The sequence below is a fragment of the Brienomyrus brachyistius genome, chromosome 1 (assembly GCF_023856365.1).
Source record: "Brienomyrus brachyistius isolate T26 chromosome 1, BBRACH_0.4, whole genome shotgun sequence".
Classification (NCBI taxonomy): Eukaryota; Metazoa; Chordata; class Actinopteri; order Osteoglossiformes; family Mormyridae; genus Brienomyrus; species Brienomyrus brachyistius.
Window position 1 is genome coordinate 39,435,171 of NC_064533.1, and position 144,179 is coordinate 39,579,349.

The following is a 144,179-nucleotide window of genomic DNA, read 5'->3' on the forward strand; positions in this document are numbered from 1 at the left end:
CTGATGTAAAATTATACACACATTCACATACCTTCATGTGGTTATAGTCTGTTATCGTGTTGGGTTTCCTCTTTCTGCCTTCACAGATCGCCACATCTTGGTCCAAGGAACTCAGAACACACACAATCTTGTTTTTTTAGGTGCATAAATTGTCAAGGAGACACTGCCACTTCTAAGCACTGACGCGGAGAATTCCTCTTGCTGTGCAGTGTCCTTTGAAATTGGAGGAAGTTCATACCAAACTTTATTCCCTGTGCTCAGTAGTGTTGTTTTGCGCTGAAGCAGTCTGTGTGACAATGCCAGTGAGGTGAAGAAATTGTCCGTTGTGACATTTCTCCCGTCATCCAGAAATGGCTCCATCAGACTCATGACCATGTTCTCTGCCAGCCTCTCCCTTTTCTGGTGACTGGGGTCCTTTCCCAAGTTAGGGGACACGTTGCAGACGTATTTGGTCTCCAAATCCGTGGCCATCCAGAACTTGATCCCAAATTTGTCCGGCTTGGATGCGATATACCAAGTGACATGGAATGGATCCACATCTACTCCACGTTGTCTTTCCACCGGTGTCCCTCAGGGCTCGGTTCTTGGCCCTCTCCTATTCTCCCTCTACACTAAATCTCTTGGCGAAGTTATATCCTCACATGGCTTCTCCTACCACTGCTATGCCGATGACACTCAACTTATCCTCTCCTTCCCTCCCTCAGACACTCATGTCTCCACTAAGATCTCTACATGCTTGGCAGACATCTCATCTTGGATGACCACTCACCAGCTAAAACTCAAAACTAGTAAAACTGAGTTGCTTTACATCCCGGCTGACTCATCCCCCCTCCAGGACCTTGCGATCTCCTTTGACAACTCCCTGATCCGTCCTTCGGTTTCTGCTAGAAACCTTGGAGTTACCATAAATGATCGGTTGTCATTTTCCTCACATATCACCAGTCTTTCTCGCTCTTGTCGGTTTCTCCTCTTTAACATCAGGAGGATACGTCCATTTCTTTCCACCCAGGCTACCCAGATACTCGTCCAGTCCCTCGTCATCTCACGCCTTGACTACTGCAACTCGCTTCTAGCGGGTTTACCACTGAGCGCCATCCGTCCCCTCCAACTGATTCAGAATGCAGCTGCTCGTCTTGTTTTCATCCTTCCCAAGTTCTCCCACACCACTCCTTTGCTGCGCTCCCTCCACTGGCTTCCTGTAGCTGCACGCATCAGATTCAAAACACTGATGCTCGCATACAAAGCCAAAAATTCTCTGGCACCATCCTACCTAAAGGACCTCATCACACCCCGCTCTGCACCACGATCTCTCCGATCCTCCAGCACTGCTCGACTGGTCCCACCTCCCCTCAAGGCACAAGGAAGACACGCATCTCGGCTCTTCTCTGTCCTGGCACCTAATTGATGGAATGAACTCCCCCTAGATGTCCGAACAGCTGAATCCTTGAATGTCTTCAAGCGACGACTCAAAACTTTTCTTTTTCAGAAATACCTGACGTAGAACTTCTATATTCTTACTCGACTCTTTTTCTGGTGTGTGTTTTAAAAAAATTAAATAAAAATTCTGCACTACTCAATGGCGTTCTCAGAGATAGTATTCGTAGCTGGGGTCCTTATTGAGCTAGCATCGGAAATTCATTGCAGAGTCTCAAAGCACTTATGTAAGTCGCTCTGGCTAAGGGCGTCTGCCAAAACCTGTAAATGTAAATGTAAATATACTACATGGACATTGAACCTTGGTCGAGAACAGCTGTACATCTATGTTCATGTGTTCTCCTGGAGTGAAACTTTCAGCACAGTTCTTGGTGAAGGCTGGCAGAGAACGTGGTCATGAGTCTGATGGAGTCATTTCTGGATGACGGGAGAAATGTCACAATGGACAATTTCTTCACCTCACTGTCACTGTCACACAGACTGCTTCACTTTACTGGGCATGGTGAATAACGTTTGCCGTGAACTTCCTCCATTGGCAAAGGACACTGCACAGGGAGAGGAATTCTCCACGTCAGTGTTTAGAATGGCGCGCATGTATTCAGTACGAGCAGCAACAAGCAAGTGGCCAGTAGCTGTGTTTTACAACATGCTGGACTTGGTGGCGGTGAATGCCTACGTTCTGTACAAAGCATCTACAGGGTGGAAAGGAAAAAGAAGATTGTTTCCGATTCTTCTAGCCAAGGAACTCCATTGCCAAATACAGGGATGATGGTCACTGGGTTTTCAAATGCTGCAAACACAGACTTTGAAAGATAGACAGACTGTGTGGGACAGTAACCACTGAGACAAAAGGCAGAAAGATGACGAAGAGATGAACCTGGAACTGAGGCACGGATACATCAATTTTTACATGAACAGCCAAACATGCAAAGCTGGAGAGATCACACAAAAACAAAATTCACTTTTGATGTTATAATTCAGTGATGGCCAATGAAAATGAAATGACATTTTATTCTGTATGTGTATGAGCATGTCAAAAACCATGGACCATGACTTCACTCAGCTTATGACATTTATATACAAACATGCATTGGAGACTGAAGTGTTAGCATGTTTTCATTTTATTCATTTCATTCTATTAGCAACTTTTCATTCTGTTTTCACTCAATTTGTTTTATAAATAACACAGACTTGTGTTTCCATATATTTTGTGAATGTGCGTCTTTCATATTTGCAGGTCAGTCAGCGTGTGGGATATTTGGTATAGATATGGCAGACTTTTGTGAAGGTTTCCATGTCACACACAGAGGTTTAGCCTGCCTTGGATTTGAGCTACTCTGAGTAAAAAATGCAAATGCGCCAGGCCTCACAGGTAATGGGTGTGTTTGCACAACAAAAGCAGGAGGAGGATGGGGCTGAAGACCTGCGAAAATCACAGCAGGGGTGACAAACACCTTGGGACTCTCAGCAGAGAATAAAAACTCGGTAAATCTAGTGCTAGAATAATACATATGGTCGTGGCGGTAGATTGCATAGTGGTCAAGGAAGAGTAGTTAAGGTTACGGTTAGGGTTGATTCCATTCCATAAATGATATTTCAGTTGTACTCAACAAAAGTATCATAGCATTTTAATAAGAAATACAGTTGTTTGAATCTGCAAAAGATTGTATGCAAGTAACCTAAAACATCACTGACACAAAGCACTGAATTGATAAATATGACTTTACTTCTCCTTCCCTAGTATCTGATAGGTGGTGCTGCTGTTCAGGTGGCACAGAGATGCTGAGAGCTCTGAGAGAATTTAAATTCAAGGAAGACCAGTTTATTGTCAGGGAAACTGCAAAGATGAATGAATCCAGCAATATTTGATGCAATCTTTTTATCTATTTAGTGTAATATTGGGCCATTTATGGTTAATGAATACATTCTGACAGTGGAAAACATGTGTTGACATTAATTTAATATAGACCAATACGTTATTGTGCAGGATTATCTACAGTACACTTTTCATCATCTCATGATTCATTGTAAGAATACAATTAATTCTAACGGTTTCATGTGAGAGTATACAACAATGTTGATTTAAACCACCCCCACCCCCTAATATGGAGATCATGCTACGTGCCCAGCATCTGGACCTATAAAAAGTCATTCCGTATTACAGAATGGTTAACGTCTGTCGATGGAGTGTAAGTCATAAGGAGCAACTAAACAACTGCTTGGAAGACAATGAATGGATCAAAAGCTTTATATAAACTAGTAATTACCGGAACTAAGTATACTGATTATCCATAAAGACGTTTTCCAGTGAAACACTAGACTTGGGTCGAAAGAGAGAGAGAGAGAGAGAGAGAGAGAGAGAGAGAGAGAGAGAGAGAGAGAGAGAGAGAGAGAGAGAGAGAGAACGTGACTAAAATAATTACATGGTCATACATGTCATTGTATTACGCGAAAGTCATTACATAAAACGTTTGGTGCCGAGGACGAAGCGTCTTTGTACTTATGACCAGATTAACTGATGCATTCATATAGCCATTGCATGGTGACTACATAAACAACAAACAAATATTAAATATACGACAGATAACCAAGATATGCTAATTATACACAGTTGTCCTTGTAAAATGCATCTTGTGTGTCTTATAAAGCCGGAGTAGTCGAGCAGTGCCTGAAATAAGGCAACACTAATGACAATGTAGAACCATAAATGTCTCATCGGAGTCTTCACCTCACGTTGAAGTGCAGTGGTAGATAACCTTGCGTGTTCCTCATACTGTAACACAAAAATTATTAAATAAGTTTAAATGTCCTTTACTGAAGAATATTAATTTTAAAAAATATGCATTAAAAATTAGTCAAATAAAAAATTCAGTGTCTGAATAATATTAATTCAATTGCCTTCTGTAAGTGTGTGTTACAACCGTACATAACAGATTAAAATATTATTATAAATATATACGTTCATATATAGGTGTTTTAACACTTTTTAAAGTAACGTCCTTCGTGCAATCGCTCATCTGAAGTAACTGTTCAACTCTCACGTATTCCCAGAACTGAGCCGAAAGTCCCGCCTATAATGCGCAACATTCAAATTCTATTGGTCAAATGGCCGAATCGGGCTGCATCCCCGTTTTCTTCATTGGCTGGCAAGAGATCAGTAACGATCTTTAAGGCACCATGAGGTAAACTGAGTTAGTCAGTGAGCGGCGTTGATAGGGTGCTGGAAGGAGGGTTACCGTGTGTTAAATTATAATCTTGGTGCTTTCAACAGTTCTTGTGACAAGAAAAACCTGCGTGCTGTAGCCACTGAAATATCTGCGTAGAGGATCTGAGCAGATTTCTTTTCACCGTTTTCACTGGACTTGTTAAGAGCAATGTCACTGCTGTCACAGAGGTGTCCTACCCCGCATCAATGCAGCGTGCGAGACGGCTGATCGGATGCTTTCTACCCTTTCAAGATCTATATTTTATATCTGAACAATTCTTTGCAAAAACAATGTATATATTTATTCAGATGCATCTGAAGAGTGATTGAAGACTCAGCGAGCGGAGGCAAGCCACTGCATTTTAATCAGAGGGAAATACAGAGAAGCTGCTCATTGATATTTCACAGGCATACTTTCTGAACCAGTTTACTTGTACAGTGACAAGCGTTTCAGGTCGTGGGATTTTAATCCCGAAGAAACTGGAGGTAGACACATTGCAGTTTCAAATTTGGAATTTCTGCTGAAATTTGATACCAGGTGTTGGAGGGTAAGTTTATCTTTTATTTAATTTGTAATGCCATTCCTTTAACTGTGTAAGTACATTTGTGCTCTAATAAACCCAACAGACACAGTCTGATAATAATAATAATAATAATAATAATAATATATAACCCCATGAGTGGACGCAACAGCTTATAACAAGCCCCAGGTCGGATATCATGGCAGAAAATGCAGTACTCTGAATTTTTGTTTTGTATTTCATAGTGCTGGTGTCCTTAAGTAGTCTGATTGTGTCGATTTGGCAATGCGTAAATTAAGCAGACCTGAACGTATTTTTGTCAATTGGACCACTTTCAGACAGGTATGGTCACAGCCAATCAATATATGTCTTAATGTGAGATTTATTTTACATTGCTCCTTTACAATACTGACCTGTTTGATTTAGAGATGGGTCACACATCCACATCACACACATCCAGACATATATATATGCACTCTCCAACGTATGTTTATGTGAGTGTGTACGTACACACACACACACACACACACACACACACACACACACACACACACATATATATATATATATATATATATATATATATATATATATATATATATATATATATATATATATATATATATATATATTACAGACAAATACTACACACAGGCATTAACTGTACGTAAGTGGTCCCTGCAATCTAGACGTTTTGATCCTTTACTCAAATGGTAATAGGAACCAGCAGGTGACAAACTGCTCGTGCGTAACTGTATTTTCTGTACTGATTGCGGAACATTTGATTTCCTTTGTATTTCAGACCAGCGCACGCTTTGCTGCCGTTTCATTCCGAGGACAAGGATTGCGATTATGGCACCACGGAGTCTGGGTGCTCAGATGAATTTAAATTAGGTGTACAGCATCGCCGTTTGAAATAAAGACGAAGCCGAAAGATAAGAAGAGATCGAAGAAAGGAGAAAAAAAACAATAACAAAAATCTACAAGGAAATGAGTTTGTCCTGTTTTTTCTTGTAATGTTGCATCGCTCTGATGACTCTTTAAGGTAGGGATTTTCAGTTCACTTCGCAAATCAACAGGTCGGAAGCGTGAGACCCACTGAAAAAATAAAAGCGCTCATGCTGCAAAGGATGTATCTTTCTATTTTTTACTTCTTAATGCTGTGGGCTCAAGCCCTGTCTTTGAAAAATTTAAATTATTCTGTTCCGGAGGAGCAGGGACCAGGGACCGTGATTGGGAACATTGCCAAAGATGCCAGACTTGGAGCGGGAGAGAGGGGTAAGAAATCAAACTTCAGGGTGTTGGAAAACTCCGCCCCGCACCTCATAGACGTGGATCCAGAAAGCGGACTGCTTTATACAAAGCAGCGGATCGACAGAGAAACACTGTGTCGACGAATCCCCAAGTGCCAACTCTCTATGGAAGTGTTTGCCAACGATAAAGAGATATGCATGATTAAGGTGGACATACAAGACATAAACGATAATTCGCCCACCTTTCCTTCGGATCAGATAGATATTGACATTTCCGAGAATGCTGCGCCCGGTACCCGCTTTCCACTAACAAGCGCGCACGACCCAGACTCAGGGGAAAACGGGCTGAAAACCTACCAGCTTACACGTGACGATTATAATATATTTTCTCTGGATGTGAAATCTAGAGGAGACGGGACTAAATTCCCAGAGTTAGTTATTCAGAGACCTTTAGACAGGGAGGAGCGGAGCCATCACACTCTAATATTAACAGCGACTGATGGAGGGGAATATCCAAGATCAGGGACAATGCAAATTAATGTTAAAGTCATGGATTCGAATGACAATAGTCCAGTGTTTGAACAGCCTTCATATGTAATCGAGATACCTGAAAATGCACCTATTGGAAAAGTTTTGATAGATTTAAATGCCACAGACCCAGATGAAGGAAGCAATGGACAGGTGGTTTATTCATTTAGTGGATACACTCCTGACAGGATCCGGGAGTTGTTTGCCATTGACCCCAGAACAGGTGTTATAAAGATTCAGGGGGAAATTGACTATGAAGAAAGCCCAATTATAGAGATTGATGTTCAGGCAAAGGACCTAGGACCAAACCCAATCCCTGGACACTGTAAAATCACGGTTAAAGTGATAGATAGGAATGATAATTGGCCGTCAATAGGTTTTGTTTCTGTTCGACAGGGGGCCGTCAGTGAAGCTGCCCCCCCAGGAACTGTCATAGCATTGGTGAGAGTCACTGACAGGGATTCGGGAAGAAATGGCCAGCCTCAGTGCAGGGTATTGGGTAATGTGCCTTTCAAGCTGGAGGAAAACTATGACAATTTTTACACAGTAGTTACAGATAGGCCATTAGACAGAGAGGTACAAGATGAGTACAACATAACGATAGTAGCCAAAGACAATGGGATTCCTCCTTTGAATTCTTCTAAATCATTTACTGTAAAGATCTTGGATGAAAATGATAACGCCCCTCGCTTCACAAAAGCAGTGTACCTCCTACAGGTTCCAGAGAATAACATTCCTGGGGAGTATTTAGGCTCCGTTCTGGCTCATGATCCAGACCTGGGTCAAAATGGAACTGTGTCTTATTCTATTTTACCATCCAATGTTGGAGATGTGTCTATTTACACCTATGTGTCTGTCAATCCCACAAATGGTGCAATATATGCTTTAAGGTCATTCAATTATGAGCAGACAAAATATTTTGAATTTAAGGTTTTGGCAAAGGATTCAGGGTCCCCTCATCTAGAGAGTAACGCCACTGTCAGGGTTAGTGTATTAGATGTCAATGACAACGCTCCGGTCATAGTGTTACCTCTCCTGCAAAATGATACTGCTGAGATTCATGTTCCTAGAAACGTGGGTGTTGGGCACATAGTGACCACAGTGAGAGCTGTGGACAATGACTACGGAGAAAGCGGTCGCCTGTCCTATGAGATTTCTGATGGGAATGAAGAGCATTTGTTTGAGATGGATGCTGTCACTGGGGAGATCAGAACCGTGCATCCTTTCTGGGAAGAAGTGGCCCCAGTTGTAGAGCTTATTGTTAAGGTCATCGACCATGGGAAACCCACACTCTCAGCTGTAGCTAAACTCGTCATTAAGGCTTACACAGGACCCCTTCCAGAAGGCGAACCCAGGATCAACGAAGAGCAACACAGCTGGGACATGTCCTTGCCCCTTATAGTCACCCTCAGCATAATTTCCATCATGCTTCTGGCAGCCATGATCACCATTGCTGTCAAGTGCAAGCAAGAGAACAAGGAGATCAGGACTTACAACTGCCGGATTGCCGAGTACTCTCACCCCCAGCTGGGCAAGAGCAAGAAGAAGAAGATCAACAAGAATGACATCATGCTGGTGCAGAGCGAGGTGGAGGAGAGGGATGCCATGAACGTCATGAACGTGGTGAGCAGCCCCTCCCTCGCCACGTCCCCTATGTATTTCAATTATCAGACACGCCTGCCCCTCAGCTCCCCCAGGTCTGAGGTCATGTACCTCAAGCCCACCTCCAACAACCTGACTGTTCCTCAAGGACATGTTGGCTGTCACACAAGCTTCACGGGGACAGTGACTAATACCACAGAGACTCCGGTTAATAGGATGTCAATAATTCAGGTAGGAAATGCAATTTATATATGCATCTTAACTGCTCCTCTTTCTGCACTTATCTGTCTAGCTTAATATCTGCATCCAACATAGTAATGATGGAAATAGCTCTGGCAGGCAGAGTTTACAATAGTTTGGAAAGTTAAAGGTTCCTTTACATTGAGAAGAGGCACAGTGTTTTCTAGGCTCTATACCTTTTGTACAGAATCAGTCATATAAATCAGTGCTTTGTGATATTTTTAGAAAACAATGTGTGTCTCATCACAATATATATTTACATATATGTATATGTGTGTATGTGCATAAATGAGCATAGTTATAGAGGAATGGCAATGGTTTGCTCTGTAAATATTGTAGGGACGCTCTGCTCTTAATTCAGTGTCTTGGTAGGTGTGATATTACTAGTTAAAAAGGTTATTACTGCTGTTACAAGAGGAATTGAGGAACTGTTTGGATTTATTTTTTTTCCCTACATCTGCAGTGTTTTAAGGAGTGATTTGTTTAAGGTGTAATTGCTTATAGAACTATCCACACTTCAGGATTTCTTGTGGCTGTTGGGAATTTCATTTTGCATGAGCGTAATGCTTCAGAAAGTTGGTCTTCGGATGTGTTCATGCTCTGCTTCTTTCTCACAAGGAAAACAAGCAAGTCCAAAATATTTGTTCTTTGAAATTTATTTACATTAATAAAAGGGTTCATGTTTCATAATGAAGATGACCTCGAAGCTGGGAAAACCTCATATTCTTTCAAATCAGCTGCCAAAAAATAAAAACAAAATTCAGTTTTGCAAACAAAATATGACAGATCTCAGACAGCAAAATGGTCTGTTTGTTTTTCTATATTCTTTACTAAATACGCCTTGCTTTTAAAGGGGTAGAATATGGGTTTTCAACATTTCTTAATCTAGGGAAAATAGATGATAATACCAATATTTCATCAGTACATTTTTGTTGACCTTGTGCAACTATTCTGTGGATTCCCAGTGGATTGTTGGATGCCCACTTGAAAACCTGGACTAGACTAAGCATGTCAGAATAGGCTATATTTCTACTTAAAACAGTCTAGTCCTTTTTATGGAATGGATAGATTTCTTGGGAATGGTCAGGGTGAATCACTGATACTTCTTCCACACCGTAGAAGGTTGTCTCTGTACTTTAACCACTTGTGTCCAGTTACTGACAAGCAGTAATGTAGGAAAATAACAATGGATCATATATATATCGAAAGTTACTACTTTTCTCCAAATCCATTGAATGTATTCTAAATCTGGGCTGAAATTCTAGGGGAATATACCATGAAACACTAGAGAAATGCCCCTAATTGATCTGCAGGTACACTTACTGTATTGGTGGCCTTTACTTATTGGTTCAATAAGGAGTGTATGTTGTCATTGCATTTCAAATAATCAGACAAATTGGCTCAAACAGAACCTGTGACTGAGCCTGACCGTGCTACAAGAGGCATAATTCGATTAATACAGCATTATTCTGTAAGGGGATGGATGGCACGTAAAGATGCTTAATTCAGCTTAAGGCATTAAAGCATATTACTCAGTGGTGAATGAAGGATAAAGTGAATCCAGTTCTGCAGACTTCACAGCTGTTGAAACCTTTTGAAAGCATGTATAGTTCTTTGAGGTGATTCTGTCCCAAATGCTATTGGCAGGAAATTATTCAGTGACTATTACAGTGCTTTTTTAGTGAAAACAAAAGGGCCTCAGCCCAAATGAAAGTTTTAAAATGCATGGGATTCAGCATAATAGGCATTTCTCTCATGCATGCCTTTATAGATGAGTGGTTGCATATTGTGTCTATGAATATTTATTGTAAAAATAGCCCTTTTATGGAGTATTTCAAGCTAGGAAAAACAATGAGAAAAAAAAAGAAAAACAAAAACATTTTAAACTCTCCTCTAGGTGGAGTCAGTCTCCCTCAGGGCTTGTATGCAGTGTGTGAAACAAACACGGACAGAGGAGCACTGATTTAATATGCTGCAAGCCTGCTGCTCTTTCACGGACATGCTTTTGCTATGAATGCTACTATGGAAATTATTCGAACAATCCCAGTGATTGTCACCGATCCTAAGTCTCTACGCTTGATGCACAACAAAGGTGAGAAGATGATCACATCATGTAGATTTTGTTAAAGCTGCATCAATGGTTTGACATTGAGCGTTCACCAGTGGACTCAGAAAAGCTTTGAGTTCATTGTGGTCACAAGTCCAGCCGCTCCCCAGCCCTCAACAAAATCTAACTACGCTCCACCCCACCCCATTTCCACCCCTCATCTATCAGTCTTGCCTGGCAAGGAGGTCAGTTGCCTCGCACAAGGTCAAACAAGCTGACGTGTCGATAATTCACTGAAGAGTACTGCTGCACACCATTTGTAAGGGTTAGCTGGGAACAAGTGTGAGAGCTAGCAGTTCATTTCCTCAGATCCATTATGATAGCCAACTTTCATAAAACAAACCTATCTCTCTGAAACAGAAAGCATCCATTTGGAAGAATGTCAACAGTTCGGTGTTTTTACTCCTCTGTTTAGTACACTAAGACATTACTCAGCGGTAAAATAATCATTTCCTTCACATATGAATGTATCTAGACAACGGGATTTTCTATATTGTGCAGTTTAATGTACTGCGCGAGGATTTTTTACACTGCGGAATGAAATTTCAGAATGGCCGCTTGCTCATTCTTCCGTGAATAGTAACATAGGGGCAATTGTATAGGAACATTTTCCTTATTTTTTGTATTTTCCCAGCTCTTCTCAGTTGGCATAATGTTGGTCAAATGGTGAAGAATCATCTTTTCTGAGAACACTGTACTTATAGATGGATAAATAAACAGGTTAACAGACAAAAACTAATAGTGCTACATTGTATGTGGTCTAGGAGTAAAGGCTTGACATTTCTGTCTTTTCCTCCAAAGAAGGTACCAAACATTTGCAAAGGGGGTGCTGACTGCTCGTTTATGCTGATTTTAGAGGGAACGTGGGATTCTATGTCTTGTGCTATTTGCACTTTCTGGTGTCATGCATATAATTTTTTTTCTTCCTGTGAGAAAGTTGCATGCCATTCTTAATGCTGGTTTTGTCTATAAGTTATGGTATTCGGGGATATGCATGCTGTCTTTCATGAACTTGTATCTCTGGTCTTTGTTTTGGTGTAGCCTCTTGCTTTTATTCTGATTTAACTTCAGTTAGTAATAAGATCTTTTTCCAGACCTGTTAAAAACCGGATATAACATATGAGAACTGTAAAACATCAACAGTCCTGCTATTCTTAAGTCTTTTTTATCCTTATGAAAGTGCATACTCCCCTTAAGGGTAAAATTATGTTTAGTATAATAAATACATTTTTGGAATTAGATCAGTTAAAATGTATTTATTAGCTATCTTTAAATAAGACACCAATTAGAAAGAGATTGCAAAATAATTAGCTGTGCTGATCTGTTTTTAAACACATGGCATGGCATAGTTATTCCTGGAGTGATGAATTATTATTTTGCTTGCTTTACGTTCCAGTCCCTACAGTACGTCATTGTTGCACATCAGTAATGTTAACTTCCCAGTTAATAAGGTACCATCCATGTGTTTCTATCCATCATTCATGTACTTCGATAAAGAAAAAAAGGAGGCTCTCTGAAAGTATTTTTAATATACTACTTTCAGAGCATAATATGCTTTTTATGCCATTAGAGACCTCACTGAACTGAGGGATTTCATGCTTGACGGAGTGTCTGAAATGTAAAACGGTAAGCTCCAAGTCACTCTGATGTTTTCTGAGCACATAAACCGTGTTCTAACCGCATGGCTCAGTGGCGGACGCTTGGAATGTCCACCAGTATACAGGTAGAGTGGGAACTGACTGAAAATGGCATTGCTTTGTGGTTGGTATGTGTTGATAAAAATGGACTGTTACTGACATGGCTTAGCATTTACACAGATTTGCCATCACATTATCTGATTTGTACCTCTGAGACCAAATGGGTTCTGGTTCCTGCAATTACACAAAATCAACTATGGATCTACACACACACACATACAGGTTTGTAATTATATCTTTGTGGGGACTCTCCATTCATTTCTATGGGTAAAACCCTAATCCCAACAATGAAAGCTTTAACCCCTATGCAGCCGTAGCCCTAACCGTAAGTAACCAAACAAAATATAAGACTTTTGGCATTTTCACTCTTTTGATTGCACTAAGACATTTTTTATAAAATTGAGGTCATCCCAGTGGCGAGCTGAAATGTAGTGTTCTCTCAGTACTGTGGCAAATTTTTGGAACCGAGCCTGAACTAAGACCTTCAGTTTACTTTTCAAACATATGCACTTCTTTTTTTGAACAAATCTTCATCTAGAGGTATGTTTGTTCAAGAAGGCATATGCCCTGCCACTGAAACAGAGAAGCTGTGTATTAGGTGTGTAATACTAAATTATGTAAATTTACAGATATTTGCATCAGTGCTGTTCATCCTGCAGTCTGCTCATGCAATTCAGTTTGTAATAACTCAGGTATCTCATTCCTGATTTCAATTATATAAATAATACAATTTTAATTTCTATATTAAAGGGCACTACGCATAATTGTTTTTTACATTACCCATCAAAAATCAAAGTAAATATTCACATGACATTTACAAGAATATGGAAAATAAATGTTCATTTAAACGGAAATAAAGGAATACTTGGACTTTCAGTTATTATTTTGCCTAAGTAGAACCTTGTGTATTTCATTTGCATTAAAAAGCTCTGGTAAAAAAGAACTTTTTTTTTTTTCAACTTACAGAGCGGAAATGTATACCCAAAGCTTTCTTATAATTTTAGGTCGCATTGCAGTCCACTTGAGACAGTTTTGATGAATTAGCATTAGATCTCCCGACTGTTAGGATTTGAACTTAATTTTAAGAGCACTTCTCTGACAGCTATAATACCATAGCAGTATCTGTGACAATGCCATTCGAGTAATGAAACAATGGTAGCACATTTCATATCATCCCTGGTAGTCGTAGTCCATGTCTCATGTCCTGAGGCGCATTTGTGATGGTGAAATTATTCAGTCGCAGAGTACCAGCACTTGTGTTCCAAGTATCGATCCAGTCATAGCTAATAAATAAGACGGCATTGAGGGCTGCCCGGCACACTGAAGATGTCGGACGTTTCAGGAAGTACAGTTTCTCTTTTCCACTCAGTGATGCAATATTTTCCGAATAAGGATATAGCACACCTCAGTGTTTGTGGAATTTGCACTCAAGTCACACTGAAATGTTGATGTTGCTCATTTTTAGCCTCTTAAATTTATTTAGACAAGAAAGCTACTGTATTGCCTCCAAAAAGAGAGGCTATTCTGCATGAGTATTCTTCTTTAGAGAGATATTGCAGTATGGGAGGTCAGCTTGGTTCTCAGCAGAAGATTTGCCTGGTGATTGTTTCTTCTGGGCCTAGCTGATTAATGCTATACCTTGTTTGATGGTTCATAAGCACAGCACAGGCAAGGTTAAAGGGTTACTACATTTCTAGAATACCATATTCTACAATAGCCTATGATATAAATGCACCTTGCCAATGCTACCCTGGAAAAAATAAGAGTAAATTACCACATTCAGTCCATCAGCAGATTTGATCGGTGTGGACTAACCCTAACTTTGGAAGACTATGAATGAGGCCACTACAGATTCGTGTGAAATGTAGACTTGGTGGCAAAATTATATCCTTTACTATTGTATTTGCATTTTATTTATCAACTCATCTAGGACCATTTGGCCAAAATGTAATAATAGTCTGATTTTAATGTTCTGTACAGTTCTTTAAAGTTAAATATATGTATATGTATGACCATCTCTCATTATGTAACCTGGTAGTATTTTAAGTGTAGTTGAATTCAGCTTAATAAGGATTAATTAGTGAAAACAGAGTACACATTGTGAAGTGAGTTTCTGGCTAATGATTGCTCACCTAGTGGCATAAGACTGTACTGTAGGTTAATTTGTGCCAAGCCTCTGCTCTCATTTCATCGTTATGGAAGCATTATGACTGAAACATCTTCGGCTTTTTGTTTGCTTCCACCTTCCCTATTCTTTTCCACACACTTTCCTTATGGCTTTGTTCTGAGTCACAGGAATCTTCACGAGTCTGAGTAAAAAGCAATACAGAAATGGGGTACACTTGCACTCCATGGTGTTTAGCATGTGAATGGTACATGAGGGTACAGGGAAACATGATCCCTTAATCCATTTTCGCCTCCCTGTGTCAAAACCGCTTAGCAAATCCACCGTCATGGATATCCATACAGGCAGGAGGGGAAACCTTGCATAGGGAAATTGCCTTGTTTCTGCAAAGTCTTTTGAGAATGTATAATAGCCAAATTGTCTTGTTATATTGTTTCCTTTCTTAGCATAAATGTCCCCAAAACCCTCCCATACAATAGGAATTACTAGAGATGATAATCTGTTCCCACAGTAAGTTCATTTGCAATTCTCCCTCTGCTCTGTGTAGATTTGCTCATTGGTGTGGCTAAGGATAAATTTGTTTCCGGGGGGAAGTTGGCAGGCAAAGAACTTGAAGCGGATTTGGAAAGCCGCATAAAATGGTCGTTTCTTAACCTCAGCCGGCACAAAACATGTACCTTGAATCTTCTGCAATATATAACTTGTCAGTACATTACAATTTTACACGAGTTGACAGATTTTAATATGCACACAAACTAAGGTGTACTTGAATTGTGGCTGAGGGCGTTCCTTTTTCTACCCTCAGAAAAATGATTGAAAGAGAATCTCTGGAAAGAACTATCGGGTGTCTTCAGCTGAAGCAGAGTCGACCCTAATTTTTGAGGCGTTTGGGAAGGTTGTGGGTGTCGTCCTTTCAATGGAATTTTAGGAACCGATGCATTATAGTATGTCAAGAGGCCCCTGTGGTCACCCACTGATGTCATGTATGTCAGGGGCCAGTCCTGTGGAATATACAACAATACGCATCTCGTGACTCCATCTGTTTCTTGAACGTCAGTACAGTTTGACTCATTGAGCCCCCCAAATCACCAGATCAGTCTAGACTGGGGAGATAATTGGTTTCAGGATGTGTGTGGAGACCCAGCAGTACGAGCATCAAAGTCTCCCCCCCACCCCACCCCACCACTTACTTTTGTCACACGTTCTTCTCCTCTTCACTCTAAATCTCCACTGATCCAGGCCAGCAGTGAGAAACCAGTAGGGCCCTAGTGGCTCAAAACAAGCTGTGCAGATCAGCGCCAATTTTGCAAAGGAAGAAGTGTCTGCAGCCCTGACTCTATCCATCAGAGAATACTCTGTCTGTCCTCTCAAATACCTCTCCTTTATACCGTCCTGCCATTGATGGATTGTTAACAGCTTTCTGTAGGTTAATGGAATGATATATTAGGCATCCATTAACTCTGCCTTTTGCTGTAGTGAAAAGGAATGGGTACTCCTTTCAGGGAGAGGTGATAATCAAGTCTTTTATAAGAGAATCATACAGTAAATAGTTTTCCACTAATAAGCTCTATTGAATTATTTCTAAAGAGTTATTGAAAAGCTACATTTAAATAGTTTTTAGGAATAGAATATGCTTGATATTGTGTAACAATACTTTCACAGACTCCATTGGTCAGGTGTAGATGTATTATTTTGTAGTATTGTGCATCAGTGTTCATGTGTCATTCTTTGCTTTTTGGCTTTGTTTGGCTGTCTCTCCAGTCGCAAAATGCATTTTTTTTTCATTTTAATTAATAAGAAAAGCATTGAGTTTTCTTGACAGTGTTATGTCTAAATTTTATTCATTATACCTATGCAGGTATCAATATAGTTACCACTTAAAAGGCGTTTCCCCATTCAGAGACACAATACCTTCCAAGTTACAGTTATTCCCAAACTAACTTGTCAGTTATTCCTTGACTCACATGTTCGTTGCTCCTTGACTATGTAAGTCATACGTCGGACCTCTCCTCACTCCCCACTTCACATGGGACCTGATGTGGACTTGGCTTGTAGGATCCACACAGATGGGTTCTCATCCAGCGTCTAACATCATTACAGCGCTTTTTCCAGTGGCATGTTGTGATGAAAATCCTGTGCCCCCACCCAGAAGCCAACGACCCTGCCTGCCCCCCCCCCCCCTCCAGCAGACCACACCCCCCCTCAGCCCTGTTATATAAAGTGTGCGCTTACTGAGATAGCCAGTGTTTGTGTATCCCAGGACTCCCCAGAATTATTATATTCCCATTCTTATGTCCCTTCTCTCCCCCAGGTGTTCTCAAAGGCAGGATGTTTAATTGGCTCATTTACTAACTGAAAACTGAGTAAAACAGAGTACTGATTTAAAAGCACAACATTTACAAAGGTATTTGTAAAGCTGGGCAACTGGCAAACTGCATTGTTGGGTCTTTTCAGTAACAAGTGAAATAATCTGGTACAAAGATCAGTTGTATACCTAATATAAAATATATTATATGACATGCAAGTGAACCTAAAACATGCCTCCGTAAGCCAGGAAGATGTCATCAGAGTTTGGTTATGCAGCATTTACATAATAGAGGCAATTCAGCATCTTGCAGTATGCTGGAGAGACTCAGAAATCAGTGGGATAGTGCATTTTCTCAGCAATGGTGACTCACATATAGATGTTTGAATGGGAGATTGTTTAGTATTTTCTTGTTTTTGCTTAGCTATGGATGTCTGGGATAATTACCTTAACGAATTATGAAACACCAGCATGCATTTTCCAGATCCAGCTTTCAGAACAATTAATGCATAGCACAAATAAAGTAAATTAAACCGGATAGTAATCCTTCGGAAGATGTAAGTTGATTTTAGTAAAGGTGGCTGATTCTCAATCTTTCAGTTGGTTTGTTTTACATTTTTGTCTGTGATTTTGCTCATTTAAATTGCAAATCCATTTATACATGCTCAAAATATTTTTAGAAGAGCCACTGACTTAAGCTAAAGCTGAACTTATTATGTTGACCTTTGTGGGTGTTTGCTACCATACGACACCCTAAAACAGACATTCCTCTCGTGTCGATCCATGGGAGTCTTCATTGAAAGGATATTAGCAGTAAACACTTTAAAGCCGTGTTTACTTTCTCAGTTGTCAGGGCGGTTTCTCTTCTTCTCTGCTCCCCTCTCACTTGGCTACTTGCTACTTTATTCTCCCTGCGTCTCAGCACTCTGCATAAAAGGAGCCATGCACCTCATCAGTGGTGGGCATTTCAGAGACCTTGTCATTATTTTAATGTGCTCTGTTCTGATACCCTCTTTCAAGCCCATTTCACTTTCCTTTCATGTTTCTTTGCTTCCTCTGAAGTGATTCATGAAGTTTAGAGGACAAAAGTGCTTTAAGTTCAAGTAGAACTTTACTTTCTTTCATTTTAGCTGTGAACCTTTAGCTATTTTTCAGTAAGTGTAAAGCCAAAATTTGTTCCCTTTCTATACAAATTACACTAGCATTTGTCCCTGTGTATGATTATCCCATTTCAGCAACAGTTTATTCATAGATTGTTTAAAAGGATATTTTATGTAAGTCTAGAGTGCTGTCATACGGAAAGATTTATAGTCATTACAAAATAAATGTCGATACTGAGAAATGTCTGAAGCTCACAAATACATCTACTGATAATATAAGACTCCAGAAGTCAAACGAGTACACATAGGACTATAGACATGAAGCTGAGAGATACCAGAGGAACAGAGATTGCTAGTGACCGTATAGTTTTTAATTCTTGCTGGGAATTCCACCATAGAGGAGCCAGCATTTAAGAAGGATAAAGCCAAAAAGGGCTGCTGAGTGGGGGAGGGGAGACCAGATGGCCAGAGATGGCCCAGCTGAGATTACGGTCATTTCTGATCAGAGTTTGTCAATGTAATGATAGACTTTGTTTAATTTTATTAATTTACCCAAACTTCTCATATGAATTGACTAAAATTAGCTTAACGTTCTACTCCTAGCTTAACATTCTATTATGCTGAATCATTCCCTATTTAAGAATTAGAGCTGGACTGCTTCATGATATTGCGGCTTACATGAAACAAGTAAATCAAGAAGTGGAATTCTTTTACTTATTCTGTTCATGCATCTTTAGTGATTTTGAAATGATCATTTCTATTTCAAACTCTTATGATTGATTTTAAAAGTTTATCAATGATTGCTGTTGTCCATGGGTCACTTACATGGTATGAGATGTCCATGTAGTCACTACTTAAATTTCAACCTGTCAGCCATTATATGACTACCTTTCTTTTAACTGTTAAACTCATAAACCTTTTCTTTTTTGGGGGTAAGTATTTGTGTGTGTGTGTGTGGGGGGGGGGGGGGGGGATTTTTGTTTTCATATATCTTAAGGGTACAAAGTTGCTGTCATACAGATAAAATAATAAAATTTAAATAAAAAAGCAAAAGCAAGAATGATAATAAGTAAATATGAAAAAGCCCCATCTTATCATGTTCAGCTGTTAACGCTTCAGTGATTTGGCCAGAAACGAGCGCTGTGAAAGCGACTCATTAACCTAAATCTTAGCTGCCAAGCGTGAAGCAAACTTGCCAACTTGTGGAGTATAAATCCGGCATGTTTACCGAGTCATCAGACACTAGCAGCACGAGATTTTGTGATGCAAGCACTTACATCTCACTCACTCAATTACACACACTTTCTTAACTTGCGGCAAATTGTTCTTTCTACATCGTCATCTATTAAATGCTCGGTATGATTCTTGCTCACTGTTCTGCAAATGTACACCATTAGAAAACTGTGTGACAATTTTTGTAAATAAAATATGTTCTGGTGGTGTAAGGAGGGAGTGCCTCGCTTTCTCTTATCTACTTTCTATATCTCAGCATATTGTTCGCATCATTTATTTACTCAAATTACCTATAGTCAAAGCTGCATTCTTTTTATTCACTCTTTGAACGACTGCAAACATTTGTCTTGCTTTATAAATGTGTTAAACTCAGCACAATGTTTCACATCACAGACAATTTCTTTGGATGACGTTGGCTAACATTCAAGGAATGGAAATTTTCTATTTCTGAACTTTACATAATGTCCAGATAAAGTCGGGGAGGGGGGGTTTAAAGGCTGGCACACTTGAAACGGTGATCTCTGGGTGCCTGCAGTGGACAGTGATTTCAAAATGCAAATTTTAAGGAAGTTGGCAGTGCATGAAGAGGAACAAGGCGGCCACAGATGGCGTCCCGCTCACTGCACATGTGCGTAAAGGCGCATAAAAGCCCTTCCCACTGAGTTATGTGCTTACAGTCTATTGACAGCAAAGGACACATCTCTCAGAGACTGAACAGCACCAATGCATGGAATGATTTAATAAACAGGAGGTTTTTGTGCAGCATGGTGTCGGTCACCGGTCACCAATAAATCGTAGATCTTCTGCCACTGAAGTGCTTGTCTTGAGTCATGTGACATCACAGTGAAGTCTGCGTCTCAAACATACAGCTGAAACAGCTGCAGCAACAGAAGCACATTTTCCCCCAATATATGTACAGCAGTGAGAGCTTGCCATCATGTACAGGTGCCCGCTGCTAACTGGAAACCCTCTTTGATAAACACTAATTCTGTGTGTGCTTTGGACCAGATTGTTGAGCCACTATCCAGAATCCCTGCAGTGGAACAAAACAAAACCCTACCCAAAATCAGTGATTAGACAGGTGTTCCTGCAGCTTGTGTGATCAAATTACAGAAATATTTATGCACCAGACAGCCAGATGTACACAGGGTAACCTTATAATCCCATTTCACAGCTCCTCAAAACAAGGCTGAGCTCAATAAACACAAACCCAGCTACACTGGTAGGATAACTCCATTAATTGTATTCAGGCCTGCGTTTTTTACTTGACTGGAGTTCAACACATATTGAACGCATATATTAAATTGACAGGGGAATCTGAGGCCATAAGATACATCTGCAGTCTAATTTAGAGTGGAAAACCTTTTCAACAGCTCCTTAATGTGTTTTTTATTGGCGGTCATGCCAGTACTAAGTGCTGATCTTTAGTAAATAAGGAGAATATGTTTAATGCAGTTGGACAGCTATGATATGTCTCTGTATTTCTTTAAAGCCTGTTGTTCTGGACTGTGGGAGTTATTCTGAATCAGCTGATACTACCAGGATCCACTTGCTGAATCTTGGTGGAGGATTAAGTTGAATTAGTGGCTGATATGTTTCACATTCAGCCCAGATGATTTTTTAAAATATTCCTCATTTAACGGTAAACTAAGCTCTGCATAATTTGATGGTATACAATTCAGACTCTTAGGGAAAACATTGCGGTTTGCTTTAGTAGTCTTTGAATAAATTACATATGATTTAGCATCAAACACCATTTTGGCAGTTTTAGTCATGAAGTCTTGGCAGAGTACCAGGGTTCAGCAATTTTTTTGATAATCTGCATCTGCCTGCTTAATCAGTCATATGGTTTCTGTACACAGCTAATCTTAATTGAAACCTTTAGCTGAAGTCTAGACTTTTTTAAAAAGATGATATCAAAACAATGAATTGTTGGCTCAGTGTTTGTAGTAGGATTTAATTTATTTTACTCATTACATTTTATTGCGCACAGTCAATGTGATGGTCCAAAATATAAAGAGTAAAGTAAATAAAGAGCATTGGAATTGTGATTTCTTTATTTGTGGCATCGATCTGTATTAAAGTATCTTTTGGAAAGTGAGTCCCTCAACATTATGTGCTTTATTTCATCAAATGGAAGAAAAATCGAGGAGGATCTGATACCAGTATCAAGTCAAATTTGCAAGAGAAAAAAAAAATGACAGATTTTCTCAGCATGTTCGCTCTGCTTAATAAGCACTCTTATAGAGAATCTGCCATTTTGCCCCATTTTGTTTGTTTACCCAGAAAAATCAATTTTGGATGAATTGACAACCAGTCTAGAAGTGACTGTTTATCTGTGACAGTTACTTGTTGGAGAATTTTGATGATGTGGTCACATTCGTTATGGGCAAAACAAGCTGCGAGGCTTTTAATTTTACCTTGAATGGATTCTTTCCAAATTCCTAACTTCCAAACTTTCAATATTAACATATAATAACATATAATTAATTTAATGTCATCCTTATGTGCTACCACCATAAAGAGTAAGTTTAAAATTATTGTCACTACAATTATTATGCCTTTTTAAAAAATTGTTTTCCTCTCCCACTACCAACTTTTTACTCTTTTTTTTTTTTTTTTTGGGGGGGGGGGTATAATTCTGAGTATATGCAATTTTACTTCAAAATAACTATGTTTGTACTATGGGTTTCATGGTGAACTGTTGCTGACTTGCCTGCAGCATGTGTTTTTTGGTGTATAAAGCACAAGTCAAAGGAATTATTTGTGCTTCATACCGTAGCTTGGAGGTGTGCTTTCAACTCATGTGGATAATTGAATGCTTTGACCTGTATAATTTATAAGATAAACTTATTCCAGTGTTTCTCAGTCATTCCAATGGTTAAACGGGTCTTCGAGGATCCCCTCACAGCCCACCTGTTTTTGCTGAAGGGACCTGGGAGGGAGGAAAGATGAGTACTGGCTACGCGTCCTTGAGGATCGGGTTAAGAATTTCCCAGCTAAACCATGTTATACATCCACAGAAGAACATACACTTACTGCTTAGAAATGTTTATTTTTTGGCACTGTGTAATATCGCTGGGCCTTTTATGGATTTATTGAGAATGTTCAATATGAGCTTGCCTGGCAAAACTGGTAAAAATGCATTCATCACCTTAAAAACAAACATCTGCTATAACCCCAGCCTTGTGCCCTTTGCTGCTGGGATAGGCTTCAGATCCCCTACAGGCTTGACCAGGATAAACAGTTAATGGATGGATGGATGGATGTACTGTATCATCTCTTGCAAATGCAATGTCAGATAATGGCTGTCAGCACATGGGTGGTAATTTTCCTGCCATACTTGTATTACTCATAAAATTTTTTCCTTCCTCAGTTCATTCTGAAGGCTAACAAATGGTTCGATGGATAGACATTTTAGAACAATTAAATGAATGTTTAAATAATGGGTTGCACTTCAATTGATCTTTGTCAAATCTACTTTCTACTGCATTTTCCAACACTATAATTACAGCATCACTGGCATCTTGTTTTATATTGTTAACTGGAACATTAAAATAGATCAAATGAATTTAGATTCAGGAAAGAAAGTCATTCTTTTCTAACATTAAATGGTTAAATATAGTAGACTGCAGTTCTGCACATTTATTGTAATACTTTTGATTTTTTTTTTTTTAAACAAAATAACTGGTGTTTCACGGGATAGTTGTAACAGCAGTTCCTGTCGACAGTGACCTTTCTGGTAGGTTGTGCTCCTTATGTGACCACAGCAACAGCATGAAGAAAAGGTTCTAGCGGTGCGCCCCCGCATGGTCTCGTTACGCTGGGTTAGCGGTCATGCAGCTGACATTTCCAGAGGACCAGCACAGAGTGCCGTGACACAAGGCACAAAGCGAAGCTGAAACTCTTGCTAAATGCTGTTATACAAGATTCTGGGTTAACATCACAGAATGTCCCTCACTCCTGTGTAGTGCATTCTTTATGACTTGTTTATTTGCATTTTGCTCATGTATACAGCTGGGTGTTTACTGAGGCAAGGTTACGTCCTTATTCCTAGGCTAGAGCGCAGTACATCAAAAACTGCAGTACATTAACCTTCCCGGATTTTAGCCTGCAACCTTCTGCTACAGGCCTTGTTTTTTAATTATGAATTCACACAGCAGCTTACATTTTAGGGAAAAATTTAAACGGGATTCCCTGTTTAGACTTTAAAGATTAATAATAATGACCAGAGATGACATTATTCACTGTTGTCGATAATGTTTTGAAGGCTATGTTTAAATACCAACCTGAGGCATTTAGAGTAATATTAATTGAAGCTGACAAAAAAAAATGGGATTCCATTTACTTTTAAGAAATGCTTGCAAGCTGGTTTTATACATAAGCATATAAAGGCGCACAGATTTCTATGGTCCCAACTTTCACACGTCTCCATCTTTATGTACTATTTATGATGTCCTAAAGTGTCCTTGAGGGTAGAGCACGATCCCTCAGCATTCTTCTAGCCAAAGACCAAATGGGCCCCACATTAACACTTACCACCTACTCTGAACACTTTCAGTCCTCGGTGTGCATTTGTATCCCTGTATATTTCTGAGTGCTTCTTATACCACCTACTCATCCTTCTTCTAACAGTGTATTTTGCTCAAGATCACAGGGGGCCATGAGTCTATTCCAGGCAGCATAGGACACAAACGTGGAGTACACCCCCAATGGGATGCACGCACATACTATAGGAAATTTAGTGACACCCGTTAGCCTAACTGAACATTTTGGGATTGTTAGAGGAAGTTAGAGTACCTGGAGGAAACCCACAGGACCCAGGGAGAACATAGAAAGTAGAGGCGAGATTCGAACTGCCAACTGAGGTGTGAGGCAATGGAGATACCCACTAAGTCACCTAAAGCAGTGTTTCTCAACCTGGTCCTCAGCGACCCCCAGACAGTCCACAGTTTTGCTCTGGTAGGGAGATGGGAGGGAGCAGAACCATGGAGCATCCTGGGATCCCCAAAGACCGGTTGAGAATCACTGAACAAAAGGAACAATTAATTGCAATAATGTTCGTAAGTAATATTTGTATAGGATTTTTGGTAAAATTTTCTCCGTAAGGTCCAATAGTTAACATGTTTCCGAAAAATGGTGTTATTCCCGGAGCAGAGATGTACTGATGACTGATTCGGCAAGAATTCATTTGACATCAGCTGTTAAATCACAAGAAGCAGCATGAAAGCTTTTTCTTATTATCAGTGCGAAAATGGTGAATGAAATCCATTTTTTTTCTGCTAGGTGTCTTGCTGTGCTGATGTCTGACACGTTCACACCATTTCTGTTATGCTACAGTGTCTGAGAGCTTTCTTGACTTTCTTGGCGGCTACATTTCCAAGGAATGTCCAATAATTAAGGCACAGATGTATGTGTAAACCATCTATACTTACGCCTGCTGAAATGTAATTACATCAGCTCATGCAAAGGATAAACCAAACTAAGACCACGGGCTTTTGGATCCACAATTTCCATCTTAAAACATGTGATATCTCCTGTGTTTCTTCATACAACAAAAGCAGGAATGTTAATGGGGGCTATCAGACAATTAACCGTTTCTCCGTTAGGAAATCTTGCCACACGGCAGGAGATCCTTCTGAGACATGCGATACGTAAATTTTCTCCTTTCTCCTTCACAGACAGATAATTTTCCACCAGAGCCCAATTACATGGGCAGCAGACAGCAGTTTGTTCAAAGGTAAGGGCCATTAAATAACTTGCTCAAGCATTGTGTTTGCTACTCAAGTTAGTGTTTTCCTCCGCAGACGATGCTGTTCAGAATAGGGCCCAGAGGTGTAGATTCCCTGGTTCCATAGTTTTATTTTTTATATTTTAGCAGCTCTACATTCAAGGACCCAGAGCGGGCAAGCCTGAGGGACAGCGGACATGGTGACAGCGACCAGGCCGATAGCGACCAGGACACAAACAAAGGTTCCTGTTGTGACATGTCCAACAAGGAGGCCCTCAAGATGAAGGCGACCTTAGCTAAACCTCAAACCCTTGAGCAGGGTAAGTGGTCATTCCCATTCCGGCCTACAAGTTCCTACTTTTTTCCAGTTTCCTGCAATTCTCATCCCTTCCCCCCACCCATTGTTGTTGCCCAAGTTTTCTTTCCCATTTTTGTTTTCCCTTCTCTTTTCCTGACCATTCCTCATACCTCATACCTTCTTGTTCCCTGCTCTTTTGTCTTTGTGCACTGAAGTCACCACCATTTAGTCTAGCCAAGCAAACTTTTTATAAATGAACATGGAATATCATTTACTAGGTAGCAAGTAAAAATGACAGTTTTCTGGCATAAGAATAATTATTGCCAGTTACATTACCAAGAGCAGACACATTAAACATGACTGAGATAATATTTAATGTACATCAGCTACAAACATAGTAAGATAAGGTAAGAAATATTCCACAACAAATTTTGTAAACTTGTGTATCAAAGGTGCCAGAAATTATCCACAGTGTACCAAAAAAAAAGTTAAAAAGGTTATAGACTGATGGCACCATTAAATGGTGCAATATAACTGTTGATTTTTGTAAAAGGAAATTTTATGGTTAACATTTATTGCTATGGCACATTTTCATTGGGTATTAGGTAAGACAAATGTACTGGCAAGAGAAATTGGCTAATTAGAGGAGCCCATATGTTCCATATTTTCAAAGTGTACCCATTTAATTGTCCATGTGAAATAGGACAAAATGGCTTGGAGTAGGCTGCATGATATTTAGGGATAAAACCTTGATAAGAGAAATGCTATATGCATGCAAAACACCGAACATGGGGCAGCCAGCTAGCTAAAACATAAGCTAACCACAGGCAAGACAGGAATCCCATTGGTCATGTCTGTTCAATTGCAGTAGGAACTTAATGAGGAAGTTTTTAGCTTTCCCTGTATCTGGCAAAGCACTTTTCACTGGCTTCGGTTGGTATTTGGCTTCTAAGAAATATACTGATTCTGGATTTTGTGGCCTTGGCAAGCAGAGAAGCAGGACACATTCTGGTCTCTGTATGGCATATGCAAAACTGATCATTCATTTATTTATTTTTACATATGTTCCCTTTGGAGAAAAGACACTGGATGTGTTCAGTGAGAGCTTCTGGAGAAGGATGCCTATTCCCACAATCTTACCCATAAAACCATACATAGGCTCGGCCTGCCAGATCCAATAACTGTACTGTAGCTGGTGGATATATGTTTGTTTGTTTGCAAACAATTTGTTTAATAGAATGAATAATTAACCACTTACCTCAATCTTAGCTCCACAGTCTGCTAATATGCATTGTAGTGTGGAGTCAGGTGAATCTGTATTCTTTTTTTTTGGCAAAATTTCTCAGGTTCATGTTTATTTGAATACATCTAATGTTAATATTACCTTCAGACTGAATTGTTCATAAACCTATGTGCAGTGTTCCTGTAAAATAACAGTGTACGCAAATAAGTATAAGCAATCTATTGGCACTGTACTACTGGTGAGTTACATAACATGGTGCAGCAAAATTGCTTGCATAATTTAAAATAGATCATCTGAACAAATAGGTTAGCTCTCGGTCCAGGAAGTGAGAAAGAAAAGAGTGTGGTGGAAATCTGGAGCGAGAAGCCTGCCTCAATTCATGTAGAAAAACAGTCAGCTGTATACATGAGCAAACTAAGGTCTAAGCCGATCTTCAGTTGAGAACCTCCTAAGATGACAAACTTCTGTAACTAGAACTGGGATGCCGGTATGCATTATTTCTTTGGAGGAAAGGCAACCTGTGGTCTAATTCTTTCAGCTTATTATTCTTGTGTCTTTGAGCATGACCAGCTTGATGGAACACTGATCAAAGTACTACAGTCACAGTGAATTGTGTAGCTAAGTCTCCCAGCTCTCATCATCTAATCTTTTAAATTCTGTATTAGAAAGACAATATTTTCACCTTTTCTTGTAATGATTATAATAAATTCACCATTCTGAAAGGACATGCATTCCCTTGCGTTCCATACTGATTTGCATGTAACAACAACCCCCCCCCACACACACACACACACACATGCTTTGTAATGTTGCAGCCTTGCCACATGGGGAGCTATTTTAGAATTGATTAATTAAACTTCCCAAATTAGGAACTGTGTATTAATTAAGCAGAACTAAATTAGAGGCTTTTATATTAATTGATGATTAATTGATGCAAGGATTTGCCTGCAGCACAAACCTAATCCTGGAATGCATTCATTAGAGGCTGCACGCATGAGATGATTTTCTCCTGTCATACAATACCTTTGAGAATGAAAGATGCCGTTGCTTTGTCGAGGTCGAAAGCATGAAGGGAATGCCATTTGATACTACATAAACCGCCTCTACTTGACTTCCATCTCTAGTACTCTTTTAAACTACTGATCACAGATTTTTTTCTATTTAAAGCTTTTTATATGCAGTACAATTAAGCAGTATGGTATAAACTTTCATTTCAGAACTGTCTTAGAATACATGTTCATATTTTAATGCATTATTTTAGCATTTTAGGTGTTTTGTTATTATAATTATTATTGTTGTTGTTGTTTTGTTGTTAATTGCAGAATTACAGATTCAGGCAGATATCCCAAAACTATGGAACCAGTTTGCAGGGACTGAAAGGCAGTTACGGTACTAAGAAACCGATGAATCATGAATAAATTCATCTTTTGGAACTGGCAAGCATATAAATGTGCAAAAATGTAAATGAAATTGTATAAATTAGTCAGGTTTACCTTCATTAGGTAACTCGGGCGAATCGATGTCATACACCATCAATATTGTTGATGTAAACAGCAATCAATGTACAGTAGCTAATGACTTATGTGGGTAGATTGAAAAAGCAAGAGACTGACAAAAAAATTATTAATGACATTCCAAACAAATTATTAAAGAAACAAATTATAAAATGGGCAATTAACTTTACAGTGCACGGCAATGCAAATAAAGGCCAAACTCCAAAAAAACTTTCCTTTCATTGAATATAAGTTTTTCTGTTATATATAAAACATATATTTATATTTTCCATTATACTTAGATTAATGGATAAAGACCTGTGTGAAAGTTTACGGGCTACATTGACTACACTGCACCACCCAGTAACCTTATATAATATTTATGTTTCATGGATTGCAATAAATCACGTGATTTACCCAGTTAGCATCCATCAAAATGCTTCCACTCAGAACTTCTACAATAAAATAGTGTGAATGTAGTTTGAAAATGATCTAAGGACCGATTTTTCAGGTAATTTCAGGTTTACGTAGTGTTACATAAAAAAAATAAATAAATAAAAAACAATAAAATTAAAATAACACCTCAATTGTAGCCTAATACAATGGTTAACACTTCAATTTCAACAATTGTGTTCATAGGGGGAAAAAAAGAAAGAAAAAATGAAAATTGTGTCCCCACAATAACTGATTTGGAGTGAAATACGACAAACAAATGGGTTTGAATAATCTTTTTTAATACATTTGTCATTCAAGTTCACATCTGGTCTGTTTTGATGCCTTGTTTTAAAAAGGTATGGTGCAACAGAGTGGCAATTCTATTACCTTAAGGTTAACACTCAGTGAAAAACACTAAATGCTTTAGGGTGTAATTTCTATTTTACTGTTCGTCTCTATTCTAAAAAAAGAGCACATGAGAATGGGCATTTTGCTTAATTACATTTTACAATTAAATTGATTTCAAGGGAAGTAGTGTGTTTCCTTAACAGCAAAAAGAAAGCTGTTCTATGGAGCCCTAACTTTGCTTCTTTCCAACCCTCAACACTGATATAGTACATGCTTGCAAGCATGGGACCTGTTTTCACTAATAATGACAAGACTGTTCTAGATGCATGGGGCTAAAAATTATAAACAATAGTTCAGCACTTTTTTAGCTGCATCAACTAATTATGTGTTGTGAATAAAAATAAGTGATTTTGTCCCAAAAAAACGGTAATGAGACCCTTTCCAGTCTGAGTAGGCTAACAGATTTCCATCTCATTTAAGGGCCTTCATGTATTGCTATTATTCCTTTCCTTCCTGTACTACTCAGGGTGTCTGTGTGTGCTATATTTTTAATATGATAACACAAAACTGAAAATTATATCAAAATTATATTTTCTCACCTTATGACATAATTCAATTCCAAATGGTCAATAGTCTCTATTGTTATTATGTCCCCACCAAAAAAAAAAACAACTTTTTTTTGTTTGCTTCCTATAAAGAACTTCAGGACCATATAAATATTGAAACGGGCAAATTATTTCGGCATAGTCTTATCTCATTGTTTGATTTTTGAGTTAAAATATGTCAAGGTGTAGTAAAAGACCATAATAAAAGACCATAAATGGAAATGAGATGGTATTTTTATTTGGCAACCCATTATAAAACGCTTTTTGCTTGTGTGTGTCTGCTTCAAATTGATTTATACCTTTAAAGCAATGCAAAATGTACTTATGCAGTTATTTAATGTGCGCCTCTTTTTCAGTCAATACTTGTTGAACACTTTACTTTAAGGGACTGCCGAAGTGTAATTATGTGGTTTCTAATTGCTAAGCTATTATGAATACTGATTAGATAACAGAACCCATATATTCTTGTCTTTGCAGGCAAGGGGGAAATAAGAAACATGGGAGGAAGAATTTTAACGGTGTATAATGAATGTTGCATAAACAGATTAGTCTTGCAAAAAGCAGTATTTAATTAATTTTTGGACATCTGAAATCTCATTAGGGCAGAGTGTCTTGTTCTTTTTTTATTTGTGTCTTGCAATGAGTTTTGCTATTTAATTGCCTTCTTGGGTGTAAAATGTGATTCTTGTCACTTCACAGTCTGAGCTCCTTTGCGTTGGGAAACACTGTGCTGATCCGTGCCTGCGATTGCAAGAGCTCGCCCCTGAGACCCGAGCATGTTGAGCTGCAGTCACTGCGATGCTAAGGGAGAGATTATCATGATACCTTGTCAATTTTGGCAGAACGCCTTGTCACCCATCTGTCATCTGTGTTATTACAGGAAACATTCTGAGGGGAGTGGGACAAAAAGGAAGGCTTTATTATGAATCAACTCTTACTCCATACTGTGTAATATTTCTCTTTTTTATAGAAACATATACCATCATGCAGTTTGCGAGGGCATCAACCAGTCAGGGCTGTAAGCACTGATTCTTTGTGAGTGACCTCTGCCACTCCCCTCAAAACCCAATAAGGTGGAGAAAAAGAATTTCATAAGCTCATATATTTGAAATGTATTAACTTTAACCTTTAACAACTCAAAGGTGGTGTCTCCCTGAAACATAATTTGTCGAAATAAATATACTAGTAACAAAACATTACTGGTCAGCAATGTGAGTGATGAGGCACTTGAAGGATGAAGCTGAGGAACTTCCTGTAAGCAAGCATATGTGTGTGTGCGTGTGTGTGTCGATTATGTTTATATTACATTGTGGGGACCAAATTTCCCCCATAATGTAATAAAAGTCTGTTATTTTGACGTTATGGGGACCATTTTTCAGGTCCCCACTAAGATCTGCAATCAATCAAGGATTGCATCTGAATGCAGTCAAGGAACTAAAAATGCCAAAAGTCTTGCATTTTGTTTGATCACTTATGGTTAAGGTTAGGGCTGTGTAGGGGTTAAGGTCGTATTTTTGGACTCCTTGTTGGAGTGTTCCCCATATAAATGAATGTAGAGTCCCCACAATGATATAATTACAAACCTGTATGTATGTGTGTGTGCGTTTCTGTGAGTGTATGTTTTGGATTTGAAATTTCTGTGGCCTGCATGCCAATGCCTTCAGCGGAAAAGCTAATGGGCTCCTGGACTAGGAAGGGCCTGTCTATCTGGTGTTTTCCTCATTAAGAGACAGGCTCTGTCCCTTTAGTGGGGGTAATGTCTCCCGTCGATGCCAGCCCTCGGGGTCCTTATTACTTTATGCCCCATTTGCATTGAAATGACTTGTGCACTGAGGTGGTGGCGCACTCGTGGAGAACACAAGAAAGGGAGCCCCAGAGCCAGCGTTTCAGGAAGGGCGGCACTGACACGATAACAGGGCTTTCTCAGTGGGGAGGCACATGCACTCTCATGCAGGCCTACTCATGCTTGGTATGGGGTCACCGAGTCCCTCTCCACTCAGAGTGAACCCTCACGACATGGGTGTCACATGGAGGTAAAAGTATAAAGAAAGCCAGCTCGTATGGCCAAGCAGCTTTCACATGTGCTGGCAGCTGTTACTTTAAGCAAATTATATATGTTGGAATAATAAAATGTGTGTGTATATATAGGTTACATTACTATTTATAACTTTATACAGGCGCCAAACAACACACATGTATGCATATACTACTCCTTTTGCTCCTAAATTGTAATAAATCTGATTCTTTTTTTAACCCTTGTAAATGAAGACATGGTTTATGACAGGGAGTCAGGAATTATTTGTTTAACTGGATGCAAGTTGATCCCCTGGAGTCTGAACATTTTTGGACGACTGTAATGGATTCAAAGCAATTGAAGCCTAGAAGCAAAATGAAGAACAATTTCTTAAATGTCTTCACAAGTGTTTCTTGTTGACCCCTTTCATGGGCATTTCAAACATTTTGTTTGCTATACCCTACTACACATATAATAACCAGTACTACTCCTATTACTACTTCTACATTAATACTACTGATACTATCCATCCTTCAGTCTTCAAACCATTTATCCATTATGAGGTACAGAAGAGGGTGCAAGGCATGGGACATTAGGGTCACCTTCACCATCACAGATTCTGACTTTGCACTGTGGGTAGAAACCGGAATATCCAGACCAAATGTATGTGAAAATAAAACTAATCACTGAGTGACTGCAATTTACTATTACTACTACTACTACTAATAATAATAATAATAATAATAATAATAAAACAATAGTAATATTTGTAGTAAAAACAACTCCTATATGTAAGTTTGAATTAACTGATCTTGTAGAGCTGGGATCTCCTACACAAGGCCTTAAATGATTCCAGGCCATCTGCCTTGGAGATGGTCCGCCTTGATTAAAAAGTACAAATCGGCATGATCTGTAAAGCCTCTTGCCCTTCTGTATTTCCTTGACAGGAGAGGATGGGTCCTGCAAAGAAGACTCAGAGGATAATCTAGTCGAGAGATGATATGATAGAGCCTCTCTAGAGAAGGACAGGGTCAGAGAGGAGGGAAAATAAAGCACATAATTGTAACTAGGCAACAATAAATCAGAAAAGCGGGTACCATCTTCTTGGGAAGCAATAGGGATGCTTACACTGATTGCTGTGGTAATAAATGCGTCATTTTCGTTTAGCAGAGATGCATTTGGCTCAATTATCCTTTTTGCTCTGATGCTTTGCTTACATGACTTTAGTCAGGTCATTCCAAATTTCCCTTTTAGAAATGGAGCAACATTTTGTAGTCTTCTTAATGAAATCAGGGGTGTTTAGAATGTTAAAGAGTTTACCAGTGACCGACCTTAAGATCCAGTTTGCGCAAGCCCTATTAAAATTAGTCATAATTACCCAGGCAACATAGCTGGGACTATGAAAGCTGTATTTGAGGTCACTAATGTAAACACTGAAATTCTAATTCTAGGTTCTCTGGGTAAATTGGTGTGATGCATCATAATTCACGTGTGGTGAGGCTGTTTACATCGGAGTGTTTTGTTGCTTTCCGAATCTATAATTTAAGTTTGAAGGGCCTATATAATCTCAAGCATGTCTTTGGGAATTTTACTTATCTTTGGCCCTAATGCTAATGCTTTGCAATGAATTCAATTATATATATTTCAGAATGCAATAATGATCCGAAGATATTTTTCTTTTACTGCAGTGCCTCTATGACTTGGTCGGTCAGACTAAACCTTGTAGCCTGCAGCAGGCTGACATGGGTGAACAGACACATTTATTATGCAGAAATATGATATAAAAGTATAATGATTATTCCAGGCACTTGATCATCTTATATTATCATCCAGTCAAAAGGTTTTTTTTTTAATTCCATTATTTTTATTAAACAATAAACAGCACAGATTCAGACAGTAAACAATAATATACTTTGAGCGGGCTAAAATATCAATGCTAAATGAATATACAGAAACACAAGCTTACTTGTTCACTGAGCCATGCAGACGATCCAAGTAAGAGGAGATGTAGTTTCTGTCACAGAAAAACCTTCAGATCTCAATAGTGCCATTGTGTGCTCTATATTTGACAAGACAGGGATTTTGGCACATAGAGACATCTACAAATATTCTTCCACTTTAACCCTGTTTGCTTAAGTATTTTTATATCTGCTTTAAAAAGACAACATGCACAGAAGTAGTACCACAGCATGTTTGTCACCGTAGGCTGAATTAGATTTATCAGAACATCTCCTGATAGGTGTTCAGTAAGTAATACATTTGCAGAACATGTCTTGGCTTGATGTGCCTCATGTTTTACTCTTGCAATTTTTACCCAGTTATTAAAAAGGTCTTTTACTTAAGGTGATTGAAAAGAAAGGGTGGATCTAATCGGGCTTTTGCTAATGACTGTTTCTCTCTATATTGTACTGCTCTGTAACTCAAAACACAGATCAAATCTTTAATACCTGTTGCATATTTCTTCTCATCATCAGAAGAGAGCTCTAATCATCCTTCCCCTCACTGCTAACGGCAGTCTGTTTGTGGATAAATAACAGCAGGATCCGCTCAGTCTGCCTTGCATCTTAATTAAAAGGTTACACCCTCTCTGGAAGCTGACGTTTCATTGTCATAACTCAGTTTCAAAAGGAGTGAAAGTGGAGTTAATTCACACTGCCAGGAATCATGTTGCCAAACTTAGGATCATTAAACCAGCTGGGTGATGATGAGAACAAACCTGGGTTTCTCAATCTCCTGTCCTAACAAGGATTGTGAAAAAATGTGTAATCGTAATTTATATATATATATATATATATATATATATATATATATATATATATATATATATATATATATATATATATATATATAGATAGACAGATAGATAGATATATACACACACAATTATTATGATTGGAATCTTACAAAAATTATATAATATCAACAATAATATAATTAATTAAAAACTAATATGTAGAATGCAATATCTTTTCATATTAATATCTTTTCAGAATATTCATTTCTGATACAACTTTTACAATTATTGATTAAATGACGACATTTCCAGTATAAGCACAACATAATTAAGATATAATACCTAAGCTACACACCCCAAATTGGTTTTGTGTACAAAGAAAATGGTTGGAAGCAATTAGCAGCACACTAAATATCCATGAAATTATTCTCCAGTTACAGAAGGGAGGCTGGTATGAACATGTTCTTCAATCAACTCAGGTGTCCTTTTCTTTGCCTGTATTACTCACCAAGAAGGGTTGTCAGAGGGTCATGGATACTCAGCAGATTCAGGGGGCCCAGCACTGACAGGGCCTCTTGAATATGTAAAACTTTACATCATTTGGGAGGGGATGGGTGGGGTGGGGTGGGGAGGGGAAGGGCAAAGTGACCTTTTCTTAGGTGGCCCAGAATTTCTAGATACGACCCTGTCACCAACAGTTAATTAATGCTAGAGTGAGAATCACCTTGGAGTTCTGAAAACTGAGTTTTGAAATGTGCTTTAACCTTTTGTCTTTTAATGTCTTTGACCTCAACATTGTCAAATCTTTTTGCTACTGTGGGAAGCAGGCTCATACACCATTTTTATAACTTCCATCCATCCGTCCATCCATCCATTAATATTCTAGCCACTTATTCTGGTCAGGGCCTGGAGTCTATCTCAGGCAGAACTGGCCAGAAGGTTGGCGTACAGCCTGGATGTGATAATTTTATTGTTATGTATTATGTTAATATTTTAGTAGATTCGTAGTCCAAAAACACACACACATAAATATACAGTAAAACCCTGGATTGCGAGCATAATTTATTCCGGAAACGTGCTTGTAATCCAAAGCACTTGTATATCAAAGCGAATTTTCCCTTTAGAAATAATGGAAACTCAGATGATTCGTTCCACAACCAAAAAATATTCATATAAAAATTATTAATACAAAATATAAAGTAAAAATACATAAAACAAATTAACCTGCACTTTACCTTTGAAAAGAATTGCGGATGGTGTGAGGGAGATGAGAGAGAGGAGAAGTGGAGGGTTATTTTGTTGGACGACTTTCACTGTAACTAACAGAATCAATGCTATCTGTTGGCTCACTGGAATCTTTTTCTTTTTGCGCGACTTTAACAAGAAACTTATCCAATGACAGCCGCTTTTGCCTCCTTTTTGATTTAGTGGAAATGTGCATTGCATTGTCTTTAAACAGATTCATCGCTCGCACTGCTACGCCCTTATTCTGGTGGTGCTTTTCTACTAATCTTTGACTATACGAATGAGGGGCGCCGACTGGGATCGAGCATGGGAAACGATTACCCACAATCCCACAGCGAGAGAAGAACCATTGGCTCAATTGTGATTATGTGACGCTCGGTAGACAAAGCATATATGTAATACTCTTATTGCAAGACCTCGGTCGTTTATCAAGTTAAATTTAAGGAAAATTTTTGCTCGTCTTGCAAAACACTCGCAAACCAAATTACTCGCAATCCGAGGTTTTACTGTGTGTGTATGTATGTATGTGTGTGTGTGCGTGTGTGTGTGTGTGTGTGTATATAAATTTCAAGAGTTCTGACACTACGTCATACATATGATTTAATAACAATGTGTATTTTGGTAATCCAGATCTGTAAATTACTGGCCGGACGCAGCTATCTAATAGTGACATACAATTTTCTTGTTAGTGAGACAATGATTAAAAATTCAGGAAACTCAGAGTCTGTATCAGTCATTACATTTTCAAAAATAACAGTTTGTATTTCAAAGATCTTGTCAACAGTTTTTGTTAAGCAGTGTAAAACAAAGTTGCCAACTGTCTGGACCCATTTTCTGCTCTGGCTTTTTATACTTAATTTAGAGGGCATTGCGGCTCCTTCCCCTTTGGGGATAATTTAACATTGGCAGTTCCAGTATGGTACTGCTCAACCAGTATGGAAAATAATAATAATAGTAATAATAAGTAGGCACAGAAATGCAGTCACCACTGGAGACTGTGATCCCTGATGTCCCAATTACAAAGGCTTAAACTGCAGATTAAAATGAGCCTCTCGCTGTTTTCGCCTGTTTTAATAAGACTGCTCTGTGCCGAACATCTCTCCAGGTGAAATATGCACCTGCCCAGCTGCCTTCGTCGTAGAATATTTATTGTGGAGATGAAAGATAAGGTACACACTGGGCCATTTGTGTTGCAGGTTGTTGTTTTTTTTTTCATATAGTCTCAGGCAGGTGCATTTCTTTAAAAGCACATTTTACTTTAAATTATACGGCATATCCAAGCCTGGTGACTCTCGCTTAAATGACCCCATTGTCCCTTTTGCTTTTAACAGCAAGCCTCAGGGCATTCCTTAGAAATTGCCATGCCATTAAAGCTTATTAGTCTTAGAGGTATGTGTTGCTGAAAAATGTAAATTATACATTTTCTTCAAACAAAGGTACTGAATGAGGCCTTTTGTTTCTCCCTATTTGTTTTAAGATGGCTGCCCCAAAAGATAAACTGGACATGCTTTTTACACATAAAATGAAAGACTGCAGCATAGCTTAGGGAGTCCAAGCATGTCGTCTTTTCAGAGTCATCCAGAGACAGAATTGTAGCGAACAGAAATTGCATTTTCCCGTATGCGGTTTGAAAGAGGTATTATTAAGATATTAGGCTGTAGTGACAGCGGTTTTACATAAGATTCCATTTTGCAGCCTTACTGGAACCTTATAAGATTTCCTTAGCTAATATCTCGTCTTTGGTCTGTGTTTCCTCTGTTACATACAAAATTTATCTGGCACATGAAAGCACCGTTAAAAGACATCTGGAATTGTAACAGCTAACTTTTATTGTGAAAACCTGGCCCTATACAATTGACAGTCCAGAGCTTGTCACACAGTATATAATCTGTGTTTCCCCTTGTACTATCCACAGTAATTTAATTATGTTGGCTATTCATTTCTTGGGCAATTGCACACCAGGTTTTTCACTCTGTGCCATTTAGAAGGCTTTAATACATTTAGGAGGATGGTGTGAACTCAGTGCCACGTTGATTCGCATCGCATGGAGCAATCCATTTAATTATGAATTTCAAATATGACTCTTTTTTTTTTTTTGACTGTGACTTGTGTGACCATGCCTTTGCAGCTCATAGATTTATACAGCCGGATGCCCGCAAAGCGAGTGCATGTCAAATCTACAACAATGAGCAAATGTCATTCCCAGTGACTCACAGGTAACAATTCCTGTGTAACTAACCATTAAACTACCGACTACCCTTATCACCGAGGCACCTAGTTCCTAATTTCAACCTTCGGGTAAATTCAGAAGTTGTTATTCTAGATGAAAAGACTGAGCGAAATTTTATTATGGATGAGTATGTTTCCCATAGTCTTGGTGGTGTTCATATTCAAAAAAGAAGTGCACCCTATGATCAAAGCAATAATCCAAAACAGCAATCTAAGTTATTACTTACGCTACCAAACGAAATAATGCATGTTTAATCTCTCTCGTGTACTAGACCAAAGTGTGCCCGTGAAATCATGTCTAGTTCAACAGAAAGAATACAGGACAAAGAAATGTTTTAGTTTTTGTCACTTTGTACCGTCGATCGGGCTGAAACTGGAGACAGATCGTGGAGCACTTAAGTTGATCAAGAAACTTGAGTGCATTCCACACCGACGGAAAAATTCCAGCGATCAATACATGCCCCCCTTTGTACTCTGAAGCATCCGTTTATTCTGGTGACCTGCCATTTGGTACAAAAGGAATCTCTAACCTCCATCAATAACATTGTATGCTTCTTTGTGTTTTACAAATTGTGATTTCACTTGAATCAGGAATATTCTGTCATATAAGTAAGCATTGGTTTTGTTATGCTGTTTTCAACTTTAATTGGCATCCTTCAGAGCATAAACTTTTAACAACTCAGGTATTAACACATCAGTCTTAGAATGGAATAAAGAGTGAAGGAAAGATATTATTTGTTTGTTTGTTTGCTTTTTGTTTGTCTTTGTGTTATTTTGGTCGTACTAGGCCTTCCTCCTGTTGCCTTTTGCCAGCTGAGGAATTTCTCAGTGATGTTGGAAATTTCCTCCTTCTTGTGGGGATGAAAGGCTCTTCCAAAGCCCCGCATTAGAGTTGTTTTTCATGGGTAAAGCCATCCAGGAACTGGATATCCCCCTTAAGATTATAAGATATAGACACTGTAGAGACTCACTGAGAGGGTTATTATTGGGTTTCGTAACCAGTTGACAAGATTAGCTGTCAAAGCCAGAAGGTCTGTTGATATTTAACAAACTAATGAACTGTTAGTTTAGGCTTGGTTTAGATGCAACGGATACATTTCAGACCAGTAATCCATCCCTCCATACATACATCCCTCTTTAAATACATTAATCTTGTCAGGGTCATGGTTAGGAGAGGGTACAGGGGACAGCAGTGACATAAGCAATTTGAGTCTGAATCTGTACACTTTTATTATCAGGGGACTTTATTATCCCAAAGGAAATTGTTTGGCTATTTTGTTTCATAGCAATGTGACAGCAAGCAAAAGCGGGGCCCTCCTTAACTGACTCTTAGTTCTGTGTAATGGAAATGGTTTCCTGGAGTACTAAGCTTGCCTGCTGCAGCCTGATGTTGGCTGAGTGTCTTCCTGCCCCAGGTGACCAGGTGCAGTGGCAGTCTGTCACAAATGCTTGGGGTCCCATCCAGCTGCCACCAAAATCTGCTCTGAGGGGATGTAGCGCCCCATCCCCTGATCAGCTGGGCCTCGCTACAAGGACACAGGTGCACAGTGCTTTGTCAGCCACAGCTTTCTGCTCCCATTTTAATCACATTCATCCGGGGATATTAATCATAATGCAAAGTATTACAGTGCAGATGGACGTCCGTGCTGAGTGGGAGGAGCCAGCCTGTGGCGAGGGTGACATTTAGCAAAAATCAGTCTGCCCTTCATCCTGAGGTTTCCCTTTGAAATGAGAACAAACTCACTAAACAAGCCCTTTTTGCTAGGATTTACTGTTAAGCAGTGTAGGTCAGCTTTCTTGAACAACGGAAAGCTATTTATGTTTTTTTTTTTTAAAAAAAAAAAAGGCTGGAATTTGTGCAAGCACTCCACCAACAGTCTCTTTCTGGGATAGCAGTTGAGCCATTAATCAGGCTTTCGTTTGGACAAGAACTCTCAGAGATGCATGGTGGGTGATGAGTGGTGTACCCCCTGGAGAAAAGTATTAGTAGTGTCCCGTGAATGAGATAATTGTATGTGACTGACTGTTCACTGCAGTGGCGGATGTCCGGACAATACTTCTGGCTCCTTAAATATAACCAAGGGATTATTCTTCACTTTTGGCAGACCATCAGACAACTCTGCATCCTGCCTCTGGATTTTCTCATTGCGCTTGGTTCTTATAAATGTATGAATGTGTGCAACCCATACCTCAGTGCACTAGGTAAAAGCACAATTACTGATTCAGTCTGAAGTCCTGTTTCTTCCAGGACCACTTGCCCTAACAACTTTGCAATTTGCTATCGAGGCCCTCCTTTTTAATTTTTAGTATATTTTTGTTGCCAGAAAGAGTTATTCACTTGGACGGTTCACTTTGCACAAAGGACATGAGGAAAAATACAGTGGGTAGGGTATTCCATTAAAATAGCAACACAGTGTGAGAACGGGTGAGGGGAAGGGGGGGCTGTCTTGGGAGGGAGATTTAGGTGACAAGGTTTGTTTGTGTCGATTCACTCCACCTGTCCCTTGTTCATGAATAGGAGTGTAAACTGATATGCTCTGTTCTTTTTTGGCCCCAGTAAACCCAGCCAGTCCCAGATGCCTGTCCTGACGGGAGTCTCAGTTTATATCTTCCCCCAGTGCACAAGCCAAGTTAAATTTTTATGTCTCCTTTTCACCCTGCTCCACTGTATTGTGTTGACCTTGTCCCTGCCTTGTCCCTGTAAACCTTTAAAGGAAACACCCCATTCCCTTATAAACCCATTCTTCCATGCACGTCCCCTTGTCACATAGTCCTCTTTGCTGTCCCAACCGATGCAATTCTCACTCATGATAATGCTGGATCCTAGCAGGGCTTCTCCTTATGCCCTGTGCATGCTGCTTGGCATCAAAGCACAACTTCTCATGACATGTCACAAATGGGCAGCTCAAATAGATATCACACTCGCTCTTCAGACGAGAGGAGAAATCCAATGTGTAGCAGTCTGCAGGCTAAACCACTCAGGAAATCAGAAATCTCCTGCTTCTCATAGATTTCACTGAAGAGACTAGCTCGAAAATTAGATGCTAATAAAAGATTTGGTGGTAGCCCTTAATGCACCTCTCTCGGCATTATGAGAACACAAGAGCTTTAAGAATGCTACATTATCTTTTTGATCGTTACAGAATTGAATAAACCAGCAATCAACCATGTGTTTCCTTGTTCTTTCTGCCAACCTTAGGTACTTATTTGGTTTCTTCTGTAAGGTGGATTTGTAATATCAAACAATGTAATATCAAACAGTGTAACAACTGGGATTTGGGGAATGTCTGTCTTAATGTTTACATTTTTTAAATACATTGTATGTCTTTAGGGAAAACCTTCCTTTATTGTAATCCCTCTAAAATATCAAGGAGAGTTTCATTTACCTTGTAAGAGACAAAACAAGATGTTTTGTTATGCCAATATTTCATTTATGTTTTGCTATATTTCTTTATAGTCACTCCTGCTACAGTATGTGATATCGTACCACAAATCTATCCTAACACGATCGTTATGTTAGTATCAATACAAGTCTAATACAACATTTGTACTTGCACGATTTTCTTTTGGAGAGAAAATCACTACGCAAAATGCAAAGCGATATCGTCTTAGCGAACAAACACTACTTGCACACAAAAACAGCTAAGTGAACAACTGTAATTTCCGATTCATGGACAAATAATTCCTTTGAAATGGTTCTTTTCAGTGAATCGGTCAAACCGGATTTCAAATCTAAAAAACTTCTTGTACATCCATGCATTGCACAGGTCAACGTCTTAGATTCTAAAAATGTAAAAATATTTGACAAATTATCATATAAAAACACAGCAAAGGTTTTTTTTATTATTATTCTCTTAATTTTGCTTTTCATAGACTGCCTGTAGCCATATTGCCTTCTTTGTCCTCCACATTCCATAATCCTTTGTGTTTGCCCTATGCTCATGCCAGTCTCATAATGGCACTACTCCCGATTAATGATGACCAAAATGACACCTCATGAACCATTTGCTGTATATTCTAACGCCACTACATGGTACTTTCTGTTCAAAAAAAGGGCTTAAACCATGCCCCAAAGTAAACCAAGAGCACCATCTAGTGGTGTAAGAAAGTTCAGCAAATGGTTCACAACGCGTCATTTCGGCCATGACTACTCCCGAATTTGATGAGTTCAGCACATTCGGCTGAGCAGTTATTAGACAATTCTCCTGAGACTCATAAGACCCACAGGAGATGTTTATGATATAATTTATTAATGTCTCATTATTTCTTATTTAAAATGCATTGCATTACATTATTGACCACTGCTTTTATTATTTTATACATTTCATTTGGTATAAGTTACTAAGTTTTAGAGTCACATTCCCCTAACCTTATTTTTTTCATTGGATATGTATATCTTAGTAAGTAATTTTTTTCAGGAATGCCTTAGTCACATTATACCTGGACTGACTGTATATATAAGCTTGAAACTAAGCAGTAGGACATATTACATTCATAATAGTCATTCAACTGGCAAAAGTAAGTTTCAAACACATATTCTGTATTTTGTTGGTGTCAGTCATGCTAAGTCTGATAAATTACTTAAAATTGAGAGAAAGAATCCATTCAAAGTCTATCAGGGTCTGTCTGTTTGTCTGATTTTATGAAGTGTAAATGTCTTTTAAGGTCCTGTGTTGCCTGTCCGTGTCAGAGATGGCGAAAAATTTGTGAATTTCAGTTCAATTTCACAACAACTAAGAATATTTTTGGTGCTACTTTACAATAAGGCTCCATTTTGCCACTTAATAGTAATTCAGTAATAGTAGTAACTCCTTAATAAATAGGAAACTGTGTCAGAACTTGTGTACAATTCTTTATTAATGATTTACAAATGTGTTACAGCCTAATTAATAAACCATTCATACCGTAGACCCTTTATAAGGGTTGTCTTATTATAAAGTGACACAGAATTTTTTTCTGTGGATACACCCCTCTAATACCAAAAGATGTGCTGCAACACAAGTAATAAGCATATAATAAGGATAATTACCTGTGCTCCTCTGTTATAACGGGAACTCTCAGAAAAATGGTTACCCAGCGGGACCATTAAAACCTAGTCTCCATCTCCACAGGCAACAAACTCCACTCTTTCACTCCTCTGAGGGATTGCTTGCTGAGTTTTGACTTCAGTACTTTGCTGGCTACGTGGTTGCCTAGGATCATCCTATTCAAAGCAACACATTTCAGAATTTTTCCCTGTATATGGCTGAATGTTTATAGTGTACTATTCATTTCTGAAAGTTACAACAGTATGACTGCATATAGCACTTGAACTAGCAGGAATCCTGTCAAGCTACTGGGGCCTAAATCCTTTACCACTAAGCGATCGGCTGTGCTTTTCCAGGCCTGTTTTATAATGTAATGCCAATATCGTCCACAAAATAGAAACAAGTGTAATTTTCTAAGCAGCCAAATAATGTTTTGTTAGAAAGGTGGCTCATAAATATGTCAAGGAAGATTTAATCCTGATGTAAAACCTCCAAATAAGTGTGATGCATCTAATCTTATTTAGCAGTAAATAATTTTCTGTTTAGGACAGCTTGGGGAATGCAGAGTGTTAATAAAAGCAATTTTCAAGAGGTTGCAATAAATATGTATCTCTTTTTTCATTGCCAACCATAACAGCACGTTAGTGAAAGTTTTGCTAATGATCTGTTTTGTTACCATAAGTCGTGCAGTTGATTAAGTACAATCTTCTTAATAACAATTGCCACTGGTCTGCTATTTCAGTTTCTCATATTCCCACGGCTCTGTCAAAGTTGTGGATTGTGTAAAAGTGTTATTATATAGGGGGATTACGATAAAAAGGACATAAATGGCTTTTTCTCAATTCGCGACTGTAGTGACTATATTGATTGTACTTTTCATAGAAAAAAGAATGGATTAATGAGACCAAACTCTGAATGTGCAAGACTTTCCTCATGTGTATTTCTTGTGTGAAAGGACTGATAGTAATCATGTGACATGCCACCAAAATAAATAAATAGATTGATAAATAAATAAATAAAAATCCAAACTGCGTTTTCTTCTGATTTGAGATGAAAGGGAGACACACACTGAAATGCACAAGGAACTTGGCTATAATACATGGATGGTCTGCTTTGGGAGAGCTTCAAAGCCCAGTGACATAAATTTGTGATAACAACAGTACTTCCTTGCCAAATTGAACTGTTGTTGTTTTTCTCCCGTTTAGCCCAAAATGTAGCTGGAACTCTCCGCGAACGCTGCCATCCCCTTGATCATTGTCATGGAACCACACGGAGTCCGCCAACTGATATTCCATATTCCCTTGAAATCCTTTTATATAATTATTCATTTTTCTTTTTGTTTCATTTGCCTCTTGTCACAAAAGTGAAACACCAGTATTATGTAAAGCTAGATAATATAGACTTGTTTCCCTGTGTCTGTGCCCATTCAACCTTTATTCAAAGGACTGACAATATATGTCTTTGTCTCCACAGAACAGGAAGAGTGCGTTAATTGCACAGATGAATGTAGAGTGCTAGGCCATTCTGACAGATGCTGGATGCCGAAGTTCCCCTCAGGAAATCAGGCAGAGGGCGCCGATTACCGCACCAACCTATTTGTACCAGCAGGAATGGAAACCACGATGGACACAGAGACTTATGAGACTGTCAACCCCAATGGGAAAAAGACATTCTGCACCTTCGGGAAAGAGAGACGGGATCACACCATCTTAGTAGCTAATGTAAAACCTTATTTAAAAGCCAAGCGTGCCCTCAGCCCCTTGCTGCAGGAGGTCCCCTCTGCCTCTAACAGCCCCACCAAATTGTGCACGTCTCCATGTACATCCAGCACAGGGCTCTCGGAGCCCAATGAGGGCAAGCTGAGGAACAGCCAGTATGGACCTCCCGATGGCCAGTACTTGTCACCAAATAAACAGTTGAAAGACTCCCCGTATCTGCCGTCTGAGCCCATGGCCAAGGCCCTGGCGGACGTCCACCCTCGCATCGGCCAGGAATCTGGCGAGATGGACCACATGCTGGATCCACTGGACCAGAACAACCCTGAGCTCCACCAGGAGGCCATGGATACAGACCAGGTGGTCCGGCACATCGACAAGCTTTTACAAGACTGTCGAGGGAATGAGACCACATCCGTGAGGAAGTGAAACGATTGAACCCTCACAAGTACAAGCGGTGAATAAAATTATTAATTAAAATTTTAAAAAAAAGGAAACAGGAAAAAAAGAACTAAAGGGGACATTTTAAAGTGAACAAATTTGGGGCAAATGAATAAAATGATGGGACTTAAATTCTCTGGAACAGAGAGAAGAGGCCAGCTGCCTCTGGCTTCTATATTCCAAGTGCCCACCAGCTCATAAAGATTTCATGTCATTCTGTCCTCTGACAGGATCACCCCTTCACACACAGCAGAAGGCTATGGGACACCCGTGATGATGATGGAAAGAGCGCTAGTTTAATATGACAGCCAGTGCAAAAATGGGGGCATGGTGGACCAACACAATGTAACCAAACAGACAAGGACATGTGTGACTTGACTTTTCGGAGTTTGTATCAGTGTCGTTTGAAGTGCATAATGAGATCATAAATCTGTGAAGGGTTGAGGATTATATGAAAAAAATGTAACCATTTTTCACCTGCCATTAATAATCACGTGTAAACTGTATTTCTCTATATTTATCTGACATATAGAACATTCCAGATTAGTGAAGCAGTGAGAATACACCATAGTTGTTGTGTAAGTGTCCATCCTTCATCAGTTTCCTGTTTTTCATGTATTTGTAAGGTCTGTTGTCTAACCCAACTGTGTTGCAATCACAATCCTATATATTGGACATTTTTGCTCTACTGTGAAAACATACATACGTACATACATACATACACATGCATACATATTTATATATGTATGTATATTCCGTATTAAAATAATATTTAATATTTATACGTTTTTATATAAAAAAACACCTGAAAATAATGTTTAAATCAGTAACTCTTCAGTTAATGGTAAACAATATAGGAGGTACTATTTATTGCAGGGGGGACCATCAGAAATTTTTAAAAAAGAAAAAGTCCCTTCATATTACTGCTATACGCAATATAATTTAATGTTACAATGTATCTGAATCAGTGTGTTTACATCAAATGACATATTTTTTGATTTCCTGCAATTTGTGTGCATATAAGCCAAATTGTTATGTGTATAAGAGCTATATTGTGTATTTTATTAAATCGATATATGGTTGTATTGCAATATACATGGGCTTACACTGTATTTGGCAACTGTTTCCTTAGTAGTCATCGAACTCTATGAGTTTATTTGTACTATTTATTTGTTTTTTTCCTCATCTGCTCCTTATCCTACTGGATTGGGTAGCAGTGCTTTGGGACAGTCTGGTGGTCAAAGTGAACTCTGATTCACTGCTTGATTAGCCAACTGAGGGGGGGAGGGGGGAGCAACAATCCAATGAGTAATTATAGAAAGCTGGCATCTTGTTAATAAGGCAGCTATTTTTTTTTCTAGAGGAAAACCCTGTGTTTGTATAGCTATTTCTTTTCCTTGCAAATAAGGCCGCCATACTTTGTCTTAGGTAAACTTCTACTGTGACTGTAGTGAATTTGACCACCGTGAAGTGATACATTATTCACAGAAAACCACCATTTTGCTTTTGTAAATGAAACAAAAGTTCCCTCTGACCATTTTATGTATTTTCTCGGGACATTACGGATTTATGATAAATCGTATTCCCTCAATATTAGATTAAACTTGATGACTGAAATTCTATTTTCCATTCCTTTTACTGTATTTTATTTTCTAAATGAGGCATTTATGTAACAGGTACACATCATTCATGGATCATGATGTGAAGAAAAATATAGTATGAGAAAAGTGATACTGGGGAATATTTTGCGGCTTTGTATAAGTTATGGAAAAGCTAGCTAAAATTTTCAATGCACAATGGGACAGATGTTGAAAATTAATTTTTTAAAGAAAAAGTACAGTATTGAATTAGATACACAATAGGGATATTCTATATATTCTGACCACCGATTACTACTTATATTTATTTTATTACTCAGTTTGAGCAGTAGCTGAAACTGTGAGATGAATTAAAGGATCTGTTTTTATATTACAAGTACATATATATGTAAATAGTCAATATTTGTCATTAACTGAAACATAAAAACATATCCTTTATATCCTTAATAATCACATTCTTAATAAAGAACAGAACAGTGGGCTGAGTTCCTATCACATGTTTAACTTTACCTCACAGTCTGTTTGAGTGAGGTCATGCGTTCTTAAATTAAGTAATATTTACACAGACATTACTGTCTGCTTTCTGAAGATCGATTTGTTCGGTAGCAAGTTATCAAAGTGTATTGAAATACATTTGAATGAAGCTTGCATTCGATCCTGATATGAGTCTCATAAAGCCTTTGGTTAGTCAAGGAAGCTGCCCAAATCTGGTCACATGGTTTCCAATCCTTTAACCCCCCCCCTCCACCCCCACCCAAAAAAAAAACAAACAGTGAGAAACTGATCAGTAAAACCATAAATACTGTAAACTGTATTGTCATCTATGTTCATTGTGGTATGTCTGGAAAAATAAATCAATAGGACTGAACAAAATCTAATAGCTATCTCTCACTAGTAGATTTTTAGCAAAGAAAGTTTGAAAGGCACACAAAGAAATATCACATGACCTAAAGTTTACTCCAGGTTCTGTGTCTGTGACTGATGTACACTAGCATGGTGACTAATAGTAATGCGTTATTGACATGGACTGAAGCAGATGTTCATTTTAAGCAGGTCTTATTCATTGCTCTTTGTTTTCTGGGCTCAGAATGAATTGCAGCACTGAGCATATCATTTAAGTTTGGCTTTAGGCTTTTAATTTTTTAATTAATCTCATTAGTTGAGATTCTCAGCAAACAAAAGACTAAATCATGTATTTGCTGATGGGTGAATATATTCAGTTGGTTGTGTCACGCACAGTTGCAATGCAGATAGGGAAACTATCTCTCTCATTTCCATCTAATGTCAGTGGAAACATATTACCTCACACCTTGTCAGTGTTTATAAGAAATAACCTTGTTTGTTTGAAACTTTTTTTTTTAATCCACCCATTTTAGTTAACTCTAATCCAGTTAGCATAGTGATGATACAGGATCCCACAGGAAACCCAAAGACAGGGACAACTTCAAGGGCCAAGTTCAGGCTCACCATGCTGACCTCATGAAATGACAGTGCTATCAAATATATTAACTATTTACTATTAACCTTCTCCTACGAAGACACTTTTCCAATCATGCAGAGCATGTTATTGCAATTTTACTGTCTGGGTTTATTTAATGTTGAAGGTAAGTGACCTAAATCGAGAATAGATAAAAAGCATAGAATGCATGGTAGGTGCTTCTATAGTGAAAGCAACAAGAGGATAAAATTAAAATGTGCAAATCTACTACCTATTAATTGTCAGTGTCACAGTGGTGGTTTGTTATTTTCGACCCGCCAAAATGAATCCTGCTATCAGTGAGCTGGACACAAAGCCTGTCTCATTGTTCCGTCATGATTGTCGCTTCATCTCTTTAATGGTGAATAATGTTTAGCATAACTGCAAACTGGAAGGGGAATGGGACTCCGTGCTGTGCCAGAGAGTAATGAGTCAGTTGTTTATAATTAGGAAGTGCTGGGATGACTCAGCAGTCATCAAACAGCAGGAAGTCATGCAGGTAAACAAGAAAGCCAAGATGGAGGTCCGATTTTTTAAAAGTTGCAGACTAAATAATATAAATTGCTGTTTCCTTCAATTTTTATTCCATCCATAAGTTTCTTAATTATATTGATGAGATTCTGGGGCACCTGTCTTCAGACCTTCATTAAACGTCTGAATGTTCCACACATCTTTTTGTATGCAAGACAGAAACATTAATCATTTCTTTTTAGGCAAGATACGGCACATTACACAAAGCTGAAACATAAAGCTGAAATTATGAAGAGCGAATTATATGATATACTTTACTGGATCAAATGCACCCGGCTGGTAATTATGCAAGGAGCAGTAACAGCTCAGTAGGGTGCATTGTATTTGCAACTCAAATCTTCATCTTTTCCACCCCCTCATTGCCTGGTCCTTAAAAGTAAGCTAACCAGTCTTTGTCAGGTATGCAGAATATGACAGTTTGATTCTTAGAACAAAAAACTGGGGGATTCGAAACGCAAGCTTTATTTACTTAAACCTTTTTGCCTGCTTCATGAACATCTAAATGAAGCCAGGAATGTACAGAACATACATTACGGGAAGAGGACACAGCAACACAGCTAAGTTTTCCTACACAGTTTCGCCATTCACCATTTGGGTGGTATCTCCTTTGTAAGAGCAGCATATGCATTTAATCCAGAGTCACCTCCACAGGGTCCTATTTCTCTTGACAAAATGCATGATTGCCAATGTCTAATTGGCACCATTAATGTAATGGTGGAGACGTGAATCTATTAATAATTTTACATGACCACTGGAAAACCTGTTACAGTTTCAAAGGTTAATGACAGAAATAAGGATCTTAACTATTACATTGGGAGCAAGTGCCAGATCATAACATCAGTTCAACATATTTTCCATACTTCATATTGGCACCCTATCTTTATGGCCTTAGCTGTCGTTGTTTTTGCCTCAAGCGTTTGAGAGGCAACGAATGTTGATCTGTTTTGGGATTTTAATGCCCATCAGGAAAGCAGTAAGGACATGCTGTGAGCTCAAGCTGATACCTTTTACAAGAAGAGCTGCACAACCTGAAAGCAGAAAGTAGTCTCTCTGCTGCTACTTTCTACCTTTTCATACTTATTTTAGGTGGCCAATCAATCCTTTTTACCAGCAATGTGAATTGTGTTAGGTCCTGCGATAAGTGGCTGTGATAAGCAAATAATGAGCTGAGAGATGCCATAGATGGGGATACTCAGAGTAGAGAGAAAATGCTAAATCTAAAGGTCAATATGGACTGCAGACACTTATTATGAAGGAGAATATGAATTCCATCACGTGGGTCATTTTATTTGTCAGTGTGCATTGCTGATTGGCACTGCCAGATCAGTTAATAAATATTTAATCGTTATCAGATATTAGATTAATAAGGCTTTTAAATGTCACCAATGCTGCTCACCTCTTGGAAAAAAAAATAAAACTGAAAATGCAATCAACCTGTTTTGTGTAAATTAAACATCAATCAGTTAACTCGATGTCACTTTGAAATTTAACCCCTTAAAACTGGGAAGTTTATGTGAAGTTATTGTTGAATGTATAATGTGATATTATAATTGTATAATATTATTTAGATTCCATGACTAGGAATGTCCCTTTCCCACCAATGAATCAATGAAAATTTGCTATATTAAGCATGAGAAAAGAACAAACAAAAACACAAAAACAGACAAATTATACTTCCTGCCCTACTGAGGCAATCAAGAACTGTGATCTTCCTAGGAAATATGCATATAAATGTATAAATCGATAATTACATTCACAAATATGAGATCTGTAGAACATGTTTGACATTAACTTGGGCTAGCCAGCATTGCCAGGTGATCTGATTACCAGACGCATGAGAGAGATTTGATGCACACTAGATCAGTACAATGGATGAAGCGTTCAATCCTCTGTCAAGGTATTGGCTAGATGTCTGGTTACTCTTGATTGTCCATGATGTTGGGACCAGGTAGCCTTACCTAGGAGACAAAAGAGGCCGAAAAGTATTTCATTTTCTGTTTTTTACCTAGTTTGCATGATATAAAAATAAACATAACTAAGATACCATGATAACCTAGCATAATGAAAAAATAACAAGACAGAAAATTCTTGTGACATCATAGCACCATAAGCTGAAAAGAACCATTTATATTCAGCACTGTATATGCAAAAAATTATCTTGATAAACTGACATTATAATTCTGAATTTAATGTTATAAGTCTCGATACTTCTGGGTACTCCGGTTTCCCCCCACAGTCCAAAAACATGCTGAGGCTAAATTGCCCATAGAAGTGCATGTGAGAGTGAATGGTGTGTGAGTGTGCCCTGCGATGGGCTGGCCCCCCATCCTGGGTTGTTCCCTGCCTCGTGCCCATTGCTTCCGGGATAGGCTCCGGACCCCCCGCGACCCAGTAGGATAAGCGGTTTGGAAAATGGATGGATGGATGGATGAAGTCTCGATACTAGAAAGGATGGATAGGCTAGAGGCATGTGATTGAAATTGCAGTTGTAGTTATCATTATAGTTGATATGACTAATTTTCGCATGGGCACCACACCGAGAAAGATGAAAATGGGGCCCAGAATGGAGCCCTGTGGCACACTAGAACATCCACCCCCTATGTTAATTGATGATTTAGATAACACTACATTATGAAAAGCGGGTGTAGAAAACTGATGGATGGATGGATGGATGGATGGATGGATGGATGGATGGATGGATGGATGGATGAACTGATACTCTTTTTAGAAAAATATAATATAGTAAGACCAATGTTAGTATACAATAACAACAGCTAGATTTCAGTCCCAAATAAAACAGAAAGTTTACCATAAGCAGTGAAGAAACATTTTGCCATGTGTCATACACAATATCTTATATCTCATGAGGTACTTTCAGGGAAAATAATTTTGAAAAATCTGAAAAAACTTTTAATAAGAATGAAAGTTAAAAGATAGGCCTTTAGCTAGATGGATCATTAGGATCAAGACTAGGTTTCTTGGGCATAAGCTTGATAACAGCTATCTTAAGAGACCTGGGAATATATCTGGAAAACAGAGATAAATTTAAAGAGATTAATGTTTTGCATGGGCTTACCAATTACAGGCAAAGCTCCTTCATTAGCTTTGTGGGTATAGGATCAGGGGAAAAAAGGATGATTATGAGCTTGCAACCAATGTAGTCATTTCACTCTGCATGACAAGAGCAAATGACATTTGTTGGCCATGAAACAGTCCAGCATCATCTTAAACAGCACATTGGTCATGCAGTTGCAGAGTTTTGCTCATGAACCTGGTAGCATCCTGTATTTTTATCAAAAATGTCCTATAATACAGCATTATACGTGAATGTGATAATGTTTCTATGTGATTCTGAATTCACCTTTAAATTTATTGTTGATCTTATTCTTGAAACGTAGGCTCAAAGCACTGTTGACCAAGTTACAGATAGGCTCTTCTCATATTTTTCCTGAATTACTTTCCAACTGAGGTAAATACCTTAAATTAGTTTGTGCTTTCATCTTTAATACATATACATTAAAACACAATGGCCACCATTTCATGAGGGGATATTTTTACATATAACATTTATTCTTCTTATGAGTACCACTATACTTATTGTATTGCCATAGAGTGGCTGCAAATTCAATAGGTTTTTCATGAATATTAAGTTACAAAATGTGACTTTTTTATTTAAAGTTAAAGGCTTTATGGGATCACATCTATAAAGTTGGAAATGAGTGCGCGCAAAATAAAATATACCTGAACTCACTTGAGATTCCAGTTGCAGCTGCAGTACAACAAGAATGTTATGACAAAAGGTACTTCAAGGAGGATACAAACATGATCACTGCTGCAGATTAACAGAGGTCTCCGAGTTGTATATATATCAGCCTGAGGTAAGGGACGAACCCGTGCTAAAGCCCTCGCTTTCCAGATGCAGGACATCCTCAAAGAGGTTTCCCCGTCTGAAGACTCTCACCTCGCTGAAGAGGTAAGCAAGAACCTGCGGCGGCTGAGAAACGTGGTGGCCAAAGCCAACCTTAAGCAAGTAGCCACAGACTGTATCCTGTATGGTTCTCTAGCAGAATTGCCAGAGGTGCCCCATCCTCTGCCAAAGAAAGAAGGCAAAAAGAAGTGGAGAACCAGAAGACGGTAGAAGACGTCGGAGGTTTTCCTAGGGGCCGTCTCTGTCTCCACTGCCTGCCCATGTTCGTCCGATGTTCGTCGCCCCTGGATCGCCAGCCTCCAATTCCCCCAAGCCGGCGTCCACGGTTATCGCTACCCTCCTTGCCTCCTGCCTTCGTGCCCCCCATGTTTGCTCCACACCTTCTAGCCCTTGTCTTCCGTTCGTGGGTGTGTCCCCTGATGTCATTCCTCCGTGCTCCCCTACTGTGTTGTTTGGTCCTGTTTTCCCATTCAAGTTGTCATTGTGCCTGTTCTGAGTGTCCGTCTTGTTTCCAGTGCCCCGTTGATGTTCTTGCTTTTGTTTTCTAGGTCCCATGTCCCCTGTCTTGTCCCTTCAGTCCCCTTAGGCGCACCCGGTGTTTGCCTCTTTTGGGGGGGTTCTGTCACGCCCTGATCGTCCGACCCTCCTGTGTGCCACACCCCCCTCCTTAACCTTGTGTGGACTCCCTGCGTTTACCAGCTGTTCCTTGTTTCCTTCATTAGTCCTGTGTATTTCACTCCGCGTTCGAGTGTGTTTCCCCATTGCCGCTTTGTGCCTCGCCTTATCGTTTTCCCTAATAAACCCCCTCATTCCTGATTCTTGGTCTCCCTGCTCCTGATTCCCCAGTCTGTGCTCCTCGTTGGTCACAACATTATTATTCCACATTAATATAAAAACCAATGTTAAGACATGTTACTTGTGATAACCAAATTGGAAAAGTCAGTACGTTCATTAGGGGGCGGCATGGTGGTGCAGTGGTTAGCACTGTTGCGTCACACCTCTGGGACCCGGGTTCGAGTCTCCGCCTGGGTCACATGTGTGCGGAGTTTGCATGTTCTCCCCATGTCGTCGTGGGGTTTCCTCCGGGTACTCCGGTTTCCCCCCACAGTCCAAAAACATGCTGAGGCTAATTGGAGTTGCTAAATTGCCCATAGGTGTGCATGTGTGAGTGAATGGTGTGTGAGTGTGACCTGCGATGGGCTGGCCCCCCATCCTGGGTTGTTCCCTGCCTCGTGCCCATTGCTTCCGGGATAGGCTCCGGACCCCCCGCGACCCAATAGGATAAGCGGTTTGGAAAATGGATGGATGGATGGATGGAAGTACGTTCATGAATGATATCATCTATTAACAAGCGTTTGGCACGCAAACCCGTGAGGAGAAAAGCCCATAATAACAATGATAAACGCATGCATATGTGAAAACCATTAAAAGTGAGATAACTGAAGAACTTGTACTGGTTAAGTGGCTGGAAGACATAAGTAAAGAAAACCTTACATTTCTGTCATTAACAATCTTCAAATTTAAACCAAATGCTCTACCCTCATATTATATTACATGGATTCCCCAGAGCCACCAGTTCCACAGTAGATTTACTCCCGCATGGAGATATGGGGCATGTCTAGTGAACTGGGAAACTGTTTGCAAACAGGCCAGGACAAATTTGCTGTATTCTGAAGGCACCACCATGGATAATTTTACAATGACTGGAAATGTGAATATTTAAAAGATACAGATTTTGAAACTCCATCCCTTTTCAAGAAGCTGTCACTAAGAGCACACCTGTTTTCACGGCACGCAGTGTACAGATAAGTAAACTAACTAACGACAGTAACATTTTCTACGAATGACTTCCATAAGTGTCTATGAACACCTTCATAACACATTATGATGCATTCATAAAGCATTATAAACATGGCTGTAAATATTTCATAAAGAGGCATAACACATTTATAGCCATGTTTATTATACATAATTAATGCTTCATAATGCAGCATGAAGCGTCTTAATTTTTTATACTAACCATTATAATGCATTATGAAGGTATCTATAGTGAATTATAGATGACAGCTTCATTGGAGCATATGAAATATTATAATCAACACTGTAGTGCCTTATGTGTTACGGCGCTGACCGGGGAAGCAGAAGCCGGGATACGTAGGATTGGGAAAATGCAGGATTTATTGGAATGACGACTTGGAACAGGCAAGAAACAATAGGGGAATAGGGGTTAGGGGAAATAAACTGAAACATGGACTAAATACATTGAACTAATGACAGCAACAGGAAACAGCTGGTGAACATGGGGAATCCTCACGGGGTAGATGAGGGGGCGTGGCACACAGGAGGAACGGACAATCGGGGAAGGACATTATGACTGTCAACAGATGATGATTTAATGTTTTATTGATTTTTATACTGACCATTATACTGCATTATGAAGGTATCTATAATGCATTATAGATGACAGCTTTACAGTAAGTAAAGTGCTACCAGTTAGTTCAACAGAAAAATAGAAAGGGTAACAATGAAATCAATATGATAAATTTTGCTCCTTTTCAATTCAAAGGGGGCTCTCATTGGTTCTTTATAATTAGTTGACTCTGTTTAATGCATACATAAATAGTATCGTATAATTACAGTTTTTAAGTTCTTTTTCCCACTGAGTTAATTGTTCAAGTCTTTTAATTTCCTGTCTTCAGTATGTTACATCCTAGCCGAATATTATGATGAAGTACCTGTCTTCAGTTGGTGACGCTTTGCAAAAGAAGACGTAATGAACAAATCATTATTAATTATACACAAGCAATGTCTATATATCACAAGCCTCTTTTACCATGCATACAATGGTCTGCAAAATGATTGCATACTTTACTTATAAGCAGAGATTAAAATGAAAGAGGAATACAATCCTTTTCATTTCCTGTAGTTACTGACTAAATTACTATTTATTTCCCAGGAATATAGGCAACCGAACAAGCTTTATCTGAATTGGAGGTTATTACAATACAAAAACAGTTAATCACTCCAGTAACAATATTGATAAGTATTGTAGCTGCATTGCATTATACACTCACGTTTGTTGACAGAATCATAGTGAGGCTGAACCTTGCTCACACATTTTCTGAGTAGATTCTGAGATGTGTTCATTCAGAAAGACTCAAAGTCAATTATGACATTTTCATTCTTTCAGAAACAATTAAATACGAGCAGGTGGTGTAGGCCAATCAGTTTCTGAAAAGAAACTTTAAGCCCAGTTGAAAGCTTTTATTGATTATTTTTGTGTACACTTCTGGTACAACACAAACACAATCCAGCAGACCTCCACTTCTGCTTTCTTGTTCTTATAAAGCCTTAAATTGGCCACAGAGGAGTGTGGCTGAACTAACAAACCGATGCTCAGGTATGGTTGCCAGGAGCCACTAACAGATGGGTGTGCCTTGCTGGCTGGTTGCCAGAACCTGGCTTAAGAAGTCAACCTCGTTCAATTTAATTCTGCTCCTTGAGCTTGTAACTGTAATACAGCTACCAGTTTCTGTACTGTATCTATTCAGCTTCTGCCGTAAACAACAACAAATATTCAAATGCACATGTGGTTGAGGTCATGGAGCTTCACCTTGAAGTTCCTGGGCTGAATGTGAACAATCATGGTGATGTTTCCCACAATGACCATGTAAAGCAGCTAATATGAAATACAGCTTTGAGCCAATGCAGACAACGATCAAGGGAGATAAATAGTGTGAGTGAGTGAGAAAGAGAAATTGAAAAAAAAAGAAAATAAAAATGTATCCACTCTAGGCTGGCTCTTTAAGGCTATTAAGTGTATTTGTAGTGAGGATGTATTGTGTGAACTAACCCTGCAGGTAAATCTAGGATGCAACACAAGGTTACTTTCAAGTGCTTGGTGGTTTTATGTAAATGTCAATGTCAATGGAGTTGATACCGGAAGGGAAAGTGATCTTTAGCAATAAATATTATATGTAGCTAGCTTATGTTCCTCTATTATCCTCCATGGCCCTCAAAACATTTTTTTTCATAAATTCAAATTAAAATTAAAATGCAATATTTTATTTAACATGACTGTAATAAACAGACAACAGTTATGTTACGCTGTAAAAGTCTCAGGAAAATTTAAAACACGGAGTATTATGTATACAGCTTCTAGAGTTACATTTACAGGTGCATTCAAGCTACATATTTTAATTAGTTACACTTAACTTAAGGGAGCACACAAAATGTAGTATTATGCTATTACTTAAATATTAATGAACCGCAAACTAAGTCTTAGTTACCTACTGATCTTATGTTCGTTCATTATTTATCTCAAGCAGTTACGATTCCACTATATTTGTTAATTCTGTAAACCTACACTGAAGGAACTACTAAAGGGACTTCTAAGGAACTTATAAGGAACTAATGAAGGAACAAGTAATGAATAACACAAGTATCATACTGATCTCATGTTTACCATTAATGAAATCATGATGCATCTTTTCTCAGGTAGACCATATTTGTTCATGATTTATTCATGGTTTGTACTTCAACAGTAACTGAGTTACTACCAAGTATTTGTGCCCCTTCAGTTAAAGTGTTACCTTTTAAATCATTTAAAATTTTATTTGGTCCTAGCAGTAACATAACAATGCAACTGTAATTTATGGCAATATTTTGATAGAAAATTATAACTAGACATAAAAACAGAACATTAATACACCTGCTTTGTTGAGATTCAGATGTTTCATTTATCATATAAGGCAGAATTACATATGTTTATCTTGCCTGCAGTCACATAGAGATGGAGCTATTTCCAGCTCAAGGGAAAAAAAAATTAATTTCCATCCGATCACAAACAGCCTGGCACTCTGTGGTCCATCAAGAGGACCTGCTGTCTTTCTCTTCTTCTCTCAGGGATAGCCTTGATATCTCTAGCTCCAAGTTACTTCAGTTATAGAGCTTCATTTAACTAAAGACCCCCCTGTGTAGCCAGCATATTACATCTAGATATCGTAGCAATAACAATATGATGTGAATCCCTGAGTCCCTACTGAGTGTAGGATCGCATATCCATGCCCATCAGATACTAGTTTTGTAACATGGAGGATTTTGGTATTCAGGCTGGAATTAATGTTTGTTTCCATGACTGTACCGCTAATAGGAAAGGCTGCTGTCACCATATGCCTCGCTGGCTGCCATGTGCTTGTCGTGTTGCATCTGGTGAGCTTGGCTCTGCGAACACATGCATGGAGGTCACTTTGCCGTTAATCCTCTTGGCTAGTACAATGTGGATGACTGGGGGGTTGGGGGGGGGGGAGATGTAGTTGTAACTGATAGTTAATGCCAGGAAATACATTTGCCTGCTGAGGGAATGCCAGTCAAACTGTGTTACAATAAATGTTGTCATTACGTGCGTTGCCATGTCAACACACTAGTTTGCACAGAATCAATGACCAGGTTGAATAAACTCGGAATGCTAGCTAGTCTTCTTTTTGAGTGAGTTAGAACAAACCCAGCATTAAATCTCCCATTTTCATGTGCACTTATGTAAAAGGGAAAATAATAATAATGTTAATAAACTTAATGTTAATAATCTCATTAATCAGAACAATATATTTAATAAGTGATTAAAATTGAAATCATATTCCTTGGAAGCTCCCATTTAGATTAATTAAATTAAGCCAGTATTTAAATAATTTTAGAAAGAACATGTACAATAAATGATAATTGATTCATGTATTGTATTTAAAGAAATGAAAGTTTTATTGTGTATCAAATACTTCACACCCATTTCACTTCACTGGATTTTACCTCAAAAAATCTTCATCTTAAATAATTTATTGGAACTTTTTCCTTGCACACTTTCAATGTAGATTTTTTTGTGAACATGTTTTCTTGGAATGATCTGCTGAATGACCATGTTGTTCAGAGGAATTCCTGACATTTTAGACAGTGGTTGTCCATTGTTCACTGGACAATAAGAGACCTCTTGATACAGTAAAAATCTGACATATGTAACTGTTTCATCACAAAATGACCAAATCCATATTCCCTGTATATGGTCAGTCAACATAACAGAAAAAAACACTGAATCCTACAAGTGCAAGAACCATTATATATATAAATGTAGCAAAATTCATTTCTTCCAATAGGCATGGGCAACTACTTTTGTGAAAATAGAGGTGCTTAGCTGAAGACATATCTGTGGCATCAAGACCAAATGCTTTTCTAGTGGTAAAATATTTTAGCAGCAACTTTTTTGCATGCATTATGAGGTATTGCTAAGCAATAAAAAAGCAAAGAAAAGGCCTTATTTATAGTGAAATAATAATAATAATAATAATAATTATCCATCCATCCATTTTCCAAACTGCTTATCCTACTGGGTCACGGGGGGTCCAGAGCCTATCCCGCAAGCAATGGGCACGAGGCAGTTTGGAAAATGGATGGATTATTATTATTATTATTATTATTATTATTTCACCATAAATAAGGCATTTACTTTGCCCATAATAATAATAATAATAATAATAATAATAATAATAATAATAATGGGGGTGGCATGGTGGTGCAGTGGTTAGTACTGTTGCCTCACACCTCTGGGACCCGGGTTCGAGTCTCCGCCTGGGTGACATGTGTGCGGAGTTTGCATGTTCTTCCCATGTCGTCGTGGGGTTTCCCCTGGGTGCTCCAGTTTCTCCCCACAGTCCAAAAACATGCGGAGGCTGATTGGAGTTGCTAAATTGCCCGTAGGTGTGCATGTGTGAGTGAATGGTGTGTGAGTGTGCCCTGCGATGGGCTGGCCCCCCATCCTGGGTTGTTCCCTGCCTCATGCCCATTGCTTCCGGGATAGGCTCCTGACCCCCCGCGATTATTTTGGATTATTTTGTCAGAAAACAAACAAATAAATAAAAGCTTATTTGAAGTGCCTGAAATTAGCTGCTGATATTGCTATATCACTCCCCAATCATGTTGTGTGTTGTGTTGTGTGTAGCAACTGTACAATGCTATCGTGCTTAAAATTCATCAAGTCTGGGATAATCATTGCTTTATACCCTGGGTGGAAAATATTAAAACATAAAATCATAAACATTTATTAGCTGAACTCCAAATTAATGTAGTATTAATGGAAAGCGGAATACATGGGTAAAGTCATTCCAAAGTCATTACCGTAACATATCTATTTTCTATATTTTTTTAAATTATTTTGACGACACTATACAAATTATACAATTTCATTGACGAAACTGTCAATTTTGCCTCTCGGGTAGCTAATCAGTTACGTTGTCATTTATTATGATAATAAAAGTATTTAATCAAATCCAGGACAGGAGTTTGAAAAAAAAATGACAAGAATAACAAAAAAGTTAAACATCCATCCATCCATCCATTTTCTGTACCTGCTTATAATATTCAGGGTCATGAAGCTCTGCAGCTTATCTTAGAGGCTATCGGTGCAAGGCAGGAAATAAGCCAGGACATGGAGCCAACCCATCACAGGGCACACTTATCAATCACACCTACAGTATAGATAATTTGGTAACTCCAATTCACCATCTCACCATTCACAATCAACATCTTTTTAGACTGAGGTAGGAAACCAGAGTAAAAACTGAGCAAATATATAACATACAATTTAAATGTTAATTGTCGGTTACATGCAATAATATCAAAAGATTAAAAACATTTTATGTATTTCTGTGTTGTTGATTTTTGGCTACCTACTGCATTTTGGGAAAATCATCAAATCAGAGCAACAAATAACTATTATCACTCATAATTTTGATATACCTAGACATTTAAGCTAATTGTTGTACATATTTTTGTTTTTTTGTTCAAAAATTCTCAGGTTTGTGAGAACGACCCATATTTTAATATTTGTCATATTCAGTATTTAATATTTGGACATCCAGAGAAGTGATTGCTAAGTCACCTACCAACTTCCAGAACCTCACTTCTCACCTGCTCAAAAAATAGTGTCCAGTTCTGGATCATCAGTAATGTAATCTGATCCATGTGATGTTTTAAGGTTTGCCCATTACCACTAAGTACTACATACAAGTGACCTGTGCAGCTAGTCATCACTGCAGGAACCCACCTAAGACCATAGCTGTAATTCCAGGCATAGACTTCATCACCAGGTCAGAAACTTCCCATTTTGGTGTTCTTGTCATGACCTGGTTTCTGCTGAAGCTGTTTCCACTGCACATTGATCTTCATGTAAGGTTGAAGCAAATCAAATGTTGACCTTAACCGCCGAGCCATCATCATTTTGGCTGGAGACAATCCTGGGGTGTGATTCTGTAGCTGAATAGGAACCGGGACAGTCTGGTTTCTAGCACTTCACCCTTTATTTTCTTCATTACCACTTTCAAGGTCTGAATTGCATGTTCAGCAAAGTCATTACTGGTCCCTGCCTGGCCACCAGACATACAATCAGGATAAACCTTTCATCCATGAGATACCTGTGCTGGTCTGGTGTAGGAGCTTTGGTAGTGTGCGTTGTCCTTGAGTAGGTATGAGAACTCTAGCTCCTCCAAAGAACACACCCATGTCGCACACTCAGTTCCATTCTTCTCTGATAGTATGCTTGAAATGGTCATTCCACCTCAACAGACCACCAATATCATATCCTTGGCTGTCCGGCAACTGATCTGGTCAATGTCACAAGACACTCTACCATGACATCCATCAAGTTAAAACTTGATTAGCTAGACCCTCTTTATCTAACTGGAAAAAAACATATCTCAGCAGGTGTGAGGGTTCATGATAAGGACCTGATTAGCTTTCCACTGCCATCTTCCATGCGATGGGACAATAATGCACACAGTCCATAGGGTGAAGCATCACATGAAAGCATGAGCTCTTTATCCGCCGAATAGTGCACCAATACCTTTGCTGATTGCATCAGTATCTTGGAGTTCTGGAATGCATCTTCTTGTTCCTTCTTCCACTTCCAGTGTTCAACCTTCACCAAAAGCTAACGCATTGGAGCTAGCTGTATAGATAGATTTGGTAAAAAACTTCCCATAATACAGGGCTGTCAAACTCCAATCCTGGAGGACCGGAGCCCACACTTTTGGTTTACCTTCATTTAATATCTGATTCAACTCCTTGTTCTAGTTACTACAGAGCTCATAAGCTAAATCATTTGTGAGTGAACAGGGAAAAAGCTAAGCTACACAGGGCTCCGACCCCCCAGGACTGGAGTTTGACACCCCTGCCATAATTGTTCAATAAGCCTACATACTGTAAGCTTTTAACTGTGAAACATCCGTGGGTGATGGAGCTTCTATGATGGCCTACATTTGCTTTTCCATAGGCTGAAGCCCACGTACATCTACTTTGTACCCCAGGTAATCCATTTCATCTTGCAAGAAGAGACACTTGTTTCATTTCAACTACAAACCTGCATCAGATAACCTCTTTAGTACTTCACCCAGGTTTCATAGATGTTCCTCCATGTCCACCCTGATGACAAGCACATCATGCAAGTACACTGCTACCCTTGGAATACCATGCAGCAAACCCTCCATGATTCTCTGAAAAATGGCCGGTGCTGATGCTATCTCCAAAGGAAACCTAGTATACGTGAACATTCACTGTCAGGTATTTCCTGGACTCTTCGTCCACCATCACTTGTTGGTATACATGGCCCATGTCTAGTTTTGAAAATTGTATCCCCCCAGACAGTGTTATAAAAAGATCTTCCAAGTGTGGTATGGGGTACTGCTCCAACGGTGCAGTTCTATTCACTGTCAGCTTTCAGTCTCTGCAGAGTTTTATGGACCTTTCCAGTTTCAAAATGGGTACCAATGGAGCTGCCCACTCAGAGTACTTCACTGGAACTGTAATGCCTTTCTTTTTTAATCTGTCTATTTCTTGGTCTATACATGAATACATGAATATATATTCATTTTAGCTTGGACCCCTCATAAGGTGCCCAACTCTTCTTTGAAAACCTTTTCATTGCTGCCAGAACCTGCTGTAGTGCCTCTTTATCCATTTTTACATGGTGCACATGCTTTGTCCATCTTATCTGACCCCATCTTAATTGGATTTCTTCTAACCAGCCTCTTCCTAAGAGGTTAGGTCCAATGCCTGTGACTACCACAAGTGGCATTTTTTTTTCTTTGCCTCAGATAAACATCAACTTGAACAAACTATTACTTTATTAGACTGACCAGTACATGTCTGAAGTTTAACGTCATCTTCAGTGGTGAGCCTTTTGTTTCCACCCATGTTTCCGAGAAACACTGCATTGAATGTCAACTTCAAAACAGACTATTTTGCCATTTACCTCCATATCCACTGTATATGGATCTACTTTCCCATTATTTTTATTGTTCACCTGTCCTACACAGTTTTTAATACAGGCCAATGTGAATGTTTCATCTTGCCCATCACTTTCACCATGACTACCATCATCCTTTACTTTATAGCAGGGGTAGGGAACCTGATCCAGGCCTCTCAATCAGCCAGTAATAAAGCAGCGATTCTCAACTCCAGTCCTTGGAATCCACTGTTATTGGCTGATTGAGAGGCCATCCCAAAAACCCGCACTCACACCGGCTCTCCATGGATCAGGTTCCCTACCCCTGCTTTATAGGAATAATGCTTGTCTTTCCTCCCATTTCAAGCGCTGCTTTTATTAACTTTGTTTTATTAACTTTTATTGTTTTATTTAACAGGCTCATGTGATATGTCCAATCTTCCCACAAGTATGACATTTTTCCATTTTAAACCGACTGTCCACTGCTGCATGGTTCATTCCTTAGTTTCTGTAGCATGTCCTAATTTCAGCATGATCGCTCCTCCCTCTGCGATTCTCGTCCACTTTTGACACGGAAGAGCTGTACCTTTATTTTGTCGTGCGTGTTTTTGCTGCCTGCCTCCACTGACAGCCACATTTTCAATGCCCACAAACAACTCGATCTTGGGTTAAGTTGGGCAACAAAGGATGCATTTCTAAGCTGCATTTGAATGGGTATATCTCAATACCAAGAACACAAAGATCATGCTTGTGATCTTGGCAAGAGTGGTCTTGCTAACTTGCCTGCCAAGAACGAACCTGAGATGCAATGAATCATGGCATTGTTCTTGTTTGCCGAGAATTAAACCAATTTGACATTTGAGACGGGATAAGAATGACATCCGGCGGTTTTTACCATAATCTGTACTTCTGCACTTAATATTGGAACTGATCTTTGGCAATGGAAGACATAAAATTGGTGCATGAAAACACCAGTATGGTCAAGTACGCATATTGAGAAAGCTCCAAGGAGCCTTTAAAATGAGACAGCCTTCTCACGCCACTGTAATGCATTCAGTCTTCCATTGCAGCCTTAGAAGGCTGCAGCCCCTGAAATGGCACACAGCTGCTGTTTACAACCAGGAAGGAATATTATAGGTCTGTCTTACTATCTTACTGTTCTCAAATTTGAAACAAAATACTGCATGCATTAACAAGATCAAAGAAATAATAAGACTTTAATGCAGCTGGTAAATATGATAAATGCCCCAGGCCTATTAACAATATTGCATATTATTTTGAATGAATTGAGACAGGGGGACGGAGGGCATGTATATTCCCCAATATTTAATTTGGATTCATTCTTTCACCACCACCCGCATTAAATAAATAGACTGTTTGTATTCAAATTATTAAGTTGTTTCTCCCCCAAAATCAAACTCTATCCTATGCTGTTGGTTACATTATTATGTATCCGGGTGTTAAATAAGATTATGCTTTAAAATGTTGCAAGCCACAGACAGAAAGTGTTTCAGTGTAAGTTAAATACCATTTAGCTATAGGCCAAAGCTTTATTACAACCTCAGGCAAATAATAAATATAGAAAAAAAGACTGAATTTTTGATGGTTTAAACCCCCACATTTATAATGCTGCATACAGTAAAATAGTCTGGTGCATCATCATAAATGCAATCTCAAGTTCACTTTCATCTGCATGTCCCTTTTTTTGTGAATTCTTCAATTTTTAATGATTTCCAGTGAATTTCATAATGGAGATTCACCAAAAACAGTCCGGAAATAGAGTAAATTTAGTCCAATTTGCAAAAACGAATGTGATTAATTATTGTGCAGAAACAACAGGTTCAGCCTCTGTTTGCCCCACCTCCCCCCACCTTGCTATTTCAGTAAGTACTTTCCATTACAATTCACTGTAATATGTGTTCAAAGTCACAGTGACAAGCTTTAAATATCAATCTTTTTGGGGTTGCTATCATGGATCACAAAACTGACCAGTGACCTCTGTATGTGAAATGTATGATTAACTGCTCAGAAGCAGATTTCTCATAATCTCAGTTGCGTGAGGCCTCGCAAGGGAATTTTGATTCCAACATGGTAAAAACTGACCAAGATTGTGTTTTTCTAGCACCAATTCATCAATAAGCCCACAACAGAGGGAAAGTTGAGTGTAAGGAAATTGCTGCATGAACGAAGGGTGCCATTCGCAAATTGAATGGTTGTTTCTATAGTACCAATTGGGATGTTTTCACAGATTCTTGTACCAACTTAGATTACAGTAATTGACTTTCACTGTATGAGTGAGTGAGTGAATGATTATTCCCAGGAAAAACAACTGCATTGTACCCAAAAAATAAACGCTGGGTTAGTAAATCCCTCAAGAATATTCTCAATCGGGAAAGGTTAGCTTTTCTCCAAGATGGCATTTGCCAACAAAGAGATGCTCAAAAGTTAGTCAGAAGGAAAATAAAATTGGCCAAAATTAGGCTTAAAGAGAAGGTTGAAGATGAATTATGGAATGGCTGCGCCAGGAGGGGAATGAAAGCAATGGTGGAAATTCAGGACAAAATGATGTTTAACCATGATAAGTCTGTCCTGGCAGAAGAGCTGAACCAATTCTATTTGCGATTTGATTCCCATGATTTTAGTGATGAAATAGCTGAATTTAGAGTTGGTTCAGAGGGCAGGCATATTCAGATTAATGTATTGGATGTCTGGAGGACATTTGAATTGAAAAAAAGTGTGGAAGAGTCATGATCCTAACTGCATCAGTGGCTGACTGCTTAAAAACTGTGCCTTGTTTTTGTGCAATATTTTCACATTCATTATCCAGCTCTCTATATCACAGAATACTGTAGCTTTCCCAGGTTATAGAAAGAATCTACAGTTGTCCCTTTGGCTAAGGTTCCATCACCAAAGGTGTTGAATGACTACCTCATTAGTTGGGAATGATTTTCAGCTCATCGTGAAGAGGAGTTTATTGGCCATGGCGCAGACCATAATTGACCCACTCCAATTCGCATATCAAGCAAGGAAAGGGGTAGAAGATGCTACAGGTACACTGCTGGACTTGGTTGTTGGGCACCTGGAGGACAAGAAGAAACACGTACTGTATGCTTATGCTTTGTTGATTTTTCGTCAGCTTTTACTTGTATACAGCCCCATATTCTAGCTTGCAGGCTTTCTGTTGGCTGGTCGACTTTCTGACAATGAAGTCACAAAGAACCCATCTTAATGACAATTTGTCTGAGGCCATGATGTACTCTATAGGATCACCTCAGGGGTCCATTATTTGTTCTCTACACCAATGGCTATAGAGTATGTTTGAGTCAAAGCATATAATCAAATTTGCTGATGATTCGGTGATTGTTAGGATCATGAGGTGGGCCATGGTCCAATCCTGGACAATTTCATCAGGTGGTGCGAAGATTCATATTTGCGACTCAATATCTCTAAGACAAAAGAGATGCTAATTGATGATCATCAAAATCCTTCTGTAACGACACCAACATTTTTCAATGGCATAGCTATAGAGACAGTAAGACAATATAAATACTTGGGTACCATCCTGGTTTTAATGTTGAGAGATTGCTTTTGAAAATGTTTAGTCATTTTTAACCTTTGCAATGATTTCTTGGTTTGGGAACCTCAGCACGGCTAAAAAAGAATAAGTTAGGGAAGACTGTAAAATTTTGCCAGAAGACTATCTACACTACTTTAAATACTATTGATGGCATCTATCAAGTTAGAGTGATTTGGAGGGGAAGCATCATTTTAGCAGATACTCAAAACTCAGTATGAAGAGGGTATGGGGTATCAACTCAAGCTTTTTACTTAAGTAAGAGTGCAAAAGTACTGGATTTAAAACTACTTAAGGTAAGTAAGTAAAAGTGATGTAAGGGGAAATAAATGCCATTAAGGACAAAAGCTTAGGCCGCACACAAACATTTTTCTGGTTGATGTTATATTAAATGTTAATGCTGAAAAATTTGGGATACACTAGACTACCTGTTTCAGCCGCATATATGCCCATTGAAAATGAATGAATTTTAGTACAATGTAAATATATTAAAGAACCATATATGTGCACTACTGAGCATTAACATGTATTTCATAGAGTGGAAGACATGATGACTAGTTACCTATAAGTATTGCAATGGTGCAAAAAGTCAAACTTCAGAGGCATGTTATCAATAACCTTTATTGGAATGTAAATGTACATCCAAGCTTAGCTGCAGGAATCTGTAAGGGCAACGGATGTAAAAAAAACAAAACTGGACAAGAAAATTAGTGTACACAGGGCAGGCGTGTATGGTTGTCTATATACAGTAGACATTAGAGCGGTCAAAATGAATGATTAATCCAAGCGATTAATCAAAAAAATTTAAATTAAGAATAACTCAATCCTGATTGATACTTTCCTGGTATGCTCAATTCTGTAACTAATGGCAACAATAAACAAATTTAACTAGAAGATGTAACAAACACTTTCTACATCAGGATCTACATCAGTCAAGCACAGAACATCCAACATCCAGGATTTGTTCAGCCGCAAAAGCATCTAGTTCTCAATGTTCTTTGAGCCAATGCATGCCCTTCTTGGCCTGAAGATCAGCACTGCAACACTAAACAGTCTCTCACAGGCTGCTGAGGCAGTGAGTGCCGTATTAAGCTTAAGTGACAGCTGGCACACAGCTGGGAAGGACTTCAGTCCCTCTACAGTGTCTCCTGGGAATCCCCGGTTAACGCATCCAACTGCTGGATCATTTCAAGAGGGCCGGTCTTCTTCAAGGAGGAAAAGAAGTTCTCTTCCTGAGATGACTGGGAGCCCTCACTGATCTGATTCTCGGTACGACAGTCCGAGTGGCTTCTGATATACTGTAGTAAAGGCCTGTGAAATAAAAAACAAAAGTCAGGACAATTTAGATTACATGACAGTATTGTAATTGTTTATTGGATACTGTTGTGTTTGTGTGTGAGTCATTAAATGTGATTTCAAACTCATTTCACTGTTTCCATATAAATTACACGTATTAAGGGGAAGTTAAGAAGTGAGACACTTACCAAGTTTGAGGATATTTTTGTTACTTGTTGAGCAAGTCTTAAATTTGGGAACTAGAATGGCTGTGGCTATCTGGATCTGCAAGCATCTCCCCGAAGCCTTTTTCAAGGGCTGAAAGATGTGCAGCAATCAATGGCTCACAGAACTTGGAAGCAACGTGAAGTTGCTGGAGCTTGGTCCTTAGTAGAGTTATGGTGGGCACCAACCATCCCATCTGCACACTGGTTTCTCCCTGAAGAACATCAAGTGCCTTTGCAACTGGGCTCATTGTCTTCGCATATTCTGCAAGAAATGCAAGTTCCACTGGAGTAAACCTGTACAAATAAGAAAACAAAAACACATCATGGAACGTTTAGCCTACTTAATGTAGAACCTTCAACTGAAGGAACTAATAATTAAAAAGGAAAGATCTTGTCATTTTAGACTTTTAGAATTGTGTTGCTACAAATCACATCCATAGTAAATATGGGGACTGCATATTGGCATAGTGCATACATGTGTTCTACAGCATTCAAAGTATAAAACTGTGACTTAACCTATTGTTAATGACTTCATTAACTGAATGGGAGAAAAACAAACACTTACTTAGGTGTATCTAATTCACTGCAGACAGCTGCAAGGGCTCCTTTGCCTTTTTATGCTGTTATTCTCATTATTCTTTCTACAGCTGAGAAGATTCCACCTTGTAACAACAGGCCTTACGAGTTGGAGTTTGCAGTGATCTTCAATTACTTCAGATGTGGTGGTTGATCTTGAACACCAGCTAGAGCATTTAGCAAATGTGAACCTTGACACACGCTTGTACAACGAGTTGACCTCTGCTTTTGAAGCATGAACTGTGGACACTAAATTGAGGAAGTGGCAGGTGCAGCGATGGTGCTTGGATAGCCCCAACAGGGCTCCGGCATCAACAAATTCACCACCCTCAATGCTTTCCTTTCTTGATCATAATCATCATTTTGACCACCATCATCTTCTTCTCCATCGCCCTCTCCTACAGGTTCAGGATTGTTGTTCTCGTCAGTCTGCCCATAAACTCTGAAGGCTTTCAGGAAGTTTGATCCATTGTCAGTTGTAGTGTGAACGATCTTCTCTCTGATATTGAATTCTGTGTGAATATCATTTAAGGCACTAGCCAGGGCAGAAAATGGATGTGACCCTTTAAGTCGCTTGCATGTCAGGGCAGCACAGGATCTCTGCATGGTCTGGGGGTTAAACCAGTGCGCAGTGATATCAATGAAACTGTGATGGTGTGCCGTCCAGCAGTCTGTTGTTGTTGCTATGAACTCAGGTTTTCTAAGGGCAGCTTTCAGTTTTCTTTTCATTTCAGCAGAGGCCTTTGTAACTTTGTTTACAACAGTATTGTGTGTCATGGCATTTGTATTTAGTTGAACATGTGGCACAAGATCAATGAAGCCCTGTTGCTGAACAATGTGTGGTGGGTGCAAGCCTTGGACCACAAATTTGAAGACTACTGTATCCACACTTGCCTGGGACAATCTTCAAGTCTCCCACAGCTTGGTTTGTTTGGAGGGTGGGGCCAAAGAACCTTCATTGGATGACTTCCTTTTGGGGGCTGCTGAAGTAAGTTGTGTGTACCTCTCTAGACGAGTGGGGTGTTTCTTCTGTGGAGAAAATGAATGCTCGGGCACAGATTGAGATTCATATTATTTCTCTCAAACCCAAAGCTCAGACTAGGACGTCCGCTGTATTAAATGCCATGCTTGAAGTTCATGAATGAAGGTCAGACTACAAGTTAGGGAGCAGTTTCACTGGTCTATGCAATTATGTTGCCTATCCTTAGTACATGCTTTATCAACCAGCTGTAGACTATAGCTTTGCACAATTAACATAAAAATATTGCATATAGCAAACAACTGTAAAATTAGTCAAGGAAAGAAAGAAAAAGAAAGAAAAAGAAAGAAAGAAAGAAATAAGTGAAGAAAAAAGTTAAAATAATATAAGCTCAGATAACATTTGGCTAAAGTCGAATTTCAAATCTCACACAGAGCTCACCAAATGAACTTGCAACGCTGAATCATAGCCAACTGCTATCAAGTAAACCATGGCATGTCTTTGCATGTACAGTACCCAACCATAGCAAACATTGCAAATTTATTATTAGTAGGTCACTAGGTTACTACAATACTGCTCACTAGGTTACTACAATTCGACTGATAATAAGAAACTTTCATCTTACCTCAATATGCTTTTTTAAATTAGACGAAGAGTTTTTGAAAGCCATTAGCTTGTGTTACACTCAGCTCGCAGCACATTCGGAAGGAGTTGTTTTAACTATTTAAAAACAATTTTCCAGGTTCAACCAGGGATGTAAACGAGTTGGCTAGTCTTCCTGGCTATCAACTTCCTCACTGGTGCTTGGTTGGGACATTTCAGTAGTTGGGAGCTGGGAGTTCTCTGTCACTGACATCTTCACACCAGGCTACATATGTCTGTTAAGTCCTTGACGGAGCGTGAAGTAATCTGTGTCATGTGCAGGTGCGATGGAAAAACCAATAGGATGTCGGAATGGTATATGTTTTTACTTCTCATCCAACCACAATGAAATTCATTCTATCCGGATGGCACGATTTATCCAGGTTTTTTGTTTTTTTTGAACGATGACAAGCTAGAATGAAAACAGCTGAAATGAAACAGGACTAACGAGGCTATTTTTAAAATGTAAAGAGTAGAAAGTACTAATTGCGTAAAAATGTAAGAAGTAGAAGTAAAAAGTCAACTGAAAAATAATTGCTCCAGTAAAGTATAGATAACCAAAATTTATACTTAAGGTAACAAAGTATTTGTACTTCGTTACTTGACACCTCTGTAAATCAAACAGATACCTGAGATCATTTGTTCCATCAGCTGTTGTGGTTTTAAACAAGCTGTAGGTTTTTGGCATGGTCTATACACACTTTGATAGGAGTAATTCATTTTTGTGCATAATATTTAATCATAGTTGTAATAAGATGTCATGTCATGTATTGTTATCCTCCAAATAAGTTTTTATATATGTACAACATGTGTTGGTTGTGTTGGCTGCTGCCTGCAAACCAAGTTGGCCCTTGGGAACAATAAAGCCTATCTAATCTAATCTAATCTAAAACTGATGAAATACATCTTAGTAGATGAATGCTAGGAATCCAGAATTCAGAGTCTTTAAAAACATAAAGCGATTGCCTTTTCACTGTGCTGAGGTATTTTTAGTATAATGATGTTGAGTAGTTGAGTAGTCACCACTCAGAGATGTTTGTTGCCAGGGAAACAAATTCTATATTCAAGGAAGCTCCACCTCTAATAGGTTAAGAAAAACTGCAAACTGGGGTTGTGGAAAGAAGCAAATATACATCAAAATGATTGAAGACAATGAAAGTTCAGACCATGCTGGACAAAGCCCAACATGATCACTAAAATAATCAAAATCTGCAAATGTCACTAAAATTAAGCAGTTTTACATTGTCACGACTGCTACAGGCAGCAGTACGATCGTGCGGGTCGGCGGGTCAGGAACAGGCAAGGCACAGCGAACTCAGGGAATACTGAAGGTTTATTCAGGGCAAGGGAACAGAAGACACAGAACCACACCATAACCAAACCTAACCACAGCTAACCACAATGACGGACAAGGGAGACAAGCAAGACTAGGACTTAAATAAGACAAGACTGATTAAAGTAATCGGACACAGCTGGAGACGATCAGGGAGGCACATGTGGGTAATCAGGGGGCGTGGCACACACGAGGAGCGGACGAGCCGGGCACCACAGAACCCCCCCCTAAAGGCGCGCTTCACCGGGCGCACCTAGGAAGGGGCGAAGGACGGGACGAGGGAAAACTGGACCTGGAAAAGAACAGAATAATTAATGCAGGACAGGAAACAGGACCGAGGTACTAAACAGAGCTAGGGACAAGACGTAGGACAAGACCTGACAGAGGATAGGGAAGGCAGAAAGACAAACCAGGAAGGGTGGAACGGAAGGAACGGAAGGAACAAAAGGACTAGGAGTGCATGGAGGGAACACCGGGGGACAAGGAGCAGAAAAGGGCGGAACGAAAGGACGAGGCGTAAAGACAGGAGTGTAGGGCGAGAAGGAGGGGGAACAAAAGGGAGTCAGAGGGAGCCCCAGCAGGCGACAGGAGGCTGCCGGAGGGGCTGCAGGCGGCCGGGAGGCCGGAGCCGTAGGGGACCTCGGAACTGCTGAGGAGGCAGGGTGAGGGACCGACAGAGGGACCGAGGAGGGAGTCGGAGGGGAGACCAGGGAAGGAGACAAGGGAGCTAGAAGGGACCCTGGCGAGGGCAAGGAGGGGGGGAAGCCGCAGCAGGCGGCGACATCCTCCGCTGCGCTAGAGCGGGGGGAACCGCAGGCGACTGAGGAGCCGCGACTGGGGGACCCGCAGGCGACCGTCGAGGAGCCGGCAGAGGGAGCGAGGCAGGGCGACGAGGCCGTCGAGGGGGACCCGCAAGTGACAGCCGACCCGGGGGGCCAGGACCCACAGGCGCCAACCGAGCCCCAGTGCAGGCGAGGGAGGGCGAGCCAGGGGGCAGGGCGGGTGGGACCCCAGCCCTGTGTCTGTGTCCTCTCCCCTTACAGGACACAGACATTAGGACCCTCGGTCGGGGTCGGGTTCGCCGGAGTGAGGGCGAAGGAGGCACAAGACGGGTCCCCGAGGGGTCCCATTCAAGCTCCTCCACCTCCGAAGAGGGAGGAGCGACGATGGAGTCCTCTGTGACCTCCTCGGGGACTGGGGCAGAAGAGATTGGAGAGGGGTCAGGAATGGGAGTGGGGCCAGGAACCAGGGCCCCAGGGGGCACAGTCACAGGAGGTGGAGGGAGCGCCTCGGGCATGAGTGAGGGAGCTGCAGGCAGAGGGAGCGCCTCGGGCGTGGGCGCAGGAGCTGCAGGCAGAGGGAGCGCCTCGGGCGTGGGAGCTGCAGGCAGGACGAGCGCCTCGGGCGTGGGTGCGGGAGCTGCAGGCAGGGGAGGCGGCTGCGTGGGATGCGCAGGCGGTAGCAGTGGCTGTTGCTCCGGCGCGGGGTCCACCGGCAGAGGCGGCTGCTCCGGCGCAGGCAGCTGCGGCGGTGGCCGTGCGGAATGCTCAGGCGGCAGGAGCGGAGGGAGCTCCTCAGGCCCGGCGGTCGCAGCTAGCCTCCGAGGCGTCTGCACATGCTGTTCTGCGGCCCGGTGTGTTCTCCAGACTGGAGAAGTGGCTAGGGGAGGCAACTTAGCAGAACTGGGGGCCTTCGGGGTGATCGGGAAGCCCTCCCGATCTTCTTCCGGGAGAGACGCCGGTCTTCTCCTTCTCCTCCTCCGGCGCAAGGCGGTGGCGGGAGGCGGCGCTACGTCCGAAAAAATGGATGGAGGAAGAACGGGCTCCGGGTAAGGGTAGGGTTCTTCCTCCTCGTCTGTCGGGAGCCAGAGCCTGGAGAGCGAACAAGCTCCAAGGCGGATTGTCGGCGCCTCTGGTCTCCTTCTTCTCCTCTGCTTTCTCCTCTTTTGTCGGTCTGTCATTCTGTCACGATCTGTCACGATCAGTGGGTACGCGGGTAATGCGCACAGGCAGGAAGCAGGCAGGAGACCAGAATCGGGGAAAACGGGGGTTTAATCGGGACAAGCAGGGAACAGGAAACATCGGACGTCAACTAACATCAACGACAGACAATGGACACAGGCGAGACTTAGACTTAAATAGACAGGATCACTCAAAATAACACGCCCCCCTGATTATCCACGTGTGCTTCCCCGATCGTACCCAGCTGTGGGTACGATCGGGGAAGCACATGTGGATAATCAGGGGGGCGTGGCACACACGAGGATCGTACGAGCCGGGCATGACATATATGGTGGGGCAGGTCATTTTGCTGGGGTGTGAGACACTGATTTACAACTGCAGAAAACGTTTGCGTAGAGCCATTAGAGCTGATGCAACCACTTTTTAATGGGAGTGATTAATTTCATGACATGGGGTATTATAGATTAGAGCTTCATAAAGCATTCGTAACGCATAATTTGGCTATTTTGTGTTTTGCCTTTTGATAAATCTTCATAGCCATGTTTATAATACTTTATGAATGCATCATTATTTGATATGAATGTTTAGAAATGACTGAAAACATGGCCTTAAGCAAAGTGTTACCAAATTTTTCTTTCATTTTCATTCCTTTGTAATCAATAAAATTTTGGGTGATAACCCTAAATTCGGCACAGAGAACACACACAGAGAACAAACACAGAGAATATCAGAAAACTGCTTATTCCTAGTTAATGTACATCGTGCTACTTGCTATCATTCATTTTCTATAACCACACTCAGGGTCAATATAACCTAAAGTATGGAAGCATTGTACTTTAGGCAAGGTTTGGAACAGCAGTCATCTTGGATGGGATAGCAGTTACTTGCAATGTCCTCATTAAAATTCAATCAACAAGGGCACATCTCATAGGAGCAGCACATCTCATAGGAGCAAACCCATGTGAACTTGAAGAAGCAAATACATGCAGAGTGGAGCCCATATTTCTTCCTATTACCCTGGAAATGCGAGGTGAAAACACTGTTTCTGAGCTATGATGGCACTTATAATAATGGCATGATTTACGAGAACTTGTGTGAGTTCTTGATCTTTTTTATTTACCTTTGATATACCTGTGTATAACCTTGCGCGAAGCTGAGGAAAAATTGATGCAGTTTAACTGGAATGATTCCTGTATTAGTATCAATGTATAGCCAATGGCACAGATTTTGCAAGACACATCCATCCATCCATCCATCCATCCATTTTCCAAACCGCTTTTTCCTACTGGGTCGCGGGGGGTCCGGAGCCTATCCCGGAAGCAATGGGCACAAGGCAGGGAACAACCCAGGATGGGGGGCCAGCCCATCACAGGGCACACTCACACACCACTCACTCACACATGTACTCCTACGGGCAATTTAGCAACTACAATTAGCCTCAGCATGTCTTTGGACTGCTGAGCCCCTTGCAAGACACATTGAAACTGAAAAAAATAAATGAAGAATTTTTTAAGTAATCCACACATTAATAAATGATGATGTGCTTTATGCAGGGAACTGGTCTGTATAGCAAGGACAAACGTAGAACCAACTGGATTGTATATTATCTTCCTGACCAGTCACCCTTATGGAAATTAGTCACAGTGGGTAAAGGCAAACTGCTCTGTTAAGCATAATCATTCATAAAACCATGAAGCGTGGGATAAAGTAGACGGAGCACTATTCAGAGATATATCAATTACTGAAGGTTTGTTGTATTGATATGACATTTTGAAAGAAATACATGACCCTTAGATGACAGTTTTACTTTCAAATGAACTGTACCTTCACCCAAGATAAAAATATGACAGTCTTTATGAAAAAGGTTTTTAAAAAAGAAATATCTTGATATAATTTTTGTTCCCTATAAGTAATTTTATTTTTTAAATGGAGACTAAAGCAATAGTTTTGGAAACGTTGATACAGCATCACAACATTATAACATACCCAAAGCAGCAACGAGGGAAGCCACACTGAACAGAACTCAGTCCTACTGTCACTGGAATGCTGTCAAAAAGAGGATCAATATATGTAATATGATGTATCATGTAATTCAACTCAACATTCAGCACCTGGATGTTTCAGAATTAGGTGTTTTTTCTTGTTTCCTCCTCTGCTCGAGACTAGTGTGGTAAATTGTTTGCTGCAGGGGATCAGGCTATAGGTATGCGTGTGTTGCTCGTACTGCAATCGTTTTTGATTGGTTGTTTTCTAATAGAATGTTTCGAATGCTTGAAAATTTCATGTTGCATTTGTAAGTATTGACGCATACACTCACATGCATATGCACCATAAGGTCAGATAAGATATAAGATAAAAGATGAGTCATTGTCACTGCATAGAGTGGAAAAATGTCATTTAGCAGTACTTCAGTAGAGCATACAGAATATGCTTAAACAAGGACAATAAAAACAGAAGCATAAGTAGATATATATAGAAATACACAATATGCAAAGTAGTATGAGGACAAAAACCTATGTTTTCTAAATAAATCTGTATGTTTATTCTTTTAACCATTAAGAAATATTAAAATTTTGTCACTGCAGTCATCATCTTACAACTCACTGAAACATGAGGTTCTGTGTTTTTACATTTGCAAGTATGTTACAAAAAAACTTCAGCGTGAATCATATTTGTCCTTGTGGAAAAAAAGAAATTGCTCAAGCAGGAGGTATTGGGACATTGAAAGCAGTCAGCTAAGAGCAGTACGTGTTTTAATCATTTTTGAAGAGTGGAGCCAGTCGAACTGTGAAGCAGAACAATACTTTGGGATTTGACTGATTCTAAGGGAATTTGAAGCAGACAAAAACTTATCAGTCTACATTAATGTTCCACCATGCTTTTTTGTTCTGCATATGGTATTTTTTATTATACCTAATCGGAAATCCCATAAGGCCATTTTTTCTGGTGACACAATATGGTACCAGGACAAAGATCAAAGACATGCACCTATGCTCTCAGGACCATTCAGCCACTTATTTCTTTAATAGACTATTAACAACTACTGGTTAATAAAATAATATTTGGATTTTTAAAAGTAATATCTAAGCTGTTAATGAGTAGAGGGCAATTTGATAATGATTAATACCAGACCTGCAAAGGGAATAGCATTAATAGATTAAAGCAACTGTAATAAATGTTAATTAATATTAAAATACCAATTTATTTAAATGAGAAATGAGAAAAAAAAGATATCTCATTATTGCTGAACATTAATCTAATGTTTCTCATTGTGCCTCATTAAATGTGTGTGAAACAGTAGGAAGTAATATATTCTTCCCTTGACCAGAGAAGCAGGTTGAAAAAGACCAGTGGTCTGGGGTTCTAATATTCTGCTGGTAAATGCTGAATTTAATTGTATATACATTAGAATACACACTCCCTGGGTTACGATGGTCCATATTATGATATCTCAACTTTATTATGGGTAAATGTTTTTCACTTTCAGTACATTATTCAATAATTTGCATGAGGCATTCAACACTTTATTATAAAATAGGCTTTGTAGTTATGATTTTGCCCAACTGGCCAATGCAAGTATTCTAAGTATGTTCACAGTAGGCTAGGCTAGGCTATGATGTTTGTTAGGTTAGGTTACTGTATTAACCTTAACCAGGATAAATATTTCAAAAGTACACAGATAGATGGAGTATGCTGATGTTAGCATGACTTAGTGCCCAATTTAGAATGATGGAGAAAAGAACATTATTCTTCAGAGTTACATGGTGATGTCCTGCTATATTAACTGTTATGAAGAAAATACTTAAACTTAAAATATGGATTGTGTAGGACCAAGAAAACTTAAATAAAAACACATTTGTATTTCCTCTCTTGTGTTTTTTCCTGTTAAAGGAATTCTCCTGTTGTACTCTTTCATCTGGTAATATTTGTAACATTTGTCTTGTATTATTTTTGCTTACACCATTACTATCAGCATTTTGAATTGTACCCTTTGTGTTAGTAATATTTAGCTAAATTTTACACATCATACAAACAAACATATGTCACATGCTGCATAAGTCCCACTGTATATATCACACTCTAGGATGGTGTAAGATGCAGAAACATAAATCTCTCTCTCCAATAAAATACATTTACATTTGTTAAAAGAGGTGGTTCTCTTTTCTTGGAAAAACCTCCTTCTGAAGTTTCATGAAGTAATAAACTGCACTACATAAAGTAAACTATTTTAGTGTATTCACAACAGTCTAAGACTGCGTAAAACCATCCATCCATCTATCCATTTTCAAAACCGCTTATCCCACTGGGTTGCAGGGGATCCGGAGCCTATCCCAGAAGCAATGGGCGTGAGGCAGGGAACAACCTAGGATGGGGGGCCAGCCCATTTCAGGGCACACTCACACACCATTCACTCACACATGCATTCCTATGGGCAATTTAGCAACTCCAATTAGTCTCAGCATGTTTTTGGACTGTGCGGGTAAACCGGAGTACCCGGAGAAAACTCCACGATGACATGGGGGAGAACATGCAAACTCCACACACATGCAACCCAGGCGGAGACTCGAACCCAGGTCCTAGAAGTGTGAAGCAACAGTGCTAACCACTGCACCACCATGCCACCCCCTAAGTAAAACCATATTGTCAAATAGTGTGTCTAGCTAAAAAGACAATTTGGCAACACTTTAAGGCCATGTTATTACTAATTTATACACATTCATAATGCATTAAAATGTATTCATAAATCATTACAAATACAACTACATTTATAAAAAGGCATAACACATAAGCATGTGTATGTTACATGGTAGTGCATTATTACTGCCTTATAAAGCTCTCATCTATACTGCACTATAGATACCCTTATAATGCCATAGAAAACATTCATAATGCTTATTCCAACTATTATAATGCATTATAACGCTATCTATAGTGTACTGTAGACAAGAGCTTCATAATAAATAATACATATGGTTATAATGTATTATGTTGTTTGATAAATCCAGTAAAATCCAGTTATAATGGATTTCAAGGGATCTGACAAAATAGTATGTTATATCTAACTTCTGTTACATCCAGAGTTGCTGAATAACGGCGGAGTCACGTGACCATTTAAATAAGCAATATCTCTGCACTAAAGCAGTACAAAGGATAGTTTTAATGGCACAAACCAGCACAAAGACAGCACACACGATTACGGTCGGTTTGGTGAAAATCAGACGCAAATGGGGGGCTAACTTCACGCTGGCATCATGTGACCATGTAAACAAACATTTATATCTCAGAAACTAAAGCAGTACAAAGGATAGTTTTGATGGCACAAACCAGCACAATCGCAGCACACAATTGCGATCAGTCTGGTGGAAATCAGACACAAATGGGGGGGCAACTTCACGCTGATGACATCACCATGTAAACAAACATTTATATCTCAGAAACTAAAACAGCACAAACAAAGGTTTTAACAGCATAATCCAGCACAAACACAAGACCAGTTTGGTTGAAATCTGAAACATATGGGGAGTCAACTTCACGCAGGTCAAATGTAATGAATATTACAATGAACATTAACAAAATTTCACCATCTGGCCCAAGTCATGCGGATAATTACCCAAAGTGCATGATATTTTTAAACAAACAAATACATAAAAAAAAATATCATCAGATTATCATTGATGGTCATTGAATTCCAGAAATTTTATGATTTACTCTGAGTTTTACCTATATATAAATATTATTATTCATCCATCCATTTTCCAAACCGCTTATCCTACTGGGTCGCAGGGAGTCTGGAGCCTATCCCGGAAGCAATGGGCATGAGGCAGGGAACAACTCAGGATGGGGGGCCAGCCCATCGCAATATTATTATTATTATTATATTATTGTCCTTCTGTTAGAAAATCATACAGTCTAGTGAATGGGTCTCTTTCCACACAACACGGAAATCCCTCATCTTCATTACTGGCAATGTTCCTGGGTGTAGGTGATCACTTTCTGTGGCCTGCGTCTTTCAAGCACCAGATGTGTTATCCTATAACAAGACCAAGAGGATTGTATTGGCAAGATGGGGCACAAGCCATGTACTGTAGCCCTCCTTTCTTTCCTGCTGGTTCAGTGAGCAGATCCTAAGCAGCAGAGCTTAGGCCCCCTCTGCAGGGGTGCAGATAAATAGGGAGCCACCACTTTGCTCCATTGTGTTCTTTGTCTCTACATGCTCATTTGTGAACTTGTATATGCATGAATACAAATGATAATTTAGAAATGTCAATACAACTTTATTTGTGGCTACAGAAGTTGCTTCTATTATATATTACTTAGTGAAGAAGTTCAAATGAAATGTAAATGTTTATCAGCGGAATCCAGTTTTGCTACTCTTTAGCCACTAATCTATGTTGGGACATTGTGCTCTATTTGAGTTTAAGGATTCAAAGTATCCTTAGTGCTTATACCTACCATTATAATGCATTATGAAGGTATCTATACGCATTATACAGTAGATGAGACAATAGCATGGATGCATTATTATTTGTTGTGAATGTTTATGAATCAACTAAAAACATGAAATGGTGAAATGTGTGATGATCCGTGTGATGGGTGAGTGAGCGAGAAGGGGGGGGGGAGGGGGGGGGAAGCAGGGGCAGGCACACGGAGATCCAAACAGGTTTTATTAGCAACGGAGAATAACACAGCAGACACTTCAGTGACCGGACTTCACTTGAACGTAGACTAAATACACATGACTCAGGGACAGAAATGCAGAACACCTGAGAACAATCAAGAATTCACATGAGGTAACGAGGGGGGCGTGGCACACAGGAGGATCGGACGAGCAGGTCATGATAAAGTGTTACCGAAAAGTTCTTTAATCTACCACCTTGATTATAACGGTATTATAATGTCTATTATAACAATCTTTTACAAGTAGTCCTCTAAACAAGGCAACGCATTTATTATGCAATGATAAGGGAATGTCAATGCATACTGAATATTAGGAGCAGATTTTTTGCCTGTCTAACTTTAAAACTCAAATGCTTAAGCAAAGATTTACTAACCATATTTTCTCCATGTGGGACTGAAAGGGGTGGGTTGAGATATTTTCTCACTTTTTTGTAGCATAAGTAGCTCTCAGTTAATTAAACTTCTCATTAAAGGTTTGCATTAAACAGGTATATATAACTTATAATGTATTAGACAGATAGCCAGGCCAAGTTAAGACGGATTTGCTGTTATTCGGCAGTGACCTGAATTATATGGATCACAATATTAAGGGATCAGCAAATAAACAAATAAACAAATAAATAAAAAGTTTAGAGGAACCCTATAGTCACAAGAATTGACCTGCCTATGCTGATTTTATACCATATTGTTAGTGTTACAATTTCTCTTTGTAAAACACAACAATCATATATACTGGCATTTTTCCAGTTTTATTAACTCATTCATTCAGTTGTTTTCTGGAGCTAAATAAGAATACCATTGACACGCTATGATTCTCGTTTTATCTTAATATGGTGGAATTAATTTATATTCTCTTCTACTACTTGTCTAGTCATCAAATTATTTTTAATGGAATTATATTATAGCTAAGGGACGGCATGGTGGTGTAATGGTTAGCATTGTTGCCTCACACCTCTGGGACCCGGGTTTGAGTCTCCGTCTGGGTTACATGTGTGTGGAGTTTGCATGTTCTCCCCATGTCGTCGTGGGGTTTCCTCCGGGTACTCCAGTTTCCCCCCCCACAGTCCAAAGACATGCTGAGGCTAATTGGAGTTGTTAAATTGCCCGTAGATGTGCATGTGTGAGTGAATGGTGTGTGAGTGTGCCCTGCGATGGGCTGGCCCCCCATCCTGGGTTGTTCCCTGCCTCATGCCCATTGCTTCTAGGATAGGCTCTGGACCCCCGACGACCCAGTAGGATAAGTGGCTTGGAAAATGAATGGATATTATAGTTATGCCTAATATTTAATTTCTTATGGCAATATATTCAAATTAACAGCAACAATTAAGGTGATTAAATGATATGGATTCACTTTTATTGTTAACCTTATAGTTAAATGCTATTCTTATAAATATCACTTTACTGTCTGATAGCACAGAAAATGTAGTTCAGGATATGGATTTTTTGTAAACTACAGTAATGCGCTATGATGAACTAGGTACTACAGCTCATCAACTATATGCTAATTTGGTATGACCTAGGGCTTGAGGTTGACATGAAAGATTTTCACATCAAGACAGCGTCTGGAAGCAATGGGAAAAGACAATGGGCCTTTCGTTTTTCATTCGTTTCATCAGGTAATAGGGTTCTAGTCATAAACACCAATGACACTTTGGCCAAGGAGGATTTTGAAGGATGAAGGAAGTGGACAAGATCATGTGAGAATACGGATGTTGGACTGTAACTTCTGTCAGAAAGGGAAATTATTCATGAAACACTAAATCTAGTACTTAAAGTGAAAATTAGTTTTTTAAACCTTATGCTTAAAGGACCTGGACTTGATTCCAAATAGGTTTTTTTGTGTGTTTGTATTACTAATATATTGTAGTGTCTGGCTGACTGAAGCATTGCAGCAGTGGCAAAAGATGAAAAGGCTTGTTTGCAAGGGAAAACAACACCGTTTAAAAGGACTTACTGTATATAGGTGGTATGATGCTGGACTGTAAGGTACACACACCTTTGGTAATTTATGGCTGAAGATATGCAAGGATCTGACAGGCTTCACAGATAACACAAGCAAAGCCACGTAAAAATAAGAAATATAAATACAAGTATTTCCCTACAAACTCCAGTGCTATACTGCACTCCTCCCAGAGGTCAATCATCCCAGCAACTTCCACAGCCCATCCTCCGCCACTTCCTCCAACAAATTGGCAAAAACTGGTGGCAGCTGCCAGTGCTCTCTCTGGGCACAGCTTACATGCGGAGCAACTGGGAAATGTTGGCAGAGCCAACTAGTGAATACTGGGCGGCCAGGAGCCTCTGGTGGTATGGGTCCCCCTGGGCCCCATGCCTTCTTCCACGGCTTGGTGAGGACCTCACTCGGCCACTCTTTCTCTGCCAGCCACTCCTGAACTTCTCCAAGCTGTGCCGCCCCTGCCCAGGGACTCATGCAGCTGCTGGTGTTCCCGCTCACCCTACTCCCACTGCTCTGCCAGCTCGCAATGCTTCTGAGCCAGCTAGGCCACCAAAGCGCAACATGCCTCCTCACAGCCGAGTAGTGTTGCCTCACGGCTAAGTAATGGCACCTCCAGTAATGGCTGATAGGGGTGGCTTCAGGGCACATTGACCAGGTGAGACGTTTCTCGGAAGGACGGGACAGCACATCCCTCACTGTGTTGTCCCGTGCTCATCTCCTGGGATTGCAAAACCATGTCTGATTTCCCCTCTCCTCAAGACACCAGCAAACAAGCCTCCCATCTTACCAACCATGGATCCAAGCAATTCTCACGAGAGAATTGCCATTGTTTCTTCCATACCACTGCTTCACCATTGCCTGCGGGTCCAGTGGCCTAGCAGAAAGAAATTGAGGGGGCTGCTTCAGGTATCCAACGTCTGACACCACTATAGTGTCTGGCAGACCAAGGGATCACAGTGGCAGCAAAAGAAAAGGAGGCTTGCTTACGGGATGAATGATGCTAGAGCAGCAGTTCTGGGCAAACAAATGGGACTTTATTTAAACAAAAGGATCACAGGGGATAAAAACAAGGAGCACAATTAACTTGGGAGAGAATAGGCAGGGCTGACACTACAACACTAATGACTGGACAGGGGAGCTCAAAACTGGAAGGCACTTCATAACACCACTGATGAGGGAGCAGATGAGAGGCAGCTGGAATGAGTCACACCAGGGCTGAAACAAAGCAAGACAAATAACACTCCACAACAATTTTTTTTGAAAAGCTTTGCTTCCAGAAAAGTTTTTGCTGATTGCGACAGGTACCTGGTGGGTATGCACAAATATAGTTTTGGTTTTGCTGCATCACGTTGGAACTCTATGAAATAGACATTTAACTGTTTACCAGCAATAACGTATTTAATCACGTTTATATTTCTCATACGCTATTAAGTTCAAAATAATTAGCATTTTTTTCTTGATTTTCATTTGTATTCAATGTCAGGTGCATCACGTTGCAGTGTCCAACAATAGTCAGCAGAAATTTTCATAGCTGGTGACAGTAAACACCATTCCTGTAGTCTCAAACCCAGCCATTCAGCTCTAGTTCTCGACAGACCTAAATCTCTGACCAGATCATTTAATTCTGACTGTGTTATAAGATGTGGATCACCTGATGAGGAGGTAAGGAGCATGCACTGATTATAGTGTGTTGCCACACCCACCAAACAACAAACCACCTCAGGGATGTGAACCTGAGTGCAGCCATGTGGCAGATGATACCTCATCACGACACTAGTCTAAATGGACCAGTGTGAGATTTTTTTCCAGTGGCTGGAGTGTCAATCCTGCTACCAACCGAACCCAAGTCATTCCCTGTAAATTGGAGGACCTACTTGCAGGACCTTGTAGATTAACATCATACGCAGGGTTAAACATTTGCAGGTAAAGGACCTTGTTTCAGGGGCCAACAGAGTAGAATCACTCTGGGCATTCACAGGATCTGAACCAGCAACCTTCCAATTACTGGCATAGATCCCTAGCCCAAGTGCTAATACTCCATCACCACTCTGATGGGAGTGGTTCAGAATCCGGATCATTGTCACTGCCAGTTCCCTGCATTGCAGTTTCTTCATCTGGTTCATCTAAGGTCCATTCCTCTGGTGGTTTAAGAATTGGAAGACTGTCGTCATGTGGTCTCATTGCTGAAGGCAGATTAGGGTATTCCATTGACTTCTTGTTTTCGGCAGAGAAACCAGACACATTAAACAAACAGAAGCAACAGTCCATCACATAGTCTTTCTGTTCTTGCCATATCTTCAGCAAACGGCATTGTCTTTCGAGTGCCTTTGAGCCAGGGTCGCAGAAAGACAGCATATGTCGCACAACAAATGTGAGGCATCTATTCCTTGTCTTGATCACCGATTTTATAGCCGAAGTACAGATGATATGCTTTCTTCACAAGAGCAGTCATTGAGCATCTCTCAGGCACCAGTGTATATTCACCGCAAACATAGCAGAATGTATTACAACATTGACGAGACATATCGAGCGACACCAATTGCTACTGAGGCAATGCTACATTCTGAAACAATATATACACACTATCTGGTCTATATTAACCCAATGAGTAGCATATGTGTATGCAAGCCACTTTTATAGCCTGTTGAGGCAGAGTCAAGCTGGCTCCAGCCTGCCCAGGCTGCAAACTTCCACAGAACAGTTTCCAACCTGGCCTGACTCCATGCCTGGACAGTCGCAGGTCTCTTGCAGAAAGGAAAAATTTTGGACACAAATATAAGAAAAAAAAAACATAACAAAACTGAAGATTTCGATGAAACGGAATGTGATGGGCAAATTTGGATGTGGTTTTCACATCAGCAGCCAAAAATCTACAAGGAAAAGCCAACATTGTTCAAGAAACAAAAACTTTGTTGCGCAGTGTAATTAACAGGTGTGGCTCATTAGAGAGAGAACAGAAGGGATGGAAGCAGGAGGTGACATAGGAGAAAACAATGCCCTTCCAGTAAGCCCTTAAAAGAACTCACACAGGCATTAAACAATCACCTAAATACAAGGAGGTCAGACACTGGACTGTAAGGTACAGACAGTGGGTAATTTTTACAATGGATTGAAGAAGCATGAAGATCGGGCAGGGTTCACACAGAAAACACAGGAAAGGACACATGCAAAAATAGGAAATTTGTGATTTTAACAACATAGTCATGTAATACAGTGATAAAATAAACGAGCAATTAGCCTTACAGCGAGGAAAATGTATATAAATAGGTTATGCTATTTTACTGTTACCTTTTAAGATTCCTTCATTTGTCATATTTCAAAGAGAGGTCTATTTTCTAAAAACGACATAGATCACAGATCACAGTTCCAGAATATTTAAACAGGTCCTGGGGGTCTTTACAGCTGCGTGAATTTCAGTCATGCCAGCAGGGGTGTAGTTGGAGAATATCGAAAAGGGCATAGGCTCGTAACCCGAGCATTTCTGGTTTGAGTCCCCAAAGGGGTTATGCAGGTATACCCTTGACTAAAATACTTAACCCAATTTGCAGAAATAGCCAGTGGTGTAAATCAGTGATTCCCAACCGGGGGTACGCGTACCCCTAGTGGTACGCGAGCACATTACAGGGGGTACGTGGAAAAAAATTTTATATTTAATTTCCCTGATGATGGGTAAATATTATCAGCCATTCCATTAGCTGTGCCCTGGTATAGAAAGAAAATCTATCTGGGATGTGTTGCTTAATGAATTAAATGTTCAAGTTATGGAGATTTAATAAAATGTTTTAAATTTGATAATCAGTTGTACGTTCTACTTTTATTGAATCATCAACACATTTGACAAAGGGGGTACTTGTGGTATGAGAAAATCTCTCAGGGGGTACACAATTCAAAAAAGGTTGGGAAACACTGGTGTAAATGAGGGGGAAATATCCAAGCTGTTTTGGTTAAAAGCAGCTAAATATAAGTATTGCAGAGATTTCTTGTGATAATGCTTGAGAAAGTGAAAATTACAACTTGGCTGATTTGTTTATTTTCGTAAAAAGAAATGTGCTGCAAATATTTTGAAATATGCAATTGCAATTTTTTTTGTAACTTTTTGTACAAAACTGAGTCTCTCATCAACTACACGAAAAAAATCAGGATATTATGTAACACTCTAGCTAATAATTCAGGCATAACATAAGACAACAAGGTTGTCCTCCTATTTCAATTCCTCAAAAGCTCCTGCAAAAGTACATGATTTGTAAACACTGCAGCAGCTCTGGCTGCCATTTATATTCCAGCATATGTAGATACCTTTCATGCCCTGCCACTATGATAAATGGTACAGAGTGTCTGTTGCAGCATCTTTTTGAGGAAAGCACCATTTTTTTTTTTTTACTGCAGTCAGTCAGTCAGTCGCAGCTCCCTCCCTGTACATTTTTTTTGAGGGGAGGGGGAACTCACTTTAAATTATATTACATAGCAAATACTGAGATCCAGTACATCTGAATTTCTTTTTTTTTTTTAAATCTTACTGTCATGTGTAGGAACTGCTTTTTCAGTTCACTTCCCAATGTACAATGCAATCCCCTCTGCCCTACTTTTTATCAGAGCTCCAATTTGGACCACCCCTCTGGCAATCTTGGGCTACCCTACAATACTGCCCTTAACACAGTCGAGTGGGAATAAGGACAGGGAGAAAAATCTATTTTGGTTTGCTGTTCAACTAGGTCTGTGCAATTAAAATAATATAAAGGTGTATTGATGGTTCCCTGTAACATGTCTCATTGTATTGAGAATATTCAGTTGTGCAATAATATAAGCTATTACTTAATTACAATCCATAATATGCATATTTCGCATAAAAACTACATGTACTCTGGTGTTATATATTCATACCAAAGCACATGTTTCTTTTCTTCTCGCACCACTAATAAATGAATAACCACTGTATTTGTAACACCAGTTCCGATCTTTTGTGCTTCCCACATCCAACCCAAATCCTTCATTTAATTTGAAAAATGACTTTCTGAGCCCACCCCAGAGAACAAGGAAAATATCTGCCCAGGTTTACAAGTTTATTTTTGAAATATCTTCTGTCCTGCATCATCACATCCCTTCCTGTTTGCTGCTCCTTTCCGCATATGTCCATGGGCATTTATGAACCTCTACAGTGAATATTACACCAAAGTTGTTATTGGGCTCTGCTTACAATAAGAACACTCAGGCTAGTCGGGATGGATGTGCTGTCAGCTCTCCAAGTGATGAAAGCTCTAATGCAGCGGTAGAGGACCTGCAACTTGGAGTGGGCGCCATACAATGAGGAGGAGGAAGTTGATGTGTGAGCACAAACCAGAGCTCTTGCTAAAATGCCATAGCCCTGTGTGTGCCCAGATTGTGATTCACATTATGGACCTCATACTGTCCGCCTTGTACAGAGACTGCAAAGCCCACACATCAAGACAAGCCCAAAACACGGCTTGCTGGCCTGCCTTCCACCACTTCCTCAATGGACAAACACACTCATCATGAGAACGACACATCTACTTATGTGACAGCTGGCTTCATGTACTGCAGGGAAAAGGTTATTGAGGTTCCTACATAACTGCTGAATAAAGACAAAACTCCATTGTAGGGTTGCCTGGTGACAATTTGGCTAATGACTACACTAGCTCCTTGGATTCTCAGAACAAAGAAAGTCAGAGAAAAAAATGGAAAATGAGTCGTGTTCAGATCTTCCTACAATAGAATTAATTTATATACATGTACACCCCATATTTGGTCAATTTTTCACGATAATATTAATGCATATGATGAACGGATTTGACATAACTTAAATATAGCTGATCATAGCCTTGAATATTTATGTAGTCGCACAGTAAAACTGGCAATGTTAATTTAAAACTCGGGGTGGTAAGTATTTAGATTAGTCCTGCTGATTTTTTTATGCATTCATTTATCACTTATATTTATTGCTTAGCAGTTGAGTTAATCCAAATTTACTTGCATAGTGCAGTTTTACTAGTTAAACCCTTTAAACATGTTTAAGAAAAACAAGTTGAACTTAATTTAGAAAATAATTCAAAAGTTCAACAACCAGAACATTTCCTATATTTATTTAAATTTCCAGTTCCAGTTTCTTAAGTGTTGCCTTGCTGTCCAAAACAACACAATGACACCTACTGTACAAGTGAACATAATATAATGAAAAAAATATGAAAATTGCTATTTGTACCACAAGTTCAAAATATCAGAGCATACATCATTGAATGAACTGTGATAGACCAGAGGTATCTCAAGTGTTAGGACATCATTTTTCAGGGGTCATATTACCAGGACACACAGTGCGCAACAGTAAATAGTCTAAAAAAAAGAGTAATTGTGTAGAAAGATCCAGTGAATCATGTAGTTTAAGCCGATGCTCATTTAATGGGTCTGATGAGATGAGAGCGAGAGATTGTATAAATGAAACTTAATAAATTACTTCAGTCACGCTGGAAGCACAGACAATGAGACTAAGTCAACAGGCTGAACATGTACAAAAGAGATGCAATTTAAGAAAGGAATGCAAGTGCAGTCAGGTTAAGGGGGCTTTGAAGGAACGAACAATATGACAAACGTACAACTTCTGGAGCATCGCTGGCCAGCTGCTGGAGCTTAACAATAGCAGAGAGTGGTGCAGCATTGGAAGGAGCGAGAGCAGGAACATGTCAGTAGGAAATTCATCACAAGTCGCTGGAACAGAGAGTCCCTGTGGTGCTCTGATGGAATTTTATCTCTGTGCTCAAGGCAGGTAATAGGAAGCTGAATGATAAAAATGAGGATGGCCACTAGAGGAGAATCCTCTACTCTTGGCTGTATTCAGAACTGGAGTCTGGACTTGGGTTTCAATTAGAAGAAACTTCGTGCCAGGAGTGGCACAGCCCATCTGAGACCAGGATCTACCAGCTGTGACAGATTATGAATAGAGAGAATGTCAATGGAACAAATGACAACAAGAGCAATGCATTTTCTATTAACTGCATGTACTCAAACCACATATAAGCCCATCTTTATTATTTAAATCAATTGCCTAGTAGTAATTCAAATCTCTTCATTACGTATTAGCAGGTGTCTCTGTGTTGCTCTTTTTAAATGATATATTTGTTTATTTAGTTCAGTTGCAATTCACCCTCAACCATTTACAACCTTTACTGAGGCCTAAAACAAGTCTTTAAATATTTAAAAAGCAGGAAGACAAGCAACAGCAGAACAACATGGTTTAACCTACCCAGATTTCTGTTCTAATGAAAATGTCCCTATTGTTCAGAAACATATAGTAAAAGCCCCCACGGTGAGTCCACTGGGTAACTGGAGATCTCCTTGTCAATTACTGCAGACAGGTGGGACCAGAGGTCTTTTCAAAGGGCGGAATCACCTGGGAATTACTAAATGAAATGAGTTGAGTGCATGGATGTAAACTGAAATGCCTGAGTTAATCGGCTCTGTAATCAAGCCATGCACTTTCAGTTTTACAGAACAACAGAATAATAAAAGAATAATTGGAATATAGAGGGTTCCAGTGAGTGCCTGTCTCTCTTTTTGTCTTTATAAAAGCACCTTTATCATTAACTAATGAATGAGGAAAAGATAAGAAAGGTACTGAGTAAGGAGTAGCTATTAAAGCCGAGGGACTGGGTATTTGTCCTGGCAAAAGAACATCTTTTTTTGCTTTTTTTCAGTAAGGCAATTTGCCATTACAAGATAACCAAAAACAAAACCACCAAAAGATTCAGGTGTTTCAATCAGATGTGTGTGTGTGTGTGTGTGTGTGTGTGTGTGTGCGCGCACGAGCGGGTATACCTATCCTTATGGGGACACAATGTCCCCATAACCTGATAAATATTAGTTTTTTTTTTTATGGGGACCGATTTCCTCATCCCCATAAGGGAAAACTTTATTTCATAAAAATCAGTGACTGCTATGAAAAAACTAAAAATGCAAAATCTCTTGTATTTTGCTTGGTTACTTATGGTTATGGTTAGGGTAGAGTGGGGGTTAAGGTTGTCATTGTGATGCCCGGCCCGTCCGCTCCTCGTGTGTGCCACGCCCCCCTGATTACCCACGTGTTCGTTCCCGATTGTACCCAGCTGTGTCTAGTTACTTTGATTAGTCCTGTGTATTTAAGTCCTGGTCTCCCCGGTTTCCCTTGTCCGTCATTGATGTTGTCAATGCCTGTGTTCCGTCCTGCCCGTACTTTCCCCAATAAATCCCCATTTTTCCCCCGTACTTTGCCTGCTTGCCTGCCTGCACGCTCACCCAGCGATCGCGAGCGACCCGTGACAGTCATAGTTAGCTTTATCATCTTTCCCTTCCCTATACATCTGTGTATGTATATATTTTGTACTCATTAAATGTTTCTGGAAAAGTATAGTACGGAAGCCCTGAAAGGCAAAATACATCAACAAATATGAGAACACACCTGCAAATACAAAACCACAACAGCAAAAATCATAGAACAAAAGTTAAAACAATAATTGTAATTAAACACAGGAACAGCATTTGTGTAGAGTAAGAAGGAAGTGGATTTCCATTAAAATGTGCTACACACCAGGGGGAATTATCCCTTGTTGTGAGTTATGATTTCAGTATTAACTTTTAAAAAGTGACAGCAGCAGTAAAACTAATTTTATTCTATCATGGTTAAACTTTTTAGTTAAATCCGTGGTTCACCACATCCGTGCCAAACTGAGGGGGCTACATTCTGATCATGGATCAATTATGTTCTGGTTACATCACTAATATTTTTTTTATCAAAATTGCAATTATAAAGTTATATAAACATTTATTGTAGGTGCTTGACAGTCAGTCTGCTACATGAGATGGTTGACGAATTCAGTCAAGGTTCACTCGGACCTAAAGGCAAAGCAATGTATTTTTATAGTTTACCAGCTAACGTTAGCTGACTAGACTAAGGTTGACATGAAGCCAGCAACCTCGTTTTAATGCTAAATCAGTGGTAAAGGTAACAAGTTATTAAAATGATCACTGATGATGTTAACATTGTTGTGATGCCCGGCCCGTCCGCTCCTCGAGTGTGCCACGCCCCCTGACTACCCACGTGTTCTTCCCTGATTGTTGCCACCTGTGTCTGATTACTTTGATCCTGTCATGTCCTATTTAAGTCCTGGTTCTTCTGGTTACCCTTGTCCGTCATTACGTGATTCATGTGCGTGGTGTTGGTCTGCCCTAGCCTTTGCATGCTCCCCGTGTTCCTTTCCCCAAATAAACCCCCGATTTCCCCGATCCTGCCTGGTCTGCCTGGTTTCTAGCCAACCGCCCACACGATCGCCTGTTCGCCCGTACCGGAGCGTGACAGTTGTAACATTGCATGTTTTTTTTTTAAAGTATTCACATGTGTGTCATTTTCACCACATTAATTTGTCCTTTTTTTGTTACGGTGGACCTTACAGCTAATAATAAGAAGGTGTACAATTTACAACTATCTGTGTGGTGCAACCAATTATTGTTCAGATATTCATAAACTCAAACGTAGGGCCAGTTTACTTCCACTGTAGGCTATGAACTTACACGTAGTTGGTGAGACCCATTGCAAAAAACTTGTAAATATCCGTATCCATGCGGAAAGAGTGATCTGCTGTGTCAGGAGGAAATACTCAATTTTTTCATGGTACTTTTTAAATGTTAAATATAAAACAAAATCTCTTAAATCATGATCACTTTATTTACATGCATCATAGAACTCCATGAAAGTGAAATTCTTGTGCCACAGTTACAGGGGAGGGAGTGCATGGGAACAACAGTACAAAACAGTATGAAACATGCAGTAAGAGACGGAACAGTGCAATGTAGGGGGTGGAACAATAAACATATTCAGTACATATAAGTTGGTGCAGGTTGGGCAAACCATTGATAAAACCGCTTTATGTGCGATCAAACCAGATTTGTTGTAACGACAATGAAAACAGGCATAACACTGTAGCGTTAACATTACATCCCAAAACAAAGTAATTGCTTAACGTTGCCATTACATGATGAAATTAAGATAATGATAATGTAGAATAATAAATGATGAGTAAGCAAGTGATTTATACTTGTATTTATCGATGAATACACCAAAATATTTAGTCTGCTTCAGAATCACTGTATAACCATATAATTTACAGCAGGAATCTCACATCCATCAAAGTCTTTCCATTTCAGTGTGTATAGTCACATTTAATGACATTTGTTTTCACATTGTATCTTTTACTTGCATTGTATCTGGTATCTCTTGCATTGTATCTGGTATCTAAAGATGTAACTTTGGATTAACTATAGTTCAGTTAATTTCATGCTTTGCGTTTATGCATAGTTCCTTTGAATATTTACATGTTTTTTTTGTAAGTGTCCCCATGCAGGGTGGCTTTACCTTGAGCCCTGTGTTACCTGGGCTTTAAGCTTTTAGGCTTTAGCATATATGGGCAAATTGGTGATAAGGAAATGAACAGATGGATGATCAACTTCCAATGTGGAAGGTTTTCATCAGATTTTGGGCTTCCATCAAATATTTCATTTAAATTGATGCAGTGAATATATAAATGTAACAGGTAATAAACCAAATAAAATCTAGGACAAATACTGCACATTCAGCGGATGTACCATGGTGATTTTTTTTTTTTTTTTTGGCAAATCCACTGGGAGCATTAATTGTGTATGTGACTCTGATCTTACCCGACTCATTCAAAGCTAAGTGCTATGCTTTGTCTTATGGAAGTTGTGGGTTCTTTTTTCTATTCATTTGACTTTTTCATAAGTTGATGGTGAGTATTCATGGCCAATCATTCTCATAAATGTCCCGGAGTACTATCTGTGCTTGCAAACGGAGGGTCACAAAAGGTTAGCATGAAATGAAATTGCTGCTCACTTCTAATTTTTGCATTATGTAGTACTGGAGAAAGAAGGAAAAGAAAAAAAGAGTGTAAGGCTACTAGGCTGATGGGAAAATTATTATTCAGTAGTTTTTAAGATACAACAGTTTTGCATCATTCAAATTTTTCACTCTAGCTATAAGCATTTCCGTTAAATGTATAATAGTCCATTTAAAGGCAAATCAGTGCAGTACAGGTAATGTTTCCCCATCATTACATAGTTATATGGTAGAAGTGAACACATAAATACACACGCACAACAAAACTTACTAGAGAAAGTTGTGTATTGAATGTTGTGTATTGTTATATTACCATATCAATCAATCTATCCATCTCTCTACCAATCAATCAATCAATCAATCAGTCAATCAATCATTCTTAATTTGTATAGCACTGTTTTAACCACAGGGTTTACAAAGTGCTTTACATATTTTAAATAACAGATTTTAAAATATATAATAATAATAATAATAATAATAATAATAATAATAATAAACTATGAAAAACGTATGTTAGTGGTAGGGGACTTTAACCCGCATCACACAGGGGACTCTTGCCCCCTACCACACAAGGGTCATCATAGAGGCCAAAAAGAACTGTACATTTTTCCTTTTACATCAAACTGACACAACAATAGTATTTAAGATTATTTGCACAAATCTTATGCTACGGGACAATTCACTATGTCACAATTATACATAATTACATAGTCACAATTATACTTTTGAATGGAAATTTTAAACAATAATACCTATAATACGCATATTACTCTATACTCATATTGCAAGTGTTCATTTTTGTAGACAACTGATTTTGATTATGTATTTTTACATTTTCAAAGCATTTTCTGAAGCGCATTCTTCAGAAGTATACATTGCCATATGGACTTTTAAGCTGTGATTTTATTTATTTATTTATTTTTGTTAACCAGGAGAAACAGCACTATATTTAGATGCCAGGTTTTGAAAAAAAAATGTATTATTCCTTCTTGCCATGGGTGAATCTGTCACATTACTTTGAGCTCTTCAGATACGGTGGATTTTACCTCTTGTTTTCACATTTGTGTTCTCTGGTCCCAGTGGGAATGTGCAATAGGGACAAGCACTTCACTTTGTCTACAATCTGCAGTTATATGCTTTTATCTGTTTCATCCTGCTTTGTGTTTCATATTATATTTTTACAGTGTGCCATACACCGTATTTTAAAGCTCCATGGCAGATTCTGTTCCAGCAGGATGGTCTGTGAGTGAAAATGAAATGTATCCTAGCTCTCAAGTGTCCTTCCTGAAGCTCAGACTCGCGCTCCCACGTACTGTACCGTCATCTTTCACCTTGCATTCCCTTGAGAAACCTCACTTTAAAACCAATCTGCGTGGGCAAGACACCACACAATGACATCTGAAGGTCTTTTGTTTTACCTGCAGGCTTCTCCAGTCTGAGTGAGTGATGTATGCTTTAGCCGCCCTGGTGACTCTTATGGAGATTGGGAAGGAATGAAGCAAGTGAAGAATAAAAAATGGGAGGGCTTCCAACGCTGCCTAAATTTGTAAAAAATTAGAAGCAAAGTCTGCAGGAAGCTCTCCGCTACGGCGCCTTTCTGATGGAAGGAGTGTCGCGGTGATCACTTCTGCTGTACGTTATAGTCAGTCTGTGTCTGCAGGTTGAGCACTTGTCAATTTCACTCATTTTTTCAACTTGTTCTCTGTATAATAGGGTTATAGGGTAGTGAGTCACATGAAATAATAGCAGTATAACAAAACTTGTAGCGACAGTCATGCAGTAAAATTTTTTTATGGGAATCCTCATGTACATATATACTCACACACACACACATACAGAAAAAAAAATCTCATTGTATGTGTGTGTGTGTATATACATACATAGACAAAAGAAACATCAGTTGTTAATAACTACAAATGAATGTAGTACAACTTAAATAAAGAAGATGAATAAATGAAGAAAAAGGCTTGAGTAGAAACGTTCTACATTTTGAGTTACATGCTTCAGAGCTGGACTGTCCTTGGAAAGCTGCCGTTGTTGTCAGACTGCCTATGCTGCAGGAGGCTTAAAGAAGGTATGAGGAACATCTAGTGCACCTCTGGGATGGCAAAGAACAACCAGTCAACTAACTAACTGAATAAAATAAAATAAACAAGTAAACCACCAAATTAGTGAGAGAGTGTGTGGGGGAGGGGGGTGGAAATCTAGGGGGCAATTGTCAGGTAACAAAAGTTTGATTAATTCTGTCTATGCCTTATGCTTTAAAAGAATTGTTTTTGTGTAACCTGAAAGAAGAAAGAGAAGATAATCTGCTCAACTCAGCATGTGCCGAGAGTTTGGACCTTTCTGTCACTCGGTTTTCGTTTTAGACCCGTCAAGCAACAGTTTTCTTTTCACATTTGCATGTTGATCATTCCATTGCTACCTGACCCTTTATCCGTGAAAAGGACACTATCTCCCCAAATTAAGACCCTGTTCCCTGTCTAGCTCCTTTGATACTGTTTGCTTTCCTAATTCTGCAGTCATCAAACTTGTGATAGATAATATGAATGAACAAACAAGGGAACTGGGAGAAGCAGTGAACCAACAAGTCAACCAACAAGTCAACCATTAAATCAAGAATCCACTGAACTAACAAACCGATTAATGAATGTATCTGCACACATAATGTGAGGAATACAAAAAACTACAAATACATGCATGTGTTTTGGTAACACATTTTTTAGGTTTTATTATATTCATTATGTTTATTTTAGGTGCATTTATGTTTGTTACTGAACACATAGCTGAAGCACAAATATCTTCAAAGATTGTGCTTTGAATATGCAAAATAATGATTTATGCATCTAGATCTTGTCTCACAGAAAGGATATAAGCTCTGCAAAGCTGTGCACTGAACCGGTATTGTGTGCTTCACTACAGGAAAATCACTGCGCCTGTAATTATATGGCACTGGATTAACACCAGGGCAACGGTCAGAGACCAGTGGGCAGCCAGATGAAACAAGGCTTTTTTCCCCCATCTAAGACAGCACTGCTATGCACAGATGGCTACAGATGGCTACATGTTGACAGTATCTCATTGGCTCAGCAGCAATGGGAGTCAGTAATTTTCCCTTAGTTTGAATGGTGCCTGTCTTCTCTGAAAATAAATGTCAGGATGAATATATTCATCAATGCTCATCTTTCTTGTAACCTTATTCTGTTTTCTTGTTCTTATTTTCTCTTTGCCATGAGCATTATTGACGTCACTGTACATAAGAACGTGAGATTAAGGAACAAAATGTAAATGTAATAGTTTTTGCCAAGCCCCAGGCTGGAGTTCACATTAAAAAGGTACCGAATCATGAAATCAATTCTCTTCCATTGTTTTGCTATACATTCCATGTATTTCTGGATAATACAGTTGGTGATATAAATATAAGTTTTATATGACAAAATCTGATACTGTAGCTCATATCTTTGTTATTCATGATAAAGGTAGGATCTTGGAATCATAGACTAATAAGTTTTTAGCTTGGTGGAATATATTTATTAGTGTAACCGATGTGTGGATTGTTTTATCATTTTCTGGAAGACTGTAGAGGGAAATGTTTAGTTTTCTAACTGCTTTACCTTAACTGTAACATGCAAAAAGATGAAACTGAACCTTAATGAGTACTTTCTGGAACTCCATATTACTTTCCTAGTCGCTATAGATACGGCACATTGGACTTGATGGGCAAGTAAAATAAGTGATATCTTTCCATGTTAATGAATACATTTAGGGTCAGATGGTGTGTGTTTTAACCACAATTATTAATATAAGAACCACGATCATATCTATGAGAAACAAAGAGACTATTTTCCCACAAATGATCATGTAAAAGGGTAGTAAACCAACCACCAAACCATCTGCTTCTCTAGTTTGTCGATGCAAAACATATTACAAGAACCTAGGAAAAGTGTAGTTTAGATCTGCACAGAAAATTTAAGAAAAACAATCGCTCACTTTTTGCTATTTCATTCAATTAATTTCTTAAAGAAATTGCTCCAAAGATGTCATGCTGAAACTCAATTCATTTTTAATTGAATTCTTTAATATACCCTGGTAAATATTTGGCTAAAAATGAAGCATAATAATAATGCAAGAGTTTGGAAAGGTTCCAAACAAATTTAAACACACGTAGTGGGTGTAATGGTAGAGTTTACATACTGCCACCATGCCACTCTCTACAGCAAAGATTTCATCATATAATGAACTGTAGTCCTGCTTCTTTGCTCTTCATTTTTCTTGAAGCAGTATTTTAAAATCATGTTAAAAAAAGATAAAAAATTATCTATATTGTTGAACCTGGTTGTCCTTAGAGAATTCCTCATAACTATGAATGGCATGTTCTCAGTCAAAAAAAAATAGATTTCCTTAAATGGCTGGTTTGTTGACAATTAAGAAGTAATGACTGTTTATAACCACCTTTACTGGAGTGGATAATTATCTTCCATCCTCTATGAGGCTACTCCCACCACAAAATATCAATCTCTGTTAAAGATGATAACAATGGTCACCATGCTAGGAAACAGGGAATGTATAATGCTAAAATCTGAGCAATGGGAACAGATTGCTTATGTGGGTTCCATTGATAGTTCAGATAAGTAAATCTGAGTTTTGAGCAATGTGATAGTGAGTGAACAATATTTGTTGTTTTTCCTGTTTTACAACAAACACAGATTCCCTGACTCACATTTCTGGCACCCAGAAAGAGCTTATTCAGATAAGAATGACGAAACAGAAGCTAATACATACGTACACACATACATAAGAAATGCTTGTTTTACTTTTTGAATGAGGTGTTAGACTTTTCTTCTTGCTCCTTTGTGTATCTATGTACCCAATGGGTCCACAAAATGTATTTCTTCTTTTGACAATTCATCAATACTCTGTGATTTGGGCATCTCAAAGCGGAACCGCTGGTCGTGGCTCAATTCCTTGTGGCTGCTCTGCTCTACAACACCCAGCCTTTCCATCTCATTACCTCTGAAGCTCAAGCCACTGTTCCCTTGTGCTTTCCATGTCAGGTGCACTGTATTGCATGGATACACTCCTGAAGCCATGTTAGATAACATTATTAAACTCTACCTGAACAAGGAACAGGATTTTTATAAAGTAAAACATAATAAGATGGGTGCTTTGGGAAAAGCAACATTCTAGGGGTGAATGGTGGGGTTTCAGTTGAAGGAACCTTTTCTTTGCAATAGTTCAGAATAGAAGAGCCTTACATTTGCTCAACTGTCTCACTGTGAAAGAGGATCTACCATTTTTCTTTCATCTTCTCTTTCAACCAACTTCTTTTTCTCTGCAGAAACTACTATTACTGACATCCTCCCTGTTGACTCTTGGCCATCTTTGACTGGTATTCAAGTCTAGTTATAATCATACATTTTCCCTTGCCTTGTCTTCCCTTGCCCTAGAACAAATAAGGGGAACGACAGTCAACAATAAAACTCAAAATCTGGACTCAATCCTCAAATCCCTGCCCAGAGCCAGTATAGATTTATTTGTGAAGCAAAATTGGGACATTTTCAAATTTGCATTTAATACCAACCAGACACTCCGTAGTATTACAAAGAAATTTATCTTATCAAATTTCTGCTAGTTGTGCATTACAAAGAATGCATACACTCACACAATTTGTTTCTACAATGTCTTCAAGCCAATCCATTTTTATAAAGATTTGACTGAGCAAACATAATGGAAGTGTTTATTATGTTGTACACCATTGACTGTCTTTCATGTTTCTTTCAAAATTCTCCCCTTAAGCTGAATAAATCATTGCTGTAACACATATTGAGAAATTAGCATCCTATCTGCAGTAATGCTGAAACTATAACTACAAGGGTGTTCAAACTATTGATACAATGCAATATAAAAATAATTCAAACCTAACAAAGAATGAGCAATTTATTTAAGATCTGAGATAAAATGTAACTTCAACAAAAGGTTTTTACCTTCAGATTGTGACATCAAAGAATACAATAAAAATATCATTTTATTTGCTACTAACACAATATACTAACTTTTTTTAGTTGTCTGGCAACACAAAAAGTAAATGCACTCATTAGATGGTAACCAGTTGTGCTGTAAACACATTATAATAATTTAATGGCCGACAATATTATATAGCATAATTTTTATAAAGGATTTCTACCACAATAAACAACAAAGTCTCAGTCACAAGATATTACAGATGTAGGTTTATTTGAGTAAATTTGTCAAATATAAAACAATTTTATCTAAGTATAATATGTAAGAATGTTGGAATGACACAGTGAATGTTAGCATTATACATGTATATGTATAGTAAAATCGCTCCCACATGAGATGACCGTTGCAGAGATTACGTATGGATTCTTTTGAATAAAAACACTGGTTGCACAATGGAGTGCCCTAACCCACCGTTTGATTATGTAAATACTAGCTTCTTGTTTATCATAGTGGCATCTGCACACACTCGCTGCCCTGGTGGGCCTCTCCTCCCGGGATAATGAATTTTAACGGCTGGAGTCTGGCAGTTGGGGCTGCCCAGGAGGCTGCACCCCGCCGCGGAGTCCTCCTCCAGGTCCAAGTCCCTGGCTGGCTCTGCACGTGTGCAGATGGACAACAATAGCTGGGGGGCCCATGGGCCCGCCCCCTCCTTCCCGTTTGTAAAGAGACAGATTTCCCTAATCAGCTTCCTCGTTATCAAACCGTTTGTCCCCCCTGACTCTGCTGTCAGTCTTGTAGAGGAGAGCATTTTAAAGGAGAGTAATTAAACCTAGGGGGATGGAAGAGGTTATTATTATTTTTTTTTATAAATAGGCATTTGTCAGCAACCAATTGAATTTAAATGGCATGAGATCCAACTGTCATTGGCTCATTTGAATTTAAACATCCCCCTTTTTTCTACTCTTAATGTATGATGTATGACATTCTTCTCATGTATACTGAATATTTCCATTAGAATTCCTTTGGAAAAGAATCAGAATTTCCATTAAAGCTTATTTCTAAATATAAGAATATCAATCTTAATTTAATGTATATTTTTAGACTGCTAGAGAAATATCACTATGAATCAGTATCAGTCGTTTATTATCTGTGTGGATACACAATTCAGGCTTCTAGTTATAGCAAATCTTGATATGTTCATTCTTATATACATGAGCAAAGTATGTCTATACAGTTATTATTTCTACATCAGACTAAATATATTCACATAGATATAGTAACTAGAATATCAATTCTAACATTAAATTGGAGGCCAGGTTGAAGTCTAGATACCCCATGATATGAATTGTTTGTGTTAATTTTTTTTCTTTATTTGAATAAGCTAGGAATGTGATTGGTCATGAGACACTTCCACTGTTTTGGTTTAAATAAGACAGATGGCCCACACTGGATGCAAATCCTAACAACAGGGATTTCCTGAAAGTTGTGTCATCTGACATCTGACACCAGCTGGCATAATTTTACATGAAAAGTTAAATATCCAATTGACAGGATATTTTGCTTTTCCGAATTGCCTTCTGAAGTCTGCCATGATTCTAACCATGGTTTAATAAGAGCCTAACCATGCTTCAATAGTGATATTCTTCTTTCAGAATTCTGTTCATATACGTATATGTTCACATTTGGAAAAAAAACGTTCCTGTGGAGATACGTATAGACTCTTATGTTAGTGTTTGTAATACTAATCAATAAGAAATGCTTAACTACGGGAACATTCATAAATATATTTTACAGTAGATAATTTCATCACCTCACTTGACCCTGAATAGGATAAGCAGTTTGAGAAAATGAATGGATGGATGGATGGAATTCAAGTCACAGCATAAGGAAATAAAATTCACATTTTTTGAAAAAAAATTCATTAGATGTTTAATATATATCCCCTTAACAGAAGTATTATATTTTTTTTTTATCAGTTTTCTGATATGTCTATGCTACTGCAATTTGTATAATATTGTTTTATGTTTCATTAACCATTTTTTTCCTATAATTATCACCAAATTAATGTGATGAAGCTGAGTTTTTCTTTTCCCTGTAAAATAAATTGTGACTCATCCTTGACACAGTCTGTTGACCATGTCTAATTTAATTCACTATAATTTCTTTCTCAGTAATGGTCTTAGAGAGCAATTAATTATAGGAACATTGGCAAGCTATGTGTACTATTAACCTAAATAAATATTGAATGTCATTAAAAAAAAGTCCAAACACTTACGTATTTTGGCTCAATATATATGTCCCACAGAGCAAAGTTACTTCTAGAATAGGTGAGTTAGATCTTTCTTCTGGTATCAAAATGCCTCTTGTGTGTTAATTAAAATTCTTTGACTGAAGAATAAGCATTGTCTCATCAAAGTACTGCTTAAAATGTAAACATGTACAGTATATGTGGTAGCTATACCCTTAAAGGGATATGATTATTCTAACTAACCATAAACAAAATAAATGAATATGTATCTCACAGTGAGATAGAAGGCATATTATTTTACGGTGGCTTATAGATCAAGACCAGGTAGGCATCTGTTTATTAGACCATGCAAGATCCCATGTGTCTGTTGACCAACATCTCTATTTACTGCTGCAAACAGAAAGAGAATAATTTACAGATGATCAAAGGAAGGTTTCATCTGGTTCTTGATCAGAAGTCTATATCCATTCATGTGAAGAAAGGGCAACTTCTTTTTTTTTCTTGAGGCAATGTGCAGTGGTTTGATGAAAGTCTTGCATGTCATGCCTCTCTGTCATGATCATTGGAGATTTTACAGTCAATTATTTTGCTTCCCCTTTATTGGGTTTTCTAATGGCATGCAGCTTGTGTGCAATAAGCTCAATTAAATTATGCAGTGATGTGCACAAATAGCCACACAATGGCACTGCTGGAGGGCCAAATGAATGCTGATGGTGAGAGGGATTCAGAGAATCCTAGAATATGAAGTTGAAGGTGAACACTGCCAAGGGAGTGGGAAATATCATTTTCTACATTTTAGCCTCAGTATTTGCTGTCACTTGTAATGACTGTGGTCTGCTAATGTTTTTCAGAAAAAAAAATATTTGAAAACGACATGCATTGGATTGAAAAAGACTGGCACAGAATACTATATGTTGCAGTATTTGAAGCATGAGTGATGGTTTGCCTTTATCAAGCTAATTACTGAAAAAAAAAACTTTTACAGTGAGGCTGATTGATTTGGCCGCTGTATTTATACATGTGAATGTGTCATGTGAATTTCAATATTCTTTTGTGATAGGAAGGGCCCCATCCATCCTGGGAGGGAGAGACAAATGGAAGTCACTATTTGTATTGATTCATTACACCTGTTTCTTTTTCCAAAGTCCATATATATTAGCGTCTTTCACACTTGTCTTGATAGTTTTTTATGCCATTTCACCAAGTGAGAGATAGGACGATTAAACTTCATAAAATTGCCCCAGACATAACAGGATTACTTAGTGTGTGTTTAATTCACTGAATTAAATGTAGTACATTTAGCCCTATATGTGAAGTGAATGTTTTTTCTTGTAGACTACCTTACTCAGCTCACAGCATTGGGAATCCCCCCAGGGGTCACTAGTGTTAATGACTCTGCCAGCTCACTAGATCAGCAAAACACTGTAATCACACTTAATTGACATTCAGTGCATGCTCATATCTAACACAGATTGGGCAAATGAAGGTTAGATGTTGCCATGCAGAAGATGGAAATGGAGAGTCATTTATGCGCATCATGGTGAGACTATATTCTGAACTGATTATTGAACATTGATATTGCTACTACTACTACTACTACTAATAATAACAAAAACTTCATGTGTGTGGAGATTGCATGTCATCGTGGGGTTTCCTCTAGGTACTCTAGCCCCTAACTCACAGTCCAAAAGTTTGGAGTTACCAAAGTGAATTGGAGTTACCTGTATTTCTCTATATATGTATTAATGTCCATTTCTTAAATATAATTTTTTTCCTAATATTTATATTCTATTTATTTCTCATTTGGAATGTGAGCAACATTTTCTATGACAAAAGAATAGCAACTGTAACAGATAAACCAGTGGTACTGTTTTTTCCCTGTGAGCACAAAATATTAAATCATGCTCACAATATAACCCACGAAATACTAAACTGAGCTAACATCATGCCTAAAATGTGTACACGATATCAGTTTTTGTACTCTGAATTTGCTGTTTTAAGCTCTCAAATAAATTTTTCGTTTAATTAAATTTAACGTTTGGCTATTTGTGTTCTTGCTTAAAAAAAATGTGAGCCAACCTGTTGTCATGCCCGGCTCGTCCGCTCCTCGTGTGCGCCACGCCCCCTGCCTTCCCACGTGTATTTCCTTGATTGTACCCTGCTGTATCTGATTACTTTGATTAGTCTTGTCTGGTTTTAAGTCCTGGTCTTACCTGTTAGCATTGTCTGTCATTGATGTTAGTTGGCGTTACATGTCCCATGCTTCCTGTCTTTATTAAATCCCTGATTTACTCCGACTTCCGCCTGTCCGCCTGCTTCCTGCCCGTTCGCCTCGCACGATCGCCGCTTTGTCCGCCAGCGATCGTGACACCTGTATGTTGTGATGCCGCAGGATGGTCAGTTTTCTCGCTTAGTCTGTGCTAATTGTTAAAGAGAGATGGTCAGTCAGTCAAATATTCTCAAAATTTGATCAGTTCCAGATCTTCACCCATATAACATGTTTACAAAGGTTGAAAAAGATCTGTAAAACACAGTTATCCTGCAGGATATGCAATGTCTGAAACACTTCTTTTCCTTGACACTGTGTGGCGCTGTTACAGTTTTGGGGCGATCTGTCTCAAAATTTAAACACTTCCAGTTTGTCAGTCCTACAATGTGCCTGCAAAGTTTGATTAGTAAATCTAGGTGTTTCTCTTCATCCACGTAATGTTTTTGTGATGCAGTAATGATATCAATCAAAAATATTTTAACTTATCACATTCACAAGGTCAACCGCTGACTGCTTTTATTTTGGGAAAACTGTCTCAAAATTTTATCAAATCAGCACCCAAACAATGCCTCTGCAAAGCCTGCAAAAAGATATGTCAAAAACTTTTTGAGTTATCGTCTGAAGTGTATGAAGTGTCAGCACAGCCCTTGTTTGCTATCATGGTGCAGTGCTGCTTCAATTTTGGAATGATCTCTCAAAAAATGTAATCAGTTCCTGTGGGGCACCTGATAAATCCCTTTGTAAAGTTCGTAAAATGATTTTTGAGGTACTGCCTTTAGATAGATAGATAGATAGATAGATAGATAGATAAAAAATTGTATGCATAAAAATAGCCGACAGCTTTAAATTTCCATTGGACTTCAAACCTGAGTCAATTGGCATTCTGTCAGTATCGGTGCCCATCAGGTCCTGTCATATCTGTCTTGTCCCCGTTTGGCCAGCAGGTGTTACTGGCCACCCTCTTCCCTTCTCTTTGCCCCTAGTGTGTTTGCCTCCTCCCTAGGCTGCTGTGTCGCTTAACTGGCTGAGTGGTTAACCTCTGTTCCTAACTTCTCTTTTGTGGTTGTGGGTTCAAGGCTGGCCTGAGGCCAGTCTCAACTAATTAATGTTGTTTTTTGAGTTCTCTGGGTTTAACTTTGTACATGTATATCAGTGGGGGCAGCATCACACCTCTGGGACCCAGGTTCAAGTCTCCGCGTGGGTCACATGTTTGCAGAGTTTGCATGTTCTCCCCATGTCGTCGTGGGGTTTCCTCCGGGTACTCCGGTTTCCCCCCACAATCCAAAAACATGCTGAGGCTGATTGGACTTGCGAAATTGCCCGTAGGTGTGCATGTGTGAGTGAATGGTGTGTGAGTGTGTCCTGCGACGGGCTGGCCCCCCATCCTGGGTTGTTCCCTGCCTTGTGCCCATTGCTTTCGGGATAGGCTCCGGGCCCCCAGTGACCCGTGATAAGCGGTTTGGAAAATGGATGGATGGATGTATATCAGTCACAGTTCATTTTCTTGCTCCTTGTTTCCTGTTCATTCAGTTGCCCTAGTTTTGTTTCCTTTAGTGTTTGGTCCATTTTCACCTGTTTGTTAATGGACCTCTCATTGCCTCTTAATTGTACTACCCCACCTGTGTCTTGTTGCCCCGTGCCCTTAATGATCAGTTGATTTGATTGTCCTCACCTGCTCCTTATTGCCTTGCTCCTTATAGTTCTGTGTAGCCACATCTGTCCCTTGTTAGTCATTGTGATCAGTGCATTTAAGTGAATACCTTTCTTATGTTTGTCAGTTGGTTATCGTTATCGTGTATGTTGTTCATCTGGTTCTTTGGTTTTTTTTTTCTACTGCTCCCTGTGTTTCTCTTTTCCCTAGTTGTTACCTTTTGATATCATTGTAGTTAGGTCTTATTTCTCCTGTTTGCTTTTGACCCTTGGTGGTCCTTTTATTTTGTTGTTTAGCCCTTGGTGTTCTGTTTTGTTTAATAAACCCCTTTGTATTGGAGCTCTAAGTGGATTGTCACCCTCATTTCCCGCCCACACCTTGCCTTATATCCGCAACAAATTCATTTATCAAATGTGTTATTAGATGCAAGTCAAAACATCAGTTTTCCAATTTGACCAACAAAGCAATTCCTGTGGTGGGATAATTCAGGTATAGCTTAGACATCACATTTGTCTATATCTATTTTCCATCTCTCAATGTGTTTGACAGAATTCATTTGTAAAATGTTTGTTCTACTATAGCAATTTTATGGGTTGGGTAAAGAATTGCGCACTACCCTCCCCTCCGAATTTTTTTTTTCATGTGTGACTGATTGTTGAACATAAAAAAGTAAATCTTTCCCAAGTAATGTTATTTATATAAACACATTATATAATATGGTGATAGGCTAACACAGTGGTATGAAGACAGCACACTTCCATAATCAGCTATGGAGCAGATGGTAAGGTGAGAGTCTGCACATTACTGGTTTAATCCTCTTCTGCAAACTATGTCCAACCCAGGAAAAAAAATAAATAAATAAAATTCCCGGTAGTGCAGCTACTAAGGCTTCCTCCGACCATGACTCCTCAGCAAGACTTGGTGCCAGGATGACTGGCGTCTTACTTTCACCACTGAACCAGGAAGAAAGGAGATTAGTGGTGAATTCAGAAGAGATGCTGCCTGCCATCTGCCAAGGCCTTTATTATCTCAGGCTCATCCTGCAGTCTGAAAACCACCAGTCTAGTCTGAGATAGGAGGTTGTGGCACTATTGCCAATGCCAGTTTTAGTGTAGTACCTCTGTTTATACATATTTTACATTATTTATTTATTTTGGGGGGGGGGGGTTCACATTGCTCACATCCTTCTTTCCCATGATATCGTCTCCTAAAAATATAAGCACCTACGGTATCTGTTCGCAAAAAAAATAAAATAAAATAAATAGGCATACGAGATAGTCATGCATTCACACAGAGCTCATATAAGAATTTAAAAGGGTACCCAAACAAAAATAAGATAAATATAGACAATCACTTTTATATATGTGTATGTGCAGTGAGTGCTTCAGTGCTTCTATTACGAGTACAGCTAGTGACAGCTAATTAGCATAAGTGAAGTGATAGATGAGGTCCACACCATTTATATATGTATATTTTACAAACACTAAATAGTGCTAACCTGGTTTGCATCGATAGTGAAATATTTTTCAACTTTGAGGCCCACAACATTAAGTTTTTATGGTTCTTGCAGTTAGACTCATAGTTTTCATAGTTCTACTTACTGACTCAGAAATGTCACTAGCTTACATTAACTGCAAAAAGTCATTCTTGTCATCTTAGGTATTGTACCCAAGGGTGTAAAGTAATAAACTACAAGTACTCTCGTTTGTCATTGAGGCTTTTTTTTCACAAATTTGTACTTAACAAAGCGCAACACTGTTTCCAAAGAACTCGGGACACTATACAAAAGGTATTGTTTGTAGGAGAGAACAACGGCCTTTTATTATCTCCTTAAAAGGACTAACACGGGCACTCAACTAGCACCGAACCACCACTCTGACAACACTGTCCACCATGCAGTCACCCCAGCTATTCCAACACCATGCAGTCCCACTGGCGCAGTACAATACTCAATTTGAATTTGATGCCAGCAACGTGTTTCAAAAAAGTTGGGACAGGCAGAAAAAGACTGGAAATGTTGTGTAATGCAAAAACAAACACCTGGACTTCCGGTTATGGCCGAGCACTAAACAGATGCGGTTAACCTTGCTCTGCTGCTAATCCTGAAAATAATACTACCTAAGCTACCCAGACTAACGCTAATCAATTATAAAATGTAATTAAATGCATATCGTAAACAAACATGCAAAAAAATGGGACTAAAGACAAGTACTGTACAAAGAACTTGATAATGAGGAGAATGTGTCAGGATCGGACCCTGAAGAGGAAAACACTCATAGGCCAGCCCAGGCAAGTAACGCAGGCACTACAGAGAAAAGGGTTACCCCTCAACCACGAACATAATAAATGCAATACAGTCCTTTAAACAAGAGTATCTCACCGAAATGGACGGAGTATCGCAGCAATTAAAAACGTCCAATCCGATATTAAAGAATGGCGCAATTTCAGCAGCCGAGGATGACGTTAGCGCGCTACAAAGTCTCGTAGAAAAAGACAAGATTTCTGAGCAACAAAGTTGATGATTTAGAGAGCAGGAGCCGATGCAATAATGTTCACATATTGGGGAACTCGAAAAAGAGGAAGGCTCAGAACCACGCTCTTTCATGGAGAAATGGATCGCGGACATTTTCAATATACTGGCTCCTTCACTGGAGATAGCTCACCGAATAACAAACAAGAAGCCAAATTCTGCTCCAAGAGTATTTACTGTGAAACGTCTAAATTACAGGGACAGAGAAAACATTTTTAGAGCCGCCGGAACCAAAAAAGAACTGACATACAAGAACAATAAAATAAGGTTCCTCCCGGACCTTTCAACAGATGTCTACGAAAAACAGATAGAATATGACGCTGTTAGGAAAAAGTTGCGAGAAGGGGAACTTGTTTTGCACCGAATCATCTTCCCGGCCAAACTGCTTCTGACCGCTGGAGAACACAGAATCGTCTTTAATACACCGGTAGGCGTGGAGAAATACATCAGGGAGACTGACCATTCTGATTCACGAGATTATTAAGGGAACAATTTTTAGTTCTTAAACTTGAATCACAGTGAGTTTAAAAGGAGTGTATAAATACTATGTCCTGTTATGACTTGAATTTTTGAAGGGGTAGTTTGACATGATATATGTTCGAGTCATATAAGAATGAAAAATTTAAAAAAGTTGTATAAAGATACAATTTACACAAAAGTTATTTTGTTAACAAATAAGACAAATGTGAGACAAATGTGGGTTGCAGGGAAATATTAAGCAGCAAGCATAGGAGATGCAAAGAAATGTGCCAAGGAATGGTTCCTCATTGTAATGTGGGCCTGTTTCAGTTAGTTAAAGGAAGAAATAAATCGAAGGTTGGGGGTGCCCAAGCATTCAAATTGGGTAGTTCAAGTTCAGGGGCGAGAAATTCCACTCATCATGGTGCCTACTTTACTTATTTACAAGTTGGTTTATACAGTATAACTGCTTTCAACGCTCCTCATCCATTATTCTTAAAAACCAGAGGCTTTTAAGAATAAAGGCAGATTGCTTAATTGGATGTATCTCATGGAACTGTAGAGGCCTAAATAAACTCATAAAAATTAAACAGGATAAGGCAATTAAAAGCAAAGAAAGTGTTTTTACAAGAAACACATCTGTTATCCAGTGAAACTAAGATAGTTAAGTTAAGATATTGGCCATACTAGATGGCCAGGACAGGTAATTTCAGCTTCTTACTCCAACAGCTCTAGGGATGTAATGATATTAATACACAAATCTATTCCACTATGGACTGAACATGTATTTGAGGAAGTCAATGGGAAATTTATAACCATACAAGGTTCTTCCTTCTACACAGTTAAATTTTGATTAATATATATGGACCTAATAATGATGATACTACTTTTTACAATAATTTGTTTCTGAAAAATTTCAGCAATGCCAGGCAAATACATAATTGCTCGGGTTTTAATTGTGTTCTGGGCCCAACTATAGATAGATCCCATGGATTTCATAATACTCATACAAAATCAAGGAAAATATTAATGGCTATATGGAGTCATTTAAACCTATCAAAGATTGATTTTTTCTGTTACTCTAGTACATACAAAAGTTATTCAAGATTATTTTTTATATCCACGGAGCTCCTTTCTAACATTAGGAATTGCAGTAATAATGGTATAGTTATCTCAGACCATGCAGCTATATCCATGGCATTTGTGCAGCCAAACTTAATATGTCAATACTCATATTGGAAATTTCAGGTAAAATGGATGCAGGATCCTAAATTTCTTGAGTTTTTGAGAGAACAATTTGATATATGTTTTGAAACTAATACATATCAGACCTCTGCCACAATTAGATTAGGAAGCATTCAAAGCATTTATCAGAGGTCAAATGATATGTTATAAGTAAAAAGACAAAAGAAACACAAGAGCTACTTAGAACTTTGGAATCCAAAATTAAACAACTAGAAAATGACAACTCACAGGAAGAACATAAACGCCTTGAATCTTCCAAACAATTATCACACCTCAAAACCCAATATAACAAAATAACAGCTGATAAGGCGGCTGCAAATCTGGCAAGATTCAAACAGTTGTACTATGATCAAGGAGAAATACCAGGCAGGCTACTTAAATGGCGCATCAAACGACAACAAGCAGAAAGGGCAATAACTTATATTAAAGACTCAAATGGTAATACCATAGTTTATCCACTAAAAATTAATATAGAATGAAAATCTTTTTATGAAAACCTTTATAGGTCAGAATATAATACTAGTGCAAACATCCAGAAAGATTTTCTAGACAAACTTAACATTCTTAAGGTGCCAGAGGAAAACAAGAAAACTCTAGATAAGCAGCTAAACATTGTTGAGATTTCAGAGGCCATAAGTGCATTAAATGCTGGAAAGACAGCAGGGCCTGATAGTCTTCCGATTGATTCATACAGACATTTTAAAGATAAACTAATAGCTCCTCTTTATGAGATGTACATGGAATCTTATATAAATGGTTACCTACCCAATGAGAGAGTCAATGAGAGAGTCTTTGATTATATTGCTTCCAAAACCAGGAAAACCCAATTCAAAATGCGAGAATATGCAACCTATAAGTTTAACAAATACTGACACTAAAATCCTCAGCAAAATCTTGGCACAGAGGCTAGAGAGAGTGCTTGCTGGTATAGCTGGGGATGATTAAAACGGGTTTATAAAAGAAAGACATGGGTTCCATAATGCAAGAAGGGTTCTCGATATTCTATGCAATCAAAAGGAAGAGCATGTTATGGCTCTTCTTTCACTGGATGCAGAGAAGGCCTTTGATAGGGTCGAGTGGCCCTATCAGGCTGAGATTATTAATCGATTCGGACTTGGAGATAATACGTGTCATTGGATAAAATTATTACACCTTAAGCCTACGGCATGAATATTAACAAACAAAGTAATATCCGAACCCTTTAATATTACAGGACGATGCCCTCAAGGCTCACCGTTGTCTCCATTACTGTTTATTTTGGCAATAGAAAAATTAGCAATGGCAGTTAGAGCTAAAACACAAATATAAGGTATCAAAATTGGAAAAGGGGCAACAAAAAATCTCTCTTTTTGCAGATAATGTTTGGCAAATTCTCTGGATATAAAATAAATAACTCAAAATCATCACTTATCTTGCTCAATGAAACTGAAAGACAAGAACACGTATCTACCTTTGGACAAGCGACCAATTTTACTTATTTGGGCATTAAAATAGTACCTGATTTGGAAAATCTGTAGAAAGATAGACACACTTGCCTATCTCTTTGTTAGGAAGAATGAATACAGTAAACATGAGGAAATTGCCTAAGTTTTTTTTTATATTTATTCCAAAATATTCCTTTGGCACCTCCAAATGGCATGTTTGCAAGACTTAAACAACTCATTACAAAATTTATATGGAACAAGAAAGGTCCTAGAGTTCGATTATCACTGTTATATCTTCCATTCAATAAAGGGGGATTAAATTGTCCAAATTTCTACTGGTATTATCAAGCAGCATAACTCAGAACAATAATGTTCTACTTCTCTAATTATGTTACTCCAGCATGGCTGGATATAGAGTTACAGTCTGTTCAATTACCACTACATCTGTATCTGAATTCAGATAAGATGGAACACTTAGAAAAATAAACAGCCCATCCCATACTGCGTAATATGATTAGAATATGGTTTGACGTAAAGAAATATATGAATATATGTATCTGACTCCTTATCAAAATTTACCACAATTTGGGGTAATGCCTCATTTAAACCTGGCAAGATGAATGGTGGATTCCAGGCATGGGCAATGAAAGGGCTGAGCAAAATCTCAGACCTGTATGAAGAAGAAACCCTTATGACATTTGAGGAACTATCGTTAAAACATAACATTCCAAAGAAGTATTTCTTTAAATACCTAAAACTCAAGAACTTTATTTATATAAGCAATTAGTAAAAATCCCAGTGCTTTCACCATTAGAGGAAATTATTACCAAGAACTTCAATAGTAAGGGGTTAATTTCAACAATATACAACTGGCTTTTATCAGGGTCTAGGGAAACATCATTAGTTAAGCTTGAAGCATGGAGGGCAAACTTAAAGGAGGATATTCCAGCTAGCAGTTGGAATACAGTCTGTGTAGAGGCCCAGGCACAAATAGCCAGGACTAATTTAAAGTTGCTTCAGTATAACTGGTTGATGCGGACTTATATTACTCCTGTTAAATTAAATAAATATAATAGAAACATACCTGATACTGTACATGCTTTAAATGAAGTGTGGCTAAAGAAACATTTATACACTGTATTTGGGATTGTGAAAATTTCAGTAGATTTTGGAGGGAAGTGTTTAACATAATTACAACCATTTTGGACATGAATATTCAATTAGATCCAAAGTTAGTACTGTTACATATATATCCAAGAAGTCCTATCATAAGAACCAAAGAATATAAACTTATTGATTTTGCCATTCTACAGGCAAAACGAACTATAATGTTTAATTGGAAGTAAATAGGAAGTACCACAATTAAAGCATGGATTCAAAATATGACACAACGTTCACCCATGGAAAGAATTACTCATAGGCTAAATAACAAATTGGATCTACAGTATATGATGGAATCTGAAAGCCATTTGATGATTTTCTAAAAAAAACAGTAAAATAGGAGAGCTTCTGCAGGAGAAAAACTCAAGACAGGACCCAGTAAAGAAAGTTGGAGCACATTTATTTGTTACTGTCATGTCATTTTAGATAATTGAGGAACTTAGTTCTCTCATTTCTGTTAAATGTGACATGTTAAAAAATAAATGTATGGTTATGTTTGTTATGAGTATAGGACTGTTTTGGGGAGTTCAACAGTGAAATTTCTATATTGCACAGTATCCACACCTCATTTTTTATATCTGTGTGAAAATGGGTTATGTATATACATATCTACTTGTGTATACATACATACATACATACATATATGTGGATGGATATAACCCTCTGTTTTGATGTGTTATTTTGTAAAATTTAAATAAAAATATTTTTTAAAAAGAAAAAAAAAACATCTGGTGGAATATCTCATAAATCATTCGGTTAATTGGCAACTGGTCAGTAAGATGACTGGTTATAAAAAGAGCTTCCCAGAGAGGCAGTGATGATGGGGAGAGGTTCACTACTCTGTGAAAGACTGACTGGGCACTATTTTAAGAATAATGTTCCTCAACATCATATTGCAAAGAATTTTGGAATTTCATCTATGGTACATAATATCATTAAAAGCTCAGAGAATCTGAAGAAGTCTCTTTACACAAGGGAATAGGCTGAAAACCAATACTGGATAGCTATGATCTCCACAAATGCAGGATGAAACTCTACCATGCAAAGAAGAAACCAAATCTAAACATGATCCAGAAATGCTGCTTACTTCTCTGGGCCCAAGCTCATTTAAAATGGAATAAGACAAAATGTAAAACTATCTTGTGGTCTGAGGAATCAAAGATTGAGGATGCTGAATCATGGACGCTGCATCCCTCAAGCTAAGGAGAAGAGGGACCATCCAGCCTCTTAGCAGACAGTTCAAAAGTCAGCATCCATGATGGTGCGGGGGGTGCATTAGTGCCCATGGCTTTGGCAGCTTGTGTCACGACGCTGGACTGAGAGTTTGGGGGAACCAGCCCTTAAGGCACCAACTACACCACCCTGAGAATTTCACCCAGGGAAATATTTTCGAAGCTAAATAAAAAAGGCACTCAGGTCCAATATATACGGCAGCAAGAGACGTGACTTCACTTGCAATCTTTTATTAACAATCACAGTAATAAAACGCCATCCACAATAACAGATAAGAGTGACTTCAGGGCTGGTGCACACGGGATGAGAGGTTAAGCAGTCAGGCTGAAGATGGCATCCTGGAACCAAACACTACAATTCCAATGCACACATACAACTCCGGTGCCCTACAGCTGCACACAGCACAAAACCCTGCCATATCAAAGTTCCCCTCCTCCCTGGTGGCGTACCAACTCAACAAAGCCACAAATAAACACAAAATAAAAATACAAAAACCCTCACTCCATACCGTTAATGCTGGAAGAGCCAGCTAAAATGGTAATTGCAGTCAACCAATCCCCTCATTCACAGTACAGCAAAAGTGGCAAAGCAGCAGCAACGCCTGTGCAGGCAGGCAACCCAGACTGCAGCCGCAATAGAGCAGGCAAGCAGCCGCAATAGAGCAGGCAAGCAGCCGCAATAGTAGAGCTGGCAAAATCTCCCATCCGCCTTGCCTGCAAAAAGATAACGCCAGGTAAAATGAACTGATTAAACATATGATCACTGTCAGATCAAGCTTACGGGCTAATTTATAAAATAAGCCCATTATCAAGTCGCCGGTACCACCGTTTACCCATAGCAGCTCACACCCAAGCACAAGCAGTCGAATACAAATTAGCTAAAACAGAATGGAGTAAACATACCAACCGCCGCCTACCAGACAGTGGCTTCAAACGAATCCATCGTATGCAGACCTACAAAAGAAACAATGAATTCAAACAGCCACAGGAGTGATCCACATAACCCATTGAAAACATTTTGCGTATCATGAAATTAAAAATATGACAAAGGAGATCTCAAAATGTTGAACAGTTGAAATCCCATATCAGGCAAATATAGTACAATATTTCACTTTCAAAACTCCAGCGATTGGCCTCCGCAGTTTCTTGAGTGGCTTGATGGTTAGGGAAGCGCACTTGTAGTTTAAAGATTGCTGGTTCAAATCCCTGACCAACAAGGTACCGCCCCCAAGCACTGTTTCTCAGGAGCTGAATTAGCTGCCCCCTGTTATGTCACATTGTCACATATGGGTTAAACGCAGAGGACACATTTCATTGTTGTGCACTGTGTGCTGTGCTGTGTCAACAATGACCAATGGTCACTAAATTCTAAAATCTAATTAAAATGAGGTGATGCAACACAATGGTAAACAGGCTCTATCCCAACGTTTTTGAAATGTATTGCTGAAATCAAATTCAAATTGAGCATATATTTGTCGCAAAACAATGCAATTTCTCAACGTATGTTGTCTTTGTTCTGTTTTCAATTAAATATGGTTTGGTATGAATTGTAAATTATTGCATTCTGTTTTTATACACTTTACAGTGTCCTACCTTTTTGGAAATGGGCTTGTAGTATAAAATTGGTGTACTTTTTACTTTATACTTAAAAGCTGACAGCTTCCAGTATTCATGGAGCTTGTCACATGGGCTGTCTCAATTGCAAAACTAATACATTCATAGGCACACATTTAGAAATCAAAACCAAGAGGGGTTATAGGGTCGTCATGTCATATTGGCATTGGGGTATGTTGATTTCTGCAAAAAAAGGGAGTAAAATCCAGCTGACATGATGAAGTTTGTATTTGACCCTCCTCAGAAAATAATTTCCCAGACCTGGTATGTAAGTAAATTATAATTTTATCTTATGACTTCATCACATGCCCGGGTTCGAGTCTATGCCTGGGTCACATGTATGTGGAGTTTGCATGTTCTCCCCATGTTGTCGTGGGGTTTCCTCCGGGTACTCCGATTTCCCCCCACAGTCCAAAGACATGCTGAGGCTAATTGTACTTGCTAAATTGCCCGTAGGTGTGCATGTGTGAGTGAATGGTGTGTGAATGTGCCCTGCGATAGGCTGGCCCCCCATCCTGGGTTGTTCCCTGCCTCGTGCCCATTGCTTCCGGGATAGGCTCCGGACCCCCTGCGACCCAGTAGGATAAGCGGTTTGGAAAATGGATGGATGGATGGACTTCATCACATCATTTCAATCTGACTAGCTAGGGTAACATAATACACCACTTAAATTGGTTAAAATATTTATTTTATTTGTTAAATTAGTTTTTGAAGGACCTAAGCACATAAAATACTGCCGCGAAACCCATTAAATTGATAAATATTTAGTGCTTATTTTATGTATTTAGTGTCTTCATATTGCATTATTTGTCAGTCAAAACTAAAAACTGTAACATACAGTAATGCTTTTTTTTCTTCATGAAAAACAAGGAAGGTCAATTAGTGTTTGAAATGTACATTTGTAAATTACAGTATTATAAGGGGGAAAAACACAATTAAAAAAATTATTACAAGTAAACATTATGAGTAAACAAGCTACTCCTTTATTGTTACTTCAGTAGTTTCTAGATGTACTTTTACCATAACCACAGCTGTTTTACTTAAGTAAGAATTTTCAGTATTTACTTGTACCAAATCTGGATTCTTGGCAGCCCTTGTTCACTTTGTGACTCTCGCTGTGTTGTGCATTTGATAAGGATTATCTTTGATATCTCCCTTATACAGATGTGGATTTTCCACATGTGGACAACCCAAATCTCTCTTGCCTATCTTCACACTTACTTGTCATGGCAGTGCCTTATGGATTTTTTGGCTCTTTCGTGATTTGTGAGTCCATCTTTCCCAAAGTGATACTAACAGATAAAATCTCAAACTAATGCGACACTTTTGTTATTTGTTTGCCCTAACCTGACTAGACTGGCAATTCTGCAGATTTTTTTCTGTTGTGATTATGTCAAAATTCATAAATGGAAAGTTGGATGGGCTCCAGCCTTCACAGCCATAGCCAGGTTATTTGGCCTTTTTTCAAAGGTCATTTTTTGGTCCATTCCTGTGAGTCTAAACTCACAGCTCAAAGTGTCTCTACTCCAAACATCTCACTTCCTTTTCTGCTTTCTGCCAATGTTTGAACACAAGTTGTCTATGATGTTCTTGTACCACATCTCAGCATACAGGTGACATCCTCAGGACATTCACTGATGTCCCTATAAGGGTTTTTTTTATGACATTCACTATTGGACGTGTACAGGACATTTTTAACATTCCAGCAGATCCCATTTAAGTGATAACAGAACATTCTAAAAAGGACGTTCACAGGAAGTTCTGGAATGTCCCTTGTGCAATATTATTTTATGACGTCTAGAAAGTGGTAGAGAATGTCCGGATTTGGTCCCACATTTGACATACAGTAAATACCACTCTTGATTAACTGGGCATTTTTTGTGCAAAAATATCAGAGAACACATATATCAGAGGACTGATACAGTGTTATGCAAAAGTTTGGGCACCCCTGATCATTTTCATGCTTTTCCTTTATGAATCACTGTTTTTTTGGATTTCAGTTAAATATATCATATAGCAGACAAACACAGTGATATTTAAAAAGTGAAATGAAGTTTATAGGATTTACAGAAAGTGTGAGATAATTATTTAAACAAAATTAGGCAGGTGCATAAATTTGGGCAACCTTGTCTTTTCATTGATTTGAATACCCTTAACACTAATTATTGGAACACAAAATTAGTTTGGTACACTCATTGACCCTTGACCTACATACTCAGGTGAATCCAATCATGAGAAAGGGTATTTAAGATGGCCGATTGCAAGTTTTTCTCCTCTTTGTATCTTCTCTGAAGAGTGGCAACATGGGAGCCTCAAAACAACTCACAAATGACCTGAACACAAAGATTGTTCAGCATCATGGTTTAGGGGAAGCTATCTCAGAAAAAGCTATCTCAGAGATTTCAGCTGTCAAGTTTCCACTGTGAGGAACATTGTGAGGAAATGGAAGACCACAGGCACAGTTCTCTTTAAGGCCCGAAGTGGCAGGCCAAGTAAAATCTCATATAAGCAGAGCCGAAGGATGGTTAGAACAGTCATAGTCAACCCACAGACCAGCTCCAAAGACCTACAACATCACCTTGCTGCAGATGGTGTCACTGTGCATCGTTCAACTATTCAGCGCACTTTGCACAAGGAGTGCTGCATGGGAGAATAATGCAGAAGAAGCCTTTTCTGTGCACATGCCACAAACAGAGTCGCTTGAGGTATACTAAAGCACATTTGGACAAGCCAGCTTCTTTTTGGAATAAGGTGCTGTGGACTGATGAAACTAAAATTGAGTCATTTGGACATAAGGGGCGGTATGCATGGTGGGAAAAGAACACAGCATTCCAAGGCAAACACCTGCTACCCACAGTAACATTTGGTGGCGGTTCCATCATGCTGTGGCCTGTGTGGCCAGTGCAGGTACTGCGAATCTTGTTAAAGTTGAGGGTCACATGGATTCCAGTTAATATCAGCAGATTCTTGAGAAAAATGTTCAAGAATCAGTGACAAAGTTGAAGTTGCGCTTGAGCTGGATACTTCAACAAGACAACGACCCTAAACACTGCTCAAAATCTACTAAGGCATTCATGCAGAGGAACAAGTACAACATCCTGGAATGGCCATCTCAGTCCCCAGACCTGAATATTACTGAAAATCTGTGGTGTTATTTAAAGCGGGCTGCCCATGCTCAGAAACCATCAAACCTGACTGAAATGGAGATGTTTTGTAAAGAGGAATCGCCCAAAATACCTTCAACCAGAATCCAGACATTCACTGGAAGCTATAGGAAGAATTTAGAGACTGTTATTTCTACAAAAGGAGGATCTACTAAATATTAATGTGATTTTTCTGTTTTTTTTTCATTTAAATAATTATTGCACACTTTCTATAAATCCTATACACTTCATTTCACTTCTCAAATATCACTGTGTTCGTCTGCTATATGATATATTTAACTGAAAAGCATGTATATGGTACATCTCAGATCATAAATCATTTAAGGGAACACAGACTGTAACAGTTAGCTGTATTAAAAACATACATTGATCTTTTGATTTCGTTTTATTTTTGTATTTGTTATACGGATAAATTGTATTTGTCCTTAAAAAATTTTGGAAAATGATATGATGATCACCAGGAAATGTGAAGATCCTCAGATCACTGGAGAGAAAAAAAAAGGTAAGACAAGAATTTTTTGTATACTTCACATTTCCCCAGTCTGAGTCTTAAAATATACATGTGGTAATATGTTTTGAACAAAAGGGAGTGCTTTGAGGTTGGTATTATAGATAAATAAGTATAAGGTGTGTTAGCATTTTCCATTAAATGTTGTTAGTTCGACATATATATAATTTAATAGGCCAATTTATACAATAATGGAAGGACAGTGTAAAGCTATTGTGCATGTTGATTAATTTTTGTGTGTGCAGAGATTGCCGTGAGACTTTTCATGTCACTCAAAAAGTCATGTTATTTTGAGCCATGTTCAAAATATACATGTATGTCTTTCTGCCAGCAGTCAATTGCAATTAGACTTCTAGTCTAAATGTACAAACATTCAAGATCCATAAAAAAAGAAAAATGTTTTAAGATCAGCAAAATAGATTTAAAGAAATGTAAAATGGCAAGCAAAAAAGGCATTTAAGAAGTGTTTTAGGAAAAAAATAAATAAATAAACTAAATCTCAATTTACCACTTGTCACTTGAGATGTCTGGATACCGCACTACTGCCCATAAATTAATATTAATTTAATTGTCAGGTGCTGCATCCCTTTCACTCTGCAGTAACTATGAAACACATACTACTGTTGCTAGTTCAGCAGAGTCTAACATTTAATTAAAAAAGTCTAATCCAGTGCTGCAGCTAGGTGGGTAAATTCTGTGAGAAAGCTGATTTAAAGATTAACAGAAAGAAGTTTGTTTTGAAAACAGTCCCGAATGACAGAGATTTTTAAAAAGTGGGATTTCATCATTTCTTCCACCTCTTATGCTCTACTTGCAAAAGACCCACCTTGATTTGCGAACAATTCATTTAATGAGCATAACTGAGGCAACAATTAAAAAATGTAACATTGATCTACTTTTGTTCTTACAGATGTCCCCTTACCAGTCCAACACCGGATCCGGAATCGAGCCCGGACAAGTGACCCTGCCCTAATTCTCATCACTGGTTTTCGGAACACCTGAAACCAATTTCTGGTTTAATTGCATTTATACCATTCTCACTAGGCGGCTCACTGTGAGGTTTTCTGAGTTTTCTCCATGCCAAGCGGTTTCTGTTGTGCTTATATTGCCATGCCTGATTTCTCTAAATTGTTTTTGGACTACACTCTGCCCCAGTTTATTCATGACTTTTACCTGTTTCCTCGGTATGCTATTTTGATTGTGTTTTCTGTTTTGTTAATAAATGGATATGAATCATTCTGCAACTGGACCTTGACCAGCTTCGGTATCACAGAGTACAAAGAATTTAATTAAGGACAATGATGCCTTTTGCACATTTAACAATTTGTAATTTCGATGTTTTATATGTTATTTCTGGATATTCTATTTAATAATACACATGGCACTCCAGCATATTACTCACACTTTTATGTTTTATGTTTGTCTATTTTTATTAAAGCCTAGTTTTGTGTAGTAAAGAGAGAGAAATTATTGGAGATATTGTGCAAAAACCAAACCTTCCAGAACAGAGCTGTGGACTCTTTCATATGTATGGTTCAAGTAGACATGGTCTCCCTTTGAAACCTGCAGAGATTTGGCAGAGTGGGCTATGTGATCGGTCCCTGAGAGACAGATTTGCAGGCACAGTTAATCCTCTGTGTGAGTGACGGTGCACACCACGTTGCCCAGCTGTAGGACTGGATGGGAGCAGGGACATGCTGGGAATGAAATAAGGATATCAAGCAGCAGACATGGGGGCAGCACTGCCTTTCTCGGCTTCAGTCCTAAGAAATGTTAAGATAAAGGCTGGGAAGTCTGTGTACTATAGCTTCTCTGCATTGTTAGAATTTGAGGTATATTACTAAATACTGCAATACTAATAAAGTATAGTATATGCATATATTTTTTTTATGCATATATGATGAAGTATATCACAAAATACATATACGATGATGCAAATCACCAATTCAATTGGGACATAACTACTGCAAAAAAATGTAAATGGATAATTGAAGAAATTGCTGAATAAGCAATGTTGCAACATTCTGCTATACCTGCTATTATAATGGTAAGGAATATGGAAGAGAAAATAAAAGTAAAGAGTAAGCACTTTACCTCATATTAGCAGTCTATTGACAATGTTTGGCAGCTTTAAGTGGGAACTGCAGTTAAGTAGCTCTCACCTTATAGTGTCATGAGATGATTATTGATCATAAAGTTATAGGTAAAATTGGACAGTGTATGGGTTTATGCATTAGGACTGTGCACTCATGATCTTCTGAAATCACGTGGCTGGCACAGTGATTTCACCATTGGGCCCCGCAAGGCCTTTAAGCCCAAATGCTTCAGGGTGTGCTTGACCCTAATTTCTCATTTGCGTGTTGCTTTGGACAAAAGTGTCTGCTAAATAAATAGATAAATCAGTTGTACAAAACAATATTAATTAAAAATATAGCTAGTCACACAGTATTATGAATTAACCAAAATGCAGTTACATTTTCATTGTCATTTATAAACATTAGAGGTACCTATACTTTCCTGATCAGGTGAATCCAGGTGAAAGCTTAGAGCCGTGATTGATTTCACCTGTTAAATCCACTTCAGTAAGAGTAGATGAATGAGAGGAAGCAGGCTAAAGTAGGATTTTAAGGTTTGAGACGACTGAGATGTGGATTGTAGAAGACAAAATTGCAAGGAAAAAAGATCATTTGAGTTGGGCTGAAACACTACTAGATTTCTCAAGCTTAGCTGGGTCCCATTAACACCTGGATTGGTGAATAAAATGCATAGAATTGCTGGCAGACCATTTACCGAAAATGGTTCATTGTTGAAAGAACTGAAAGGAGGTTGACCCGAATAGTGAAGATCAATGGATGGTTTACAGTCAATCAGCTAACACTCCAGTACAATAGTGATGCTGAAAGAACCATAAAGGAATGCATGACTTGTCACCTGGACACAGATGGGGGTATAACCGAAAGTTATATTGATAAGCCAAAAATAAGAGCCTGTTATTAAAGTGTGCTAAGAAGTGCAAATATTTGACACTAGAGGACTGAAAAAATATTGCCTTGGTTCACATATTCCAGTTCCTGCTATTGCATGCTTATTATTGGACTTAGGGTATGGCAGAAACCATACGAGTCCCGGTATTCATCATGGGTCGTGTTCACACAGCAAGTTGGCAGCATTGTGATGGCGTGAGATGTGTTTACACAGGAAACACTTGGCTGATTAAAGTGGAACAATTGTTGAATGACATAGGATACTTGAACATGCATGCAAATTATGTGGTATCCACCTAATGCAGCTGTGGATGCATCTTTGAACTGCTTGTATTTTCAGCAGAATAATGCCCTTTGGGTCAGTCAGTCACCATTTCAGTTGAATGTCTGAGGGATAAGATGAGATGAGATGGAATGGGATGTGTGAAGCAGAGATCCACCACAAGCTCATTCAACCCAACTGTGTGAAGCATCGCAATCAGTATAGCCTAGAACTTCAACATCTTGAGGAGTGAGGCTGCCCTGAAAAGGAGTGCAATGCAATATTAGGGAGGCGTGGATATTGTTTTGTTCATCCGGTGTGTATATGATTATATAGCCACACACACATTCTATATTTTTAGTCCATACAGTTTTAGCTCTTCTTACTACTGAACTTACTACAGAACAAATAAAGAAAAGGAACAAAAAATTACATTTATTTTGTCATTTAACATGAAGTAAGCCTGGGGTAATTTGTATGACATGCAATGTCCCTGTTTAATAATGATGTCAGTTTCAGTTGTACTTACAATATGTTTAAAAATGGTCCAATAATTTCATATTTAATTTTATCTACTTATGGCATCAAAATATGTTCACCTATTGATTTTGAATTATTCAAAGAAATTGGCATTTGCATCACATTCTGATTCTAGGCAGTTAAAAGTCTAATGGTCTTGATTTTCCTTCAAGATCGCCAAAGTGATTTAAAAATGGCACTCTGTTGCGAGATATACATCTCTGTTTCCCCGTTACTTATTTTAGATCATTTTCCAATGACAGTGACAGATTTTTTTCTTTGCTCAATAAAAAAATCAAGAATATCATTAATTATCAGAGGAAGGGTTATTTTTGCATGGCGGCAGATTCCACGAGAGACCTAAAAATTCATAACCCTTTGGATTATTATAATTTATTTTAAAATATTTCTCACTGCGTTGTGTAGTTGACTTTATACCAGCAAATACTTATACAATACAATTTGCATAATGTGATGATTAGAAATAGCACTGGATGGCTACTGATGCCACTGGTAATTGGGAAAGGCAGTGCATCAAACAGTATCTCACATCTCCAGCCAAAAAGTGCATGTAAATATAATTTGTAGGACAGCAACAACATCAATAAGTGTTATTTTTCTCTGCTGAATGTTTCATTCTGTTATGTTCCCAAAGTGTGTTCACAGAATGCTCTGCCATATGTCAGCATTGCAGTAGGACAATCCAGCAACTTTTCTTTTTTATCCCAGAGCAACAAGGAAGATTCTTTTCTTTAAATTAACATTTGCTGGCTTTAATTGTTTATATTGTTTTTTTTTCATTATTAGTTTTGTAAGTTTTCAGGTGCACACGTGTACCTGTAGGTCAAAGGACACATTCATGGAGAAATAAAGCTGTTATCTATGCACAATGAATAATCCAGCATCAAAATATATATTTCTAGGCCTTGTCAAAAGCTCGGTTGCATTCATCCATTAACTGGATATAATCATAGTTGCTGCGATCTGGAGCCTGTCACTGGAAGAACAAAGTGCACCCCATATTGTACCCTGACAAGGACACCAGTCCATCACAAGCACACATATTTACTATCTTATAGCTACCAGTTTCCTTGAACTATGTTCTCCTAGCTTGTAGAATTAATTCAAGCACCTGGAGTCTGCACAGATTCAGTTCTGTAGCCCTAGGGCTGTAAAGCAGCAATGCTACCAGCTGAGCCTGTGAAGCACTCCACACAAATGTCCCTATTTTAATTCTACAACATAGCACATTCATTTCTTGAGCTGTGGGTGGTCTTAAATCTATGAAATACTGCATGAAAAGACAGGGACCATATTATTGTGCTTGAAATTATTATGAATTTCAGAAGACTTTAAAATTATTTTGTAGATAATCAACAGATAATTATAACTTGTACAATTCAATCAGTGGTTATGTAACAGTGATAATTTTGGTTTATTATTGTGTTTGCTATGTTTTTTCTGGGTTAATGCATAGGATTTGATTGAGCATTTTAATAAATCTATCAGCCTTTACGGTAACTTGATACACCACTTACCCCTTCAGCCCCTGAGATCACTGATCTCGAGTTTATTTCACTCAAAAGCAGTTATGGTTTCATCAACATTTAATTGAACATAGTCTCAAAAGAAAACATGTAACACAAGACAATGCTGAGTCGGCAACTGACTTTATGAATTTAGCATGGAAGCCTACAGTGATGGTGGCCCTATGTTTTAGACAGTACTTTTCCTTTTAATATGTAAATAAAAAGCCGCCAAGCAGCCATAGTAACTGTCATTTTTCAAGCATATTTTGATTACATGAAGAAAATTAAATATAACGTTACAGACTTCGTTTTGTTAGGAGGTTAAAATTTACATTCTATACAAATGTAGTGGGAGTTATTGCATGAACACACAATATTGCTTATTGAGCCTACAACAGTTATGAGATCTTCCCTCTGGAGTCATGGCAAGAAATTGATTGGACTTGGGTCTTTATTTTAGCAGACTAATCTGCTCACTGGGTAAGTTGTGCCAAGTGTAGAGGGTTCAATTTCCCATCTGTGGCACATTTGCTACTCAGACATACTCACTGACTGTTAGCAGTTTCTTGCAGCTCCAACAGCATCAACATTAATTGACACCAACACCTTGTTTCCAGTGGCCAACATGAAGTAATAAAGTACCAGAAGTAAGGAGAAACAAATCATGAACTAAGTCATAATGCATTTTTTAAGCTTTCAAAATCATTGCATGTTGCACTGAAAGGCACAACCACTCTGCATTTGCAATGCTCAGATGCAAGCAACAATGCACTGCATTTAGCATGTGCACGTACAGTATAAATAAAGTGGATGTGCTTTGGAGATTAAACTTTACTTTTTTGATCTTGTTCCAGTAGCATAAAAATGTTATGGATTGTATTTCCTTATGAAGATCTTTTAGTTATATTGCCGCAAGTTACTTTTTCATCTGATAGAGGGAGATAATCTTCACATTGGAAGTGATTATGAGAAGGATGGGAGGGTTGGAACAAAATAAGATAAATTAGATAAATCATATTATAAAATGTTAAAATGCAATTACTGTCTGTCTTCATGGTAAACTATATAGTAAATAATGAAGACAGTGATGCTTGCCTTATTATTTGCCTTATTTGTATACATACACACATACACACACAAGCATATATATGATGCAAAAAAATTCAACATTTGCCATATCCTTGGCCCTGGAGAAGAAATAAGTTCTTTTTAGCACTATACAGGAACTACAGTCAGGATGTCTCATTGTTGAGAGAGATGCATAGTCCTGACACCAGGAACTTTTAAAGAAGATAACTTTTAACATGATGTTATATTGTGGAGTTTATGAGATCTCTGAGAAATTATGTTATTTTATTTCATTGCTTTGTTTCATTGTATTTGTATTATTATATAATTGTACTTATATCATTATAACGTAAAATAAACATGCTTTACACTAAGATAATGAAAATGTGAAATAAATATGAAAAAAAGCGTTTAAAATGTCTTTGCTTATTTGGATTAAGTAAAGAAGTAAAAAGAAAAAAACTGGTTGTGTGGAAGGATGAGAAGATACCCTTGCAAGGTATACCATTGCTTACAACGTTCCATAGCTAGGAAGTGGTTCTTCAGGCCCATGTAGATAATTATATCTCATGAAGTCTCAATAATTTCAGGCTCCTGGCCCTGGTTAGCTGTTAGAAACTAGTTGGAACATTCATGCACGGTAGTTTCACTTACCCTGTCTAAGCTTCTCCATTCTGTCACTCTGCAGCATTAGCTCAAAAGAAGATGAACATGGACGTCATCGCGCCACTGCGCCAGAACAGATAAGTACCAGCAGGGTGCCCAATTATCACTACAAAAATCCTGTTTATTTGGGAGGTCTAGTGCCCTTGCCTGTCATTATTTAGGAGATTAACCTGGCAGGCAAGCTCTTTTCCGTACAGCTCTTCCAATCCTGTTCGGATCTCGGGACAAACCAGGGACATGGCGAGGCTCAGCGGGCTGACATGCATGGCTGGACAGTTCAAGTGCAGCGTGTCATTCAATGTATTTTCAATTACCATCAGTACGCCGCCAAGACTGGGGGTGGTCTCCAAAGGCTGAAGATTTTGTTCCAGGGAGGAAAAGAAAAAAATATAAAAAAGATCAACTTGACCTACATACTGAGTGCACTTTCACGGTACCATTACACTTGCAGCCAGGCTGTACTCTGCTTTCTCTCGTGAACATCTCTGCCTCCAGGACACCAAGGGGGTATGTTTCCTAAGGATGTCCTGGCCATTGCCCATTCTGACGGTAGCCCTTTGACAGTTGCCCACTTTCCTGTAAGCTGACTTTAGTACACCCCTAAAGTACTCCTGCAATTCATTATTTTTGCAACCCAAAATAAGATGCAAACAATTTTAAAAGTCAGTGTGGAAAAGCCAAGTGGGGTTGAGAGAAAATCACAAGTTATATAAAAATATGTGTTATTTGTAAGGCTTTCATTTGCTCCTCTGCTGGAAAGGCTGCCCCAGTGCAGCAGGACTCATTCAGGGATGGCAGATACCTCTGTCTCGGTCAAGAAATCATTCTGAAAACTTGTAGGGCTCACTGATACTGTTCGACATAGAGACATCAAGGGAAAGGAAGAGGAAGAGAGACACAGACAGCTGTTTGCAACATAGGTTTGAGTGTTAGATACATACAAAGACTTGCAGACGGCTACAGGAAAAACTAACTAGGGCAGCATGAGCTATAATAGAGGATAGCCAGCGATGACTGTCAGATGCATGCATACTCTAAGCGTGTCTGGAAGTTTTATTTTCTGCAGATCATCACGTTCTTCATCATCGTCATTATCATTATTGTTGTTGTATTTTTGCTGCTGTTTGATTAATTACTGAGTTTTTCTATCTATTCATGTAATAGATAGATATATCTTAATAGGCTGCTTGAATGCATCACTTAAATGATTGATTCAAGTGGTATTTTTGTTTAAACATGACTTGTTTTATTGTTCTTCAAGACTGCAATCCATGGTGTTTAAAATCAAATGCTTCTGGAAAGCAAAACAACATTATCTGCCTGTCATTTGATCAATGAATCTTGCTTCCACCCGGGGGCTACACTACTAGATGCCAAAACGAAGCTATGTCTACAACCGCATCTGTATTTTAAAGACTCTAGGGCATGCTAAGTAGTTAGTATGACAAACAACTCGATATATATTACGATAGTCTGGTCATTATACTATCTTTGGCAAAACAATAAAACATTTTAATGTCATGTGTGGCTATGTTTTGTTAAAGCAGCTCACATTCAGCTTAAGCTTCATCTATCTATCTATCTATCTATCTATCTATCTATCTATCTATCTATCTGTCTGTCTGTCTGTCTATCATTTAATGATCGCACAGAATAAGGCAATGTCAAGGACAAAATATGGGGTTGTGGCTTGGTGCAGTACCAGTGAAAAGTTTGGATACCATCATCTTTTTTTCAACCTGACAATGAGCCAAAGCACACCACCCGGCCCTGTAAGAGCAATTTGGCAAAGGAGGAGAGTGATAGAGTGCTGTGGTGCATGACCTGGTGTTCATAGCTGTCCTGCCTAAACTCAGCAGTGATGAGAGTTGAACTGGAGAGTTAAGAAAAAGCAGCCATGAAGTGGTCATGTATGGGAACTCCTTTAAGACTGCTGCCAAGAGTGTGCAGTATTATTTAGGATTTTTTTTTGTCACTGCATAATTTGACATGTCTTTGCCCTACAGGAGGAAACCCATGGGGCTATATATATATATATATAGTTGCATGAAAACCACAATTTTATGTTTCATACTGTAATATATCACTATGAGGCTGTATTCACATTAAAAATTAAAATCCAGATTTAGATTTTTTAATCAGACAAACAGATTATTTTTTTTAAATGCTATATATCGATGATATATTATTTTCCACATATTATCTACATTAAATTTCATCTGCCAGGTATCTGCTACACCGTCCACCTTTGTGTCGTCTGCAAATGTAACCAGTTTACTGTACATATTAATGTCAATATCGTTAATGTAAATAAGAAATAACAGCGGTCCTAAGATTGAACCCTGCAGTACCCCACTATGAAGGCCCATTGTGACATTGTGCCTCTAATAACTGCCTGCTGCTTCCTGTCTATTAACCAGTTTTCAATCCAAGTTGCTACAGTTCCTAAAATCCCTGCTGCTTTGAGCTTAAGCAGGAGCTGTTTGTGGGGGGACAACACCACATCACATTGTAGGCCTTCTTGTAGCTTCCTCAAGTAGATTAGTTAAACAGGATCTACCCCTGATAAATCAATGTTGGCCATCCCTCAGAATGTTATTTGAGCATGCACTTCGACCACTGGATGCACCCCGGCTGGGGGCAAAAACATGTGTATGATCTGGAAGGTCCCCTACCAGGATGTCAGGCAGACAAAACACTGTACGGGACCCTCTATCACGTGTGACCACATAACTACATACTGTCTACAAATCTAATAACTGGATCCCCCCACTACCACAACCTCCCTCTTCCTGGGCGGAGGGGGCTCCTTGGTGCCCAAGGGCCCACCTGCCTCCCCAGTCTCTTCCGGCTCTAAAGCTGGAAACACCCGAAAGTGGTTTAACAGTACAAGTGATGTCGCCTCTGTAAAGTGTACATGCCCTTTCTTATATCTGTGACCTATATTTAACCGGCTCTCACGACCTCTCTGTTCCTCATTCTCCCCCTTCCCCACTTGTTGTGTAAACAATATCTCCCTAAAAGGTATAATAACTATCTCTTCTAACTCTGTGTTGTGTCAGATGAGAGCCTCAAGGCATGGGCGTCGCCGCCATTAAATCATTTGGAACCCCCCACATTTAACATAAAATATTAGTTTTATGCCAGTATATCCCCCCCCACCACATTCAAGATGCTTCAGATGCCCCTGCTTCAAAGTCAAGTCCACCAGCTGACATCGCTTGCAGATGAAGTCCAACTGGACGGAAGCATCCGGAAGGGCGAACACCTTGCTAACACAACACTGAACTGGCCCCATAATTAACTAATTCACTATGACCCCATCCTTTACTCCCAGCCCAATATATTAATATAAGGTATTTAAACTTTTAGTTGACTTAATTGACATATAGTTAATACAATAAAGTGCTGAGTACAATAAAACACTTACATTAAAACTGAACTTTTTAACTATCCAATTGGGTCAGAGAGATAAAACCTTCTAAATTAAACTTTGAAAATCACCCAATTAACTATTACTTACCAGAGAATAAATTCCTACTGAACCATATAAAGCTAAAATAAAGCGAAGTTGCTCTTTGGAGGGTGAAAAACCACAAAAAAACCTTCTCACAGCAGGCATCTGCCGGAGTGGGAAAAAGTGGAAAACATCCTCCTGGCCCTGATTGGCGAACAAGCAAAGCTCAGGAGCAACTGTCCTTTTCCAGTGCTAGTTATTGCCCTGCGGGTGTTTGTTGAAAAATTATGTGGACAGAAAACACGGTTCACGCAACACCCACAGCTGCAACACACTGTCAGTAACACTCGCACCATTTATTAACAAGGACAGACAAGCACTCACGCAGACCAAAAAAAAAAAAAACAGCCACCCACGTAAACTGTACTAGCACACAAACACAAAAATATCCTCCTCAACAATCCCAAACAAACACTACAACACGCACACAACACAGGTGTACCCCATGTGTACACCACTCTCCCTCAGTGCAGCAATCCCAGCAGCCTCCAATGAGTTTCCAAACGGTTATATATATGAATGAAGAGGCTTCTCATCTTGTTGTCTTGCGCATTTTCCCAAATTACATTTATCTTGTCACCTACAAGCCCCAATATAATTAACATACAAGGCTCTGAGGTCCTGTCAGATATTCATATGGAAACTAAGAAAGGATCCACCTTTTATTCTGGACAATAAATTCAGAAATTTGGCCACCTTTTATGACATGTGCAGCTAAATTCACAAGTTCCATATCTAGATCACAGGAGGAATCGGGTGTTGGCAAAGTGATTAAATAACATTGGACCACCTTCTCTACTGAAGTAATAATATAAAACATTAACATAGGAAAGTGTCGCCCTCCACACATACACATACATACATGGCATTGTGAAAAACACTGGATAAGATTTTATTCACTGGAGCCATAAGGTGAAAGTTAGAAGAGCAGAGCTACTGTACATGTCTGTGATAATTAATATCATTTACCTGTCAGATGGTATCGTCATAAAAGACACACACTTTGTCACTGATACCTATTTCAGCAAGCAAATTGAGCATATCCTTTCTTTTTGTTTCTTTAACTGTTCGTTCATTGGCTGACTTGGCTTAAAGTTCGCCCACTTCATTCCTCTCTTCAAAACTCGCGATAGCAATACTCACTGTTGTATGCAATCTTTAATCTGAGTTTGTCATTCTTCAATTCCAGCATTCTGGCATTACTAATCTTAACCTACTTCTGTGCTTTTACAAAAGTCTGTATTGCCATCTTCAAATCATAAGCCCACAAGTCTGTAAACATTTCTATGGTTTGATAGAATTTTGTAGTATTCTCCTGGCATGAAAATGGTAATCTGGTGCTCTATCCTACCAAACACACAATCCCCTGGCAGGAAACAGATATTCAATACTGAAATTCTGAAATGTCTTCTTCAGTAAGGCAAACAGCATGGACAGAACATTCATGTTCTTGCTAGACACGGTGGTCCAAAGCCGAAGCCGTCATGTTACTATCCTTTTTATTCTCATGTTTGACCAATTTATAAAAATGGATGTCATCCTTCGTTTCCTTATTGTCCTTCCCATGGTGGACAACAATAGCGAATACATAGATATAAAGCTGGAAGTAGTGAGCCTGACCAATGGGGGTTTCGGGGTAAACTAATGCTGCCTTCAAGTGCTGCTCGGAAGATCCAACTAGGGAACAGGGAAATCATAATTATCACATGATGCATGTTCAACTGGTTAAGATGGAGCAAAACAAAGGCAATAAGAAAGATTTTCATTTTTCTTAATTTTTCGTTCCCCCAACGCAAAAATGCATTTGTGGCGTTAACTGACCATGAAGAAGAGCTTAGGAAACCCATTTGTTTGTGTTCGCTTGTGATGCTAACTAGTTACTCGCTAATCCGGTTTATAATTTAAGAGCTAATAGGTTAATATACACGTGTCCCAGAGACAACCACCCGCCCAACCCGAGAGGGAGCCCGCAAGGGACTAATGGGCGCCAACCCCCGAACAAGGAAAATTAATTACATTAATTAATAATTACAATACTTTTGTAATCCCTTGCTTGAGCAACAGGTAGATAACCAGCTGCATATCAAATACCGAGTCAAAAAGCTATCAGATTTTTTTTACACTATTTAATAATTTCCTCAACATTCAAAACAATTCGGAGATCTGCAGTGACTGGTAACATAAAATTCATTGGAATTCATCATAACCCGAGCCCATGCAGGTCAGTTGAGTGCCTCTTGTCATGGTGGAGTGGTCATGGAGACTCCAGCAGCATCCCTGCCTGTACTGCAGGACCGTACAAGAGACTTAAGTTTATTTTTATTTTCTATGCACTTATTTCGGTAATGTGCAAATGGACGCTAACACCGATTCATTGGATTCCAGCTATGCTAATTTGCGATACATGCCTATATATGTTAGCATATAAATTATTTGAAAATCTGTTGATGATCAACTCCAGCATTTATCAACCCGCTTGTTGTGACTCAGCTATGGTAGATGAAGACGTCTTTGCTGTGTTTTGTTTATTACACTTTCACTCATACATTTTCACCTGTCACATACGGAGTAAACTCGTACAGGGAACAGTACACCAGACATCCCAGGTCTCTCGGAAGTTCCGGGAGTCTCCCGCATATTGATAGCGGCTCCCTGATGCCTGCAAACTGAATAAAATATCCCGGAAACTACAGCAAGCAAATAAAAGCATGCATGTGAGACAGTAGTGTGCCCACCGCGCACTTGAGAGAAGCGCACATATGACGGAATGAACGAGAGAGAACGTGCGTATGTGTGGATCACTGCGAGTGTGCCTGTTCATGTAGCCCATGCTAGACAGAGAGTATCCTGATTGGTTTACTTAGCAAAAAAAGGCAATCAGATTTCAGTGCGAGCAGACTTTTATTTAACTTCTCGAGGACCAAAGGTATCGGTTCAGTGGAGCATCATGGCAGAGGGAGAGTACCCCAAATACGCATTTCACCTCAGACTACGCAAAAGTGTATTAGTTTTAGTAAGGATGAAAAAGAATGACAATGTTTCATGCTGTACTGTTTGCAACAGTGATTTCAGCATTGCTCATGGCAGTTTAAATGACTGTAAAAGGCATATTGAGGTGAGTTTAACAAGTGCCGTTTCATGTGCTCTTTTATTCAGGTCTACACTAGTTAGACACTTGGTTAGTTGACAAGGTTGACATGAAAAGACCAAACTCCTTGAAGACTTTTGTAAAGTAGCAATGGAATATAAATAAGGAATTTGCATTAATAGTAAAAGTATAATGTACTTACAGTGAGGGAAAAAAATATTGATCCCAACAAGCCAGCAGGAAATTAGGTCAAGTACAGTACATATGCACTAACACAAGTAGTATTTAATTAAGTATTAACAGATACCAAGGCAGCATTCTCACTTAATAGCATTACTTTGATAAATAGCATACTTGGGTCACTAACCTGTCAACATTTTCAACCTTATCACCATGGGAAATAACAAATAGCTGTCTAAGAACATAAGAGACAAGAATGTTGACCTTCACAAAGGTGGAATGGGTCACATGACCCAGCTTGGTGAGAAAGTGACAACTGTTGGAGCAATTATCCACAAATGGACGAAAGACAAAATAACTGTCAATTACCCTTGGTCTGGGGCCCCAAGGAAGATCTCATCTCATCCAGCATCAATGATCTTAAGAATGGTTAGGGCTAACCCCAGAACTACACGGGAGGAGCTCGTTAATGATCTCAAAACAGCAGGGACCACGATCACCAAGAAAAATTTGAAATCCTTCAGTGCTTTAGTGTATCCCTGCTCAAAAGGGCTAATGTTCAGGCCCTTCTGAAGTATGCCAGTAAACACCTGAATAATTATAATGAGGCTTGGAAGAATGTGATGTGGTCAGATGAGACCAAAATCAAGCTGTTTGGCAACAACTCTACTCGCCATGTTTGGAGGGAAAAGAATGCTGACTATAGCCCCAGGAAGACCACCCCTACTGTCAAACACAGAGGTGGAAGCATTTTGCTTTAGGGGTGTTTTTCTTCCAAGGGTGCAGGACGGCTTCACTGCATCTAAGGAAAGATGGACTGGGCCATGTACAGTACCATAAAATCTTGGATGAGAACCTTCTTCCTTCAGCCAGGGCACTAAAATGTATTGTGGGTGGGTTTTACAGAAGAAGCAGATTTAGGTCATGGAGTGCCCTAGCCGGTCTCTGGACATTAATCTAATAAATAACCTATAGAAGGAACTCAAGCTTCATGGATCCAATTCACAGTCTAAAAGAGATTTGGAGGAGGTCTGCAAAGAGTGGTGACCTGGATGCAAGCCTAGTGACCATCTACAGGAAAGGTCTGACAGCTGTGCTTCCAAACAATGGTTATTCCACCAAGTACTAAAGCATGTGTTCCAAGGGATCAAATACTTATTTCTATAGATAAATGACAAATTGGTTTCAAACTGTTATATGATGATTTTTTTCTTGTTGGTTTTGTTGATAATGTATCTTTTGCTGTTAAAATAAACCTACCAGTGAAGTTATAGACTTCTCATTTCTTTATTAATGGGTCAACTTAAGAATTCAGCATGGGGTCAAATAATTATTTCCCTTACTGTATATTATTCTTAAAATAATACATAATATTGGCTTTCTTAATTTAGTCTGCTGACTAAAATTAATTAACAAATAATTATACATATAGCTAATGTAGAAATGCTCCCTGAAATGAGTTTTTGCAGGTTGGAATGTCTGAGTACACTGTTTATCAGAAGTGGAGATTTCAGGTGCAGAGAGTACAAATCCAGACCAAGATTTTCTTTCAAACAACCAGTTGAGTATAAAGAGTCACAGTCACAGAGTACTCAACTGGTTGGTTACCCCACCAGTACACTATGCTTGAAATATTGGTAACGGCGGTTCCTCGCATATCGATCAATTCACTTAACAACCTAGAAGTAGGAATGGAACTCGTTAAGTGAGGACTGTCTGTATATCCAATTTCATAGTATATATTCGATTTAATTTTATATATATCATCTTTCATTCTACATATATCATTACATAGATATCAAATCAAAGACTGTTAAATGTTTGTGGCCATATTAATTCATTGCTATTCTCTTTACATACGTACACATTCATATCTATCTATACACAGTATATATACACTATATGGATACAGTATGACTATATTATATTATATATATGGACTTTGCAATAGCATATCATGGAAGAGAAGTCAACTTTTGAGTTATAGATTTCATTCTCTTCTTAAGAGATGTGACATTCTACAACTGTCACATGGCTTAAATAATTAAAGAAGTAATTTCACAATGTTTAGTCAGTTTGTTCAAAATTAATTTCTGTAAATGTCAAGAAAATCTGTATTGTGTGTAGTTTTTTTTGTAAATCTTGCAGCTCATAATTAAATAATAGAATACAATTATATTTGTGAAATATGCATGATATGGGCAACAAAAATGCTTTTGCTGACTTCGCTCTGTCATTTGCACAATGAGGAGTTCTTGGAGAGGAGAAGGTCGTCGTTATTCATTACAGCTAATCAAGGCCCAGTTGCTTGACTGCTGCATCAGAAAAATTGGTGTTCTTTATAAATATAATATCACAGGAGTGCTTATACTGTGACTTTGGTACATTTAGAGAGGTGTGTGCATTCCAGGGGCACGGGAAATAGAGGGAATGCGTCCACTAAACACTCAGAGTGCAAGGAAAAAACCTAATGATGATTGTGGTCATGTATCAGATAAAATTATTTTATCTTGTGGACCAGTTATTTTCTTAGCTAATTGGTGTTTGGTTATAAAACTGAAGACTTGACGATGTTAGTGTTATTTTAAATCATCAGTATGAGCCGACAACAGCAACATGAGACAGCTAAGAGAGGTTCAGACCACCCTTACGAAAGAGTATGTTACGGAAGATATACTTAACTAAGAATGTTTTGTGAAACATATTGGAGCGTTAAGAGATCAATTTAAGGTGGAACTCATGAACAAAATAGTGTTAAGAAGATTTTGTGAAACCGGGCCCAAAGAATTAACTGTAGATAATAATAGAAATGTCAACATTGATAGCAGACAGCAACTTGTAAGGAAAAAAAATGAGGTAATATGTGATTGTACAGTAACAGTACAGCTATTGACAGCAGTCAAATAAAAAGAGATGCATGAATTATATATGCCTGTGTGTGTGAGATCCCTTATAATGCCATAATAAATTAATAGTGTTCAGGCTTCTCCATTTTTCCCACAATTACTTTTTGCATTTTTAATATGAGCTTTCATATTAATTTTCCTAAGGGCACTAGCATTAAGTACAGGTTACTAAAGTTGTTTACTGATTCTTCAGTAAAAAATAAAAAAATACTGACTTGAGAGGGGAATGAGACCTTTGGATGAGTTTATGAATTTATGATGGGATAATGAAAGGAAAGAAAGAATGGTACAGAATTATGGAGTGAATGGAAGATGATACTTGGGTTCATAGAGACAAATATCCTGAGTATTAAGGATTAAAGACCACTTGGACAGGATTCAGGTCATGACTGATTTTAAGTGTATATCACCATTTGTTACCCTAAAAAATAAACACTAACTTTTAATTCAATACCAAATGCTGAAACTTCGAAATAGTGTGGGTCAAATAAAGGGACATCACACGTAAAACCATGTTTCAGGATTGTAACTTGATAAAATTTTCTCTGTGTCGCCAAAACATCCTCATGAAATTCAAATCTTCAACCTTCTTTTATCCATTACAGTCTGAAGCCATCCATATTAAAGGCCTGTCCTCCAGTACAAAACAAAAGAAGTTTCATATCCTACTGTGGCAAGAATAGGGTTCCTTAAATGAAAGCTACTGTGATACAGACATCAGTTACATCCATGGGGTCTCCTTGCCTTATACCATTTTATATATAGCAAGAAAATTTACATTGTGCGTTAAATCAACCATGGTATTACATGTTTAAGGTGAAGGATTATACTTATTGTTCAAGTTTTGCTGCTGTGCAAAGAAATGCTTGGGATGATGTTTTGTGCCGTTCAAGATCCCCAGAAAAGATCATCAAAACATTTCAGCACTGCCTAAAAGAAGTGAATATGACGAGCTGGGGTCCTGTCCAGAGTGTTCCCCTTTGCTGTCATCTCTATGTATCTGTGTTTCCTGGGGAGGCATCCAGGATCTAATCAGTGCTCTGCTGGATATGTAGCTGGAAGATGTACAGGTTTCAAAGTAAAAACAAAAAGTTTCTTTTTTTATGTCAACAATAAATAAATAAATAGAAAAAAAATGGGTAGCGTGATAATGCAGTGGATTTGCACTGTTGCCGCACACAGCTAAGATCTGGGTTCAAGTCTCTGCCAGGGTTCCATGTGTGTGGCATTCGCATGTTCTTCTTTTGTTGTTGTGGGGTTTCCTTCGAGTTCTCCAATTTCCCCAGACAGTCCAAAAATATGCTGAAGTTGATTGGAGTTGTCAAATTGCCTGTAGTTGTGCACGTGTGAATGAATGGCGTGTGAGCGTGTCCTGCAATGGATTGGTGTCCCACCCTGGGTTGTTCCCTATCTTGTGCCCATAGCCTCTGGGATAGGCTGCAGCCCCCCCATGATCCTGAATAGGAGGAGTGGTTACCGAAAATGGATGGATGGATAATAACACCAATACATACAGTAAACTGGTTAAATTTGCAGATGACACCAAGGTGGGTGGTGTAGCAGATACTGATCTAGCAGCGGAGAGGCTACAATGAGATCTGGATTTAATGACCAACTGGGCTGGAACCTGGCAGATGAAATTTAACATAGATAAATGTAAGGTAATCCATGCAGGGAGCAGAAATATAAAGTACAGGTATTTTATAGGTTCCACTGAAATAAAGGTAGCTGATTACGAGAAAGATCTCGGTGTGTATGTTGATGCTTCCATGTCCCACTCTCGCCAGTGTGGGGAAGCAATAAAAAAAGCCAATAGGATGTTGGCTTACGTCTATAGGTGTGTAGAGTTTAAGTCAAGGGAGGTGATGCTATGATTATATAATTCCTTGGTGAGACCCCACCTGGAATATTGTGTGCAGGTTTGGTCACCATACCTTAAGAAGGACATTGCTGCCTTGGAAAACATACGGCTACAAGAATGATTCCTGGTCTTAGAGGAATATCTTATAAGGAGAGGTTAGCTGAACTGAATCTGTTTAGTCTCAAGCAAAGGAGACTAAGGGGGGACATGATCCAGGTATATAAGATTCTAACAGGTCTGGATGCTGTTCAGCCAAATGGCTACTTCAATATTAGTTTAAATACTAGAACTTAGTGGAAATTAGTAGGAGAACATTTTAAAATTAATTTGAGGAAGCCCTTCTTTACACAGTGTGTAGTTAGAGTATGGAATAGACTTCCTGCTAGTGTAGCGCAAGTTAAAACCTTGGGTTCCTTTAAACCAGAGCTAGATAAGATTTTAACAACTCTGAGTTATTAGTTAAGTTTTCCCCAATGAGCTTGATGGACCGAATGGCCTCCTCTCGTTTGTAAATTTCTTATGTTCTTATAATAATATTAATAACAATAATAATAGAACATCCTAGAACAACACAGGTTCATATATTAATTTGTCATCAGATAAACACACAATGCACCATTCATATGCAAAGAAATGATAAACACAGCAAATACTTCAACTACAAATACATTTTTGTGTTATCAGACCACCTGCATGTTAGGATTAAATGTCCATTCCTATCCATTCCCAAAATTAGAGTTTTATCCAGTTCTGGGCTGTAGAGAGTCTGAAGCCTACTTCAAGAGTGTGCATTTTCCAGTTTTGTATGTTTATGCTGTCCCATTTGTCAATCCACAGGAAGTTTAATTATCTACACAAGCGAGTATTACACAGCAGAAATGTATTTTACATAAACAGAAATCCGGAGGAAAGTACGTCCATTGCTGTGTGCATCTTTCATAGCTTCCACCTTCACTGCATTCTTATACAGAAGAGTAGGTCCATATCTTAGAACTTAATATAGATATAGATATAATTCCCTATGAAGTAATTTTGCTCTTGGTTTATACATTTGTCCCCAAAATAAATGTGTGTTGTATTTCAAATGTCAACAATTAAAAAGAACTATATGATAAAATACTACAGTAATTTAACAGTTTAATACTATTACTGTTATTGTTATTATTATTACTATTATTATTATTATTACTATTATTATTATTATTATTACTATTAATAGCAGTAGTAGTAGTATTACTACATATTATTATTATTAGGTTCAGTATACATAAAAAATGCATTTCATTAAGAAGGAATGTATCTGATTAAGGTTACAAGGAATAAAAATTTTCCTTAAAAAGTGGTAGTGGTCTCCTCTTGAGAGCAAGTGGTTTACCCTGTTCCCTTGGGGTGGACTCTGCAGGTAAGACAAGATGTTGTTACTAGAATGAGGAGGATTACCAGTCAGCATTAGCTCTTTGCATATCAGGTAGTTCGTATGACAGAGCTGCAGCCTTGCCAACCATCACCAAGGGAGTCAGTGGTCTCCAGCCCTTATCTCTCTCCAGAGTTGTGACATGTGCAAATCAAGCAAGGCAAAGACAGCAGGTAATGCAAGGTGCTGCTATGACTACACAGTGAACAGGCAACTTGGAATTCCATTCCCAGCTGGAGCGTGCATGAACTGCAGTCTCTGATCATCCGCTTCTGATACTTTTTTTTCCACAGAGCTTTGGATTTCTGTGTGCATACCTGAATCACCTTTCCCTTTCAGTACTTTTGCATTAATTTCAAGTTAAATCCGCCGTATAAGTATGGTAAAAAAATGGTCTCTTAACAGTTACTATCATTGTGTAGTATAATAAAGGTACTGTAGAAGGTGGCAAATATCAAATGACCATGTCAAATGCTTTTTAATAGAATGAATTTAATGCCACCCCAACTCTGACATGTTTTAATTATTTTATTATTTAATTTTTTTACTTGCTGACTGTGTAGTCTCTTTATTTCTAAGTAAAATTAAATGACAATTTGGGATTACGAGCTCAAAAATTGGATACATTTTGATGCCTATGTCAGGGAAAAGAGTGTACTGCAGGGTAGGCTTGTTTATTATTATTGAATTTATTGGGTATTCTGAGCAGTGGTAATGGCACATGTATAAATATCTGAAAGCATAATCAGAACTTTTCCAGGCTTCTCCGTGGTCACTGCTGCATCAGCAATTAGCTCTAAACGATGAGCTTGGGAAGATTGACAGTCAGTGAAGTATTATATCATATTCTGGATGGTGATAGTGACATGGAGGAGGCGATCTCAGAGACAGCAAGCATTTCAGTAAACTGATGATTCTTTTTCTTCGCCAAATGGAAGACCATGGTGCAATGCAGCAGTCCTCTGGAGGAAGGATATGTAAATCTATCAGTTTGGTCTGCATCATCGAGAGATATTCCAAGGAACAGCATAGGCTTACAAATGGATAGATGAAGGTGTTGCACCTGCTCCACAGCACCAGGATACAGTCCCAGTCCTTATTTAGAATGTCCTTCCAAACGGAATGAAGATAAAAGTTTACAAAAGCACCCCATTGCATCTTCAAATGAAAGAGATGACCTATAGATATAATCCTCTTTAATCCCTCTATTGGCGATGATTATCCATCATTTGAGCCAGACTGGTAACAGCAGTTATTGTCCGTAAATAAATATACTCAGTTCTAAAGTATTTTGTTACTTATATATTTATGAAGAATGACTTCCATGATATCAGGTGACGGGTTGTGCTACATGGTATAGAATTAGTTAACCTAGGAAAAATAAACCTGCAAAATTTTTGACATGTGCCCGGTTCCTTTACTGCTACACAATCTGTTGCCCTTCCACTGTGCTATACAATGGTATTTGCCGCGGATAACAAAGCAGGCCTTATGACCTTATGTGATTCCCTAACCTCATAAATAAATGATTCATATTTTGCAACTCAATTATGCAGCACCACTGATATCAACTGCTGATCACTTTCTGAAACCTCTGTGGTGTTTCTCCATAAATTAATTAATTTTTAAGATTCCTTTTAATGTTTTCAGTGCTAAATAGCTCACTGTTTACATTTGTTTCACGGTTGAGGTTTTAGTACAACTGTATGCCTGTTTAACTGTGATCAGTTTGATTTCATATGATTTCTCAGGCTCCATGCAACATTGACCAGGATAAGTGGTTGAAAGATGCATGGAATGATATTTCCTGAAACTGTTTGCAAAAAACACGACATACTAACAGAGGATTTGATTGCATTAAAATTTGCTTGGTTTAATTTTTGATAGAATATCAATAACTGCAGAAAATTTTATTGGTTTATGCTATAGATAATGCGCAGCTATTGGTTAATTGCTTTTGATCCCCAAATGTGAAAAAACTTCTAAATCTAAGGAACTAATAAGAGAACAGATAATGTAAGAATAAAAAGGAAGTAGAGAACAAATGTATATGGAGAAGCACCCACAATGACATGTTCCAAGTCAGAATAAAATATACTGTTTCCATTGCTAAAAGTCAAGCTCACTGTTAACTACGGGGCTGTGTCACAGTTGAACACATATAATGTCATAACTTAGAAGTGGCAAAACCCTGTTTTGTCTATTGAAAAACAATTCTTTAAAATATGAATATTTAACTAAAAGAAATATAATTCAATTACTTGAATATTTTCTAAACTGTAGTAATCATAAGAAGAGGATTGAAAACAAGAACAGGAAGAATAAGAACAACAATAATAATACATTTTCAAACATTGTTAACAATGACAATACAATAATCTGAAATTGGTGTTTGGCTTTAAAAATATTATTAAGCCTTACCTTTTGCCTTATTGGTTTTTAGCATTGTGTGTATGGTAGTATTTTAATTCTCATAGAACTTATTTGAACAGTAAGGTTCAGCATTGCTACTGATGTGAAAAAAACAGAGCTTTGTAATTGCAACTGTTTCATGACAATCTGTAAGCTGTTGATTATTAACATCATATATAATTACGGTCTTGGATATCGCTTACTGATCACTGCTCTTACCTCAAAAAGGGACATGAACAGTTCGGGTACGCTGTTGCGTGATCCATAGTCAGCAATCATTTACATTAAATCATTTAGCTGATTCTTTCTTTCAAAACGTCAACTACATGCCATAGACAGACACATGTATCTCTACTTATTAATTTTGCTTATTGCTTATTCCGTAGGGGGTAGCAGTACACCTGGAACCAGTCCTAGGAAGCACAGGGATTCCAGTCCAACACTGGGCACATACTCATATACTTAGGGCAGTTCAGAGACACCAGCTGGCCTTGCTTGTATGTATTTGGACTGCGGGGGAAAACCCTCCCAAACACGAGGAGAGCAAACTCCCAACGCACAGAGCCAAAAACAGACTTCAAACCCCTAATACTGAAGGTGCAAGGCAATAGTGTTGACCACTGAGCCACTGTTCCACAACACATTGAATCATATAGACTTTTTAATGTAATACCTCATAGGTCTAGGATGATGATTAATTTAATAGGCAGTACATGGAGGCATAATGGGATATAATTGTGATTAATTTTGTACAATAAGTATTGCAGATATTGCATTTTAATTTGTCTCTAAACAATATACTCCATAAAAATTAATAGGCAATAAATTATTATAATTTTTTAGTAATTCAGTCAAGCAGCAATATTTTTGCAATCTAAACATACAGTCACTTAATCCAAAAAACTAAGTAGTGACTAATGAAAGATTAGACAAATATAGGCAGGTATTAAAAATATTATAATCTTCGGATCTGAAGCCTTATATGTATGTTTTTATTAATTTTCACGATATTTAAAACTGATCTCAGACAACTAAAAGCATGTTGAAAATAAGGAAAGTTGTAATGCCATTGACATGAATTGGTGAGGAAACATGTTGTATTAAACTTTGAGCAATGGTAACCACACTTGGTATAATTTCAACAAAGAGAAATTGGATCCTGTCTTTTCAGGGTCCAAGAGAACAACGAAAATAAACTTAAAAAAACCCCCAATAATCTATGATCTATTCATAGTCTGTGTTGTTAATTTTAAACCTAGGAGATAATTTACAAGGGTATCATGTTGACTGACTGAGATTTATGGTTCATTTTTTAAAATCACCAGCATAATAATCGTAAAGAGCAGAGAAAATGCTCAACACAAATAAATGTTTTTTTATGAGAAACCACCCCCTCAAAGTGGATATGTGGGGATTTAGTAGTCCTTTAAGTCTGACAAAGAAAAAACATATTTATCCATCCATTTTATCTTGAGCTGTATATGTTGTTCGTTTTTGAGTAAGAAACAAGGGCATGTTTATTTTTGACTCTCTTCAGTGTCTTATGAGTTTGAAAGGGCTGTCTGTCAAACAGTCAAACCTTAATAAGTATTTACAGAATTTATATATGAATGCTGCACACACGTTTTGTGGGGTGTTTCGAAAATGGCAATTTCTGTTTGGTACCAAACACCAGGCTGAACCCTACTAACGTCCGTGACATAGTGACATCTAGCACTTAGGAGGGAGGCTCCTGATTATGAATTTTAACATTTCCAACCATGTTTATAACTAAATCAGTATGCCAGGTGTAAAGATCTGAGAGTTAATTCAGATTGTGTTACATGTGATGGTTGAGTATTAAGTGCCGTTTAGAGTTTCAAGATGGGAATTTAAAATCTCCCTTGAGTAACCAATCTTGATTATTCGGAGAACATTAATACCCCAAAAGATATTTCAGTCAGGTCTATATGGCATTCAACCCACACTATTTGCCAGTTTATGATATCTAAGCACAAACAACCTCACCTGATGACCATTGCTAATTATTAATCCCATACTGTGCCTATTATGTAGGGACACTGGAGGGACTCCCCCCCCCCCCCCCAACATTGAAACAGCCAACTAAGGTGACATTTTGTCAGGGGGGCCAGAATTTATAGCTACATTCCTGTTCCTATGTACTTTACTTTTCTACAATACACCAAAACTTGCAAAAAAAATCAGCTCTTCAGCACAAGAGCTTCATAAATTTTCATGATGAATTTTGTCCCTATCAGTGTATATTTTATTCATATATTGTAACTAAAAACTATATTTCCTGACATTCTGACACACGCTTGTTCTCAGTAAAGCCTTTGAAGTTTAACTATTCAATGCATAAACTCATAAAGGGCTCATCAATACTTAATCTCTGTTTCGTTATCTGTCTGTAGTTATGTCATCCTCTATGCTGTTCGTTTTTTTGTATGAAACTGTTTTCTACTATGCAGAACTCTATATATCTGTCTATCTATCTGCATAAAACTTAGGAGTGAACCTCAATTTGAAGCTTGAAATCTAAGCAAAACTTATGTACTTTAAAAGTCCATCTTACATCCTGACTGTTACTAGCCTCCATCATCAGGTCTGTGTTTATATTCAGTGAATATTACAATTACAATACTACAATTAGTGACAATTACTGATGACTTATTATATGAAGAAGAAAGCAACAGAAGTACTAGTAAAATCCATCCATCATCTACCGCTTTTCTGGGTCGGGTCGCGGGGGCAGCAGTCTAAGCAAGGAAACCCAGACTTCCCTCTCCCCAGTCATTTCGTCCAATGCCTTTGGGGGAATCCCAAGGCGTTCCTAGGCCGGCCGGGAGACATAGTCTCTCCAGTGTCTCCCGAGTCTTTCCCAGGGCCTCCTCCAGAGGCATCCTGACCTGATGCTTGGCCACCTCATCTGGATCCGCTCGATGCAGAGGAGCAGCTATACTCTGAGTCCCTCCCAAATGACCGAACTTCTCAGCCTATCTCTAAGGGAGAGCCTAGCTACCTTGCGGAGAAAACCCATTTTGGCTGCTTGCATTAGCAACCTTGTTCTTTCGGTCACTATCCACAGCTCATGATCATAGCTAAGGGTAGGAAAGTAGATTGACTGGTAAATCGAGAGGTTTGCCTTTTGGCTCAGCTCCTTCTTCACCATGATAGACCGATGCAGTGCCCGCATCACTGCTGATGCCCCACCGATCTGCCTGTCGATCTCCCGCTCCATCCTTTCTTCGCTCGTGAACAAGACCCCAAGATACTTAAACTCCTCCACTTGGACAAGGACTCCCTCCCAGACTCGGAGAGGGCACTCCACCCTTTTCTGGCTGAGAACTATGGTCTCGGATTTGGAGGTACTGATATTCATCCCAACCACTTCACACTGGGCTGCGAACTGCTCCAGTGAGAGTCGAAGGTCACGGTCTGATGAGGCCAACAGAGCCACATCATCCACAAAGAGCAGAGACATAATCCTGAGGTTACCAAACCAGAC

The 144,179-nt window shown here is 38.8% G+C and overlaps 1 protein-coding gene across 3 annotated transcripts; it reads left to right on the forward strand.

Annotated features, from left to right (window-relative positions):
• Positions 1-4,629: 4,629 nt before the first annotated feature.
• Positions 4,630-47,341, forward strand: LOC125751527 (protocadherin-17-like). Of its 3 annotated transcripts, none has more exons than XM_049030465.1 (5): positions 4,630-5,187; positions 5,963-8,774; positions 25,032-25,090; positions 25,229-25,401; positions 44,226-47,341. In XM_049030465.1, the coding sequence occupies exons 2-5, from the start codon at positions 6,279-6,281 to the stop codon at positions 44,894-44,896; spliced, it is 3,399 nt and encodes a 1,132-aa protein (XP_048886422.1). In that variant the 5' UTR covers positions 4,630-5,187; positions 5,963-6,278; the 3' UTR covers positions 44,897-47,341. The 3 variants fall into 3 exon arrangements, with proteins under 3 accessions (XP_048886422.1, XP_048886431.1, XP_048886442.1); XM_049030474.1 differs by having other exon boundaries at positions 25,232-25,401; XM_049030485.1 differs by having other exon boundaries at positions 5,963-8,564.
• The last annotated feature ends 96,838 nt before the right edge of the window (positions 47,342-144,179 follow it).

What these genes read in the sequence shown, in the direction of transcription:
- LOC125751527 (XM_049030465.1), top strand. Translation starts at nt 6,279, where the DNA reads ATGCTGCAAAGGATGTATCTTTCTATTTTTTACTTCTTAATGCTGTGG. An exon ending in AGACAGCAGTTTGTTCAAAG is followed by an intron (nt 25,091 to 25,228) that starts GTAAGGGCCATT and finishes TTTATATTTTAG; the next exon opens with CAGCTCTACATTCAAGGACC. An exon ending in ACCTCAAACCCTTGAGCAGG is followed by an intron (nt 25,402 to 44,225) that starts GTAAGTGGTCAT and finishes TTGTCTCCACAG; the next exon opens with AACAGGAAGAGTGCGTTAAT.